The sequence below is a fragment of the Oncorhynchus mykiss genome, chromosome 11 (assembly GCF_057628025.1).
Source record: "Oncorhynchus mykiss isolate SJ-2025 chromosome 11, ASM5762802v1, whole genome shotgun sequence".
Lineage (NCBI taxonomy): Eukaryota > Metazoa > Chordata > Actinopteri > Salmoniformes > Salmonidae > Oncorhynchus > Oncorhynchus mykiss.
Window position 1 is genome coordinate 58,986,215 of NC_143032.1, and position 144,179 is coordinate 59,130,393.

General features: G+C 41.6%; 7 protein-coding genes across 19 annotated transcripts in view; 1 reads left to right on the forward strand and 6 right to left on the reverse strand.

Annotated features, from left to right (window-relative positions):
• Positions 1-10,826: 10,826 nt before the first annotated feature.
• LOC110536034 (glycerol-3-phosphate acyltransferase 4) lies at positions 10,827-45,575 on the reverse strand. Of its 2 annotated transcripts, none has more exons than XM_021621539.3 (13): positions 45,413-45,575; positions 43,477-44,093; positions 38,104-38,173; positions 37,715-38,015; positions 30,309-30,383; positions 30,104-30,193; positions 22,431-22,524; positions 22,032-22,147; positions 20,406-20,461; positions 20,179-20,264; positions 19,973-20,101; positions 13,953-14,032; positions 10,827-13,786 (listed from the first exon to the last, which is right to left on the reverse strand). In XM_021621539.3, exons 2-13 carry the CDS (start codon positions 43,648-43,650, stop codon positions 13,678-13,680), a joined length of 1,380 nt encoding a protein of 459 aa, XP_021477214.3. In that variant the 5' UTR covers positions 43,651-44,093; positions 45,413-45,575; the 3' UTR covers positions 10,827-13,677. The 2 variants fall into 2 exon arrangements, with proteins under 2 accessions (XP_021477214.3, XP_036791767.2); XM_036935872.2 differs by having other exon boundaries at positions 30,104-30,225.
• Positions 45,576-47,955: 2,380 nt separating this feature from the next.
• Positions 47,956-55,753, reverse strand: LOC110536035 (DNA-directed RNA polymerase III subunit RPC4). Its single transcript, XM_021621540.3, has 9 exons — positions 55,568-55,753; positions 52,194-52,362; positions 52,048-52,091; positions 51,773-51,930; positions 51,542-51,666; positions 51,268-51,439; positions 50,902-51,152; positions 50,649-50,801; positions 47,956-48,851 (listed from the first exon to the last, which is right to left on the reverse strand). The coding sequence occupies exons 2-9, from the start codon at positions 52,359-52,361 to the stop codon at positions 48,732-48,734; spliced, it is 1,191 nt and encodes a 396-aa protein (XP_021477215.2). The 5' UTR covers position 52,362; positions 55,568-55,753; the 3' UTR covers positions 47,956-48,731.
• A 5,308-nt stretch (positions 55,754-61,061) lies between these two features.
• On the forward strand, positions 61,062-81,484 carry LOC110536038 (phytanoyl-CoA hydroxylase-interacting protein). Of its 2 annotated transcripts, none has more exons than XM_090190652.1 (5): positions 61,062-61,432; positions 72,358-72,534; positions 74,211-74,385; positions 80,163-80,280; positions 80,380-81,484. In XM_090190652.1, exons 2-5 carry the CDS (start codon positions 72,367-72,369, stop codon positions 80,921-80,923), a joined length of 1,005 nt encoding a protein of 334 aa, XP_090046778.1. In that variant the 5' UTR covers positions 61,062-61,432; positions 72,358-72,366; the 3' UTR covers positions 80,924-81,484. The 2 variants fall into 2 exon arrangements, with proteins under 2 accessions (XP_090046778.1, XP_021477216.1); XM_021621541.3 differs by having other exon boundaries at positions 61,113-61,432; positions 72,355-72,534.
• Positions 81,485-99,339: 17,855 nt separating this feature from the next.
• On the reverse strand, positions 99,340-103,172 carry LOC110536039 (DNA replication complex GINS protein SLD5). The gene is made up of 8 exons (XM_021621543.3): positions 102,830-103,172; positions 102,546-102,632; positions 102,337-102,450; positions 102,139-102,236; positions 101,917-102,005; positions 101,674-101,764; positions 100,109-100,213; positions 99,340-99,740 (listed from the first exon to the last, which is right to left on the reverse strand). Exons 1-7 carry the CDS (start codon positions 102,935-102,937, stop codon positions 100,117-100,119), a joined length of 684 nt encoding a protein of 227 aa, XP_021477218.2. The 5' UTR covers positions 102,938-103,172; the 3' UTR covers positions 99,340-99,740; positions 100,109-100,116.
• Positions 103,173-103,474: 302 nt separating this feature from the next.
• On the reverse strand, positions 103,475-111,123 carry LOC110536040 (uncharacterized). The gene is made up of 7 exons (XM_021621545.3): positions 110,968-111,123; positions 109,427-109,509; positions 106,452-106,607; positions 106,174-106,226; positions 105,480-105,577; positions 105,224-105,383; positions 103,475-105,098 (listed from the first exon to the last, which is right to left on the reverse strand). Exons 3-7 carry the CDS (start codon positions 106,603-106,605, stop codon positions 103,833-103,835), a joined length of 1,731 nt encoding a protein of 576 aa, XP_021477220.3. The 5' UTR covers positions 106,606-106,607; positions 109,427-109,509; positions 110,968-111,123; the 3' UTR covers positions 103,475-103,832.
• Positions 111,124-118,684: 7,561 nt separating this feature from the next.
• On the reverse strand, positions 118,685-133,718 carry LOC110536041 (drebrin-like protein B). Of its 9 annotated transcripts, none has more exons than XM_021621546.3 (15): positions 133,455-133,718; positions 130,383-130,438; positions 127,009-127,121; positions 126,829-126,903; positions 125,247-125,393; positions 124,643-124,720; positions 123,647-123,798; positions 123,480-123,534; positions 122,793-122,867; positions 122,306-122,441; positions 121,865-121,981; positions 121,348-121,464; positions 121,073-121,152; positions 120,794-120,875; positions 118,685-120,133 (listed from the first exon to the last, which is right to left on the reverse strand). In XM_021621546.3, exons 1-15 carry the CDS (start codon positions 133,535-133,537, stop codon positions 119,997-119,999), a joined length of 1,503 nt encoding a protein of 500 aa, XP_021477221.2. In that variant the 5' UTR covers positions 133,538-133,718; the 3' UTR covers positions 118,685-119,996. The 9 variants fall into 9 exon arrangements, with proteins under 9 accessions (XP_021477221.2, XP_090046781.1, XP_036791771.2 ...); XM_090190655.1 differs by having other exon boundaries at positions 125,247-125,417; positions 133,455-133,711; XM_036935876.2 differs by lacking the exon at positions 133,455-133,718 and adding an exon at positions 132,312-132,522.
• Positions 133,719-139,212: 5,494 nt separating this feature from the next.
• Positions 139,213-144,179, reverse strand: part of LOC110536042 (ubiquitin-conjugating enzyme E2 D4) — an 8,060-nt gene continuing 3,093 nt past the window's right edge. The window contains exons 2-7 of one of the 3 annotated variants that reach the window (XM_021621551.3): positions 143,337-143,400; positions 143,077-143,108; positions 142,894-142,971; positions 142,690-142,795; positions 141,751-141,844; positions 139,213-140,658 (exon numbers count right to left, since the gene is read on the reverse strand). In XM_021621551.3, the coding sequence (XP_021477226.1) occupies positions 140,613-140,658; positions 141,751-141,844; positions 142,690-142,795; positions 142,894-142,971; positions 143,077-143,108; positions 143,337-143,400 (420 nt within the window). In that variant the 3' untranslated portion in view covers positions 139,213-140,612. Of the gene's footprint in view, positions 140,659-140,716; positions 141,173-141,750; positions 141,845-142,689; positions 142,796-142,893; positions 142,972-143,076; positions 143,109-143,336; positions 143,401-144,179 lie in introns of those variants that run through there. The other 2 variants (XM_036935878.2, XM_036935880.2) reach the window with 2 other exon arrangements.

The following is a 144,179-nucleotide window of genomic DNA, read 5'->3' on the forward strand; positions in this document are numbered from 1 at the left end:
TTACAGAAATATGCAAATACATGCTAGAACACGCCAACAGGCTTTCGCTAGCTCGTGCTTGGCTCTGCCCACCTTGCTTGTTCTGCCCACTATGATTAATTTGCTCCTATTGGAAACAACAGGCCGTGGTCTATCTTGGGTTAGTTATACAAATCTTTGGCGTTGATTTTGTAGCTAAACAACCAACCTATGAGTAGAGGAGAGATGGAGAACAAAAGAGGAATGCTATTGAGATGTGCCCTTTTAAGTAAAGCAGGTGTGAGCACACATCAAATGTTATTTCTCACATACAAGTGTTTAGCAGATGTTATTGTGGGTGTAGTGAAATTCTTGTGTTTCTAGCTCCAACAGTGCAGTAATATCTAACAATATACACAATCTAAAGGAATGGAATTAGAATATATAAATACTCGGACAAGCAATGTCAGAACGGCATAGACTAAAATACAGTAGAATAGGATAGAATACAGTATATACAGATGAGATGAGTAATGCAAAATGTAAACATTATCAGTGACTAGTGTTCCATTTTTAAAATGGACAGTGATTTCAAGTCTATGTGTATAGGGCAGCAGCCTCTAGTGGGCTAGTGATGGCTATTTAACAGTCTGATGGCCTTGAGATAGAAGCTGTTTCGGTCTCTCGGTCCCAGCCTTGATGCACCTCTACTGACCTCTCCTTGATGATAGTGGGGTGGACAGGCAGTGGCTTGGGTGGTTGTTGTCCTTGATCTTTTTGTCCTTCCTGTGACATCGGGTGCTGTAGGTGTCCTGGAGGGCAGGTAGCTTGCCCCCGGTGATGCGTTGGGCAGACCACACCACCCTCTGGAGAGCTCTGCGGCTGCGGGCGGTGCAGTTGCCGTACCAGACCGTGATACAGCCCAACAGGATACTCTCAATTGTGCATCTGTAAAAGTTTGTGGGTTTTAGTTGCCAAGCCAAATTTCTTCAGCTTCCTGAGGTTGAAGAGGCGCCGTTGCGCCTTCTTCACCACACCGTCTGTGTGTGTGGACCATTTCAGTTTGTCAGTGATGTGTACTCTGAGGAATTTGAAGCTTTCCACCTAATCCACTGTAGTCCCGTTGATGTGGATAGGGGGGTGCTATCTCTGCTGTTTCCATTTAGGTTTTGTTGACTTTGGGTGAAAGGTTATTTTCCTTGCACCACACTCCCAGGACCCTCATCTCCTCCCTGTAGGCTGTCTCGTCATTGTTGTAATCAGGCCTACTACTGTTGTCGTCTACAAACTTGATGATCGAGTTGGAGCTGTGCATGGCCATGCAGTCATGGGTGACCAGGGAGTACAGGAGGGGGCTGAGCACACATCTTTGTGGGGCCCCAGTGTTGAGGATCAACAAAGTGGAGGTGTTTTTTCCTACCTTCACCACCTGGGGGCGGCCTATCAGGAAGTCCAGGTCCCAGTTGCACAGGGTGGGGTTCAGACCCAGGGCCTCAAGCTTAATGATGAGCTTGGAGGGTACCATGGTGTTGAATGCTGAGCTATAGTCAATGAACAGCATTCTTACATTGGTATTACTCTTGTCCAGATGGGATAGAGCAGTGTGCAGTGTGATGGCATCATCTGCAGATCTACTGGGGAGGTAAGCAAATTGAAGTAGGTCTAGGGTGTCAGTTAAGGTGGAGGTGATATGATCCTTAACTAGCCTCTCAAAGCACTTCATGATGACAGAAGTGAGTGCAACGAGCGACAGTCATTTAGTTTATTTTCCTTGGTTACAAGAACAATGGTGAACATCTTGAAGTATGTGGGGATAAGAAGAGATAGAATATATCCGTAAACACTCCAGCCAGCTGGTCTGCGCATGCTCTGAGGACGCGGCTAGGGATGCCGTCTGGGTTAACACGCTTAAATGTCTTACGTCAGCCATGGAGAAGGAGAGGCCACAGTCCTTGGTAGCGGGCCGCATCGGTGGCACTGTGTTATCCCCAAATCAGGCGAAGGTGTTTAGCTTGTCAGTAAGCAAGACGTCAGTGTCCACGACGTGGCTGGTTTTCCCTTTGTAGTCCGTGATTGTCTGTAGACCCTGCCACATACGTTTCGTGTCTGAGCCGTTGAATTGCGACTCCACTTTCTCTATGCTGACGTTTTGCCTGTTTGATTGCCTTACCGAGGGAATAACTACACTGTTTGTATTCGGCCATATTCCCAGTCACCTTGCCATGTTTAAATGCGATGGTTCGCACTTTCAGTTTTGCGTGAATGCTGCCAACTAGCCACGGTTTCTGGTTAGGGTAGGTTTTAATATTCAGTGGGTACATCACCTATACACTTCCCGATAGACGAACACACTGATACGATGACTGAGTTTGTTGTTCTCATAGGCAACACAGAACATATCCCAGTCCGCGTTATCAAAACGATCTTAAAGCGTGGATTCCGATTGGTCAGACCAGTGTTGAATTGTCCTTAGCACGGGTACTTCCTGTTTGAGTTTCTGCCTATAGGAAGGGAGGAGCAAAATTGAGTTGTGATCTGATTTGCCAAAGGGTGGGTCTTGTAGGCATCCTGGAAGTTGGAGTAACAGTGGTCAAGTGTTTTAGCAGCGCGAGTACTACAGTCAATGTGTTGATAGAACTTCGGTAACATTTTCCTCAAATTTGCTTTGTTAAAATCCCCAGCTACAATAAATGCAGCCTCAGGATATGTGGTTTCAAGTTTGCATAAAGTCCAGTGAAGTTCTTTGAGAGCTGTCGTGGTATCAGCTTGAGCGGGAATATACAGTGCCTTGCGAAAGTATTCGGCCCCCTTGAACTTTGCGACCTTTTGCCACATTTCAGGCTTCAAACATAAAGATATAAAACTGTATTTTTTTGTGAAGAATCAACAACAAGTGGGACACAATCATGAAGTGGAACAACATTTATTGGATATTTCAAACTTTTTTAACAAATCAAAAACTGAAAAATTGGGCGTGCAAAATTATACCTACTTAATATTACCTGATTCAGCTAATCATGTAAATGTAATTAACTAGAGTCGGGGCACCACAAAATAACATTTATAGAGCTGTTATCTTCCGAATAAACTCTTAAAGACCTAGTAATATTTTACATCAATAGCAGTCAATATTAATCGTCATCTTAATTTCGTCTCATCTGAAAGTTGTAAATTCTTGGTTATCTGCACAAACCCTGGCTAAGAAGTTGAATCAGCAATACAAAATTGGGTTTAATTATTTATTTACTAAATACCTAACTAATCACACAGAATTACACATAATTAAATCATAACTTGATTACAAATTACATCATAAAGGAAAACGTCCCTAGCGGGCGGAACAGATATGACAGCTGGTTACACAAAAGAAAAGGGCTGGGTTTGAGTGAAAGAGCGGGAAGACTGAGGAACAAGGGGCGAAGCTGTGCTATCGTAAATACAGAATCTTATGCATTCGAAATTACCGCCCATTTGGAAAAGGAAAATGCAATAAATATTTACTCTGAGCTGCGCTTCGGTAGGTTGGTGGTAGATGGAAGGCCGTGTTGCACAACCGAGTCATTTGAAGAATGTCTCTGCTGGTAAATTGGATACATTGTAGTAGTTTTAGTGTGGTAGACGGGATACTCTGTCTGTTCCTTCCTAACCTGCATTTGCTGTTGCTAACTCAACGGCTAGGAGGTATCACTTCTGTAGTGAATAAGAGTTCAAAGTTCATACCATTCGCAACCAAAGCTCACGCTGATGTTGGCTTCGTTCTGTAGTTATTATCTGAACCGTTCTGACATCGGACCGTCGTCCTCACATCCTCGGAACAGCAGGTTTTTTGTCGTCAAGGCTTTATATAGGAAGGGAGAGGAGGGCGTGTTTGAAAAGTTTTATAGCCCATGTCCCTTCACAGGGGCGGGCCACTGATTGAGCAGAGCCCTAAACCTTATAAAAAAAACAATTCTCACATTTTAGAAGCTAAAATCACATTTCATCCCATCAAATCATTTCATATTCAAACATTTAAATTGAACAACAATACCATGTGAATCCGATAACTCTGTGTAGACTTTCCAATGATGAGAACGTCTCAGATGACAACCGAACTGACATCATATTTATTAAGTACCACCACATATGTTCAATTGGTCGGATTACCAGAATATAGTTCATTTCCCCCCACCTTCTGATGTTCCCAGAATCTCTATGTTAACCAAGGTGTTTGCAAATGTAACATCAGTAGGGCAGAGAGGAAAAAGGGGGGAAGAGGTATGACTGTCATAAACCTCCCCCCAGGCCAACGTCATGACATAATCATGAAACATACACCCCTGCCCTTTTTTTATCCATTGTTGAACATTAGCGAGTAATATACTCTGAAGCGGTGGATGTTGTGCGCACCTCCTAAGTCGGACTAAAAAGTCCACTCAGAGTACTTCTTTTCTGCAGACGGTGTTTTGAATCAACGTTGTTTCCACATAATTTCAACGAAATTACGTAGAATTTACGTGAAATAGACGTTGAATTGATGTCTGTACCCAGCGGGTGGACTATAATGCCCACCTATTTCTTAGTCAACTAAAACCACATCCAGTCCCTAAAAATAATAGGCTAGTAGTAGCATTTATACAGATAGTAGCCCATGAGGTTACCACATTAACATATAACCCACACGTGTATGTCTGAGACTGGGGGAAATTATTATGAATGGTTGGGCCTATCAAAAACCAGATATTAAGTTACTTCACAAATAAACAAATTAAGCAACGTTAATATACATGTAACCTATTAATTTATAGAGATTGTGGATCATGTTCAATCTGTTATCAGTGGCCTGGCAAAATGTTCAAAGAATAGAAGATGAAAGACCAGACGCAGTTCTCTGATTTAAATTATCCATCAAACTCAGACACTGTTGTTGTAAAACATAACTGGTTGACTATTTTCAATGATGGAAACAAAAGAGCAGAGCGGTGTACTTTTAACTGGATTGAGCTCGTCTCACCATCCTTTTATTCGTGACTAGCTCCATTTGGACATGTGCCCACCACTTTCTGCCACCATGCCTGACAAGGCAGAACTATTATGTTTTTCAAGTGTTTTGACTGAATATGATCCATTTTGGCTTTACACTATGCTATGATCTTTGAGAAGACACTACATTGACAGTTCTGCACTAAAACAGCCACATTCTTGAGTGATACACTGATATTGTGAAAGAGCAGAATTCTGCCCCTACCTCATGTTGTCATAGACCTCACAGCCTACTCTATTGGGCTTACTTGATAACAGGATAAACAACACCCCACTTATTATGGTGAGCTGTTGAATAACCCGGTCAGACCTAAGGAAGTGTATAAAACTGGCATAGGCCTATGGGGAAGGTCAGATAAAATTTTTAACCTTGTGGTGAATAGGCCAGATAATTCAAGGATTAGGTGAAGCTCTCAGCAGAAGCACTCTTTATTAAATGCAGTACATTCTACAAAATGTTGCTTTCACAGTTCCTAACCATGTATTTTTCTTCCAAGTGGGGTTGCAACCATTATTTTGGTCTTGAACTTGCCTCAGTCTGAATTTGCACAGAACGAGTCAAAATAGTAAAGCACTGAAAGGGTGCAGAGGCCGAAAACATCTTCTCCCTAGTGCTTGCAACGAGTTGATAAAGGTTGGTTGTGTAAACCATGCCATGGTTTAAGGTTCTCACACTGCTTCCTCTTGCTCCTCTGTGTATTGCATGCTGGACAATGGATCCATTTGAAGCCATTGCAGCACACAGAGGCAGAACATAATGCTGCCCTGTCCATCAGCAGTGGAAACAAAGCCACCTAAAAGGGAAATTCCCCTGAAAGGCTACTGAGGCAGTTCCTCACTGTTGGGATGCCACCTGGGTACTGGATGGGGTCTCAGCAGAATCACTGGCAATAATTTACCCTGGCTGAAAGGAGTCCTGGCTGGACAACATGTCACTGAGTGCATGGCAAGATAATGAATCGACATAGAACAGGGACCCCCTCCAAGGCAAACCATCGTACGTTAGCACACTTATCTTTTCATTAGATGACTGAATGGAAAGGAGAAGTAATCATTATTTTCACATCCTATAATTGGAAGAGAAAGTGTCAACTACCATAGCCTATTGCGACACTTAAGATACTCCGAAAAACAGGCAAAGCGTCAATACAGGACTAAGATAAAATCCTACTACACCGGCTCTGACGGTCGTTGGATGTGGCAGGGCTTGCAAACTATCACAGATTACAAAGAGAACCCCAGCCACGAGAACTGCCCAGTGACTAAATGCCTTATGCTAGCTTGGAGGCTAGCAACACCGAAACATGCATGAGAGCACCAGCGGTTCCAGACGATTGTGATCACTCTCCATAGGTGATGCGAGTAAGAACTTTAAACAGGTTAACATTCCCAAGGCCACAAGGCCAGACGGATTACCAGGACGTGTACATGTTTCAAACAGACCACCATTGTCCCTGTGCCCAAGAATGCCAAGGTAATCTGTCTAAATTACTATCGCCCCATAGCACTCACATCTGTAGCCATGAAATGATTTGAAAGGCTTGTCATGGCTCACATCAACACACTCATCCCAGGCACCCTGGACCAGAGGTCTCCAACAGGTCGATCGCAAGCTACCAGCACACTTATGAGTAGCTCGCCAAACAATTCTGAAAGTACACTACATGCAATTCACACGTGTTCCACTGCAAACTATCATAAATTTCACAAATATTAGACTGCACGCTCCCAGCTACGATCTAATCAATGCAACATTGACATTATCCCACCCCTGGTGAGCCACTATTGGCTTAAAAAGCCAAACTTAACACAATATCTGGCAATTCATTTCCAGCAGTATTGCCCGTCTGTCTGTGGTGCATGCGTTTGTCCATCACTTCTTGTGTAGCCAGTTGATGTGATAACTGTCTTGTTGATTGACAGAAATACTTTACCTAAAACCTTCAACTAAATGTTAACTGCAAAGTAGGCTTACCTGGCAGAAGTATCATTTGTATCTAGTATGTTATTTTCTAGCTTTGCCAGGAAATGAGCAGCAGCAGTACAGAACCATCATTAGACCTGAACATTAGAAGGCACATTCCTCACTCGCTAGATGCGCAATTACACTGAAGAATGAAAATGTTAGTTTTCTAAAAAAAAATGTCTTGCCATGTAGTCAGAACATCCCATTTTTTTTGCTCTTTCTCCTTGGGTAATTGTAATTTTGAGTAAAAAATAAAAAAAACAGTACATAATTTGGGAAAATATACCATTTTTGGGGGAGGGGGGGTGTAACAGATTTTATACGGCCCCCTTTAGAGTTGTTTATTAACCATTTTACCAGGTATATTGACAGAAAGCAGTGCACTACTTTCTATTTTACACTAAGGACCCGGGTAAGAGTTGCAGGGGTGAGGCAAAGAGAAGAATGTGCCTATTTGAACGCTAGGGAAAAAAAGTTGTAGCTCGTAAGCACTTTTTTAAGTAGCACTCTTGCTAGAAGGTTGGAGACCCTTGCCCTGCTCACTCCAATTCACATATCGCCCCAACAGATCCAGATGACACCATTGCTATTGCACGCCACACTTCCCTTTCCCACATAGAGAAAAGGAACATCTACATGAGGATGCTGTTCATTGACTACAGTTTAGCATTCAACACCATAGTGCCCTCCAAGTTCATCACTAAGCTAAGGACTCTGGGATTGAACACCTCCCTCTTCCTGACGGGTGGTGAGGGTAGGCAACAACACATCTGCCACACTGACCCTCAACACGGGGGCCCCTCAGGGGTGTGTGCTTAGAGCCCTCCTGTAGTCCCTGTTCACCCACGACTGCGTGGCCCCACTCAACTCTAACACCTTCATTGACGACAAGTAAATGCTGCATATCTCAGCTCAAATTGGAAATGACCTTTACATTTCTAGCGCAGTATCTGTAACGCTTCAGCTGATCGTCAACTACAGGAAACAGAGGGACGGGAACGCCCCAATTCACATCAACAGGGCTATAGTGGAGTGGGTTGATATCTTCAAGTTCCTGGGTGTCCACATCATCAAGGACCTATCATGGTCCATACATACCAACACAACCGTGAAGCGGGCACGACAACGCCTCTTCCCCTTCAGGAGGCTGAAAAGATTTGGCATGGGCCCTCAGATCCTCAAAGTTCTACAGCTGCACCATTGAGAGCACCTTGTTCTCTCTCTTCTACCGCACGGCATGCGGTACCAGAGTGCCAAGTCTCGGACCAAAAAGCTCCTGAACAGCTTCTACCCCCGGCAGTCTTATGGCTTGAACAGTTAATCAAATGGCTACCTGACTATTTGCATTGACCCCCTTTTTATTTGGACAGACTCTCTACCCACACATACACACACACACGAGACACTTACAGATAGACACTTTCACATACGCTGCTGCTACAGTTTGTCTATCGTGATTGCCTAGTCACCTTTACCCCTACCTACATGTACATATTAGCTCAACATCATCATACCCCTGCACATTGACTCAGTACCGGTACTCCTTGAGCTGGAAAGGTAACTCCAAACACGTTTTCACTAAGAGCAGTTGTTTAGCTGGTTTAACAAAGTTCAGTCATGGGTTGGCAAAAGTGTATGCCCATGTCAAAGCATACCAGCAGTTTTATTCTCTTTTCTACTGTATTTAATTCAATTGGTTTCTGTTGCTAGCGATATTCATATTCACAATTTTTTTTAAAGAAAATATCCCACACCACCTGCAATACCTCCGGAGACTCAAAACTAGTTATTTTAGTGTTAATTGGTTAATGTATCCCTTAACGCAGTGGTTCCCAAACTTTAGTCCCGTACCCCTTCAAAACATTCAATCCAGCTGCGTACCCCCTCTAGCACCAGAGACAGCACACTTGCAAATGTTTTTTTGCCATCATTGTAAGCCTGCCACACACTAAACATAAGAATGAGTGCGAGTTTGTCACAACCTGGCTCGTGGGAAGTGACAGGGCTCTTATAGGACCAGGGCTCATTATTTAGCTCATTATTTAACCATCTTCTATATTAAACCTTATTTGTTTATCGAAAAATGTTAATGAGAAGGGTGTGCTTGAAAGGATGCACATAACTCTGCAATGTTGGGTTGTATTGGAGAGTGTGTCAGTCAAATCATTTTCCACACAGTCTGTGCCTGTATTTAGTTTTCATGCTAGTGAGGGCTGAGAATCCACTCTCGCATAGGTACGTGGTTGCAAAGGGCATCAACGTCTTAACAGAGCGATTTGCCAAGGGTAGGATACTCTGAACGCAGATCAAATCCAGAAATCTGGCCGCGGCTTCTGATTAAATACAATTTTCACAGAACCGCTTGTTGCAATTTCGATGAGGCTCTCTTGTTCAGATATCGGTAAGGGGACTAGAGGCAGGGTACGAAAGGGATAACGAATCCAGTTTGTCATCGGTTTCTGGAAAGTACCTGCGTAATTGCGCACCCAACTCACTCATAGCGAAGCACTTATCACATTTGACATTGTCCATAAGCTTGAGTTCATTTGCACACAAAATCATACAATGATGGAAAGACCTGTGTGTTGTCCTTGTTAATGCAGACAGAGAAGAGCTCTAACTTCTTAAATCACAGCCTCAATTTTGTCCCGCACACTGAATATAGTTGCAGAGTCCCTGTAATCCTAGATTTAGATAATTTGGGCGAAAAATAACATCACCCAGATAGGCTAGTCGTATAAAACTCATCATGCAAGCGGTCAGACGTGAAAATTACAGTCAGTAAAAACAAAGCTCGTATCTCGCAATTAAAAAAAAAAAACGTCAATACTTTGCCCCTTGATAACCAGCAAAAAGCGTTACATTGTCACTGTAAAAGAGTTACATTGTCACTGTCCATATCATTGCATAGTGCAGAAAATGCACACTAGTTCAGGGGCCTTGCTTTAACAAAGTTAACCATTTTCACTGTAGTGTCCAAAACATCTTTCAAGCTGTCAGGCATTCCCTTGGCAGCAAGAGCCTCTCAGATGCTGCAGTGTAACCAAGTGGCGTCTGGAGCAACTGCTTGCACGAGCGTTACCACTCAGTCTCCTTGTCATGGCTATTGCGCCATCAGTACAGATACCAACATGAGCAACAGCAATGTTTGGCTACATACGGACCGTTAGTGGAATTCCCGTGAGAGAGTAACGATTAACGTGACTGGATGTTAATTATTTGACTAGGCTACCTATATTTGACGTTATTTCGCTGAACACTAGATGGTTTAATTATATTTTTAGCAGTGAAACGAGGCTACTCAGGCAAGGTGAAATAAACTCACCAAAATGTATAGCCACGTTGGAAAATGTAAAATATTTTTTTAAATGTGAATCACATTTTTATTTGGTGTACCCCCAGTACCCCAGTTTGGGAATACCCGCCTTAAAAGGAACTTGAAATGATCCCCACATATAAATGATTTATTCAACCCCATCAACCATTACTAAAGCAACACTTAGTTTTTTGGATGACATTCAGAAACAGGAATACTAGAATAACACTACTGTGAAGCATCAAGAACACAAAGCAATATCAGTCAGGTAGCCAACAAAATATTAAAAAGAAACCTGGTACAGGGTCAAATGTAGCCAACATACCCACTGCCGGCCAGCAGGCCCACAGCCGGACACCTTCCTTACCTGAATGCCAGCTTCATGCTTTGAATTCTGATGGAATCCTTCTTCTTAGGGGTTCCAGAGGACAAAGGCCACTCTTTTCAACAAGCCTGTCCAAGTGTGTATTCTTGTATACTAATGAGAACAAAAAAATTATGGCATATGCTTGAGTCGACAAGTGCTCCCAATAGCTCATTCTACATCAACTAAACTTGTACAAGTTTGATGTCTTCACCCAGGGATTTTTATTGGTCAACACTGGAACGTTTATACCCCTGGTACAGTACTGGGATGAAAGAACCAAAACAGGAGTTTGAGGAAGTCGAGGCCCAAGGATTTCCACTAGGCTTGCACTGCAGCCTAGCAGGGCATAAGACTAACTCTGCACTCCCTCTCCGTAAGGCCCCTTCAAATAAGCTGCCAAGCTATGGGAAGATAGCTGTCATGTTTTTTTAATCAACTAACAGCTGTCACTTTCTGAAGTGAATTTGGCAAGAGGATTCCCACAGTAGATGAGAAGCTTTCATAGAAATATTAATAGATTCAGCAGCAAGGGAACAAGGCATTTTGAACATCCGTGGCCCAGTATATCACATTAATTCCATGTTATACCTACAGTGCCTTGCAAAAGTATTCACCCCCCTTGGCACTTTTCCTATTTTGTTGCATTACAACCAGTAATTTAAATTGGATTTCACGTAATGTACATATACAAAATAGCCCAAATTGGTGAAGTGAAAAAAATTACTTGTTTCAAAAAAATTTAAAACTGAAAAGTGGTAATGTATTCACCCCCTTTGCTATGAAGCCCCTAAATAAGATCTGGTGCAACCAATTACCTTCAGAAGTTAGATCAGTGGTTAAATAGTGTGCAGTCTAAGTGTCACATGATCTCAGTATATATACACACAACACCACTAAGCACGGGGCACCACCAAGCAAGGGGCAATATGAAGACCAAGGAGCTCTCCAAACAGGTCAAGGACAAAGTTGTGGAGAAGTACAGATCAGGGTTGGGTTATGAAAAATATCTGAAACTTTGAACATCCCACGGATCACCAATAAATCCATAATTAAAAAATGGAAAGAATATGGCACCACAACAAACCTGCCAAGAGAGGGCCACCCACCAAACTTCACAGACCAGGCAAGGAGGGCATTAATCAGAGAGTCAACAAAGAGACCAAAGATAACCCTGAAGGAGCTGCAAAGCTCCACAACGGCGATTGGAGTATCTATCCATAGGACTACTTTAAGCTGTATACTCCACAGAGCTGGGCTTTACGGAAGAGTGGACAGAAAAACACCATTGCTCAAAGAAAAAAATAAGCAAACACGTTTGGTGTCCAAGAGGCATGTGGGAGACTCCCCAAACCTATGGAAGGTACTCTAGTTAGATGAGACTAAAATTGAGCTTTTCGGCCATCAAGGAAAGCACTGTCTGGCGCAAACCCAACACCTCTCATCACCCCGAGAACATCATCCCCGCAGTGAAGCATGGTGGTGGCAGCATCATGCTGTGGGGATGTTTTTCCATTGGCAGGGACTGGGAAACTGGTCAGAATTGAAGGATGGCGCTAAATACAGGGAAATTCTTGAGGGAAACCCATTTGTCTTCCAGAGATTTGAGACTGGGGCAGCGGTTCACCTTCCAGCAGGACAATGACCCGAAGCATACTGTTAAAGAAACACTTGAGTGGTTTAAGGGGAAACATTTAAATGTCTTGGAATGGCTTAGTCAAAGCCCAGACCTCAATCCAATTGAGAATTTGTGGTATGACTTAAAGATTGCTGTACACCAGCGGAACCCATCCAACTTGAAGGAGCTGGAGCAGTTTTGCCTTGAAGAATGGGCAAAAATTCCAGTGGCTAGATGTGCCAAGCTTATAGAGACATACCCCAAGAGACCTGCAGCTGTAATTGCTGCAAAAGGTGGCTCTACGAAGTATCGACTTTGGAGGGGGGGGGGGGGGGGGTGAATGCATGCTCAAGTTCTCAGTTTTTATTTGTTTCACACAAAAATATGCATCTTCAAAAGGGGAAGGCATGCTGGGTAAATTAAATGAAACAACCCCCCCCCTTTTTTTTATTCCAGGTTGGAAATTCAAAAATAGGAAAAATGCCAAGGGGGTGAATACTTTTGCAAGCCACTGTAAGTAAGTAAAAGCACAGAATGGTGCTTAAACCACAGCTATCGTGAGGTGGCAGACAGCTCAGAAATAAGCTTCATGGTCAATTAGGATGGGAGGCAGACGTGAGTGTTTAGATTATGTAGGCTAGTTTAGATGAGACGAAGGTGGGGTATCTACTACACTTCAACAACCCTCAGTCACTGAGAATGTATATTCTCCACATCATAATGTGAACAGTCTTCCACATTTCATGGACACAAGAACAGAAACAAAAAACAAAACCCAAGCTCCACTTTAACATAACTCCTATATTTTACACATGAATACAATGCTTTAAAAAAAAAAAAAAAGGTTTTCATTGAAAATAAAAACAATAAAAAAAGTATTAGAAACATTCACGTGGTACCTTGCCATCTCAGTCTGTTGAACAACATGGTCACAGATTTCCCCTTCAGTACAAGCTCTCCAATAATTATCTATGCTGCACTGCTACGTCCCCTGGCAGATCACTTGTAACTTAAAGAACAATTATGATAACTGTCATAATACTATTAACAATAAACAGAGAGACCGGATAAAAACAAAACATATACATTAACTCAACGAAGGTCATAAATATATTAGTCACTCAAAAGAGAGTGTGTTATCTTCCCTGATGGTGAGAGAACTCTTAGTGCACAGCATCATGACAGGCTGGTGCAGTAGAGGCCAGTCCATTGTCAAATCATTAGAATCAGAGGACAGTGACCAGAATGGGCTGTAACAGCAATAAGAACTTAATATGCCAAGCTGAGGCACTGACCGAGGAAGCCAAGTGAAGAATTCCTGACATGAGGGTTGGAGTATTCCAGGTCAAAAAAATCCTTAAGGGTGCAGAAGACTGTCCACTCTGTTGTCCACAAGTGGGTCTCTGATCATCTCATACTCTGTACGTTTCACTTCAAGAACGACTGCGGTCCTCTTGGGTTCCCACTAGCATTTTGCTGTATAACTTTTGTTGCTCCTCTTTGAATGTATCTTTTACTTTCCCTCGCTTTAAACCGCCATCCCTACAAAGCAACATCATTCACAAATCCATTACACAGTACTCTGATGCTCACACAGGAATACAGCTGAGCAAAACTAAGCTGGGTTTAACAATGACACAGACCTGATATTATAAGCCTATAACCCATGTGTACATATGTTCACAGATGTTTGCTATGGGTTACTCACCATAGCAAGTCCACCAGCCCTCCTTGCCTGGCGATAGCTGCTTTGACCCGACTGGCAAACTGGACTGCATCCTCGCCTTCCTGTTCAGAAAGGAAAACAAAGATGAAGACCAGGTTGACACACAAAGGGGACTGGGCCACCTGAGCATCAGACATGTGCTGGAAAGGGTCTCAGTGCACATAATGTATGAAGGACCTATCCTATTCAATGGCTACAGCCACTAACGGGCAAAATTGGCATATTGTAGTATAGTATCAAGTAAATTGACAAACTGGGATATCAAATCAAGCACAGTGCAATTCATGGGCCATGCATCAAGAGGACAGAAGAATCTCTAAAAATGGAGTGTTCTGATTCTGTGTGACTATGATCTCCAGGTTACAAAGAGACTGGAGAAGATGGCTGCTCCAAATGTCTGCACCAAGTACTAGTTTCCCTTCAAGCAGCAAGTGGAAAATGTATTCAAAGGGCAGGACACCTCTGAGGACCAGTTGGATCCCAGCCCAAGTTTCTTCAACTCTGACATTTAAAGAAAAATGTCCCAATCTTCCCTCCCTCTGCTTTCTACATCAAAATGGGACAGTCGTCGGTCAATGGCCAGGGCCACAAAGCTAGCCAACCCCTGCCGCTGAACATGTTGTTTTAGAAGTGGGTGGTAGTACTCAACTCTTTCCTGTTATTCATGAGCGAGGTCTGACCAAGTTCACATCCACACCCGGCTCAAAATACTAAAATCATTATACCAAGTCACACACAATGGTCATCCACAATCCTGGTACAAATTGCTTTGTCAAGCTCTGGTTGTGCAATCAGCATGAATGTACTGTGAAAGGCAACCTAACATGAAACAAACCAACAAGTGCATAAGCCAGCGCGTCTAAAGGAGGCAGCCATACTAGCATCTCAAAATACTGATTTGAATCATATTTCCTTAGAATCAGGGGTGGAAGCTGAGAGGCTATCAACCGTAAAATGAGATGAATGCTGATTTGAAAACCCACTGAGAGCAGGATTTATTTGCATCACCAAATGCAAACTCTGGGTAGCTTGAACATAACCTAGGTAAATCATGCCAGGCTAAGGTCAAAGGAAGGTGTGCATCATATGCATCCATTCAATATGACCTACTGGTGTATTGAAATGATAGATTGCACAATGGCAATAATATCAACCACATAAAACAGCCAACTTCAGGGAGGGTAGCTTGACTACACAAATGCTTTTTTATTTGACCAGGTAGGCTAGTTGAGAACAAGTTCTCATTTAGCAAACGACCAACCCTCATCACTGCGAGCAAACGACCACCCCTCATCACTGTCAAACGCTCCCTAAAACACTTCAGCGAGCAAGCCTTTCTAAACCGACCTGGCCGGGGTATCCTGGAATGACATTGACCTCATCCCGACAGTAGAGGATGCCTGGTTATTCTTTAAAAGTGCCTTCCTCACCATCTTAAATAGGCATGCCCCATTCAAAATAAATGTAGAACCAGGAATAGATATAGCCCTTGGTTCACTCCAGACCTGTCTGCCCTTGGCCAGCACAAAAACATCCGTTCTGCATTGGCATTGAATAGCCCCCGTGATATGCAACTTTTCAGGGAAGTTAGGAACCATTATACACAGGCAGTTAGGAAAGCTCAGGCTAGCTTTTTTTAAACAGAAATGTGCATCCTGCAGTACAAACTCAAAGTTCTGGGACACTAAAGTCCATGGAGAATAAGAGCACCTCATCCCAGCTACCCAGTGGTCTGAGGCTAGGAAACACTGTCACAACCGACAAATCCACTATAATTGAGAAATTCAATAAGCTTTTCTTTATGGCTGGCCATGCTTTCCACCTAGCTACCCCCACCCCGTCAACTTCCCCGGCACCCTCCACAGCAACCCGCCCAAGCCCCCACCATTTCTCCTTCACCCATATCCAGATAGCTGATGCTCTGAAAGAGCTGCAAAATCTGGACCCCTACAAATCAACAGGGCTAGACAATCTGGACCCTCTCTTTCTAAAAAACTATCTGCCGAAATTGTTGCAACCCCTATTACTAGCCTGTTCAACCCCTCTTTCGTATCGTCTGAGATTCTCAAAGATTGGAAAGCTGCCGCGGTCATCCCCCTTTTCAAAGGGGGAGACACTAGACCCAAAAACTGCTACAGACCTATATCTATCCTACCCTGCATCTCTAAGGTCTTCGAAAGCCAAGTTCAACAGATCACTGACCATTTTGAAATCACATCGTACCTTCTCCGCTATGCAATCTGGTTTCCGGGGTGGTCATGGGTGGACCTCAGCCACGCTCAAGGTCCTAAACGATATCATAACCGCCATCGATAAGAGACATTACTGTGCAGCTGTATTCATCGACATGGCCAAGGCTTTCGACTGTCAATCACCACATCCTCATCGGCAGACTCAACAGCCTTGGTTTCTCAAATGATTGCCTCGCCTGGTTCACCAACTACTTCTCTGATAGAGCTCAGTGTGTCAAATCTGAGGGCCTGTTGTCCGGACCTCTGGCAGTCTCTATGGGGGTGCCACAGGGTTCAATTCTCGGGCCGACTCTCTTCTCTGTAAACATCAATGATGTCGCTCTTGCTGCTGGTGATTCTCTGATCTACCTCTAAGCAGACAACACCATTCTGTATACTTCTGGCCCATCTTTGGACACTGTGTTAACTAACCTCCAGACGAGCTTCAATGCCATACAGCTCTCCTTCCGTGGCCTCCAACTGCTCTTAAACACAAATAAAACTAAATGCATGCTATTCAACCGATCATTGCCCGCCCATCCAGCATCACTACTCTGGACAGCTCTGACTTAAAATACGTGGATAACTACAAATAACTAGGTGTCTGGCTAGACTGTAAACTCTCCTTCCAGACTCACATTAAGCATCTCCAATCTAAAATTAAATCTAGAATCGGCTTCCTATTTCGCAACAACTGACCATCCTACCGATCCTTGACTTCGGCGATGTCATCTATAAAATAGCCTCCAACACTCTACTCAGCAAACTGGATGTAGTCTATCACAGTGCCATCCGTTTTGTCACCAAAGCCCCATATACTACCCACCACTGCGACCTGTACGCTCTCGTTGGCTGGCCCTTGCTTCATACCTGTCGCCAAACCCTCTGGCTACAGGTTATCTACAAGTCTCTGCTAGGTAAAGCCCCGCCCTATCTCAGCTCGCTGGTCACCATAGCAGCACCCACTCGTAGCACACGCTCCAGCAGGTATATCTCACTGGTCACCCCCAAAGCCAACTCCTTCTTTGGTCACCTTTCCTTCCAGTTCTCTGCTGCCACTGACTGGACCGAACTGCAAAAATTACAGAAGCTGGAGACTCATATCTCCCTCACTAGCTTTAAGTACCAGCTGTCAGAGCAGCTCACATATCACTGCACTGTCAATAGCCCATCTGTATACAGCCCATCTATCTACCTCATCCCCATACTGTATTTGTTTATTTTGCACCACAGTATCTCTACTTGCACATCCATCTTTTGCACATCTGCCATTCCAGTGTTTAATTGCCATATTGTAATTACTTCGCCACCATGGCCTATTTATTGCCTTAACCCCCTTATTTGACCTAATTTGCACTCATTGTATATAGACTTTGTTTTCTTTTTTTTCCTTCTGTATGTTTTGTTCATTCCATGTGTAACTCTGGTAATAAATAGGCTATAGTGGCGAAATTAAACACTGGAGTGATGGAGGTGCAGAAGATGAGTGTGCAAGTAGAGATACTGGGGTGTAATGGAGCAACATAAATAAAATGACAGTATGGGGATGAGGTAGTTGGATGGGCTATTTACAGATGAGCTATGTACAGGTGCAGTGATGTGAGCTGCTCTGACAGCTGGTACTTAAAGCTAGTGAGGGAGATATGAGTCTCCAGCTTCTGTAATTTTTGCAATTCGTTCCAGTCATTGGCAGCAGAGAACTGGAAGAAAAGGCGGCCGAAGTAGAAATTGGCTTTGGGGGTGACCAGTGAAATACACCTGCTGGAGCACGTGCTACGGTGGGTGCTGCTATGGTGACCAGTGAGCTGAGATAAGGCGAGGATTTACCTAGCAAAGACTTATAGATGACCTGAAGCCAGTGGGTTTGGCGACGAATATGAAGTGAGGGCCAGCCAACGAGAGCATACAGGTCGCAGTGGTGGGTAGTATATGGGGCTTTGGTGACAAAACGGTTGGCAATGTTATAGGCTGCATCCAATTTGCTGAATAGAGTGTTGGAGGTTATTTTGTAAATGACATCGGCGAAGTCAAGGATCGGTAGGATAGTCAGTTTTATAAGGGTATGTTAGGCAGCAATGAGTGAAGGATGCTTTGTTGCGAAATAGGAAGCAGATTCTAGATTTCATTTTGGATTGGAGATGCTTAATGTGAGTCTGGAAGGAGAGTTTACAGTCTAACCAGACACCCAGGTATTTGTAGTTGTCCACATATTCTAAGTCATAACCGTCCAGAGCAGTGATGCTGGACGGGCGGGCAGCGATCGATTGAAGAGCATGCATTTAGTTTTACTTACATTTAAGAGCAGTTGGAGGCCACGGAAGGGGAGATGTATGGCATTGAAGCTCATCTGGAGGTTAGTTAACACAGTGTCCAAATAAGGGCCAGACGTATACAGAATGTTGTCGTCTGCGTAGAGGTGGATCAAAGAATCACCAGCAGCAAGAGCTACATCATTGATGTTTACAGAGAAAAGAGTCGGCCCGAGGATTGAACCCTGTGGCACCCCCATAGAGACTGCCAGAGGTCCGGACAACAGGCCCTCCGATTTGACACACTAAACTCTGAGAAGTATTGGTGAACCAGGCGAGGCAGTCATTTGAGAAAACAAGGCTGTTGAGTCTGCCGATAAGAATGTGGTGATTGACAGAGTCGAAAGCCTTGGCCAGGTTGATGCATACAGCTGCACAGTATTGTCTCTTATCGATGGTGGTTATGATATCGTTTAGGACCTTGAGCGTGGCTGATGTGTGCCCATGACCAGCTCGGAAACCAGATTGCATAGCGGAGACGGTATGGTGAGATTCGAAATGGTCGATCTGTTTGTTAACTTGGCTTTCAAAGACCCTAGAAAGGCAGGGTAGGATAGATATAGGTCTGTAGCAGTTTGGGTCTAGAGTGTCTCCACCTTTGAAGAGGGGGATGACCGCCGCAGCTTTCCAATCTTTGGGGATCTCAGACATTACGAAAGAGGTTGAACAGGCTAGTAAATAGGGGTTGCAAACATTTCGGCGGATCATTTTAGAAAGAGAGGGTCCAGATTGTCTAGCCCGGCTGATTTGTAGGGGTCCAGATTTTGCAGCTCATTCAGAACATCAGCTATCTGGATTTGGGTGACGGAGAAATGGGGGAGGCTTGGGCAAGTTGCTGTGGGGGGCACAGGGCTGTTGACCGGGGTAGGGGTAGCCAGGTGGAAAGCATTGCCAGCAGTAGAAAAATGTTTATTTAAATTCTCAATTATCACGGATTTATCGGTGGTGACTATGTTTCCTAGCCTCAGTGCAGTGGGAGGAGGTGCTCTTATTCTCCATAGACTTTACAGTGTTACAGAACTTTTTGGAGGTTGTGCTACATGATGCAAATTTCTGTTTGAAAAAGCTAGCCTTAGCGTTCCTAACTGCCTGTATATATTGGTTCCTAACTTCCCAGAAAAGTTGCATATCACGGGGGCTATTCGATGCTAATGCAGTATGCCATAGGATGTTTTTGTGCTGGTCAAGGGCAGTCAGGTCTGGAGTGAACCAAGGGCTATATCTGTTCCTGGTTCTACATTTTTTGAAATGGGTCGTGCTTTACAGTATTAATTTTACTGGGGCTAGAGTGTGCTAATCAAATCATGTTCCAGCCATCATTAAACAACGCACAATTGCCAGTCAAAAACACCACTGAGCTTAGAGTCTTGAATCAATGTCAAAGCAACCCTTAAGCCTTTTAGCGATATTTTCAAGAAGATGGATTTTAAAAAGAAAACGGTGAGGTTGTTCCCAGACTAACCTCTCTGGTCATGGGTGGCAGGTACCACACACTGCACACAATGGCCCAGCTGCTCATCATCCTCAGCAGGTAGTTGACCATCCCAAATTGGCTGCTGTTCCAGAAGGCATCTCCAAAGCGGGGGTCGTACTGTTGGGACAGGGACATCTGATTAATACTGGGAGACCGGTAAAAACATCACACGCAAGCTCACGACACACACTCACCTTGATGGCCACAGTGTAGACTGTGGAGCCAATCTCAAAGCTGCCTTTTTTAAACATCATTACTGAAGTGTTGTTGATGCAGGTGCCTATGGGGAAAAGTCAGTGTTAACAAATGGGGATAGGAAATTATATTAAAGCTAACTTATTTCCACAGTAGAAATGCAGTAATCAACACTACTGTAACTTGTGTTCAAAGCAGTAACTAAGGAAAAACAAAAACAACTCACCTTCGGGGAAAATGAGAATAGGAAGTTTAGTTGTGTCTTCTACATGATCACTCAATCTGCAACACAAGAGGTGTTGTAAGTGTACAGTAGAACTGGGCTATATGGACAAATCTATATCCCGATAAATTAACTGAATTCTCAAGATAGAACAATAAGTTTAACAATAACGTGCACCAGTTACTTTTGTATACTTGTAATTGCTACTACTACTTTGAATGTTGTAGTTAGCAATTGCCCAAATTAAAGACTTATTTCAAACTTCACATTTCTCTAGTATAGGCTACTCGTTATCAGTAAAATGTCTTCGATGAGTGGTCGGATTGGTTGGTGTCAAATTTGAGATTTATCGTCCCAGCTCGAGTGTACAGTATATTGATTAGATACAGCTTGACTAGTCTTTACCAATACACAAACACTAAACCCAAAATAGTCGTTAAATCAAAACATGGTCACAGTAAACCGTCAATGGATTTGTCAATTATCTATTTATACTTAACAAAAAAACGCAACATGCAACTGAGTTCAGTTCATATACATATACAGTTCATATAAGGAAATCAGTCAATTTAAATAACTTAATTAGGCCCTAATCTATATATTTCACATGACTGGGAAAGAGCACAGCCATGCGTGGGCCTGGGAGTCCATAGGCCCACAAACTTGGGAAGCCAGGCCCAGCCAATCGTAATGAGTTTTTCCCCACAAAAGGGCTTTATTACAGACAAATACTCAGTCAAGGTGGCTGGTCTCAGACGAATCCGCTGGGGAAGACGCTAGATGTGGAGTTCCTGGCCTGGTTATATGTGATCTGTGGTTGTGAGGCCGGTTGGGCGTACTACCAAATTCTCTAAAATTACGTTTGAGGTGGCTTATGGTAGAGAAATGAACATTCAATTATCTGGCAAAGCTCTGGTGGACATTCCTGCAGTCAGCATGCCAATCTCATGCTCCCTTAAAACGTGAGACATCTGTGGCATTGTGTTTGTATGGCAAAACTGAACATTTTAGAGTGGCCTTTTATTGTCCCCAGCACAAGGTGCACCTACCTGTGCAATGATCATGCTGTTTAATCAGCTTCTTGATATGCCACACCTGTCAGGTGGATGGATTAACTTGGCAAAGGAGAAATGCTCACTAACAGGGATGTAAACAAATTTGTGCGCAAAATTTGAGAATAAGTTTATACATTCTGAAAATTTCTGGGATCTTTTATTTCAGCTCATGAAACTAACACTTTACATGTTGCGTTTATTTTTGTTCAGTATAGATTCTTTAGGTCTTAGCTAAGGTACAGCTGAGTTAGCCTGGCTGACACGACTAACGTGGTACACAGCGAGGTTGAGCTGTGCCCCACAGGTCTGCACAGGATTATTTTTTGTGCGTATATATTTGCTTAGAAATAGAGCGAGCTTTGATTGGTTTTCTCAGACTTCTTTTTTTTTTTACAAGGGGATAGACTTTTTTGGAGTGGGAAAGACTGAACCAACCAGTAAAGCCACAGCCCCCTTTATAATTGACGCATCGTGCTGACATCAAGCAGCTTCCGAAACTCTAGTCAGGAGGACCGAGTTTGGTACCTACCAGACTCGAGACTTCCAACCCAAAAGTGCAGATGTGCATTACTACCTTTTGGCCACTAGATGTCGGTCTTTGACTTCAGAGCGTTCAAACCAAATGTGTGGACAGGCTTTCACCATAGACTTCTGTATTAGGCCCATCAAACCACCATGGATTTGCCCAACCTGGAATAGACGCACACACAGGTGTGGTTTAACAAACATCTGATGATACAGGTCAACAATCTCACACCTGCCTTTTTAAAATACTATTTGAATTCTACATTCTTTGGTAAATTCTCAGTAAGAAAATTTGAGAGCTTGCTTCTAAAATATTTTGTGTTATGGTAGTAAGTAGCACACCAGTAACTTTCTAATTTGACACTAACTCAATGATTGACAGCAGTCATTCAGTGCTGTGGTAGGTAGCATTGTGTCTGACTGCTGTGCTGTTCATCATGGGCCTTACCATTGCATAGCAGCCATCACTGGCCAAGATGATGACGTCGATGGGTGAGGTGTGGTTGGCCACACAGATCCCTCCATTCTTGGGCTTGTTTTCACTGGATAGATAGAGAGAGAGAGGACAGGATGAGTATCAGTAAACAAGACATTATCAGGAAATGACCATTCCAGTGTAAACTAGATCCTAAGAAACCTGTGGATGATGGAAAATGGGTTTGAGGGAGAAGCCAGGCTCCCTCTCCCCTCCCTAATTAACATGAACGTGAGAGAAGACAAATGAGGTTGGCATTCAAAGCCTGACCCCCTGAGCATGTTGGACTGGAGTACGAGGTTACATTCAGGAGATAAATGGTGATCGTGTTGTATTGTTACCAAAACAGAGCCCCTCTTACACCACTTCAGTATTTTTTGCCCCCAGACTAGGCAGAAGAACATGCTGGAACAGGCCCAGCGCTACATGTAGATTCCTTCAGGGGACATAACCCATACTGAATACACCACATTCTTAGACAGTTTGGCCTATTAGAAACATGTTTATGAGCAGTTATTTTCATACCGATGGATAAGTCTTTGAAAACATTTGCACTTAGGGCCAATTTCATGGACAAAGACGAACCTAACCCTCCTGGTCTTGGAAATAATGATTTATTTGAATGAGTAGGCCTACGGGTTAAATACAGTCCCTGCAAAACAAAGGCTATATTGACAAGTTCATATGACAAGTTCCCTCTCTGACCTAGAGTTGGTGGTAAGGACTATTTCTTAATCTGATTGAGACATCCCTTTTGCAACATTTCCCATAATTTTCTTCTTTAACATGAGCATTTGGCTAGTAAGGGCTTTGACAAATAAATGTGACTAATGGTTTTGTAGAGTGTTGCTCTCCAGCATGTATTAAAATCAACACATTGAGCCAAGGCTTTGGGCACTGTCTGGCATTGCCTCACACCACAGAAACTGAGTGTCAATAAAATCCACTCGAGGACATTTGAACTGTCGGCAAACAGCCTGCATCATGTCAAAGGGAATGTCCACTTTGTGCTTTTCGAATTTAGACTAATCAAACACAAATTATAGCATAAACTAATGTAGAGTCAGGTAAATATAAATCATCTGATTAACTTCCTGTACTACTTCCTGTTGAGCTGTGCCAGCCAGCCTGAACAGTAGGTCTCACCATGGGTCTCGTGACAAACAGCTCCCCCAGAGCACAGGCTATAACACTGTGGGTGTTAAACCCATAACCGTCTAAGCCCTATCCAAGCTGGGGGTGTGGGTGGGGGGGGGGTTCTACTAAGTTATATGAAATTGTTTTAAGCAGGTCATACCAAGGATCATTCAGCTATTTGATTTTGCCTTTAAAGACCCCTTGAAAGTATATTTTTAAAAGTATGATAAATTAATTTTGGGTCTTACTGCCATTAGCTCATACAAACATTGAATAATAGATTCACTACACGGAACAGAAATCTAAAAGGAAGTCTGTTCTGAAGTGTCTGTCCTATATCTGAAAGATGTTTAGAAAAAATATATATATTTTTACATGTATTCTGGCACTAAACAGTCTCCATATTCGGAAAGTAGTCTTGGCCAAAGGTTTTGAGAATGACACAAATATTAATTTCCACAAAGTTTACTGCTTCAGTGTCTTTAGATATTTTTGTCAGATGTTACTATGGAATACTGTATAATTACAAGCATTTCATAAGTGTCAAAGGCGTTTATTGACAATTACATGAAGTTGATGCAAAGAGCCAATATTTGCAGTGTTGACCCTTCTTTTTCAAGACCTCTACTATCTGCCCTGGCATTCTGTCAATTAACTTCTGGGCCACGTCCTGACTGATGGCAGCCCATTCTTGCTTAATCAATGCTTGAAGTTTGTCAGAATTGGTGGGTTTTTGTTTGTCCACCCGCCTCTTGAGGATTGACCACAAATTCTCAAATGGGATTAAGGTCTAGGTAGTTTCCTGGCCATGGACCCAAAATATCAATGTTTTGTTCCCCGAGCCACTTAGTTATCACTTTTGCCTTATGGCAAGGTGCTGTTATGGCAATCATGCTGTAAAAGGCATTGTTCGTCACCAAACTCTTCCTGGGTGGTTGGGAGAAGTTGCTCTCGGAGGATGTGTTGGTACCCTTCTTTATTCATGGCTGTGTTCTTAGGCAAAATTGTGAGTGATCCCACTCCCTTGGCTGAGAGGCAACCCCACACATGGTCTCAGGATGCTTTACTGTTGGCATGACACAGGACTGACGGTAGTGCTCACCTTGTCTTCTCCGGACAAGCTTTTTTCCAGATGCCCCAAACATTCGGAAAGGGGATTCAGAGAAAATTACTTTACCCCAGTCCTCAGCAGTCCAATCCCTGTACCCAGTCTTTCCCTGATGTTTTTCCTGGAGAGAAGTGGCTTCTTGCTGCCCTTCTTGACACCAGGCCATCCTCCAAAAGTCTTTGCCTCACTGTGCATGCAGATGCACTCACACTTGCCTGCTGCCATTCCTGAGCAAGCTCTGTACTGGTGGTGCCCTGATCCCGCAGCTGAATCAACTTTAGGAGACAGCCCTGGCGCTTGCTGGACTTTCTTGGGCACCCTGAAGCCTTCTTCACAACAATTGAACCACTATCCTTGAAGTTCTTGATAAGTTAAATGGTTGATTCAGGTGCAATCTTACTGGCAGCAATATCCTTGCCTGTGAAGCCCTTTTTGTGCAAAGCAATGATGACAGCACGTTTCCTTATAGGTAACCATGTTTGATAGAGGAAGAACAATGATTCCAAGCACCACCCTCCTTTTGAAGCTTCCCGTCTGTTATTCGAACTCAAACAGCATGAAATAGTGATCTCCAGCCTTGTCAACACTCACACCTGTGTTAACGAGAGAATCACTGACATGTCAGCTAGTCCTTTTGTGGCAGGGCTGAAATGCAGTGGAAATGTTTTTTGGGGATTCAGTTAATTTAAATGGCAAAGAGGGACTTTGCAATTAATTGCAATTCATGTCATAACATTCTGGAGTATACGCAAATTGCCATCATACAAACTGAGGCAGCAGACTTTGTGAAAATTGATATTTGTGTCTTTCTCAAAACATTTGGCCACGACTGTATGTCCACATTGTTAAGTTATAGCTTTATTCTAAAATTGATTGAGAAAATATTTAAATTGACAAACAATACCCCATAACGACGATGAACAGGTTTAGAATTTGGAAAATTGATAAAAATAACAGAAATACCTTATTTACTTAAGTATTAGCTAGCCCCTTTGCTAGGAGACTTGAAATTGAGCTCAGGCGGATCCTGTTTCCATTGATCATCCTTGAGATATTTCTACAACTTGATTGGAGTCCCTTGATGGAGATGGGAGAACCTTCTAGAAGGACAACCATCTCTGCAGCACTTCATCAAATCAGGCCTTTATGGTAGAGTGGCCAGACAGAATGCACTCCTCAGTAAAAGGCACGTGAACAAGATTTTCTGGTCTGATGAAACCAAGATTAAACTCTGAGCTAAATGTCAGGTGTCACGTCTGGAGGAAACCTGGCACCATCCCTACGGTGAAGCATGCATCATGCTGTGGGGATGTTTTTCAGCGGCAGGGACTGGGAAACTACTCAGGATCAAGGGAAAGATGAACGGCGCAAAGAGATCCTTAACGAAGTCCTGAGCGCTATGGAGCAGACTGGGGCCAAGGTTCACCTTCCAACAGAACAATGACCCGAAGCACACAGCCAAGACAAAACAGGAGTGGCTTCGAGACAAGTCTCAATGTCCTCGAGTGGCCTAGCCAGAGCCCGTACTTGAACCCGATCAAACATCTCTGGAGAGACCTGAAAATAGCTGTGCAGCAATGCTCTCCATCCAACCTGATAGCTTGAGAGGATCTGCAGAGAAGAATGGGAGAAACGCCCCAAATACAGGTGTGTCAAGCTTGCAGGCTGTAATCGCTGCCAAATGTGCTTCAACAAAGTTCTAAGTAAGAGGTCTGAATACTTTTTTTTTATATATATAAATGAGCAAAAAATGTCAACCTGTTCTTGTTTTGTCATTATGCGGTATTGTGTGTAGATTAAATATTTCCCCCCCCCCATCAATCAATCTCAGAATAAGGCTGTAACAAAATATGGCTGAAAAAAATCAAGGGGTCTGAATGCACTGTACTTCCATTATTTATTTTGGCCGTTCGTGAGTCTTTCCATAGAGGGGTCATAATAGTTTATAGGCCAAACTGTTTGGACATCACAGACAATTTTGAGAAGACCGATTTTCAGGATGTCTCATGGTCTGACAAACACTGCTCACTGTTACCTTTGACAGCAGATGCCGAAGTGGGATTTATTTAATTATGCTAAAACAGATTTCCGCCGGGTGCGAACATTGGGTTTTTAATGCCTGAACAATGAAGGATTTGCTGATGTTTCTCTGGCGCTAGTGCCTTTAGTGACACCTAGCCTGGTAAAGTCTGTGGCAGCAGTTTGTGCTGGGTTCCTCTCAGGGTAGTCTACCCAAGACCTAGATTAAATGTGATTGCCTTGTTCAAATCACCAAACAGGCAAAGCAACAATACAGGACTATGATCAAATCCTACTACTCCGGCACTGACGCTCGTTGGATGTGGCAGGGCTTGCAAACTATCACGGATTACAAAGGGAAACCCAACCGCGAGTTGCCCAGTGACTCAAGCCTAACAGAAGAGCTAAATGCCTTCTATGCTCGCTTTGAGGCCAGCAGCACTGAACCATGCATGAGAGTGCCAGCTGTTCAGGATTATTGTGTGATCACGCTCGCAGTAGAGGATGTGAGTAAGACCTTTAAACAGGTATAATTCACAAGGCTGCAAGGCCAGACGGATTACCAGGACGCCTACTCAGAGCATGCTCTGACCAGCTGGCAAGTGTCTTCACTGACATTTCCTACTGCTCCCTGACCTAGTCTGTCATACCAACATGTCCCAAGCAGACAACCATAGTCCCTGTGCCAAAGAATGCCAAGGTAACCTCTCTAAATGACTATTGCCCTGGAGCACTCACATCTGTAGCCATGAAATGCTTTGAAAAGCTGGTCATGGCTCACATCAACACCATCATCCTAACCACCCTGAACCCACTCCAATACCAACTCAACAGATCCACAGATGACAATCTATTGCACTCCATACTGCTCTTTGCCACCTATGTGAGAATGCCGTTTTTTGACTACAGCTCAGCTTTCAACACTATAGTGATGAGCTTGGAGGGCACTAAGCTAAGGACCCTGGGACTGGACACCTCCCTCCACAACTGGATCCTGGACCTCCTGACATGCCGTCCTGAGGTGGTGAGAGTAGGCAACAACAAGTCCACCACGCTGGACCCTCAGGGGTACGTGCCTAGTCCCATCCTGTACTCCCCGTTCACCCACAAATGTGTGGCCGCGCACGACTCCAACACCATCATTACATTTTCCGACAACACAGGCCTGATCACCGACGAGAATGAGAGCCTATAAAGGAGGAGATCAGAGATCTGGCAGTGTGCTGCCAGAACAATGACCTCCCCCTCAACGTCAGCAAGACAAAGGAGCTGATCGTGGACTACAGGAAATGGAGGGCCGAGTATGCACCCATTCACATTGACAGTGGTTATAGCGGAGTGGGTCGAGAGCTTCAAGTTCCTCGGTGTCCACATCACTCAGGATCTATCATGGTCCACACACACCAACACAGTCGTGAAGAGGGCACAACAATGCCTCTTCCTCCTCAGGAGCCTGAATAGATTTGGCATGGGCCCTTAGATCCTCAAAGTTCTACAGCTGCACCATTGAGAGCATCTTGACTAGCTGCATCACCGCTTGGTATGGTAACTGCTGCTTGGCATCCGACCGCGCTACAGAGTGTAGTGCATACAGCCCAATAAATCACTAAGGCCGAGCTCCCTGCCATCCAGGACCTCTATATCTATCAGGCAGTGTCAGAGGAAGGCCCTAAAAATTGTCAAGGACTCCAGCCACCCAAGTCATAGACTTCTCTCTGCTACCGCACAAAAAGTGGTATCGATGCACCAGGTCTGGAACCAATAGGACCCTGAACAGCTACTACCCCCAAGCCATAAGATGGCTAAATAGTTAGTCCAGTTAACCATCTGCATTTACCCTTTTTGTACTAACTAGGGATGTACGATATAAATTCGGTGAACATATCGTAATCAGCCGATGTCTAGTTTAACGTTGATGTTAAAGCTAACATGCATACCTACATGACGTAATGACGCCACGTAAAATGTTGCACTACTACACGTGCAACACAGCATTCCTAACCTAGCCCACACATTGTCTGCTGTGTGGCTCGAGCGGTCAACAAGTCAAGCAGTCATTTGAAAGAGTAAGCACATTTCAGCGAGACAACTCAAAAGGCGAAATCCATTAAAAACGCCAAGATAATGGAATTCATTGCCCTAGACAATCAGCCGTTCTCTATTGTGGGTGATGTTGGCTTTCGCCGACTGGTCGAGCACCAGTACACACTGCCAACTGCACTATTTTTCAGATGTTGTCCTACCGGAGTTACACAGTAATAGCGTCACTGCTATTAGCTTCACGACATACATACTATGGAACGCCGTTTGGGTATTTGCATGTTCAAAAAGATATAGTAGCCCTGTCAAAGCTGCACAAAAAAGTCTGCAAACACCGGCCACGAACGATGTGTTTACAATAGCGCGTTGGTAATAAGGCATTATTTGTTCAACCGCAATTTCTGGGGTAGCTAGCAAGCACCAATACAACCAGCCCGATAACAATGAACAGTAGAAACTGAGTCATTTTCATTATTCTTAGCAATGATTTAGGAATCCTTGTGTGTAAGTATTAGCTAGGTTGGCACCTGTTGTTTACCTATTGAAATTGATCTTCAGTTCATAAAAGTAAATGGCTATCCAGCTACTTAACCCTATTGCTCACAGCTAACGTTATAAGCAGCCAGCTAGCGTCTGTCTTGTGAGGCTTGACCGGACCGGGTTGTGTAGCTAGACACAGTACGGATTAGGCACAATAGTGGAATAGTGTTATTTGACACGTCTCTTTTTTGACACGCCAAGACCCAAACGGCGTTCCATAGAAATACTGGTTGAAAATGAAACGACTGAACGGAACAGCACAGCAAGCAAATGAAAGAAATAGGTTTTGATTATGTTTTACTGGTAATGTAAATGCCAACAAAATAACCTTTTGGGAGGTCCGTGGGGCGACGCACAATTGGCCTAGCGTCGTCCGGGTGGGTTTGGCCGGTAGGGATATTGTCTCATCGCGCACCAGCGACTCCTGTGACGGGCCGGGCGCAGTGCACGCTAACCAAGGTTGCCAGGTGAACGGTGTTTCCAACCCGGCTTCCGGGTTAAGAAGTAGTGCGGCTTGGTTGGGTTGTGTATCGGAGGACGCATGACTTTCAACATTTGTCTCTCCCAAGCCCATACGGGAGTTCTAGCGATGAGACAAGATAGTAGCTACAAACAATTGGATACCACGAAATGGGGAGAAAAAGGGGGTAAAAATTCATTGATTTAACTAGGCAAGTCCGTTCTTATTTACAATGACGGCCCGGAAAATGTGGACCAATTGTGCGCCGCCCTATGGGACTCCCAATCATGACCAGATGCATCAACATGCTTTCCATGTGTATGCCTAGTGGTTGCTGCTTACCTGTCGTGGTAGGTGATGATGGCAGTGAGCGCTCTAACACAGATACGGTAACACATCAGATGCACCTGCTCACTGAAGAAGTTCTTCATCCTTCAGGAAGAACACAGGAAACAGCTTGGTACCTAGCAACACCAATGTCGTTACTACCATAATTACTATGTTACGACTCAGGTAGAAGGAAAGTGTTACAATGAGAAATCCTTACCTCCCATTTGGAAGAAACCCGATGATGGATGTGAGAACGACGAGAAGACCCACCCCGGTGAAGGCAAGAGTTACCCTGTCAGAGAACACACAGAGCTCCAGTCAAACACAGCTCAGTACAGCCCATTCAGCCAATTCTAATCATATGATTTCTGTGTTTGAGCTCATGTGCATATCACACAACATAAGACATTTTCAAAGTGTCTTTAACAGACAGTTGCGGCAATGCTTTCACTCTCCCTAATGATAAATGCCAAATGAACATGGATTACTCTGGATACGAAATTACGTTGCGTTTATCTGATTGAAACTTTCATTAATAAGAGTCATGTTATCCTACACCAAGTCTGCCTCCACTTTCCCTGGCTGGCGGGCATGCAGACAGACAGAGGCAGCAAGTCTAATGCAGGTGAATCCGCACTTCACACAAAGCTGGATAAAGGATGTGCAGATTTAGATTTATCAGAGCTCGTTAACTCCACATCACGTGAGGAAAGGTGTGTGTATGTCAGGAGGTGAATGAGGCTAACAGACTCAGACCACTGACTTAAGTAGCTCACTGTGGGTTTATTAAACACAGTTTCCCATGCTTGTTCAATGAACTATAAACAATTGATGAACATGCACCTGTGGAACGGTCGTTAAGACGTGTAACAACACCTGCACAGGATCGGTACATCCGAACATCACACCTGCAGAACAGGTACAGGATGGCGACAACAAATGCCCGATTTACAGCATGGTCTGGGGCGGTGTGTCACAGCATTGGACTTAGCTTGTTGTCATTGCAGGCAATCTCAACAATGTGCGTTACAGGGAAGACATCCTCCTCCCTCGTGGTACCCTTCCTGCAGGCTCATCCTGACATGACCCTCCAGCATGACAATGCCACCAGCCATACTGTTTGTTCTGTGGGTGATTTCCTGCTAGACAGGTATGTCAGTGTTCTGCCATGGCCAGTGAAGAGCCCGGATCTCAATCCCATTGCGCACGTCTGGGACCTGTTGGATCGGAATGTGAGGGCTAGGGGCCAATCCCCTCAGAAATGTCCAGGAACTTGCAGGTGCCTTGGTGGAAGAGTGGGGTAACATCTCACAGCAAGAACTGGCAAATCTGGTGCAGTCTATGAGGAGGAGATGCACTACAGTCAGTACTTAATGCAGCTGGTGGCCACACCAGATTGTGACTTACTTATGACCCCCCCCCCCCCCCCCCCCCACCTGTTCAGGGACACATTATTCCACTTCTGTTAGTCACGTCTGTGGAACTTGTTCAGTTTGTCTCAGTTGTTGAATCTTGTGTTCATACAAATATTTACACAAGTTAAGTTTGCTGAAAATAAACACAGTTGACAGTGAGAGAATGTTTATTTTTTTGCTGAGTTTACATACAATACTGTATGATGATACAGTAGAAACGACATGGTATACAGAAAATAACACATTTTGATTGGAACGCGCACATATCCAAAGTTATTATTTGTAAGGAAAACAACAATGCGAGCACCAATCAACAAAAAAAAATCCAGTTCGTGCAAGACTTCACAAGTGTCGGCATACTTGATGTGGGAAAAATGCGGAAGGGCTCTCCTTGAAGAGTGAAGTCTGACTCAGTAAAGTCTCAAACATAAGTTGTTCACGTCACCGAAATTGACTACTTCTGTGAATTAAATGAGGCAGAACACACCTCAATTCAAACTCGTGTTAGAAAATAATTCGAAATTTGACAAGTTAAAACAGCCTATAGATAATTAGCAGGCAGCGCGGGTTAACTGTTCTGTTGCGTAACAATCACATTTTGGAACAGTGAGTGCATTCTGACATCACGTGCATAAAACTCGCGCTGGGGGCGACCGTTAGCGATATATGGAACTCACATGTGAAAAGGATAACCTCTTTGGGCTGCAATCGCGTTAACGGGATGATATGACAACAGCCAGTGAAAGTGCAGGGCGCCAAATTCAAAACAACAAAAATCTCATAATTAAAATTCCTCAAGCATACAAGTATTTTACACCATTTTAAAGATAAAATTCTCCTTAATCCAGCCACAGTGTCTGGTTTCAAAAAGGCTTTACAGCAAACACACCACAAACAATTATGTTAGGTCACCACCAAGTCACAGAAAAACAGCCATTTTCCAGCCAAAGAGAGGAGTCACAAAAAGCACAAAGAAATAAAAATGAAATCACTAACCTTTGATGATCTTCATCAGATGACACTCATGGGACTTCATGTTACACAATACATGTTTTGTTCGCTAAAGTACATATTTATATCAAAACATTTCCTTTTACATTTCCTTGCACGTTACGTTCAGTAGTTCTAAAACATGCGGTGATTGTGCAGAGAGTCACATCAATTTACAGAAATACTCATCATAAATGTTGATGAATATACAAGTGTTATTCATGGAATTAGAGATATACTTATCCTTAATGCAACCGCTTTGTCAGATTTTAAAAAAACATTACAGAAAATAATCATCTGAGTACAGCGTTCAGACAACAAAGCAGCCAAAAAGATATCCGCCATATTGTGTAGTCAACAATAGTCAGAAATAGCATTATAAATATTCATTTACCTTTGATGATCTTCATCAGAATGCACTCCCAGGAATCCCAGTTCCACAATAAATGTTTGATTTGTTCGATAAAGTTCATCATTTATGTCCAAATAGCATCTTTTGTTAGGGCGTTCGGTAAACAAATCCAAACGCGCGTTCGGTAAACAAATCCAAACGCGCTTTCAGGTCCAGACGAACGTCGGACAAAAAGTTAAAAAAGCAATATTACAGGTTGTAGAAACTTGTCAAACTAAGTATAGAATCAATCTTTAGGATGTTTTTATCATAAATCTTCAATAATGTTCCAACCGGAGAATTCCTATGTCTGTAGAAAAGCAATGGAACGAGAGCTAACGCTCTCGTGACCGCGCCTCAGGCACTCTGCCAGACACCTCTCTCAATCCCCTCTCATTCTCTCCCCCTTCATAGTAAAAGCCTGAAACAAAGTTCTAAAGACTGTTGACATCTAATGGAAGCCTTAGGATGTGCAATATGACCCCATTTACACTGTTTATTGGAATGGCAAAGAGTTGAAAAACTACAAACCTCAGATTTCCCACTTCCTAATTGGATTTCTCAGGTTTTTGCCTGCCATATGAGTTCTGTTATACTCACAGACATCATTCAAACAGTTTTAGAAACTTCAGGGTGTTGTCTATCCAAATCTAACTAACTATATGCATATTCTAGCTTTTATGGCTGAGTAGCAGGCAGTTTAATTTGGGCATGCTTTTCATCCAAAATTCCCAATGCTGCCCCCTACCCTAGATTAGTTAATTGAAATGCATTCCAGGTGACTGCCCCATGAAGCTGGTTGAGATAATGCCAAGAGTGTGCAAAGCTGTCGTCAAGGCAAAGGGTAAATGCTTTGTATAATAATATATTTGAGATTCTTCAATGTATAACTTTTGACTGGTACTGTACGTTCACTCAATTCTCTAGAATGTAGAGAGAGGGGCAATTCCAGAGGATGCTATGAAATGAATCTCAAAACAGTCATTTCCCTGTCTTTATAAATCAAGAAATTAATCATTGTTCTCGACAATATTGTAATTGAATATACTTGTACTTGATAGTGTTGATGAAATAAGAAATGTAAATTGCTTTGACCGTTGCTAGTTTAGACTTTCGTCGCATCTCTTTCATATTTGGCTTTGGGAGGTGCTCTGATGAAGGTCCACTGACCGAAAGCCCAGCCACAAAGAAATACTGTTTATCCAGCATTTGGAGGTGGAACCATTTGGATGCGTTACCGATGGTTGGACCAATTAAAATCAACTTGATACCCTCGTCATTTTCATGTCCAGATCCATAGCTTTCATTGGCGATCAATCTACATTGAGAGTTTCTATGGCAATTTAAAGGGAAAGAATCAGAAATACACTATGAAAACAGGAATACTGTCTTCAGGGGGTGGATATTAAAATGCAGTCTGTTAGCTTTGGAAATAAATATATTTAGTCCTTATTTTGCATTCTTCAGATTTCATTTAGAAAAAGCCCATGTCGATCACAAACCGGCAGCCGCTAGTTAGGTTGTCAGTTGATGTTCAAAGTCAGTCCCGTTGTCACGGAGCAGTGCCACAGAGTTAAGTTGATGCTAAATTCTCAGAGTAAATAGTCTTAACTTTTGAACCATATACAGTGCATTCGGAAGTATTCAGACTGACTTTTTCCACATTTTGTTAGGTTACAGCCTTATTCTAAAATGGATTTTAAAAATAAATAAAAACACAAAAACCTCATAATGACAAAGCAAAAAGTTTTAAAATGTTATTTGTCACATACACATGGTTAGCAGATGTTAATGCGAGTGTAGCGAAATGCTTGTGCTTCTAGTTCCGACAATGCAGTAATAACCAACAAGTAATCTAGCTAACAATTCCAAAACTACTACCTTATAGACACAAGTGTAAGGGGATAAAGAATATGTACATAAAGATATATGAATGAGTGATGGTACAGAGCAGCATAGGCAAGATACAGTAGATGGTATTGAGTACAGTATATACATATGAGATGAGTTGGTAAACAAAGTGGCATAGTTAAAGTGGCTAGTGATACATGTATTACATAAAGATGCAGTAGATGATAGAGTACAGTATATACGTATACATATGAGATGAATAATGTAGGGTATGTAAACATTATATTAGGTAGCATTGTTTAAAGTGGCTAGTGATATATTTTACATAATTTCCCATCAATTCCCATTATTAAAGTGGCTGGAGTTGAGTCAGTGTGTTGGCAGCAGCCACTCAATGTTAGTGGTGGCTGTTTAACAGTCTGATGGCCTTGAGATAGAAGCTGTTTTTCAGTCTCTCGTGTCCCAGCTTTGATGCACCTGTACTGACCTCGCCTTCTGGATGATAGCGGGGTGAACAGGCAGTGGCTCGGGTGGTTGTTGTCCTTGATGATCTTTATGGCCTTCCTGTGACATCGGGTGGTGTAGGTGTCCTGGAGGGCAGGTAGTTTGCCCCCGGTGGGCGGAGCAGTTGCCGTACCAGGCGGTGATACAGCCCGACAGGATGCTCTCGATTGTGCATCTGTAGAAGTTTGTGAGTGCTTTTGTTGACAAGCCAAATTTCTTCAGCCTCCTGAGGTTGAAGAGGCGCTGCTGCGCCTTCTTCACGATGCTGTCTGTGTGGGTGGACCAATTCAGTTTGTCTGTGATGTGTACGCCGAGGAACTTAAAACTTACTACCCTCTCCACTACCGTTCCATCGATGTGGATAGGGGGGGGGTGTTCCCTCTGCTGTTTCCTGAAGTCCACAATCATCTCAGTTTTGTTGACGTTGAGTGTGAGGTTATTTTCCTGACACCACACTCCGAGGGCCCTCACCTCCTCCCTGTAGGCCGTCTCGTCGTTGTTGGTAATCAAGCCTACCACTGTTGTGTCGTCCGCAAACTTGATGATTGAGTTGGAGGCGTGCGTGGCCACGCAGTCGTGGGTGAACAGGGAGTACAGGAGAGTGCTCAGAACGCACCCTTGTGGGGCCCCAGTGTTGAGGATCAGCGGGGTGGAGATGTTGTTGCCTACCCTCACCACCTGGGGGTGGCCCGTCAGGAAGTCCAGTACCCAGTTGCACAGGGCGGGGTCGAGACCCAGGGTCTCGAGCTTGATGACGAGCTTGGAGGGCACTATGGTGTTAAATGCCGAGCTGTAGTCGATGATGTATGTATAAATGTATAAAAAGACTGAAATATTACATTTACATAAGTATTTAGACCCTTTACCCAGTACTTTGTTGAAGCACCTTTGGCAGTGATTACAGCCTTGAATCTTGGGTATGATGCTACAAGCTTGGCACACCTGTATTTGGAGAGTTTCTCCCATTCTTCTCTGCAGATCCTCTCAAGCCCTGTCAGGTTGGAAGGGGAGCATCGCTGCACAGATATTTTCAGGTCTCTCCAGAGATGTTTGATCGGGTTCAAGTCCGAGCTCTGGCTGGGCCACTCAAGGACATTCAGAGACGTATCCTGAAGCCACTCAAGCGTTGTCTTGGCTGTTTGTTTAGGGTTATTCTCCTGTTGGAAGGTGAACCGTCACCCCAGTCTGAGGTCCCAGTACTCTGGAGCAGGTTTTCATCAAGGATCTCTGGAGTTTGCTCCGTTCATCTTTCCCTTGATCCTGAGTAGTTTCCCAGTCCCTGCCACTGAAGAACACCCCCACAGCATGATGCTGCAACCACCTTGCTTCACCGTAGGGATGGTCATGGGGGTGGTGCAAGGTTTCCTCCAGAAGTTGTGCTTGACATTCAGGCTTCATGGTTTCATCAGACCAAAGAATCTTGTTTTTCATGGTCAGAGTCATTTAGGTGCCTTTTGTCAAACTCCAAGCGGGCTGTCATGTGCCTTTTACTGAGGAGTGGCTTACGTCTAGCCACTCTACCATAAAGTCCTGATTGGTGAAGCGCTGCAGAGATGGGAGAACCTTCCAGAAGGACAACCATCTCCATAGAGGAACTCTGGAGCTTTGTCAGTGTGACCATCGGGTTATTGGTCACCTCCCTGACCCCCGATTGCTCAGTTTGGCTGGGCAGCCTGCTCTAGGAAGAGTTTGGAACCACCAAGACTTCTTCCATTCAAGAATGATGGAGGCCACTGTGTTCTTGGGGACCTTCAACGCTGCAGGAAGTTTTTGGTACCCTTCCCCAGATCTGTTTCTCAACATAATCCTGTCTTGGAGCTCTATGGATAATTTATTTGACCTCATGGTTTGGCTTTTGCTTTGACATGCACTGTCAACTGAGGGACCTTATATAGACAGGTGTGTGCCGTTCCAAATCACGTCCAATCAATTGAATTTACCATAGGTGGACTCCAAATCAAGTTGTAGAAACATCTCAAGGATGATCAATGGAAACAGGATTCACCTGAGCAAACTGTCAAGTCTAATAGCAAAGGGTCTGAATACTTAAGTAAATAAGCTGTTTATTTTTTATACATTGCTACAATTTTGAAAAACTTGTTTTTGCTTTTTATGGGGTATTGTATGTAGATTGATGAGGGGGGGAAAACGATTCAATACATTTTAGAATAAGGCTGTAACGTAACAAAATGTGGAAAAAGTAAAGCTGTCTGAATACTTTTGGGAACGTACTGTATGGTAGAGACATGGGGTTTGGACGATTGTTTTTCGGACGCAAATACCTATTGAATGGACATTTTTATAAACCTTGAAAGAATTATTCATTTTATGGGTGAACACCATACAATAGGTTACTGTATAGCTCAATCGATAAAAATAAAAATTCTGGTTTCTAAAGTTCTATGTTGTGTTCCTTACTTTTATTAGTTAGAGCCCATCTGATCCCTTGAGCTAACCTGGACCCTGTCTTACCTGAGAGGCAGCAGGAAGCCGTAGCGGATCACCACCCCCAGCCCCCACAGGACCGTCAGCCTCAGGCTGATGTGCTGGAAGTTATAGTTGCTACGGGTCAGCAGGTTCCATGACTCCAGCTCCTCAGCAGAAAACCTCTTGGTCACCTCGTCGTCCATGATGCTCTCCACTCCTCGCCGGCAGAAGTAGAAGATGTCAGACATCTCAAACTCAGAAGCGGAGTCCAGGTCCCGGTTACTGCCGCGGCGCCGGATCTCATTAATCTCCTCCTCCAGCGAGGTGGGCTCCTTGGCAATGATGGCTGCAATATCCCAGGGAGACATGGGAAATGGTTAACACCTATACACCAGACAAACTCAACAACACAGAACACACAGCCTATCACTCACCATTCGAGTAGGGCTTGTACAAGAGATGGTTGTTATCCTTGGCTCCTCTTTCAATTCTATGCGTGGCCCACTACAAGAAAAGTAAAGTAGACAGGTCAGGGATTTTTCTGTCATTTTGAGTTGCCTAAGTCCAAACTGTAGTTAAAAATATACACACTACCAGTCACAAGTTTGGACACATACTCATTGAAGGGTTTTTATTTTACTATTTTCTACATTGTAGAACACCAAAAAGTGTTGAACAAATCAAAATATTTGAGATTTTTCAAAGTAGTCATCTTTTGCCTTGACAGCTTTGCACACTGCTCGCATTCTCTCAACCAGCTTCACCTGGAATGCTTTTCCAACAGTCTTGAGGGAGTTCCCACAAATACTGAGCACTTGTTGGCTGCTTTTCCTTCATTATGCAGTCCAACTCATCCCAAACCCTCTCAATTGGGTGGAGGTCAGGTTATTGTGGAGGTTAAGTCAACTGCTGGAGCACTCTCCTTGGTCAAATAGCCCTTACACAGCCTGTGGTGTGTTGGGTCATTGTCTTGTTGAAAAATACATGATAGTGGGACTGAGCACAAACCAGATGGGATGGCACATCACTGCAGAATGCGATGGTAGTCATGCTTGTTAAGTGTGCCTTGAATTCTAAATAAAAATCACAGGCAGTGTCACCAGCAAAGCACCCCCATACAATCACACCTCCTCCATGCTTCACGGTGGGAACCACACATGCAGAGATCATCCGTTCACAAACTCTTGCATCTCACAAAGACACAGCTGTTGGAACCAATCATCTCAAATTTGGAAACGTCAGGCCCAAGGTCCATTGTTCGTGTTTCTTGGCCCAAGCAAGTCTCTTATTATTATTGGTGTCCTTTAGTAGTAGTGGTTTCTTTGCAGCAATTCAACCATGAAGACCCGATTCACACAATCTCCTCTGAACAGTTGATGTTGAGATGGGTCTGTTACTTGAAATCTGAAGCATTTATTTGTGCTGCAATTTGAGGCTGGTAACTAATGAACTTATCCTCTGCAGCAGCGGTAACTCTTGGTCTTCCTTTCCTGAGATGGTCCTCATGAGAGCCAATTTCATCACAGCACTTGATGGTTTTTGCAACTGCACTTGAAGAAACATTCAAAGTTCTTGACATTGTCCGTATTGACTGACCTTCATGTCTTAAAGTAATTGACAGTTGTTTCTCTTTGCTTTTTTGAGCTGTTCTTGCCATAATATGGACTTGGTCTTTTACCAAATAGGGTTCTCTTCTGTATACCAACCCTATTTTGTCACAAAACAACTGATTGGCACAAATGCTTTAAGGAAAGAAATTCCAAATTAACAAGGCATCTCAAATATTTTGATTTGTTTAATACTTTTTTGCTTACTACGTGATTCTGTGTGTTATTTCATAGTTTTGATGTCGTCACTATTATTATACAAATGTAGAAAATAGTAAAAAGAAAAGAAAAACCCCTACTGTATAATACTGGAAAAATGTAAATAAAAGCTAGAAAGTCAGGGAGAATTTAAAATTCCAAAAACAATGAAGTCAGCAGTATTGATTTTGTTAGGTTTGAGCAAAATAACAGCATTAGCCAAGGCAAAAATTACTTGAATTTCAGGAAATTAGCTTTAAAACGGCAACATTCTCTGAGCTCCATGACAGAACATGTACAATTGCAGGAAATTACCTTAGAAATTGCTAAAATGTCTCAGCTCCATGGAGAAATGTTTTGAATAGCAGGAAATGAACACATTTCTCTACACCGCCAAAATATTTACACAGCGCCAATTTCCACACCCCCTGCCACGGGCCCCTAAACCCCCTTTTGATCCAGAAAAGATCCTGCAGGTGTTAGCCCGTTACTTCCTAGAGAAACATTCTGCCTCAACCTCCTTCAGACAATTATCAAATTCTAAATAATAGACTTCCCATTTTTACTTTATGTCACATAAAATGACCAAAACAGCTTCATGCTGTATTAAGGGAATTATGTGGCATTTTGACAGGTTAGATAATTCAATTACAGATAGGCCTACATTGATATGTCCATTATATTTTATCTACAACACTTGAGTTTATAAAGATGTGCAGTAAATTGTGGACATGTTATCAACAAGTGCCATTTCCAATAGGCTGATATTGCACAAGACAAACACAGTATAACATAAAGCAGTTAATTCTATTAGGTTGATAAGGTATTTTGCCATTAGTTTGATATTACTATTCCAGGGCAGCTAGCGATTATGAGAGGAGTCTGTCCCCATGGAAATCATTAGAATAATTTGTTTTCTCTATTTCTTTATTAAATGCATTCACATAGTAATTGTCCGTTTTATGTAGGCCAAAAAGACCATGCTCACGTAAGCTGAACGAAGTGCAGATGTCCATACTGTATCTGCACACCTAGACAAACACTAAAGTATGAGGCTGGAAATGGACAATGTTGCAAATACCTTAGCAACAACATGCAGAGCAGGGAGGAGAGGAGGAAGTGGGAGGGGATCCACTGTTCTCAAACTTTTACTTCAACCTCAGGCACTGAGCTGGGTGCAAGTTCACACAACACATTACATCTTTATAGGATCCTGATGTTCACAGACAGGGCGAAAGAGGAGCAGAATTCTGCTGCCAGAACATTCCAATCTGCTCAAGCATCTATCTTACACATACATTACACTCCAATACAGTTATTTGAGCCAAATGGCTAATGGAAGTAGATCAGGGCACCTAGCAACAAAAAAAAAATAAGTGTATAGACTGTGTTCACATTCTAAAAGGCTTTACTAGGCAACAGGCCTTGACAGCAGTTAAGGTTCACCTGATCAACTTCACAACATTCCTCTGACAGGATAGGTAAACTGGACATTTACAAGACTGACCGCTTGTGGACAGGAGCACAACAACATAGTAAGAGGCAAAGCATCTTTGCTACTTAGCAGTGCCAGGCCAATGTCAACAACACTACAGGACGAAGGACACAGTTCTCTTTAGAAACTGAAATTGACCATCCCACCTTTTGAAATGATAACACTGCTCACCGAGGGGAGATTTTACAGTTGGTTGGCCGCAACAAAATCCTTACTGACATGACAATACCATTACATGTGAATCATAAGACTAAAGTGCAGCTTATAGGGACACAAATGTCAACAACACTACAGGACGAAGGACACAGTTCTCTTTAGAAACTGAAATTGACCATCCCACCTTTTGAAATGATAACACTGCTCACCGAGGGGAGATTTTACAGTTGGTTGGCCGCAACAAAATCCTTACTGACATGACAATACCATTACATGTGAATCATAAGACTAAAGTGCAGCTTATAGGGACACAAATGTGTTTGCTTTGGTTTAGGCTAGTAGATGACGAACATAGCAATCTTGTTGAGTCTGAACTGGAACAGGGCAAATCAAGGCCAGCACATGGCTTAGGACAAAGGGGTGTGGTAGCACAGGATTATATAATACTAACCAAAAAAAGAGCTGGTGTGTGATACCTCTACACTCACTTCATAGACTAGATTGAGTAGGAGTTACAGGGTCCTCCTTGTTCATTCTCTCCTTCCCATTCTCTAACACTGCAGCTGATGCAATTTGACTTGTCAAAAAGCATTAAACAATTATGGCAATTTAGCTAGTTAGCTTGCACTTGCAAGCTAATTTGTCCTATTTAGCTAGCTTGCTGTTGCTAGCTAATTTGTCCTGGGATATAAACATTTGAGTTTTTAATTTGACCTGAAATGCACATGGTCCTCTCCTCGGACAATTAATCCACACATAAAACGGTCAACCGAATCGTTTCTAGTCATCTCTCCTCCTTGCAGGCTTTTTCATCTTTGAACTTATATGGTGATTGGCATCTAAACTTTCATAGTATTACTACACCGACCGGCAACACAGTTCATCTTTCAATCACCCACGTGGGTATAACCAATGAGGAGACTGCACGTGGGTACCTGCTTCTATAAACCAATGAGGAGATGGGAGAGGCAGGACTTGCAGCGCAATCTGCATCAGAAATAGGAATTACTTCAATTTTAGCCCTTGGCAACGCAGACACTCATTGACACGTGCAAGCAGTGTGGGTGCAATAATTGAATAACATAGATTCCTACATTTATTTTGCAAAGTGAGCGGTGTGGTCAGCCTGTAAGCTTATTTCTCTCATAAAAATGCTGGTAGACTAGGCTTGGCGCTACTGCGAGCTGAGAAACCTCTCATATCACCAGCCATCTCCCTCCAGCCCACTTATTTCTGCCACTAGAACTTTCTCTCAAAGGGGTTAAAGGGGTTGACTGGAAACTGCTCACAGGCTTACAGTCAGCACATAAAGCAGAAGATGACAGAGGGAGATAACCTTCTCTGGTTTCATCTCACTAGTGAGAGGTGAACAGACAGCTAGGCTAACTCCCAACAACCATTGAAACCTTTGATTAATCATATTGAGAGACACTTGATCCCATCAGCAGGCCAAACAAGAAAGTGAATGTTGATAATGTAGGGTCAGAAGCACATATCCCACAAAGTCATGTTCATACCATAAACATGTAGCCAGATAAAGACTTTTAGTACCCAGGTCTGTACCGTTCTCTCTGGTCTCTCCATAGTTACATAATGAGGGGGAGGCAGGGCCCCTGGCCATCATGTAATCTCCACCCACCAACCACTGAATGCATGGCTGTCTGGGTACTAGTGATAAAAGGTCACTGTGAAGCCAGAGTTGTGAAGAGTGCCACTAACAATTGACTTATAGTGGCCAGCCAGCAAAGTTTTTATTGACTCTCTTGGCAGTGACCCATTATATTGTTGAATCATTGATTAGAGTGGTGCTAACTTTATACTTGTGTGCTATTGCTATTACACACTCATTATACCCATCTTATATGACATGTCCTGCTTCGGCATCTCTGTGACAACAAAGGTGCTTGTCGTGACTTCATGTGAAGCACATTGTAAATATGGACCTGAACTGAACTCGCGCAATAGAGAGTTGATGTCGAAAGGGAGGGATTGAAGGTGGGGAGGTGCACATGACCTACACTAAACTAAATTCCCATTGCTAAATCCCAGTTTGGGTCAGGTGCACTGTCAAACAAGGAAGTACCACATCACTGCACACAGTGAGTATAAATAAAATCACAGACATGCTAACCATGTGTATGTGACAAATTTGATTTGATTTTGATTTGTATAATTCATGCACTCCACTCAAGTCTATGTCAGTCATAAATGTTGTGTGACATATGCCTACCACCTATTCTCGATCATTCAAATGAATTATGCATGTGCAAATGTCTGATGTGATGTCCTATCTGACCACAAACTGATAACATCTGTGAACCCCAGCAAACAGTGAAGTGGTTCCCACTCACCTCAAAGATCTTCAGTAAGGTTTTCATGTAGAGCCGGCGAATGCCAAAAGACACTCCAAAAATGGCAGGCACGATGATGAAGACGAGCAGTAGGGTGAACCACACAGTGAAGGAGATGCCCAAGAGAATGCACAGCAGGTTATCAAAAGGGTTGAAGTCTAAGAATGGGCCCATCTTGAGGCTTTAGGGGGCAATGGGGAGATCCTACTACACAGAATATAAAGGCTACCCAAAAGCAGGAGGAGACAGTGTCGCACTTGTCCGCCTTTTAGGACTCAGTCTCAGTCAGAGCAGTGCCTTCATTAAGACATCTGAGGGACCAGATTCCTCCTCACACTGGTCAGTGAATCAATGTCTGTAGAGGACAGCATCTTGCTGCTGTCTCCCAGCTTTATAGATATGTTATAGCAACTGGGCCTTCCAGTCTATCAGTGATGTTGTTTTCTGTAGCTTCTTATCATTCAAACTTATTGTGGGGCATTGGTCTACAATGAATTTGGGTTTAACTTAACTCCACTACTACCAAACATTTTTTTATGGACCCAGAAAGGGTTTGAGAATATTGTGCATTGAAAGAATCCAAAAGTTGCAACTGTTTAGTTGAGTATCACATGTTCCTGAAAGAGATGTAAACAAAAACACAAGGTCAGGCCTAAGTGCTGGTCGATACTAGGAAGGTCAGAGATTTCTGATTTGCTAACTCGTTGTAGAAATGTGTCCCACTTGGGAAGTATCATAATCAACCAATATGAAGCTTTACGCAAATAATGTAAAATAAAATTAACTGCACATGATGGACACGACCATGATGCTAGCGTGGCGTCTCTCTCCTTCAGATTATGATGACTCAAATGTTAGGATGGTCAGGCCAGCCAAGTCTGTTCTTCGTAACATTAGTTAGCTAACGTTAGTTCTTTGTAGCTAGTTGCAAGTACTAACGCCACTATATACATTTTAAAAAAATACGCTACTATTTCCACTAAACATCACTCCTCGCTCCAGTCACGACATGTTATTATAACATCGGAAGCCGGCAAATTGGCTACGTAACGGTAGCTGGCTGGCTGATAACATTTTGGTGAGGGGCTTGCTATTGCACAGTATGAGAATCGAGAAAATTATGTACGTACATTTTCTGACTGTTGCAATAATTTAACACCAACTCCAGCAGACCAGGAAGGGAGAAATTACACGGATTCTAGCTAATAATGTGTCACGATTTATGCATTCAATCCGTATCACACTTTTAGGCTAGCCAATTAAACTAAACTCCACGAATTACAATGAGTTGAGCAATTTAACAAATTACGACGGACTTGAGCTGCTACGGATGTGGGCGGGATGGATTTCAGCAGCCAAATAGCCTGCATTTACACATTAATTGCGGGCTATTCTTAAATAATAGAGTTGAGTCGGCATGGCTAGCTAGGCTAGTATTGAGTACTCTGACTAGGTGGAATGCAGCTACGACCAGAAGTGACTTTTTCTTAGCACGTTAGAATTTACACATTAGTTTAGAAGTAACATAGCAGTTTATGATACATAGGTTAAGAAAATGGTTATGGTTAGCTAAAAATGCTCTTAGTTCTAACCTGCTGTACTCTGTCACTATTTACCACAGCCACAAAGTAACACTTGGTTAGCTATATAGTACACATTCATTAAACAAAACTTTGCTCATGTATCTTAATTTAAGATTAGGCATAAGGTCAGCAGTGTGGTTAAGGTTAGGTTAAAAATCACAAGACAATTGTAGAAATAGGCCTGGTTTAGACGAACACTTTGTGGCTGTGGTAACCATTGACGCTGTACACCATCTATCTATTCACAAACAATATCAAGCAGTCGATTTTTTTGTGCTACGTTAGCTTTCTATCATGGAAGATGAGATACAATTTCCTGAAACGTGGGTAGATAGCTACATGAATGTACTCACCTAACATTGTTGTCTCCACTCGTGGCCAACGGACAGCGGCATAGACGTAAGGTGATGGAAAGATGATGGTGCGCATCAGATGTTCCTGCGAGAATCTCGTCGGTTTTGTGGTCTCGTTTTTCAGCAAGAACAAAAACATCCTTCCTCGTCTCTAAACGGACATCTGGTGGTAGGACGTGGAAGCACCGGCGCATTACTTAACGCTGAACACAAAATACATGTAATTAAATACATCACAGTAGGCCCAGTGAGGGCAATCACACATGATATAGTTGCGTAAATACAGTGGTAGAAAAAATACCCAATAGTCATACTTGAGTAAAAGTTAAAGACACCTTCAAATAAAATGACTCAATTAAAAGTAAGTCACTCAGTAAAATACTACTTGCGTAAAAGTCTAAAAGTATTTGGTTTTAAAATGTACTTAAGTATCAAAAGTAGAAGTATAAATAATTTAAAAATGTCTTATATTAAGCAAACCAGACAACACAAATTTTTAAATTTACAGATAGCCTGGGTCACAGTTTAACACTCAGACATAATTTACAAATGAAGCATGTCTGCCAGATCAGAGGCAGTAGGGATGACAAGGGATGTTCTCTTGATCAGCGCATGAATTAGACATTTTCTGTCCTGCTAAGCATTCAAAATATAACGAGTACTTTTGGGTGTCAGGGAAAATGTGAGTAAAAAGTACATTATTTTCTTTAGGATTGCAATGGAGTAAAAGTTGTCAGAAATATAAATAGTAAAGTACATATACCCCCAAAAAATACTTACGCAATCCATGCTAGACCCTGATAAATCCTCATCTCGCATCATGTAAAGTTGAAAATATATATATCACAATGAAAATGTTTGAAGTATAACAAGTTACCTTAGAGATTCAGTGCTAATATAAGTACAGTGCCTTGCGAAAGTATTCGGCCCCCTTGAACTTTGCGACCTTTTGCCACATTTCAGGCTTCAAACATAAAGATATAAAACTGTATTTTTTTGTGAAGAATCAACAACAAGTGGGACACAATTATGAAGTGGAACGACATTTATTGGATATTTCAAACTTTTTTAACAAATCAAAAACTGAAAAATTGGGCGTGCAAAATTATTCAGCCCCCTTAAGTTAATACTTTGTAGCGCCACCTTTTGCTGCAATTACAGCTGTAAGTCGCTTGGGGTATGTATCAGTTTTGCACATCGAGAGACTGACATTTTTTCCCATTCCTCCTTGCAAAACAGCTCGAGCTCAGTGAGGTTGGATGGAGAGCATTTGTGAACAGCAGTTTTCAGTTCTTTCCACAGATTCTCGATTGGATTCAGGTCTGGACTTTGACTTGGCCATTCTAACACCTGGATATGTTTATTATTGAACCATTCCATTGTAGATTTTGCTTTATGTTTTGGATCATTGTCTTGTTGGAAGACAAATCTCCGTCCCAGTCTCAGGTCTTTTGCAGACTCCATCAGGTTTTCTTCCAGAATGGTCCTGTATTTGGCTCCATCCATCTTCCCATCAATTTTAACCATCTTCCCTGTCCCTGCTGAAGAAAAGCAGGCCCAAACCATGATGCTGCCACCACCATGTTTGACAGTGGGGATGGTGTGTTCAGCTGTGTTGCTTTTACGCCAAACATAACGTTTTGCATTGTTGCCAAAAAGTTCAATTTTGGTTTCATCTGACCAGAGCACCTTCTTCCACATGTTTGGTGTGTCTCCCAGGTGGCTTGTGGCAAACTTTAAACGACACTTTTTATGGATATCTTTAAGAAATGGCTTTCTTCTTGCCACTCTTCCATAAAGGCCAGATTTGTGCAATATACGACTGATTGTTGTCCTATGGACAGAGTCTCCCACCTCAGCTGTAGATCTCTGCAGTTCATCCAGAGTGATCATGGGCCTCTTGGCTGCATCTCTGATCAGTCTTCTCCTTGTATGAGCTGAAAGTTTAGAGGGACGGCCAGGTCTTGGTAGATTTGCAGTGGTCTGATACTCCTTCCATTTCAATATTATTGCTTGCACAGTGCTCCTTGGGATGTTTAAAGCTTGGGAAATCTGTTTGTATCCAAATCCGGCTTTAAACTTCTTCACAACAGTATCTCGGCCCTGCCTGGTGTGTTCCTTGTTCTTCATGATGCTCTCTGCGCTTTTAACGGACCTCTGAGACTATCACAGCGCAGGTGCATTTATACGGAGACTTGATTACACACAGGTGGATTGTATTTATCATCATTAGTCATTTAGGTCAACATTGGACCATTCAGAGATCCTCACTGAACTTCCGGAGAGAGTTTGCTGCACTGAAAGTAAAGGGGCTGAATAATTTTGCACGCCCAATTTTTCAGTTTTTGATTTGTTAAAAAAGTTTGAAATATCCAATAAATGTCGTTCCACTTCATGATTGTGTCCCACTTGTTGATTCTTCACAAAAAAATACAGTTTTATATCTTTATGTTTGAAGCATGAAATGTGGCAAAAGGTTGCAAAGTTCAAGGGGGCCGAATACTTTCGCAAGGCACTGTATATGAATACATAAAGCACACAGGAACTTTTGTTATTTTTATTCATCTTACATCCAGTCATTTAGGTATGGGTTTACAGGATACCACATGGGAAATATTACTGGTCTACTTATCCCTCCCAAGTTTAGACCTGATAGTGTGATCTGCTTACAAAACTGGAATAGGACCAGTGGTGTAGTGGATGGTAAACACAAGTAAATGCAGTGTACCTTTGTGAGACAGTTTACCTACCTTTCATGTGACAGTTTACCGACCTTTTTTGTATGACAGTAAGAAAATTAAAATGGAAGCATAGATCACGTTCATTTTTACAGCACGACCGGCAATCAGAGTTTACCCACCTATTTTCTTTATCACTACATCACTAAATAGGACATTTGGAATTTGGCACATTCATGTAGGCTAATCATTTTGAATGAGAGAATACTGTACCATCCCTTTATTAGAGTCATTTAGCACACATCTCAAACAAGGTCATCTTTCCCCATCACTTTCAGCAGAGAAAAATAAATAAAATGTTCTGTAAACAAGCCAGCTTTTCTTACAAACTAGTGGTAGGAAATCTGTTTACAAGACTTTCTATTTCGCATTCTGAAACTATCCAGGGCCAAGTTACAACAATGGACACTTGAAAAAACATGTATAGGTTTTAGGTGCCATGTTTGCTTGTGGTACTACTGTCCTTATAGACCTTATGCTGCACGGTCTATGTTATTCTGTATGTGGTCCCCACTGTACTGTAGAAACCCTGGCCTACTGGTGGGTGCTTATATTTGTCCTGTTAGTCCTGTCCTGGTTTGTCATACTCTGTTCTCCAGCAGGGCTTCGAAGTCTGGCGAGCAGACCAATTTGTGTTTGATGTGACCCAGCACTGACAAGTCACCAGTCCGGCCCTCTCCTGTTCCAATTGACACCAGCTCCTAAGGGGGTGGGGGGAGAGGCAATTATATTGGCACACTTGCACTTTGCTTTAAAAATTCCTAATTTGTCTAAAATAAGTTTAATTTGAAAAGGCATCATGAAATCAGCAGAGTGTCAGGTGTTTTGTGGTCCAATGTTCAACCCAGTGTCCAGTCTCCTTTGAAGGTTGTGGGTCTTCCAGCATGACAAGGACCCCAAACACACATCAAGAATCACACAGGAATTGTTAAGAGGATATGCTGGACTGTTCTTGAGTGTCTAGCGAAGATTCCAGATCTGAATCACATCAAAACCTATGGCGAGCTCTGAATACAGTAGTTGATGGAGGGCACCCATCAAATATTGAAGAATTAGAGCAGTTTGCTGCTGAAAAGTGGGCCAAATTGTCAGTAGAAAGGTGAAGCAAGCTTATTGATGGCTACGATAAGTGTATTTCTGCAGATATTTTGGCCAAAGGCTGTGCAACCAAGTACTAGCTCCGGGATGGCAATCATTTTGTCCATTCCCTTTGTCTTTATATTTTTTTATTCAAATTGTAAACTTAAGTTAAAAAATGTAATTGTTTCTGCAATGTTGAAAATCCGATAACAAGTGTGACCAAGTGTTTTTCAATTTCAACTTATTTTAGAATAGGGAATTATTTAAGAAAAGTGCAAAGGAGCCCATATTAATTGGCCACACCTGTATGTTTACATACAACTACAGGGAAGTGAAGATTTGAAGGGAAATTCCACCCTTTTTCCAACATCAAATTCATCACCAACATCAACATACACTACGTGACTAAAAGTATGTGGACACCTGCTTATTGAACATCTCATTCCAAAATCATGGACATTAATATGGAGTTGGTCCCCGCTTTGCTGCTATAACAGCCTCCACTCTTCTGGGAAGAATTTCCTTAAGATGGTAGAATTTTTCTGCAGGGACTTGCTTCTATTTCAGCCACAAGAACATTAGTGAGGTCGGGCACTGATTAGGCCTGGCTCACAGTAAGCGTTCCAATTCATCCTAAATGTGTTAGATGGGATTGAGGTCAGGGCTCTGTGCAGGCCAGTCAAGTTCTTCCACACCGACCGCGACAAACCATTTCTGTATGGTCCTTGCTTTGTGCACAGGGGCATCGTCATGCTGAAACAGGAAAAGGCCTTACCCAAACTGTTGCCACAACATTGTAAGTACATCATCTAGAATGTCATTGTATGCTGTTGCGTTAAATGGGGCCTAGACCGAATCATGAAAAACAGCCCCAGACCATCATTCCTCCTCCACCAAACTTTAGAGTTGCACTATGCATTGGGGCAGGTAGCATTCTCCTGGCATCCGCCAAACCCTGATTAGTCCGTCGGGCTGCCAGATGGTAAAGCTTGATTCATCACTCCAAAGAACGCGTTTCCACTACTCCAGAGTCCAATGGCGGCGAGCTTTACACCATACCAGCCGACACTTGGCATTCTGCATGGTGATGTTAGGCTTGTGTGTGGCTGCTCTGCCATGGAAACCCATTTCATGAAGCTCCCGACGAACAGTTCTTGTGCTGACATTGCTTCCAGAGGCAGTTTGGAACTAGGTAGTGAGTGTTGCAACCGAGGACAGACGTTGTCCGGCTGAAATAGCCGAATCCCCTATTTTAAGGGGTGTCCACATACTTTTGTATATATAGTGTATATGAAAACATCAGATTTCCATGTTTTGTAGTAAAACAAAATAGAAAAAGATAAGTGTTTCCGGTGACATCATCCGTAGACACTAATTTCAACCAACTATGAGCTGCCAAAGGTTGTGTTTTCTCTGACCTGGAGGAAAGCGCATGAGGTTCCCAGAGCCACATCTAGTGTGACATGCCCCAGTATGAGCTGCACCCGACCAGACTTCCGAACCAACAGTCGTCCCACCAGACCCTCCTGCAGGTCCCTCAGATGGCAACTGTTCTCCTCCTGCTGCTCCTCCTATTCCACAGAGGACACACACACAAACAAACTGATCGTATACAGAGTACACAGAAGCCTTGCTCTCTGAACCACATATTTAATAGACCTGAATACCTACTTGAGATTCAGTTTTCAATAGCATGGACTGTCCATCCTCTGACTGCATCTCTGTCTTCACTGGCCTGACCTCTCGGGTGGGCGGCTGCCCTGGTAGAGAGTCGGGGAGCTGGATGAAGAACAACTCCTCCACTTTGCTCTGACTCCAGGTGTCCAGCAGTTCAGGTAAAACTTCAGGCTCAGGGAGTGGAGGTCGTCTGAAAGTGGGTTCCATCTTCTTGACCTCTGGAGCATCTTCTGGCTCCTGCTTCACTGAAGAGAGGGAGGGAGGGAGACAAATTAGACAGTTATGGTAGATTGTTTTACCATTCTGTTTCATTTGAACTGACATGAACGTTGGCGATGTAAGAGCTGTGATTATAGTTACCTTTGACTGCATTTGTTCCCTCCGTGGCCTCAATGTCCTCCTCAGACTTGTCTGGTTTGAAGGCTATATCAGTGACATCACTTTCCTCCTTGAATCCCCACCCTGACACAGCCAGGGGCAGCTGAACAGGGCAGCTCCTTACATCACTCCTTAGGTGAGGGTCATCCAGGAACTGGTGGAAATTAGTTGTAAATTACTCATAAGTGGACAACAAACTAGACAATTATTGTACAGACAGACAGTATGATGAGACATAGGTACATGGAGGACTCACATTGTCTCGTTCCAGATTGCGCAAAATTTCTTTGGTCTCTTCCTCTGTCTCCCTCTTCTCCTTCTTAATGTTGATGATGGGTGAGGGACCCACACTTGGTGCATCTCTCTCACCTTCATAGCCACCTGAATAGAGCACAGGAAGAAAGTTCAAACGAAATGATACATCATTATGGTAATGATACCATTTAACAAATGTTATGTAATTACAGCTGAATGACCCTGATTCTACCTCTTTTCTTCATCATCATCTCTGCAGGCCCTTGTTCAAAGATAGAGTGGGACTGGATGACTTCTGGACGTCCCCGGCCCCGACCACCCCTACCACCTCGCTCACGACCCCGATCATTCTCTCTCCTTTCCCTCCTTTGCCCAGACTCAACCTTCTGCCTATAGTATAAGAAAGTAAAACTCTGTTAACAACATATGGTCCTTTAGTATGTGCTGGAAAACATTTCAGTATCATGCAATCACATATATTGTCACAGACAGAACAACTGAACTTACTCTTCTTTAGCTTTTCTGCCAATAATGTTAGGGGTGAAGGTTTTCTGAAACATAAAACATTGAAGTCAAGATGGACCTAGTTAAATAAATACACAAGTGCTGGTGATAGACCATTAAAAACACTCCATACAATTCACTGAGCCTACCTTCTTCACCCCTCCTAAGGTGAGGTCTTTGGTGCGCATGGAAGGGAAGCGGCCGGTGGAGAGGGTAGCTGGAAGCCGGCGTCCCATCACTAATCCCCTGCCACTCCCTCCAGGCGTTGCTGGAGTGCTAGAGGGGCCACCAGGGTCGCTTGAGCCTGGCTCCGCCATCCTGGACAAAGCAATTAGGGAGAAAATTGTATAGGAAAGCTAAATGGATAACTATCCACACGGCCTCATTCAATAAGTCTTCACAAGAACACCTACAGTATATCTGCATGTAGCCCTTATCATGACTACAATTCCATTGGGTCATTCCACATATCTATATGCTGCCTGAGGTAAATGCCCTGATGTGACACTGCCCGATATCATGTAAAAAAGTTCACAGCGTGAAATACCGCGGGGAAAAAATAAGTTAATAAATCACAGCACCCCGACCCCCGAACTACTTCCCGCAGCTATGGCTCACAATCAATGATTAGCTTTCTTTTTACGCTTGTGATTGGTAGTGATTGTAAAGTCGCAGCATGATAAAGCTCACAGATTGCAAATTCTCACTGGTCCTTTGCTCGTGCCAGATTCTCTTTTAGCCATTGAGGTATTAAAATAACAATCTTTGCACAAGTGTCCACTAGATAACACAGCCAAAGTCAGATTCCACAGCCACAAGGTCCAAACTGCCTACAAAATGTCTATTTATTATTTGTGTATCTGTGACATTTACTGCATTGTTAGGAGCTAGTAACATAAGCATTTCACTGCACCTGCTATAACCGCTGCTAAACTGTGTGTGCGAGCAATAAACATATAAAGTCCCAAAAGGTTTACAAAACCGTATCACTAGCAAGGATAAATAAAGTTTCTAAACGTTAAAACAGAGCGTCAGGATTGGGGATTCACATGAAGCCAGCTGTGGTCCATACTTTCAGCTGAGAATCCAAGAGGGGGACCCGCTGGCCTTCAAATCAAGTTGTATTTGTCATATACAAGTGGTGTAAACTTTACTGTGAAATGCTTGCTTATTGAGCCCTTCCCAACGATACAGCGTTTCAAAATAATAACACAAGAGGAATAAAATACACAAGAATGGAGCTATATACAGGGAGTATTAGTACCAGATCAATGTGGAGGGGTGCGAGGTATTTGAGGTAAATATGTACATAAAGGCAGGGTAAATTGACTGGGCATCAGGATAGAAAGGAGTAAAATAAAGAACAGAGTAGCAGCAGATACTGATGAGTAAAAGTGTGAATGTGTGTGCGTAATTTGTATGTTTGTGTTGCATTGGTATGTGTGTGTGTATGCGTATTAATGGCACCCAAACTATTTGCGCTGACTATCTTGCACTGACCCTACGCACACTCACTAGACTATATATATATATATATATATATATATATATATATATATATATATATATATACACACACTATATTGACACTCCCACACACATTCACCACACACTAGGTACCATTAATTGACTATTTAGCAGTCTTATGGCTTGGGGGCGGTTGAAGCTGTTTCTAAGCTCGTCGGTCCGAGAGCCGATGCTCCGGTACTGTTTTCCAGACGGTAGCAGAGTGAATAGTCTATGGCTTGGGTGACTAGAGTCATTGGCAATTGTTCAGGCATTCCTCTGACACCACCTGATAGAGGTCCTGGATGGGAGGGAGCTCGGCCTCAGTGATGTACTGGGCTGTCAGCACCACCTTCTGTAGCACTTTGCAGTTGAAGGCGGTGCATTTGCCATACCATGATACAACGCTCGACCCGCTCCACAACAGCCCTGTCGATGTGGTTGGGGGAGAGCTCTCCCTTTTCTCCTATAGTCCACGATCAGCTCCTTGGTCTTACTGACGATGAGGGAGAGGTTGTTATCCTGGTACCACACTACTAACATGCTGAGCCATCGCGCGCATGTTGATTTTGTCCCCCCACACCAGACGCAATCAGGACAAGCAGGTTGAAATATCAAACAAACTCTGAAAAACCTATATTCAATTTGTGGACTTGTCAAAAAGCATTAAACATTTATGGCAATTTAGCTAGCATGCTTGCTGTTGCTAGCTAATTTGTCCTGGGATATAAACACTGGGTTGTTATTTTACCTGAAATGCACAAGGTCCTCTACTCCGACAATTAATCCACAGATAAAAGGGTAAAAGTTTGTTTTCTAGTAATCTCTCCTCCTTCAGGCTTCTTCTTTGGACTTTATATGGCAGTTGGCAACCAACTTTAAGGTGCATAACCACTACCAACTGGAGCGTGCACCTCAGTTCATCTTTCAATCACCCACGTAGGTATAAACTCCTAAAAACCAATGAGGAGTTGGGAGAGGTGGGACTTGCAGAGCGTTAAGAGTCACAAATAGAACCAAGCTCTATTTTAGCGCCTGGCTACGCAGACGCTTGCGAGCAATGAGGGTGCAATGACTGAATAACATGTGTATATTTATTTTGCAACGCTCACCCACGCAACGCGAGCCGGTGTGGTCAGCATGCAAGTCTCTGACATCCTCCCTGTAGGCTGTCTCATTGCCGAAGGTGATCAGGCCTACCACGTCTTGTCGTCAACAAACTTGATGGTGTTGGAGTCGTGGGTGAACAGGGAGGGACTAAGCACACACCCTTGAGGGGTCCCCATGTTGAAAGTCCCCCTTGGGTTCTCAATAACACTCCCCAGTAGGAGCAGTCCTCCATAGGAATTAATGGAATTCTACAGTATTTCTATTAAATATTAAGGCCAAATATAATTGTTATTGTTTTTTTGGTAGTGGGGACAGTATCGTTAGTCATTTCTAAAACTTGTACTTTAAGGAAAATGTTATATATTTTTTGTTTAGCTCACAATGTAATTTAAAAAGTATACATGAAGACAGAGGTGTCAAAACTCATTCCAAGGAGGGCCGAGTGTCTGCAGGTTGTTTTTTTCCTTTCAATTAAGACCTAGAAAACCTGGTGAGGGGAGTTCTAATTAGTGACCTTAATTCATCAATCAAGTACAAGGGTGGAGCGAAAACCCGCAGACACTCGGCCATCTGTGGAATTAGTTTGATACATGTACATTATGGTGTCCGCGATAGAATAAACGTTCCAAAAACTATAATGGTAAGGGAGTGCCAAGATGAAGGCTTCAAAGTAGCGTCATCTATTGTATAACTTATATAAATAATTGAATGGAATGCGCATAGCTTTATATTTGTCTTTGATACCACATTCTTCAAGTTTTATATAGCCTATGCTATTGGTAGTTAGACAAAGTTATATCTACCACAACTGAGAATCAAGAAGTTGTCAACACATGGCAACAATGCATGCTGGTTACATTAGTTAGCAAGGACTGACTGCGTTTAGATATTGTCTTATTACAATTACCTGATTACTTCTATAGATGTTCACCAAACCAAGATTGCGTTTAAATGTACTGTAGCCCTTCTATGAGTAAAACCGTGTCAATTTCTTCAGCCAGTGGTCTACTCAAAAAGTCAACATTGACTGCTGTACAGCGCCATGACAGATAGACGTGACGTTGCATCTCGTGTATTTTTGCGGATCAAACATGCGCAGGATTTCTTCTTCTTCTATGGTATAAAGGTGCTATACAAACAACCGTATAATGTGCATGCTGCCTTCTACTGTGCTGGATTGTGCGATCAATCATGGGTTGCCTAATTCTCTACAACAAAGACAATACACTGAACAAAAGTATATACGCAATATGCAACAATTTCAAAGATTTTACAGTTCAGATAAGGAAATCGTTCAATTGAACTAAATTCATTAGGACCTAATCTATGGATTTCACATGACTGGGAATACAGATATGCAACTGTTGGTCACAGATAACAAACAAAAAAAGGTAGGGACGTGGATCAGAAAACCAGTCAGTATCTGATGTGACCACCATTTGCCAGATGCAGCTCTACACATCTTCTTCGCATAGAGTTCATCATGATGTTGATTGTGGAATGTTGTCCCACTCCTCTTCAATGGCTATGCAAAGTTGCTGGATATTGGCGGGAACTGGAAACATGCTCAATGGGTAACATGACTGGTGAGTATGCAGGCCATGGAAGAATTGGGACATTTTCAGCTTCCAGGAATTGTGTTTGCAACATAGGGCCGTGCATTATCATGCTGAAACATGAGGTAATGGCACGACAATGGGCCTCAGGATCTCGTCACGGTATCTCTGTGCATTCAAATTGCCATCGATAAAATGCAATTGTGTTAATTGTCTGTTGTGTTATGCCAGCCCATACCATAACCCCACAGCCACCATGGGGCACTCTGTTCACAATGTTTACATCAGCAAGTGCTCACCCACACAACGCTATACACATTGTCTGACATCTGCTCCGGTACAGTTGAAACCGGGATTCATCCATGAAGAGCACACTTCTCCAGCATGCCAATGGCCATCAAAGGTGAGCATTTTCCCACTGAAGTCGGTTACGACGCCGACGCCAGGTCAAGACCCTGGTGAGGATGATGAGCCCGCAGATGAGCTTCCCTGAGACAGTTTCTGACAGTTTGTGCAGAAATTATTTGGTTGTGCAAACCAACAGTTTCATTAGCTTTCCAGGTAGCTGGTCTCAGACGATCCCACTGGTGAAGAAACCTGTTGTAGAGGTCTGCTGTTGTGAGGCAAGTTGGACGTGCAGCCAAATTCTCTGAAATGACATTGGAGGTGGCTTATGGTAGATAAATGAACATTAAATTCTCTGGCAACAGCTCTGGTGGACCTTCATGCAGTCAGCATGCCAATTGCATGCTCCCTCAAAATTTGCGACATCTGTGGCATAACAATGCATTTTAGAGTGGCCTTCTATTGTCCCCAGCACAAGGTGCACCTGTGTAATGATCATGCTGTTAAATTCGCTTCTTGATATGCCACACCTGTCAGGTGGCTGGATTATCTTGGCGAAGGAGAGATGCTTACTCATAGGGATGTAAACAAGTATGTGCAAAACATTTGAGAGAAATAAGCTTTTTGTCCTTATGGAACATTTCTAGTATCTTTTATTTCAGCTCATGAAACATGGGACCAACAATTTACCTGTTGCGTTTATTTATTTTTCAGTATAAATACTTAACTTCTAACAAACCTTCCCCCTCTACAAAACCCTCCCAACCTCAAACGTTATCGCTATCATGCCGAGACTCATCCTTATTATTATTCAGCAATTCAAAAATCATGTCAACCATGACATCTGTTACCCTAATAACATCTTTGACATATCTACAATCATCTTTAACCTGGCATTTCTGCTTTCCACAATCCAAGTTGTTGATAACCTTTCCAATGAATGCTATTAAGTCAATTTTATTTACAATCAGTGTCCTTTGACACAGCACAAATATGGGAGCAAGATTTTTGAACAGGCCTTAGAAGCATCAGTTCTGACAGAAGGTCCATTTACTAGGAGAGCAGCCATGGTAGCTCAATTGTCCAAATAGTTCCACCAATCGGTCTTACAGCCTCTGCATATGAGACATCATGATTGTTTCTATATCTCTGGGCCGCTCTAGCCTCTCTGCACCTGGCATCCACCAAATGTAAATCAAAACTAGTAGTTGAATTGACCTCTGTACCCAGTGGGTTGGCACATTTTTTTCCCCCTCAACTTAGCATAAGCTCCAGGGACATGGCTTTTGATCTTCTTCCCATTGAGAGTTTCCATTTGAAGAATCTTCCCTTGTTGAGCATGACTAACACAAAATATTAGCAGTCTACCATTTCCAATGAACCGGGCTAGTTTTACATCCTCTTTCTTTACGTAATTTGTTAATCGGATAGCGTGTAGATGCGACCCTGTGGTGACAAACACCATCACAACTTTCCACAATACACACATCATTTCTCTTGTTCCCTACCATCACTCTCTTCACACTCTCTGTACTAGAAGCACCAGTACTTTCAATAACATGGTGTAATGAATACTCAGGAAGAAAAAGATGTAGAGTCACACGCAGGTGTTTATTTTGCCTTCACAGAAGGCAGGAATAGTGGTCACAGGCAGGCAATGGTCATACACAGGTAGACAAACAGGCAGGTGAATCAAAACTGGGAATTAAGTCTATAACTGTTTCTTACAAATGGGCTAGACAAAGGCTTAGCAGAGTCAAAATGAACAATACCTCACAAACGCACAAACAGAATGAACTGAACTAAATAAGGAGCTGATGAGACCAGGTGAGTAACTAACACAGGTGAAATCAATGAACAAAAATGAAAGACAGGGCTACGTTCAAGAACACAACACAAGGTTGACTAAGAAAATAAATACAGAACCTTACACATGGTCTCTTTTTGTGCGCAGGATTTGAGTTTGGTAAGACTATTTGAATACAGAAAACATATGTATATTTACAAAGCCATAGATCAACATACCTTTTATAAACAAAGAATTTGTTTGTTTTTGGGTGTTATTTTTATATAGTTCAGGAATTGCATGATGTAATAGTTTTCCTCCTCTTCGTCTCCTGCTGCTGCTTTTGCTGCTGCTGCTGTTGCTCCTGCCGCTGCTGCTTCTCCTGCTGCACCTTGGGACAGCGACACTCCCCCGGAGTATATGCACAAACTCCCCCTCCTCCCACTTCCAGGAGTCTTGTGTCTTCGGCCGCTGTTGCTGCTCATTACCACGCCGCTTGGTCCTTGTTTGGTGGGTGATTCTGTAATGGTTTTCCTCCTCTTCGTCTGAACAGGAGAGGCAAGAAGGATTGGAGGACCAATATGTGGCGTGGTAAGTGTCCATAGTTGTTTATTTAAACACATAAACTGAACACTCCATACAAAAACAATAAACGTAATGTGAATAACCGAAACCGAAAACGGTACCGTGTGGTGTAAAACACAGACAAGGAAACAACAGTGAAGCCCAGGCTACCTAAGTATGATTCTCAATCAGAGACCACTAACGACACCTGCCTCTGATTGAGAACCATACTAGGCCGAACACAGAAATACAACCTAGACACACAAAACATAGAATGCCCACCCAACTCACGTCCTGACCAACTAAAACAAACAATTAACACAATAACTAGGGTCAGAACGTGACACATGAAAACATAATAATAGTCTAACAAGCCTGCAACATTTGCAGTAGGTGTCACGCCCTGACCATAGAGAGCCCTTGGGGTTCTCTATGGTGTAATAGGTCAGAGCGTGACTAGTGGGGGGTTTCTAGTCATTTTAGTTCTATGTTGGTGTGTGAGTATGGTTCCCAATTGGAGGCAGCGGAATATCTTTGCCTCTAGTTGGGGATCATACTTAGGTTGTCATTTTTCCCACCTGCGATGTGGGATATTGTTTTTTGTTTGTTTTTTTGTATCTATGTGCGCTGCGTACTGCATGTTCGTGAAGTCTTTGTGGTGAAGTTTCACTGTAATAAATATGTGGAACACTACTACTAAACGCCTTGGTCTGATTATTTATATAATGATCGTGACAGTAGGCCTATGCTTCAGTTCGGCTGGGCTTGGTGAACCGAACAAGTGTGCTTGCATACTCCCTTAAAACCTTTGCTTAGTAAAACTAGAAAGAAGTGCAATAGTAGGCCTACTGTTTGTCCATTTTGAGAAGCCGTAGCCAGTATACACGTCCTCAAAGGAGTCAGAATTAAGCTAAAATAACTCAAGAAACTGTATTCATTTTGATGTGCAAAATGTGCATGAAAATGAGTCAACAAAGACTTAATTGAAGAATCTCTAAGGTTGACCAATCACAGCCTTTGGCTCCCTAACTTCTGCTAGCCTCAGAAGAAATGTGTGTCCGATCAGCCGAAAAAAACTTTACCAAAGTCCAAACCAACAAACGTTACATGTCGTTACAATATATGCACAAACTCTTACAGTTTTGTCTGGGAAGCGTTTAAACACGTTAATGCTGTGTCCACGTCCTAGTGGAATCTAGGAAACTCCAACTTGCTAACTGGTTGTAGTATACGTGCTGTGTTATGTTCAAGCAGTTAGCAAGTCGAATGTCAGTTTCCTAGTTCCGACTAGCATGTAAATGAGGCATAAGTTGTGTTGTGACCCTGCTCCCTCCCCCTGCTGCTCCAGCCCCCTCCATCTTGCCCTTGCATGGCTGGAATGTCTAATGATGAATGATTGCATTTTGATGGAATCAGTAAGTTGTGGCTGGCAAGCCTTATAAAAGAGCCTGGGTGCTGGGTGATAACTCACACAGTCCAGTCCTGGGAAATCACAGAGTGTATCTTTAAATAAAGACAATGCTGCAGCAAACAGAGTATTTAGTCAACAATGCCGTAGAGAGAATGAACAGCTTTTATGAATGTCCAATATGCACTCATTCACCTCACCTAAGGCTGTCTACACATGTTTTTCCAGATTCCATTTAGTCCTACGCTGTCTTTATGATTCAATGATTATATGTGTTATTTCAGCCTCAAACGGCCACATAATATAGGCCTGTGGCAATATCAGCCTTTTCATTTGATTTCTTCAAAGGGTTAGGTTGCTCTTTCCACTTACAGCCGGACCAACACACAATGTTTAGAATATGCAAGCACATCTCTATCTTCAATAATATTTTTCTTTGCAGGCATCTAGTACCAGTCTCTTCTTGTCCATATGGTGTAACTCTGTGAGCTTAAGCACTGGACTACATGCATCCTCAGAACCCCCTCCATCCCCTCCTGGCATCATCGGATATACAGTATGAGTCTGTGAAGTCAGATGTAGGATGATTTCTCTGTCAGCTACTGTCAGCTATGTAAAGCTGCTGTCCCTGTCCCATTAGAGGCATGCTCGTCAGTGATGTGTAATTGCGTTGCCATTTGTCAGCAAGTTGGTGCTGATGTCGGTGAATGGCTTATCCCAATTGCTCATGCACCTCAGTTGCAAATCTCTTGTTTGTGTTCTCAGCATCAGCAGTTGTTTCGCATTAGGCGATGCAGCTGTACAGCAGTCCAGTAAATATCCCTATCAGAGCCCAGCTAGAGGAGGAGAGAGAGGGAGGGAGCGTGTGTGATAGAGGGAGAGAATGAGAGGGAACGAGAGAAGGAGAGAGGGAGAGTAGAGGAAGATCAAGTGAGAATAAGAGTAAGAGAAAAGGAGTGTTCATTTTACTTCCTAGTCGGTTTTCCTGGGGGAATCTATCAACGACTGCAGAAGAAAATAAAGGGGTAAAATAGAATAGATTTCTGCAGTCATCTTCTCTGGTTAAGGACCTATTGCATTTTGTTTGCATAGACACTCACCTACCGCACGGAGGTAAGGCTATATTTCCATCTGATTCTCTTCAAGTCAGTCTCTTAATGCATCAAGTGTTCAGAAGGTAAACAACACCTATTGTAGAGCCACAGTAAATAGGATGACAGTTTGTTCATTTATATCCTGGAAATTGCATGCTCTTTTTTCCATGCTTATTACCAGGGCATTCTCCATTTACTGTTCGACACTATGTACTGTAGATACATTGATACACTGATAATGTGAGTGTGCTTAGTGTTAGAATGCCTGTTTACATTTCTTATTATTGAGGTAGAACGAATTCTTATATTATGCTATCAGGCAGTCTGTGTTTTTGCAGTTAGTGCATTATGTCAAGCCAATGATCTTGTAATAAACTGTTTTGAGTCTCAGCTGTGGTACAGGCATTTAGAATTTGCCCCAATGCAGGTGTGATTATCATCAGCCCATGTGTAGAGATCTGTCTATGACTGACAGTCATTAATAACCTGGCTGAAATATGTATTAAACAGTCACAATCACAAACGAGCTTTGAGAGATTACAAGAACCACTGTGCAAATAGGATCCTTTTTGATGATGGCATAATGATTACAATGATTACCACACAATGATTACCACACAGTGTTTACCGCACAGTGATTACCACACAGTGATTACCACACAGTGATTACCACACAGTGATTCAGTGTAGAGTACACCATATGGTGTAGACAGAGGATACAGTTAATTTGAGATCACACAGTCCCTCTACCATGACCTGATGTGGAGCAGAAGGCACGCTAAACTTGCCTCTGTCGCTTCATTTCCTCAACCTCAGTCAACTGACTGTCACATATGTATGACCCTCCACCTTATAGGACACATCCCATGACGTGTATCTTATATGCACCTGATACCCACTATTCTAGTAGAAAAATGTCAAAGGCTGTGTTTACACAGGCAGACCAATTCTGATATTTTTTCCACTAACTGATCTTTTCCCCAATCCCGTCAGATCTTTTCACAGCAGATCTTTTTCAGAGCTGATCTGATTGGTCAAAAGACCAATTAGTGAAACAAATATCAGAATTGGTCTGCCTGAATGAATGCAGCCTTTGAGGCATGGAGCTGCTTACTGTGCGTACACTATTCATTTTTGGTGTATGCAGCAGCATTCATCACCACACTGTCACAGCACAGTGATAATGTATGCATCAGGGTTCTAGATCACTGGAGAATGAGAATGAGTAATATGCCCTTCACAGTTCCCACTGTGAACACATCACATATTTACATAACAAACAAATATATGAGTCAAACTGTAAAATGTGTTACTATCAAAGACCAGAGGCAAGAATAATAATTATTGTTATTATTATATTCAATTGCTTTACCCAAGAGTGGAATTGATCTATAGTCTGTTTTCTTGCAGATCTAATTAGCTGATTATGGGCAATTAGATAGGGGAAAGACAGTGGAATGAAATTTCTCTCTATTTAGCATACTGATATATAATTAAGAGGTTAGGGAGGACTATTTAAATGATGTGGGGGACTTGCGTTTGAACTGTGTTCAGACATATTCAGTCAGAAAGTGGAGCAAGCACAACTGGAAATTAGGAGGCTTTGATGGTTCTCTCTATGAGAATCTCCTCTTGCCCTAAATTCTGTGTGTGTGAAAAGAGGGAGAGGAGCAGACAGGCAGGCAGCAGCTGGGTAACACAGGAGACCCAGGGAGGGAATGTGTGTGGTGCCACAGCCAGCTCCCTCATCCCTGGTGTGAACAAGCTAGCTCACACATTTCACAGCTCTGTGGCTTTAATGAGCTGCCGCCATCATGAGGTGGACCAGAACACAATGGCTCTTCAGGCCACATACAGTGCATAGTAGAGGGGGCTGGTAGGAGGAGCTATAGGAGGACAGGAACATTGTAAATAAGGGAATGGAATATAAGGAACGGTATCAAACACATCAAACATATGGAAATCACATTTGACTCAGTTCTATTTATTCCATTCCAGCCATAACATTGAGTTCGTCCTCTTATAGCTCCTCCCACCGGCTCCCTCTGGTACACATAGGGCTGTTGGGGTGACCATATTACCGCCACACCGGCAGTCATGAGTCGTAGTGTTCTATGTGACCATTTAGTCATGGTAATCTCTTATTCACTCTGGACATGTGTAAGTAGTACCCAACTCACTAATGATGGTCAGGGTGCTAATGGTCTGGTACTAAGGGCTCTATTGTATTGTCCCTCTAACCACTCTGACATCAATGCAAATACAATCTAAAATCACATCAAACACATCATCAAAATAGTAGGTGCTTTTAAAACATACATCACTGTGTTTGATCAATTTGAAAAAAGGTTGAAACTGAGTGGAAAACATTGAACTTGTGGATGTTGTTTCAAAGCCTAACACAACTAAATGGACAGTGCTTTCTAACGTGATGATTAATTAAAAACAACTATGTGCATATTAGAGCTTATGCAAATGCATAGGCCAAACAGTTGAAGCCGGAGGTTTACATGCACTTAGGTTGGAATCATTAAAACTCGTTTTACAACCACTCCACAAATTTCTTGCTAACAAACTACAGTCTATTTAGTGCATGACACAAGTAATTTTTCCAACAATTGTTTACAGACAGATTATTACACTTATAATTCACTGTATCACAATTCCAGTTGGTCAGAAGTTTACAGACACTAAGTTGACTGTGCCTTTAAACAGCTTAAAAAATTCCAGAAAATTATGTCATGGCTTTAGACGCTTCTGATAGGCTAATTGACGTAATTTGAGTCAATTGGAGGTGTACATGTGGATATATTTCAAGACCTACCTTCAAACTCAGTGCCTCTTTGCTTGACATCATGGGAAAATCAAAAGAACTCAGCCAAGACCCCAGGAAAATATTGTAGACCTCCACAAGTCTGGTTCATCCTAAGGAGCAATTTCCAAATGCCTGAAGGTACCACGTTCATCTGTACAAACAATAGTACTCAAGTATAAACACCATGGGACCACACACCCGTCATACCGCTCAGGAAGGAGACGCGGTCTGTCTCCTAGAGATGAACGTACTTTGGTGCGAAAAGTGCAAATTAATCACAGAACAACAGCAAAGGACCTTGTGAAGATGGAGGAAACAGGTACAAAAGTATCTATATCCACAGTATAACGAGTCCTATATTGACATAACCTGAAATGCCGCTCAGCAAAGGGAGATGCCACTGCTCCAAAGCTGCCATAAAAAAGCCGGGCTATGGTTTGCAACTGCACATGGAACAAAGATCGTACTTTTTGGAGAAATGTCCTCTGGTCTGACGAAACAAAAATATAACTTTTTGGCCATAAAGACCATTGTTATGTTTGGAGAGAAAAGGGGAGGCTTGCAAGCTGAAAAACAACATCCCAACCGTGAAGCACGGGTGTGGCAGCATCATGTTGTGGGGGTGCTTTGCTGCAGGAGGGACTGGTGCACTTCACAAAATAGATGGCATCATGAGGAATGAAAATGATGTGGATATATTGAAGCAACATCTCAAGACATCAGTCAGGAAGTTAAAGATTGGTCGCAAATGGGTCTTCCAAATGGACAATGACCCCAAGCAGACTTCCAAAGTTGTGGCAAAATGGCTTAAGGACAACAAAGTCAAGGTATTGGACTGGCCATCACAAGCCCTGACCTCAATCCTTTAGAGCATTTGTGGGCAGAACTGAAAAAGTGTTTGTGTCACGTTCTTTCAAAATCGAACCCAGAAGCAGACCAGGACAAGGAGAGTAGGAAGAAGGTGAGTATTTATTTACAAGTGAATGTGAATGGGTAGATATATCCAGGTGGCGTAGCGGGCAGCGATGGTGAGTTGATGGGAGTAAATAGGTGGATCCAATGGGGTAGCGGAATCCTCCAACGACCAGGCGGGAATGGGGTAAATGATCCGGGTGAGTAACTAAAGACAGATCAAACGGAGGTAAGTTTAAGGCAAGCAATAGGTAAAAAACAACAAAACAAATTCTATCCAACTTGAGGCTGATACTATGGCACAACATACTGTTCATGGCTAACGATCCGGCAGGGAATGGATGTCAGGTCAGAGCTTTTGAAGGGGAGAGGTGATGATCAGGACAGGTGTGCAGATTACTGATGGGATACAGGTGCGGGTGAACATCGATCTCCCAACAAGCTAATTCGCCCGGCAACCAGACAGGGTGCGTTCCAGGACACCGGAAACACACTCCAGGACAGAAACACAGGCAAACACAGACTCAGGAAGCGGGATTCGTGACAGTTTGCGAGCAAGGAGGCCAACAAACCTGACTCATTTACACAAGCTCTGTCAGGAGGAATGGGCCAGAATTCACCTTATTGAGGGAAGCTTGTGGAAGGCTACCTGACATTTTTGACCCAATTTAAAGGCAATGCTACCAAATACTAATTGAGTGCATGTAAACTTCTGACCCACTGGGAATGTGATGAAAGAAATAAAAGCTGAAATAAATCATACTCTCTACTATTACTCTGACATTTCATATTCTTAAAATGAAGTGGTGATCATAACTGACCTAAGGCAGGAAATTGTTACTTGGGTTAAATGTCAGGAATTGTGAAAAACTGAGTTTAAATGTATTTGGCTAATGTGTATGTAAACTTCCGACTTCAACTCTATATAAATGAGCCCAACCCTCAAAACAAACAGAAAAAAATACAAAAATATACTGATTAAGATATCTTTGGTACATAATTGGTCTAGCCTAAATTAAACTAATTCAGAGAGAGCCTACAATTATATTGCAGTTGTATTTGATTTTGAATAATAGGGCATAGTAACAAGGCATTTTTTATACTAGGCTGACACATTACCTTTAGCTACAGAATATCTCACAACTGTGCGTTTCCATCTTCTCCTCGCTCCTTCATTCCTTTTTCCAGCACGCAGTGTGAGGGGCTGTCAACAGTTCAATGAAATATGTGTCATGTTACTGTTGATGTTCCCGGAGAGATTTCACTTGGATTCCTAAATTAAGCACGAGGTACCTGCAGGAACAGGGTTGGAGAGTCCATGGTATACGGAGTTTAGGATAAATATCACCTATCACACAACAAAATAACTGGAGTAGCTTACCTGACATGAGTGAAATGAACCGGTGGGAAAGTGGCATCTATTCGCTAATCGAGTGCATAAGGATGATATGTATTTTTTCTCTTGCCCCTGTTCCTGCCCATTTCATAATGGGCCATTCTGAATCTCAACAAATTTTACAAACAGTACCAGTCAAAACTCATTCCAGGTTTTTTCTTAATTTTTACTATTTTCTACATTGTAGAATAATAGTGAAGACATCAAAACGATGAAATAACACATATGGAATCATGTAGTAACCAAAAAAGTGTTAAACAAATCAAAATGTATTTTAAATTTGAGATTCTTCAAAGTAGCCACCCTTTGCCTTGATGATAGCTTTGCACACTCTTGGCATTCTCTCAACCAGCTTCATCAGGTCGTCACCTGGAATGCATTTCAATTAAAAGTTAATTTGTGGAATTACACTCCTTCTTAATGGATTTGAGCCGATCAGTTTTGTTGTGAGAAGGTAGGGGTGGTATACAGCCTTATTTGGTAGAAGACCAAGTTCATATTATGGCAAGAACAGCTCAAATAAGCAAAGAGAAAGGACAGTTCATCATTACTTTAAGACATGAAGTTCAGTCAATATGGAACATTTTAAGAATTTTGAAAATGTCTTCAAGTGCAGTCGCAAAGACCATCAATCGCTATGATGAAATTGGCTCTCATGAGGACTGCCACAAGAAAGGAAGACCAAGAGTTACCTCTGCTGCGGAGGATTAGTTCATTAGTGTTAACTGCACCTCAGATTGCAGCCCAAATAAATTATTCACAGAATTCAAGTAACAGACACATCTCAACATCAACTGTTCAGAGGAGACTACGTGAATCAGGCCTTCATGGTCGGATTGCTGCAAAGAAACCACTACTAAAGGACACCAATAATAAGAAGGGACTTGCTTGGGCCAAGAAACACGAGCAATGGACATTAGACCTGTAGAAATCTGTCCTTTGGTCTGATGAGTCCAAATTTGAGATTTTTGGTTCTAACCGCAGTGTCTTTGTGAGACGCAGAGTAGGTGAACGGATGATCTCCGCATGTGTGGTTCCCACTGTGAAGCATGGAGGATGAGGTGTGATGATGTGGGAGTGCTTTGCTGGTGACACTGTCAGTGATTTATTTAGAATTCAAGGCACACTTCAAGGCACACTTAACCAGCATGGCTACAGCATTCTGCAGTGATACGCCATCCCTTCTGATTTGTGCTTAGGGGGACTATCATTTGTTTTTCAACAGGACAATGACCCAACATACCTCCAGTCTGTGTAAGGGCTATTTGACCTAGAAGAAGAGTGATGGAGTGCTGCATCAGATGACCTGGCCTCCACAATCACCCGACCTCAACCCAATTGAAATGGTTTGGGATGAGTTGGACCGCAGAGTGAAGGAAAAGCAGCCAACACGTGCTCAGCATATGTGGGAACTCCTTCAAGACTGTTGGAAAAGCATTCCAGGTGAAGCTGGTTGAGAGAATGCCAAGAGTGTGCAAAGCTGTCATCAAGGCAAAATGTGGCTACTTTGAAGAATCTCATATATAAAATGCACTTTTTTGTTTACTACATGTGTTATTTCATAGTTTTGATGTCTTCGATATTATTCGACAATGTAGAAAATTGTAAAAAATAAAGAAAAACCCTGGAATGAGTAAGTGTGTCCAAACTTTTGACTTGTACTGTATTAGTAAAGACAAGATTAAATTGACAATAGTCTGATGGGTGAAACTATCATCACTTGATCAGAGAATAGCATGTGCACCTTGAGGCAAGGAACAGACGACAAGCTTTTTTTTGCGACTTTCTCAAATCATCAATAGCCTAGTAGCTTCATGCAGGCCATTTATTTTTTGATTTCTAAAGCGTTCTATTGTATCATTCACAACTACAGTTACCAAATAACTCTAAATCTAGTTTTTTGGTCCTGTTTCAAATGATCAGGTTTATTCTCACCATAGCGGCTTCATATGAGCACTCGCTCCAGAATGGGAAAAATATCCTTTCTATTTTATTCAGCTAAGTTCAACTAGATTCTTCTTCCTATAAAATCATACAATATACAATATAATAATGGTACAGGACTTATAATGATATATTGTATGCCAAATTAACATTGCCTACGGCCTATGGCATGGCAGAATAACATTCAGTAATCCAAGTCATATTCTGTTCTTCTGAAATTGATTTATTGTGATGGTGTATATTCAATTGATTTATTAGACTATTTTCAAATGTAGATTTTTCAAAGGCGCACGACAGAGGCTTGTATGCGGCTTGTGTGCGTGGAGGCCTGTAGACGATATAGGTGTTTATGTTAATTAACAGTAAATTACTGTGAAACCAGCAGTCTTTTGCATGACAATAACCGGCTGACAATATTTAATGACCGCCACAGCCCTAGGTAAGCAGATGCACTACAGGACCAGGCAGTATGTACACCCATGTGTGACACAGTGAACCTCACATACTGTAAACCACACACGCAGTCTCTCCACCATCCACTCACTGTAACGTCCACTCTCACTAATAAACAAATATCACACAATATAACAGAGATGCTGTCTGTACTACTACTGTTTATTGCTAGCCGCATACTGCTGAGCATCAAACTGTTACAGCACATGTTACATGTGTCTGTTCTTATAATCAGGAAAATGGGCCATATGTCGTGTTGTACCAAGCTATTGGGATTATGAGACGGGAGAAAAATAGGACATGGAAGGTAAAGAAGGATGACAGAGATACATTATATTCTAAGTGTACGGCATGGATATAAAGATGAACCGAACAACTTCTCATTTCGATGATTCATATTTAATCCAACTGCTAGGTCTGCAGAAAACGTTATTACATCAAAGGCTAGTTCAAAGACAACTCGGGAACATACAGGAAACCCAATAACCTTTCCCCAGGTCAAGGATCCTGGTGAGGAGACATTAACATTTATATCATTATATCATGATAATTCCTCTCAGGATTTACTGAGGGTGAAAACATGCAACTGAAAAGAAGCCAGTAGAGTGGAGTTCACAAGTTGATGCCTTCCCTGCCTGTCTTTCATACTCACAGCAGCCAGGACCGGAGAGGGAGATAATTGTTTTTACCCTGGAAGGCACATCAATGGCATCATCAATTCAGGAGAGGGAATGTGACAGCTAATCAAAAACAATAGGCTAACCCACAGATTACACACACTCCAGTCTTCAAGGCTATGTTCACCAGCCTGAATCCCCTGGCTGTTATGGGCAAATAAATAAGACCATACATAGATAACCTTATCCTGTCAATTCACGGTTTTTCTATTTCTTCCAACACGTCAGATGCCATATCCCCTGAGTTGCACTCGTTCTGCTTGCTCAGCTTTCATAGAGCTCTGAGCACCATAGGAAATACATTCAATCAGAGATAACATCCAACTTAAAAAATAAAAGTTTGATTCAATTTTACTCAGAAGTTCTGTTAAAGGCCCAGTGCAGTCAAAAACGTGATTTTCTTGTTTTATGCCGTGCATTCGGAAAGTATTCACACCCCTTGCCTTTATCCACATTTTGTTACATTACAGCCTTATTCTAAAATGGATTTAAAAAAAAGAAATGTCATCATGAACCTACACACAATACCCCATAATCACAAAGCGAAAACAGGTTTATAGAAATGTTTGCAAATTTATGAAAATAAATAACAAAAATACCTTATTTACGTAAGTATTCAGAGCCTTTGGTATAAGACTTGAAATTAAGCTCAGGTGCATCCTGTTTCCATTGATCATCCTTCAGATGTTTCTACAACTTGGAGCCCACCTGTGGTAAATTCAATTGATTGGACGTGATTTGGAAAGGCACACACCTGTCTATATAAGGTCCCACATTTGACAGGGCATGTCCGAGCAAAAACCAAGCCATGAGGTCTAAGAAATTGTCCGTAGAGCTCCGAGAGAAGATTGTGTCGGGGCAGAGATAGGGGGAAGGGTAACAACACATTTCTGCAGCACTGAAGGTCCCCAAGAATACAGTGGCATCCATCATTCTTAAGTGGAAGAAGTTTGGAACACCAAGACTCTTCCCCAGAGCCTGGCACCTGGCACCATCCCTACGCTGGAGCATGGTGGTGGCAGCATCATGCTGTAGGGATGTTTTTCAGCGGCAGGGACTGGGAGACTAGTCAGGATGAGTGGAGCAAAGTACAGAGAGATCCTTGATGAAAATCTGTTCCAGAGTGCTCAGGACCTCAGTGTGGTGAAGGTTCACCTTCCAACAGGACAACGACCCTAAGCACACAGCCAAGTTAATGCAGGAGTGGCTTCGGGACAAGTCTCTGAATGTCCTTCAGTGGCCCAGCCAGAGTCCGGACTTGAACCTGATCGAACATCTCTGGATAGACTTGAAAATAGCTGTGCAGCAAAGATCCCATCCAACCTGACAGAGCTCGAGAGGATCTGTAGGGAAGAATGGGAGAAACTCCCTAAATACAGGTGTCAAGCTTGTAGCGTCATACCCAAGAACACTCAAGGCTATAATTGCTGCCAAAGGTGCTTCAACAAAGTATTGAGTAAAGGGTCTGAATACTTATGTAAATGTGATATTTCCGTTTTTTATTTTGAATAAATTAGCAAAACAATTAAATAAAAGTATCTGTTTTTGCTTTGTCATTATGGGATATTGTGTGTAGATTGATTAGAGGAAAAATATATTTGATCAATTTTAGAATAAAGCTGTAACCTAACAAAATGTGAAAGTCAAGGGGTCTGAATAATTTCTGAATGCACAGTATATATTTGGAATAAAATTATGAAATTGTGAAAATTATGATAATGTCCTATTAGTGTAAGAGCTGTTGGAAAAGACCACCTGAAATGTCAGCCTGTTTTGATGGGATGGAGTTTTGTGCTGCCTGGTGACATCACCAGGAGGTAAATTAGTTAAATAGATCAATAAGAAAGAGAGTTTCAAACCTCTCTGCCAATAACAGCTAGTTTTCAGCTTCCCCCTCCCCACACCACTCCCAGACAGTCCTTGCAAAATCCTTGCTTGAGAAATTGCTCTTTACTAAGATGTTTTTTTTTTATTTGTACCATTTTGATTGAAAACAATCACAGGAGGGTACTTAATTGTTACCCAGAAATGATTTGATATTGGACCTTTAAGCATTGGACCTTTAAGCTCTGACTGTAGGACCATTTCTTTAGACTTGCAGATGAGGTAAATGAGGTAATGTAAAACTAGAGGATTGAACATGGTGGCCGATGCTGCCTGGTTGCCAGGCGACTGCTGTTGGTGGATTATGAAATAAGGAGAACCTGCAGAGACCAGTCAATTGGCTGTGGGCGTAATATAGGGTTGTATATTGTTATGAAGGAAAAGCCAGTGGAGGGTGAAAGAGGGTGGGAGGAGAGAGAGAAAAGGGCAGCAAATACGACAGAGGAGAGGAGATGTGGCCACAGACAGGTCCCCTAACTAAAGGTTAATTGAATTTGGTCTGAGGCATGTTCCGTAGCTGGCAGTGTCATTGTTGTCTAATCTTTCCATCTTGGTGTTTTAGCACAGTATTTGTCCCAGCCCTCTATGCATGATGAGGAAGTTGAGAAAGTGAAACTAATCTAACAGTCAATAGATCCAATCGTGATTCATTGATTAGTATTAAATGTCACAATGGATTTAGAATGATCAAAAATAGCTTGAAAGGAAGGAATTGAGATTGGACATGGGAAAATATTGCAACATAGCTATTTCACTAGAGGTTTTTTTATTCTATAAAATGTTCTCAGTCCTGTACCTATAAATCTTTATCACAATGTTACAATCTGATCCCATCTGATCTCCTTTTTCTTCTTGTTCAGCAGCTAATAACCATGGAGACAGCCCTTTCCACCCCCCATAATATCCAGATCTGTGAGGTGACCTGCGACTCCTTCCGCATCGGCTGGGACATGACCCCTGAGGATACTGCCAAGGCCACACACTTCTTCATTGACCTCAGCCGCAAGGAGGGCGGGGATCCCAACCGCTTCAAGCACAGGGTCTGTCTGACAGACTGTGACTGCTTTTCTCCCTCATACAACCTTCCCCGGCCCCCCCATCCTTCCCCCTTAACTCAATGACCATTACCATCATGACTCTGACTCCCACTGTCTAGAGCCATGTTTTTTACGTCATTCCATCCTGTTCTCCAATAAAAGACATTTCACTACAACATGGGATGTGATATATTTTGATATAACCAGAGATGGCCTTACATGAGACAGTGTTTATGCAGTGTCTATTGTGTGCTGCAAAACAGCTTCGGGCAAGCAGCTCATTGTCACATTTCTTTCCTCTTCAATGGCTAAAAACTGACAAAGCCTAAAAACTGCAGCTCTGTTCTCTTCGCTATGAACTGTGATTTTATTCCAGACCAATCGCTGAACTGAGCTACTCTACACTACCATAATTTCCTTTTATTTTCTTAACATGTTAGGGGTAAAAAAATATATAGGCTTAGCTAATTGCAATCATTATATAAAATACAAGAATGTTTGAAATAGAAAATTAAGTGACCGTTATTTTCAATGGGATCCTTCCTAACAGACGGAAATTATGCATTGCAGCATTCAATTGCCTTACTGTTGGAAGGACCTATGGCTATTAGAGGTAATCTCTTATCTTGTGACAGAAGGAGAATTTGAATGATTGAAATAAAAGATGTCATGCTCAGTCATCCCTAAATGGGTGCTTCTGAGCTTTACTTATCTCTACACCTACTCTATCCACACGTTAGATACTTGATTACCTACTTTGGTAAGGTTCTCTATTTATTGTCATTTCTATCTCATAAGTCCTTTCTGTATTTCACACATTTGAGTCAGCAATGAAAGGTATTCATTTTTCTTCATTTCTGATCAATATACTTTGTCTTATTCTCCCCTCAGCCTTTAGCTCCTGACTTCCGTTGTCCAGAGCTGTGCCGAGTACTTGATTGGAAGCGTGTTTCTATCACTCAGGAATCAAAGTGACACAAACAAATTTGCACCAGGGTGGTTGCCATGGATATGTGGCCCCTCTGAGCTTGTTGCAATTAGTTCTGAGCTTGTTGCTTCTTAGAGCCCCTGGCCAAAACAAAACCACTGTCACGGTTTTCTGTATGGGAAAGAGAGTCGGACCAAAATGCGGCGTGGCTATTGCGATCCATGTTTAATGAAACTGAAGCAACACGAATCCAATACAAAACAATAAACGTAACAAAAACCGAAACAGCCTAATACTGGTGCACATACACACAACAGAAAAAGGACATAAGGACAATCACCCACAAAACCCAACACCAAACAGGCTACCTAAATATGGTTCCCAATCAGAGACAATGACGAACACCTGCCTCTGATTGAGAACCATATCAGGCTAAACATAGAACTATACAAACTAGACATGTAACATAGAATGCCCACCCAGCTCACACCCTGACCAACCAAAACATAGAAACATACAAAGCAAACTATGGTCAGGGTGTGACAACCACTAATTTGGTTAGATATACAGCAGTTTAGCTAGACCAGTTTGTGCCACAATATGTGGCAGAAATGTAAAATTCACGAGTATGATAACATAATAAGCATTTAGAAACTACCGAAAATGGCATTTGTTTCAATGAATTGCTGTACTCTTGTAATTCAACTAATGAGTCACTTGAATTAACGTGTATCCTTGTTTCACCCATTAGGATGTGCCCACCAAATTGGTGGCCAAGGCGGTGCCCTTACCCATGGCAGTGAGAGGCCATTGGTTCCTGAGCCCGCGGACAGAGTACTGTGTTGCTGTGCAGACAGCAGTAAGACAGGCAGATGGAGAGTACCTGGTGTCTGACTGGAGCCAGGTGGTCGAGTTCTGCACAGGGGGTATGTCTGCCAGATCCCTACATTTGTTTAAGTTACGTTTTTTTGTTTTTAAAGTGGCTTTGAGATTGTACTTGGTATGAAAAGCACTATATAAAATAAATCTATTATAATTTTTATAGAAGCACAAAAAGGCTAGAGCCGGGCCTAAGCAAGATTTAGTTGGGGGGCACCTCACCTCGCGGCAAAACATTTTAGTGGCACCCCTCTTGACGGTGAAGAAAAAAAACTCAGTTTTATACAGTGCCTTGCGAAAGTATTCGGCCCCCTTGAACTTTGCGACCTTTTGCCACATTTCAGGCTTCAAACATAAAGATATAAAACTGTATTTTTTTGTGAAGAATCAACAACAAGTGGGACACAATCATGAAGTGGAACGACATTTATTGGATATTTCAAACTTTTTTAACAAATCAAAAACTGAAAAATTGGGCGTGCAAAATTATTCAGCCCCCTTAAGTTAATACTTTGTAGCGCCACCTTTTGCTGCGATTACAGCTGTAAGTCGCTTGGGGTATGTCTCTATCAGTTTTGCACATCGAGAGACTGACATTTTTTCCCATTCCTCCTTGCAAAACAGCTCGAGCTCAGTGAGGTTGGATGGAGAGCATTTGTGAACAGCAGTTTTCAGTTCTTTCCACAGATTCTCGATTGGATTCAGGTCTGGACTTTGACTTGGCCATTCTAACACCTGGATATGTTTATTTTTGAACCATTCCATTGTAGATGTTGCTTTATGTTTTGGATCATTGTCTTGTTGGAAGACAAATCTCCGTCCCAGTCTCAGGTCTTTTGCAGACTCCATCAGGTTTTCTTCCAGAATGGTCCTGTATTTGGCTCCATCCATCTTCCCATCAATTTTAACCATCTTCCCTGTCCCTGCTGAAGAAAAGCAGGCCCAAACCATGATGCTGCCACCACCATGTTTGACAGTGGGGATGGTGTGTTCAGCTGTGTTGCTTTTACGCCAAACATAACGTTTTGCATTGTTGCCAAAAAGTTCAATTTTGGTTTCATCTGACCAGAGCACCTTCTTCCACATGTTTGGTGTGTCTCCCAGGTGGCTTGTGGCAAACTTTAAACAACACTTTTTATGGATATCTTTAAGAAATGGCTTTCTTCTTGCCACTCTTCCATAAAGGCCAGATTTGTGCAATATACGACTGATTGTTGTCCTATGGACAGAGTCTCCCACCTCAGCTGTAGATCTCTGCAGTTCATCCAGAGTGATCATGGGCCTCTTGGCTGCATCTCTGATCAGTCTTCTCCTTGTATGAGCTGAAAGTTTAGAGGGACGGTCAGGTCTTGGTAGATTTGCAGTGGTCTGATACTCCTTCCATTTCAATATTATCGCTTGCACAGTGCTCCTTGGGATGTTTAAAGCTTGGGAAATCTTTTTGTATCCAAATCCGGCTTTAAAATTCTTCACAACAGTATCTTGGACCTGCCTGGTGTGTTCCTTGTTCTTCATGATGCTCTCTGCGCCTCTGAGACTATCACAGTGCAGGTGCATTTATACGGAGACTTGATTACACACAGGTGGATTGGATTTATCATCATTAGTCATTTAGGTCAACATTGGATCATTCAGAGATCCTCACTGAACTTCTGGAGAGAGTTTGCTGCACTGAAAGTAAAGGGGCTGAATAATTTTGCACGCCCAATTTTTCAGTTTTTGATTTGTTAAAAAAGTTTGAAATATCCAATAAATGTCGTTCCATTTCATGATTGTGTCCCACTTGTTGTTGATTCTTCACAAAAAAATACAGTTTTATATCTTTATGTTTGAAGCCTGAAATGTGGCAAAAGGTCGCAAAGTTCAAGGGGGCCGAATACTTTCGCAAGGCACTGTAAGTACATTTCCTGCAATTCTACACATTTTGCCAAGGGGCGTAGAGAAAATGTTGCAGATTTACAGAAAGTTTTCTGCAACTCCACACATTTTGCCATGGGACAGAGAGAGAACTTTTGCCATTTTAAAGTAATGACTTTTGCCATGTTTATCCAACAGCACACCACCATACGTCCCACTGCTGGTTTGCTTCTGAAGCTAAGCAGGGTTGGTCCTGGTTGGGAGACCAGATACTGCTGGAATTGATGTTCGAGGGCCAGTAGGAGGCACTCTAGCTCAATGATTGGGGATATTGCTCTGTGTAGGGTGCTGTCTTTTCAATAAGACGTTAAACGGGTGTTCTGACTCTCTGTGGTCAATAAAGATCCAATGGCACTTATTGTAGACTAGGGGTGTTAAATAGGGGTGCTAAATTCCCAATGTGTCAATCATACCATCATGGTCAACTAATCATCCACAGCATCCAATTGGCTCATCAATCTCCCCTCCTCTGCCCTGTAACTATTCCCCAAGTTGTTTCTGTAAATGAGAATGCGTTCTCAGTCAACTTACCTGGTAAAATAAGGGTTAAACAAATACAAATATGATCCGAGTGAGAATGACTAACAAAATCAATGGGGGCCCCATGGAGGTCAGGGCCCGTGGACACATGCCCTGCGTGACTAGTCAATATTTGGGAATGATTACTACAAGTTTATTACTACAAGTCAAAACATTGTTAGCTGACATGGCTAATTAAGTGACTGTCAGTGACTGACATAACAAGAGAAAAACTGCTGATCCACAACCAAATTTAGAAAATGCACATGGTGTATTCTACTATTCTTACTCTCAATAATAAGTTGAGACCCCGACTGGGGTCCATACACACTACCATTCAAAAGTTTGGAGTCACTTAGAAATGTCCTTGTTTTTGAAAGAAAAGCTCATTTTTGTCCATTAAAATAACATCAAAATGATCAGAAATACAATGTAGACATTGTTAATGTTGTAAATGGCTATTGTAGCTAGAAACAGCTGATATTTAATGGAATATCTACATAGGCATACAGAGGCCCATTATCAGCAACCATCACTCCTGTGTTCCAATGGCACGTTGTGTTAGCTAATCCAAGTTTAAAAGGCTAATTGGTCATTAGAAAACCCTTTTGCAATTATGTTAGCACAGCTGAAACTGCTGTTTTAATTAAAGAAGCAATACAACTGACCTTCTTTAGACTAGTTGAGTATTCAGAGCATCAGCCTTTGTTGGTTCGATTACAGGCTCAAAATGGCCAGAAACAAATAACTTTGTTCTGAAACTGGTCCGTCTATTCTTATTCTGTGAAATGAAGGCTATTCCATGTGAGAAATTGCCAAGAATCTGAAGATCTGGTACGACTTTGTGTACTACTCCCTTCACAGAACAGCGCAAACTGGCTCTAACCAGAATAGAAAGAGGATTGGAAGGCCCCGGTGCACAACTGAGCAAGAGGACAAGTACATTATATTGTCTAGTTTGAGAAACAGATGCCTCACAAGTCCTCAACTGGCAGCTTCGTTAAATAGTAACCGCAAAACACCAGTTTCAACGTCAACAGTGAATAGGCGACTCCGGGATGCTGGCCTTCTAGGCAGAGTTGCAAAGACAAAAACATAGCTCAGACTGGCCAATAAAAATAAAAGATTAAGATGGGCAAAATGGCCAGTATCCTGGAGTCGCCTCTTCACTGTTGATGTTGAGACTGGTGTTTTGTGGGAACTATTTAGTGAAGCTGCCAGTTGAGGACTTGTGAGGCGTCTGTGTATATATATACTAGTTGAAGCTGGTTGAGAGAATGCCAAGAGTGTACAAAGCTTTCATCAAGGCAAAGGGTGGCTACTTTGAAGAATCTCAAATATAAAATATATTTAGTTTGTTTAACACTTTTTTGGTTACTACATGATTCCATATGTGTTATTTCATAGTTTTGATGTCTTCACTAGTATTCTACAATGTAGAAAATAGTACAAATAAATAAAAACCCTTGAATGAGTAGGTGTGTCCAAACTTTTGACTGGTACTGTGTATATACACAATTGAAGCCGGAAGTTTACATACACCTTAGCCAAATACATATAAACTAAGGTTTCACAATTCCTGACATTTAATCCCAGTAAAAATTCCCTGTCTTAGGTCGGCTAGGATCATCACTTTATTTTAAGAATGTGAAATGTCAGAATAATAGTTGAGAGAATTATTTATTTCGGCTTTAATTTATTTCATTCTTACATCCACTCAATTAGTATTTGGTAGCATTGCCTTTCAATTGTTAAACTTGGGTCAAACGTTTTGGGTAGCCTTCCTCAAGCTTCCCACAATAAGTTGGGTGAATTTTGTCCCATTCCTCCTGACAAAGCTGGTGTAACTGAGTCAGGTTTGTTGGCCTCCTTGCTCACACATGCTTTTTCAGTTCTGCCCACAAATTTCCTATGGGATGGAGGTCAGTGCTTTGTGATGGCCGCTCCAATATGTTGACTTTGTTGTCCTTAAACCATTTTGCCACAACTTTGGAAGTATGCTTGGGGGTCATTGTCCATTTGGAAGACCCATTTGCGACCAAGCTTTAACTTCCTGACTGACATCTTGAGATGTTGCTTCAATATATCCACATCATTTTTATTCCTCATGATGCCATCTATTTTGTGAAGTGCACCAGTCCCTCCTGCAGCAAAGCACCCCCACAACATGATGCTGCCACACCCGTGCTTCACGGTTGGGATGTTGTTTTTCAGCTTGCAAGCCTCCCCTTTTCTCTCCAAACATAACAATGGTCATTATGGCAAATAGTTATATTTTTGTTTCATCAGACCAGAGGACATTTCTCTAAAAAGTACGATATTTGTCCCCATGTGCAGTTGCAAACCATAGTCTGGCTTTTTTATGGCGGTTTTGGAGCAGTGGCTTCTTCCTTGCTGAGCGGCCTTTCAGGTTATGTCGATATAAGACTCGTTTTACTGTGGATATAGATACCTTTGTATCTGTTTCCTCCAGCATCTTCACAAGGTCCTTTGCTGTTGTTCTGGGATTGATTTGCACTTTTCGCACCAAAGTATGTTCATCTCTAGGAGACAGAACGCGTCTCCTTCCTGAGCGGTATGACGGCTGTGTGGTCCCATGGTGTTTATACTTGCATACTATTGTTTGTACAGACGGACGTGGTACCTTCAGGTGTTTGGAAATTGCTCCCAAAATTATGTATTGAAGAAACATCTCAAGACATCAATCAGGAAGCTAAAGATTGGTCGCAAATGGGTCTTCCAAATGGACAATGACCCCAAGCATACTTACAAAGTTGTGGGAAAATGACGTAAGGACAACAAAGTCAACGTATTGGAGTGGCCATCACAAAGCCCTAACCTCAATCCCATAGAAAATTTGTGGGCAGACCTGAAAAAGCGTGTGTGAGCAAGGAGGCCTACAAACCTGACTCAGTTACACCAGCTCTGTCATGAGGAATGTGCCAAAATTCACCCAACTTATTGTGGGAAGCTTGTGGAAGGCTACCTGAAACGTTTGACCCAAGTTAAACAATTTAAAGGCAATGCTACCAAATACTAATTGAGTGTATGTACACTTCTGACCCACTGGGAATGTGATGAAAGAAACAAAATCTGAAATAAATGTCTCTCTCTACTGTTATTCTGACATTACACATTCTTAAAATGAAGTGGTGATACAAACTGACCTAAGACAAGGCATTATTACTAGGATTAAATGTCAGGAATTGTGAAAAACTGAGTTTATATGTATTTGGCTAACGTGTATGTAAACTTCCGACTTCAACTGTATATACAGTATTTACATACACACAGTATAACCAGCTTTAGAGTATAGATTCAATTGAATTTGCCCAAAAAAAGGATTTGAAGCAGGAACTTCATAACTGACAGTTGTTGTTTGACACAGATTATGCCATGGACCACCTCAAACAGCTCCTTGGCAAAGCGAAGGGTTCTGCTGGAAGATTGCTAAGGTTCTCTGTATTTTATCGCAACCAGCACCCTGATTATTTTCAATATGTCAGGTCAGTTCTATACCATACTCTGTAAATACACACAGGTATATATGGATGTGCTGTGAAGTTCAATAACAAAACTTACAAATGTTTCTCCTCTTCTGTTAGAACTGAGTGTGGGGGGCTGATGCGCCCAGCCATGAAAGACAATAGTGGAAGCCATGGCTCTCCTATCAACAGCAAACTGCAGGGAGTCTTCCTCAGCTGCAACACTGAGTTTGACACAGGTCTTCCTCCAAACGACTCCCCCTACGGCCCCCTGCGTTTCCAGATCCCGGCCGGGAACCTGCTGAATCCCAACACCAATCTTTACTTTGCTGACTTCTACTGTATGTACACAGCCTATCACTATGTGGTGTTGGTACTGGCCCCTGCTGGCTCAGAGGGGGATAACTTCTGCCATACCAGTCTCCCCCTGCTGGACTTGACTGCCAACCCCTTCCTGACATACATCCCCTCTCAGAGGCAAGAGGAAGAGTCCTTGTTCTGCCACGCCAGTGATGTCATCCTGGAGGTGCTGTACACAGAGCCGATACATCTGGAGCAGGGCAGTGTGGTGAAGATCAGTGGCCACCACCAGATGAGCCAGACGACGGCCAACGCCAAGAAGGACCCCAGCTGCAAGGTGTGCAACATCAGTGTGGGCCGCTGAGAGAACGGGCTGGACTGACAGGCTTTAGAGAACAGTGAGGATTTGTGTAGGCATAGCTGCAGATGTAGAGAAATGTGCAGAGCGATTTCATCTATCTCATAGTGTAAGGTAAAGTAACACGACTGTGACAGCCCATCTCTTGGGGTATGTGCATGCTGGCTGCCCCATCCCTCTCCGTCGCTACTAGTATTCAAAATCTCCAAAATCATCAATCATCATGTGGACCCAAAGAAAGGCACGATAGATTATGGGCTTACAGTTTGATACAGAGGACCATATGTTTGAGATCCTCCATTGCTAGAGGAAGCTGTGATGTACACATTGTGTAACACTGTATTTGTCGAATAACATTTCGTATGATATATATTCGTATGATATTTCCATATTTTCCTTACAGTACCTGTTGGTCTTAGATGATTCCAAAATGTATTGTACGTTAAAACACACTGTCAACTGAATTACTATTTGAAAATGTTCAAACATTGTTATTGAGTCAATGCTTATGATAAGTGAATAATAAAGATTTGAATTGACTGTAGGATGCCAATGCCCACAACAGATGTGTCATGATTCCTGTGATCAGACATTACTAAACCATTTTCAGAGTGACACAATAGCTGTGAATCATGTACAGTGGTGCAAAAAGTACTCAATACTCATAGTATAGTATGAGTAAAAGTAAAGATACTTCAATAGAAAATGACTCAAGTGAAAGTCCCCCAGTAAAATACTACTTGAGTAAAAGTCTTAAAGTATTTTGTTGAAATATATCGTGGGGCAAAAACGTATTTAGTCAGCCACCAACTGTGCAAGTTCTGGATTTACCAAAAGTAAATGTAGTTGTTAAAATATACTTAAGTATCAAAAGTAATAGTAAGAATAATAAAAAAAATCTTATATTAAGCAAACCAGACGGCACAATTTTCTTAATTGTTTACAGATAGCCAGGGTCACACCAACACTCAGACATAATTTAAAATCCAAGCATTTGTGTTTAGTGAGTCCGCCAGATCAGAGGCAGTAGGGATGACCTGGGATATTCACTTGATAAGTGTGCAAATTGGACCATTCTCTGTCCTGCTAAGCATTCAAAATGTGACGAGCACTTTGGATGTCAGGGAAAATGTATGGAGTAAAAATTACATCATTTTCTTTAGGATTGTACTGAAATAAAAGTGAAAGTTGTCAAAAATATAAATATTTAAGTAAAGTACCGTTACCTCAAAAAATGACTTAAGTAGTTCTTTAAAGTATTTTTGCTTAAGTACTTTAGAACACTGATCATCATGTACACAGGGACCCATTCTGAGTGGGCAGCATGTCCAGTCACAGCTTGCCTCTGCCATCATTCCTTTTGTCTTTTAGTCGATAAGTAACGATATTGTGTCTCTGGCTGTCTAGATCTATGGAAGGATAATACCACAGGAACAATACCTGATCCCTATAGCGTATGATACCAGGCTTTAGTCATGTGGGCATTAGAGAGTACAAGACTGGGATAAGATTATCTCACTCTCTCCTTTGAGGGATCAAATTGTTCCAAGTTTAAAGTTGTATTAGTAGTATGTACACATGGTATACACCGTCCAACTAAATGCTTACTTGCTGGTTCCTTGTCGACAATGCAACAATAAGAAATAATAAAATATAAGAATACAAACATAAAGTACATGGCTCAGTGGAATAGAATGAACATTTGAGCTTAAGTATAATACAGGAACGCACAATTTATATATAGTCCAGTATTCACAAGTGTTTTGGGGAAGGGGGGATTGAATTGCATTGCACACTGACAGAAGTATAGAAGACTAGAAAATATCAGGCTTTCCCTCCAGCCATGTTGGAAATATTGCAAATATAAAAGTTTTCAATGATTGTTTAAAACGGAATAAGCACAGAGCCATCTCCAATACTATTCTATTCAATTTACTTTTATTCCAGAAAACAAGCAGCACACGCTGTGAAAAATATGAAAATCCACATAATTCAAACATAAATAGTTTATTTCATAAGCTGATTAGATGTAGTGCAGTAGCCAGGTCTTTTTCACATTTTAGCATATTAAAGTTCACCTTGGGGTCTAAACAGAAATATTACTGTGCGGTTCAGAGTAACCTAGTGCAGTCTTTCTGTTGTCCAGATTATGCCCCAGTGTGCCTTAGACTTGTCAGAGACAAAGATGCTGTAATTCTGTCTAATGATATTTTCCCAGAATGGGGTGCTGTACCTATCAGGTAGATAAGACACACATCATTCTATATTTTCATCTAGGAGCTTGGGCAGGGTGATGTCAAGTTCAAATATCTGTGTCAGGTACACCATAGCTTTCCTTCAGGAAATCACAGGGCACTTCTTGGTGGCTGTGCCAAGAGTCAAAGGTGATTGGGATGCACACAGCACTCTGAAAGCTCAGGTTCTTCATACGGACTGTTCCGTGTAGGGCCAGTGCAGTCACACTGCAGTTCTCCAGGAGAACCATGCCCTCCTTCAGCCTGGCATGGAAACACAGGAAGTCTGCAGAGGGCTGTGGGAAGCCCATATGCAGCCTGCTCTCTTCACTGAAATTCCTGACGGTGCAGTTCGAACCACCCACTGTCGTTTCCTGGTCCCTTTCTGGGCGTGATGGCTGTGGGTACATCCAGTGCTCCATCTCAGAGAAGACATTGACTGCTGTTAGGGACAACCCTTTTGAGTCTTAGCCTTGACTTCATCCTCACCAATCTCCTTCAGAGTCACAGGTGTGTAGGGCTTAGGCTGCTCTGGGAGAGTTGCTCTGGCACAGGGGCTCTGATGCAGGGTCTCAGGTGGTTCAGAGAGGATGCACAAAAGAGCTGACGCAGGGGTGGACACTGGCTCCAGCACAGCCTTACGGCAATGTCCAGAGGTTCCACAGCCTTACAGCAATGTCCAGAGGTCCCACAGCCTTACAGCAATGTCCAGAGGTCCCACAGCCGTACAGCAATGTCCAGAGGTCCCACAGCCTTACAGCAATGTCCAGAGGTCCCACAGCCTTACAGCAATGTCCAGAGGTCGCCCAGCCTTTACGGCAATGTCCAGAGGTCCCCCAGCCTTCTGGCAATGTCCAGAGTGTCACGTTTGTCATAATGATTGGGCTAAGGAGCAGCGTGCGTAGAATTCCACATGTTTAATAATAAATAAACTCACCAAACAAAAACAGAAGAAAAACAAAACGTGACGTTCTGGGCTGCTCACAGGCAGCTACACAAAAACAAGATCTGTCACGTCCTGACCTTAGTTCCTTTTTTATGTCTCTATTTTGGTTTGGTCAGGGCATGAGTTGAGGTGGGCATTCTATGTTTTTCATTCTATGTTTTGGTCTGTGTGTTGTATTTCTCTGTGTTTGGTCTGGTATGGTTCCCAATCAGAGGCAGCTGTCAATCGTTGTCTCTGATTGAGAACCATACTTAGGTAGCCTGTTCCCACCTGTGTTTGTGGGTAGTTGTTTTCTGTTTTTGTATTCTGTACCAGACAGAACTGTTTTGGTTTCGTTGATTGTCTTTTGTTGTTTTTTTCATTCAGTGTTCAATTCATAAATAAAGATGACCATGTACCACGCTGCACCTTGGTCCTCACCTTCTTCAACCCACGACAGCCGTTACAAGATCCCACAAAACACAAAGGGGAAATGGCTGCTTAAATATGATCCCCAATCAGAGACAACGAAAAACAGCTGCCTCTGATTGGGAAACATACCAGGCCAACATAGAAATAATAATCACCTAGATGACCCACCCTAGGCACACCCCGACCTAACCAGCATAGAGAATGAAAAGATTTCTATGGTCAGGACGTGACACAGAGGTCCCACAGCCTTACAGCAATGTCCAGAGGTCCCGCAACCTTACAGCAATGTCCAGAGGTCCCACAGCCTTACAGCAATGTCCAGAGGTCCCGCAACCTTACAGCAATGTCCAGAGGTCCCACAGCCTTACAGCAATGTCCAGAGGTCCCACAGCCTTAAGACAATGTCCAGAGGTCCCACAGCCTTACAGCCATGTCCAGAGGTCCCACAGCCTTACAGCAATATCCAGAGGTCCCACAGACTGATCACCAAACATTCATAATTAATACCCTATGAAGGATAAAGATGAAAGTCAATACAAAAGAATAATCTTCTACAGATTCATGATAAATCATTAACATCAAGATAATATAATAATTATTCTGTTGTACAGGCCATCTTCTGTTGTTTTGGGATATATTCTGTAGTAAGAAGATCATAAAGGTATAGATGTCAGTTAGAATGACACTATAAAATACAGCAATTAGTCATAGACATTCTGATTTTAGAATTTGCTAAAATATATATTTTAAGACTTTTAATTAGAAAAAACCTCACACGTGTCATGAAGCAGCCTTGGACCTATATATTGTGAGTTAAAAACAGTAATTGCAACAGTCAATCTAAAAACGCTGTAACTCAAGGTTTATTTAAAGAAAATCCAATCATCCAGTTATTGTGTCTCTCACTTCAGTTTTCCCACCAGTGGTGTGTTTTCACCAAATGGACATATCGTGGATAAAAATCAGTGTGTGACAACATAGTGCACACAAAATGTACTTTTTCTCTTAAGTTTTCATGTACCGGCTAAAAATCTAAAGTTCAATGTGTTTCCATCGCATCAATTCTAACGATAGTTTTGTCCCAAAACCTGTTGCGTTAAATAACAAATATGACTACTCTGGACTTGGCATTTTGCGTTCTAGCCAACAATTTGCAGATACCGTGCGAGTAGGCTAGTGTACATGAGATTATTATCGATAAGAGTGAGAATATTTTTATTTGTCAAATGCAGTCAAGCATCCATGTCACCAGAATAAGACCTTTGATATTTATTGTGCACTTTCACCACCCTGTGAAGTTCATCCTCATTTATTTCATCCACAGCCTAATAAACTGCATGGTTTCCCAAATTGTAGTGGGATTTGATTTGTCACATGTGCCGAATACAACAGGTGTAAGCATTACAGTGAAATGCTTACTTACAAGCCCTTAACCAACAATGCAGTTTTAAGAAAAATAAGTGTTAAGTAAAAAATTGATAAATAAAACATACAAAATTAAAATAACAAATCATTAAAGAGCCTCAGTAAAATAACAGCAGCGAGGCTATATACAGAGGGTACCTACCGGTACAGAGTCAATGTGCGGGGGCACCGGTTAGTCGAGGTAATTGAGGTAACGTACACTACCGTTCAAATGTTTGGGGTCACTTAGAAATGTCCTTGGTTTTGAAAGAAAAGCTATTTTTTTGTTTGTCAAAATAACATAAAATTGATCAGAAATACAGGGTAGACAGCAGCATAGCCTAGTGGTTAGAGCGTTGGACTAGTGACCCAAAGGTTGCAAAATCATATCCCCGAACTGACAAGGTACAAAATCTGTCGTTCTGCCCATGAACAAGGCATGTAACCCACTGTTCCTAGACCATAATTGAAAATAAGAATTTGTTCTTAACTGACTTGCCTAGTTAAATAAAGCTAAGAAAATATGTTGTAAATTACTATTGTAGCTGGAAACAGCTGATTTTCAATGGAATATCCACATACAGTGCCTTGCGAAAGTATTCGGCCCCCTTGAACTTTGCGACCTTTTGCCACATTTCAGGCTTCAAACATAAAGATATAAAACTGTATTTTTTTGTGAAGAATCAACAACAAGTGGGACACAATCATGAAGTGGAACGACATTTATTGGATATTTCAAACTTTTTTAACAAATCAAAAACTGAAGAATTGGGCGTGCAAAATTATTCAGCCCCTTTACTTTCAGTGCAGCAAACTCTCTCCAGAAGTTCAGTGAGGATCTCTGAATGATCCAATGTTGACCTAAATGACTAATGATGATAAACACAATCCACCTGTGTGTAATCAAGTCTCCGTATAAATGCACCTGCACTGTGATAGTCTCAGAGGTCCGTTAAAAGCGCAGAGAGCATCATGAAGAACAAGGAACACACCAGGCAGGGCCGAGATACTGTTGTGAAGAAGTTTAAAGCCGGATTTGGATACAAAAATATTTCCCAAGCTTTAAACATCCCAAGGAGCACTGTGCAAGCGATAATATTGAAATGGAAGGAGTATCAGACCACTGCAAATCTACCAAGACCTGGCCGTCCCTCTAAACTTTCAGCTCATACAAGGAGAAGACTGATCAGAGATGCAGCCAAGAGGCCCATGATCACTCTGGATGAACTGCAGAGATCTACAGCTGAGGTGGGAGACTCTGTCCATAGGACAACAATCAGTCGTATATTGCACAAATCTGGCCTTTATGGAAGATATCCATAAAAAGTGTTGTTTAAAGTTTGCTACAAGCCACCTGGGAGACACACCAAACATGTGGAAGAAGGTGCTCTGGTCAGATGAAACCAAAATTGAACTTTTTGGCAACAATGCAAAACGTTATGTTTGGCGTAAAAGCAACACAGCTCATCACCCTGAACACCATCCCCACTGTCAAACATGGTGGTGGCAGCATCATGGTTTGGGCCTGCTTTTCTTCAGCAGGGACAGGGAAGATGGTTAAAATTGATGGGAAGATGGATGGAGCCAAATACAGGACCATTCTGGAAGAAAACCTGATGGAGTCTGCAAAAGACCTGAGACTGGGACGGAGATTTGTCTTCCAACAAGACAATGATCCAAAACATAAAGCAAAATCTACAATGGAATGGTTCAAAAATAAACATATCCAGGTGTTAGAATGGCCAAGTCAAAGTCCAGACCTGAATCCAATCGAGAATCTGTGGAAAGAACTGAAAACTGCTGTTCACAAATGCTCTCCATCCAACCTCACTGAGCTCGAGCTGTTTTGCAAGGAGGAATGGGAAAAAAATTCAGTCTCTCGATGTGCAAAACTGATAGAGACATAACCCAAGCAACTTACAGCTGTAATCGCAGCAAAAGGTGGCGCTACAAAGTATTAACTTAAGGGGGCTGAATAATTTTGCACGCCCAATTTTTCAGTTTTTGATTTGTTAAAAAGTTTGAAATATCCAATAAATGTCGTTCCACTTCATGATTGTGTCCCACTTGTTGTTGATTCTTCACAAAAAAATACAGTTTTATATCTTTATGTTTGAAGCCTGAAATGTGGCAAAAGGTCGCAAAGTTCAAGGGGGCCGAATACTTTCGCAATGCACTGTAGGCATACGGAGGCCCATTATCAACAACCATCACTCCTGTGTTCCAATGGCACGTTGAGTTAACTATTCCAAGTTGATCATTTTAAAAGGCTGATTGATCATTAGAAAACCCTTTTGCAATTTGATTAAAGAAGCAATAAAACTGGCCTGCTTTAGACTAGTTGAGTGTCTGGAGCATCAGCATTTTTGGGTTCGCAACGTCAACAGTGAAGAGGCGACTCCGGGACGCTGGCCTTCTAAGCAGAGTTGCAAAGAAAAAGCCATATCTCAGACTGGCCAATAAAAATAAAATATTAAGATGGGCAAAAGAACACAGACACTGGAAAGAGGAACTCTGCCTAGAAGGCCAGCATCCCGGAGTCGCCTCTTCACTGTTGACGTTGAGACTGGTGATTTGCGGGTACTATTTAATGAAGCTGCCAGTTGAAGACTTGTGAGGCGTCTGTTTCGCGAACTAGACACTATAATGTACTTGTCCTCTTGCTCAGTTGTGCACCGGGGCCTCCCACTCCTCTTTCTACTCTGGTTAGAGACAGTTTGGTGGACAAAATTGACCCAAAAAATTGCTTTTCTTCAAAAACAAGGACATTTCTAAGTGACCCCAAACTTTTGAACGGTAGTGTACATGTTGAGTTAAAGTGACTATGCATAGATAATAAACAGAGAGTAGCAGCAGCATAAATAAGGGAGGGGGGGGGCAATGCAAATAGTCTGGGTAACCATTCGATTAGCTGTTCAGGAGTCTTATGGCTTGGGGGTAGAAGCTGTTAAGAAGCCTTTTGGACTGAGACTTGGCGCTCCGGTACCGCTTGCCATGCGGTAGCAGAGAGATCAGTCTATGACTAGGGTGGCTGGAGTTTTTGACAATTTTTAGGGCCATCCTCTGACACCGCCTGGAATAGAGGTCCTGGATGGCAGGAAGCTTGGCCCCAGTGATGTACTGGGTCGTACGCATTACCTTTGTAGTGTCTTGCGGTCGGAGGCCTAGCAGTTGCCATACCAGGGGCAATGATGCAACCACTCAGGATGCTCTCAATGGTGCAGCTGTACAAGGATCTGTGAACCCATGCCAAATCTTTTCAGTCTCCTGAGGGGGAATAGGCTTTGTCGTACCCTCTTCACGACTGTCATGGTGTGTTTGGACAATAATAGTTTGTTGGTGATGTGGACACCAAGGAACTTGAAACTCTCAACCTGCTTCATTACACCCCGTCAATGAGAATGGGGGTGTGCTCGATCCTCCTTTTCCTGTTTAAAGGTCTTACTCACATTGGCTACGGAGAGCGTGATCACACATTTGTCCGGAACAGCTGATGCTCTCATGCATGATTCAGTGTTGCTTGCCTCGAAGCGAGCATAGAAGTAATTTAGCTCATCTGGTAGGCTCATGTCACTGGGCAGCTTGCGGCTGTGCTTCCCTTTGTAGTTTGTAATAGTTTGCAAGCTCTGCAAGCTTTCCCTTTGGTTGCACATTTAATATGCTGGTAGAAATGAGGTAAAACAGATGTAAGTTTCCCTGCATTTAATTCCCCGGCCACTAGGAGCGCCGCCTCTGGATGAGCGTTTTGCTGTTTGCTTATGGTTGTATACAGCTCATTGAGTGCGGTCTTATTGCCAGCACCGGTTTGTGATGGTAAATAGACAGGTACGAAGAACATAGATGAAAAGTATCTTGGTAAATAGTGTGGTCTACAGCTTATCATGAGATACTCTACCTCAGGCGAGAAAAACCTTGAGCACCAGCTGTTGTTTACAAATATACATAGACTACCACCCCTTGTCTTACCAGAGGCAGCTGTTCTATCCTGTCGATACAGTGTAAAACCCGCCAGCTGTATGTTATTCATCACTTCATTCAGCCACGACTGGGTGAAACATAAGATATGTTACAAATAATGTGAAATAAGTTACAAATAACGGAATAAAAACACACACAATAGCACAATTGGTTAGCGGACAGTAAAACGGCAGCCATCTCCTCCGGCGCCATTATCATTATCATCATTATTATCACGTGACTCCAAGTTTACTTCAATATGATGGTTATTATATCAATATTTCCACCACCATTTCTCGCATAATCAATTTTACCTACACAAAAAGATCCCACCATGTCAAATGAACAAATTATCTGTCTGCATTTTATTTTTATTACCGAAACTTCCTGTTTCCATCAAGGTAGTTGTGATTTTTTTTTAATGTACGGTATGACTTTACTAGCATAAAAACTGTTGATAGACACGTGATTAGTAGCTAGGTATCCATCCAATTGGCGACCCATTTTCATGCAAGTAATCAAAAATCCGCATGAAAACAATAATTGCATGTTTCCATGTTTCCATCAAATTGACTTGTTGCAGATAAAAGGCTATGCACGACGATGTAGTCCACATAAAATACCTTTTGCTGTTAAATTCCCATGTACTGAATAAAAAAATACAAGTTAAATGGGTTTCCATCGCATTTTCAACCCTACTGATGGTTTTCTCACACAAAACATTGCGTTATATACAGTGCATTCGGAAAGTATTCAGACCTCTTGACTTTTTCCACATTCTGCATTACAGCCTTATTCTAAAATGGATAAAATAAGATAAATGGCTCAATCTAAACACAATACCCCATAACGACAAAGCAAAAACATTTTAGAAAATGTATTCAAAATAAAAACAGATACCTTATTTCCATAAGTATTCAGACCCTTTGCTATGAGACTTGAAATTGAGCTCAGGTGAATCCTGTTTCCATTGATCATCCTTGAGATGTTTTTACAACTTGATTGGAGTCCACTTGATTGTGGTAAATTGATTGGACATGATTTGGAAAGGCAGCACTTCACCAATCAGGCATTTAAGTTAGAGTGGCCAGACAGAAGCCACTCCTCAGTAAAAGGTACATGACAGCCTGCTTGAAGTTTGCCAAAAGTCACCTAAAGACTCTCAGACCGTTAGAAACAAGATTCTCTGGTCTGATGTAACCAAGATTGAACTATTTGGCCTGAATGCCAAGCGTCACATCTGGAGGAAACCTGGCACAATTCCTACAGCAAAGCATGGTGGTGGCAACATCATGCTGTGGGGATGTTTTTCAGAGGCAGGGACTGGGAGACTAGTCAGGATCGAGGCAAAGATGAATGGAGAGAGATCCTTAATGAAAACCTGCTCCAGAGAGACAACGACAATGACAACGACCCTAAGCACACAGCCAAGACAACGCAGGAGTGGCTTCGGGACAAGTCTCTGAATGTCCTTGAGTGGCCCAGCCAGAGCCCGGACTTGAACCCGATTGAACATCTCTGAGAGACCTGAAAATAGCTATGAAGCAACGCTCCCAATCCAACCTGACAGAGCTTGAGAGGATCTGCAGAGAAGAATAGGAAAAACCCCTCAAATACAGGTTTGCCAAGCTTGTAGAGTCATACCCAAGAAGAGTTGAAGCTGTAATCACTGTCAAAGGTGCTTCAACAAAGTACTTAGTAAAGGGTCTTAATACTTATGTAAATTTGATATTTCTGTGTAAAAAAAAAATTTAATAAAAATTCAAACCTGTTTTTGCTTTGTCATTATAGGGTATCGTCACGAACCGGCTCAAAGCCCGTAACAAAAAGGGAGACAACATTGAGATAAGGAACAACAAAAATATAACTGAAGTAACCTATATACAATAAACAATGGTGTATGTAGTCAGTAGTGTAAGTGAGTGGTTGCGTGCATAGATGTGATAATAAGAGGTGTTTAAAGGTGCCAAAACAAACAAACAAATCTATGTTAGGAAGGTGTTCCTAATGTTCGGTATACTCTGTGTACAGTATACAGTGGGGGCAGAAAAGTATTTAGTCAGCCACCAATTGTGCAAGTTCTCCCACTTAAAAAGATGAGAGAGGCCTGTAATTTTCATCATAGGTACACTTCAACTATGACAGACAAAATGAGAAAAAAAATCCAGAAAATCACATTGTAGGATTTTTTATGATTTGTTTTGCAAATTATGGTGGAAAATAAGTATGTGGTCACCTACAAACAAGCAAGATTTTTGGCTCTCACAGACCTGTAACTTCTTCTTTAAGAGGCTCCTCTGTCCTCAACTCGTTACCTGTAGTAATGGCACCTGTTTGAACTTGTTATCAGTATAAAAGACACCTGTCCACAACTTCAAACAGTCACACTCCAAACTCCACTATGGCCAAGACCAAAGAGCTGTCAAAGGACACCAGAAACAAAATTGTAGACCTGCACCAGGCTGGGAAGACTGAATCTGCAATAGGTAAGCAGCTTGGTTTGAAGAAATCAACTGTGGGAGCAATTATTAGGAAATGGAAGACATACAAGACCACTGATAATCTCCCTCGATCTGGGGCTCCATGCAAGATCTGACCCCGTGGGGTCAAAATGATCACAAGAACGGTGAGCAAAAATCCCAGAACCACAAGGGGGGGCCCTAGTTAATGACCTGCAGAGAGCTGGAACCAAAGTAACAAAGCCTACCATCAGTAACACACTACGCCACCAGGGACTCAAATCCTGCAGTGCCAGACGTGTCCCCCTGCGTAAGCCCGTACATTTGCAGGCCTGTCTGAAGTTTGCTAGAGAGCATTTGGATGATCCAGAAGAAGATTGGGAGAATGTCATATGGTCAGATGAAACCAAAATATCACTTTTTGGTAAAAACTCAACTCGTCGTGTTTGGAGGACAAAGACTGCTGAGTTGCATCCAAAGAACACTATACCTACTGTGAAGCATGGGGGTGAAAACATCATGCTTTGGGGCTGTTTTTCTGCAAAGGGACCAGGACGACTGATCCGTGTAAAGGAAAGAATGAATGTGGCCAGGGATCGTGAGATTTTGAGTGAAAACCTACTTCCATCAGCAAGGGCATTGAAGATGAAACGTGGCTGGGTCTTTCAGCATGACAATGATCCCAAACACACCGCCCGGGCAACGAAGGAGTGGCTTTGTAAGAAGCATTTCAAGGTCCTGGAGTGGCCTAGCCAGTCTCCAGATCTCAACCCCATAGAAAATCTTTGGAGGGAGTTGAAAGTCGTGTTGCCCAGCAACAGCCGCAAAACATCACTGCTCTAGAGGACATCTGCATGGAGGAATGGGCCAAAATACCAGCAACAGTGTGTGAAAACCTTGTGAAGACTTACAGAAAACGTTTGACCTCTGTCATTGCCAACAAAGGGTATATAACAAAGTATTGAGACAGACTTTTGTCATTGACCAAATACTTATTTTCCACCATAATTTGCAAATAAATTAATTAACAATCCTACAATGTGATTTTCTGGATTTTTGTCTTCTCATTTTGTCTGTCATAGTTGAAGTGTACCTATGATGAAAATTACAGGCCTCTCTCATCTTTTTAAGTGGGAGAACTTGCACAATTGGTGGCTGACTAAATACTTTTTTTGCCCCACTGTATATGCAACTGCACAGGTCAGGTTTCCAGATGAGATGTTGTGGCATATACAACACCACGTAGCTAAAATCTGCCTGGAAGACCATGAGCTCACTGATTTGGCAATGTGTGTGAGCCCTTCTCTTTCTGCTGTTAAACTTGGTAAGTCAAAAAGAAGTCAACCTATCATTATTATGATCAAATTATTCAGTATTTTAAGGACATCATTTCAGCCACGCCACCCTGGTATGGCTTATAGCAGGGTTCCCCAACTGAATTTGGCCCGCTGGTGGTTTTAACGGGTGATGTGATGAAAATATATCACTTTTGAAATTCTTCAGAAAAAACAAGTGATGATTTTCTCTGTAAACCCCGCCTATGTCTATCTCTTCAGAATGTATTGCTTTAGGAACATATCAATTCCCCAACAAAACCATCTCACGCACACAGTACTACTCAATGACCTAGTTATTTAGAAGAGGATGAGCTGCAGTTCTCCATACTGTGACGCTGATGCAATTACTACCCTTGGTTGATTATCTTTTCAATGAGCCGTAAAGAACCCTAAACCCTAAGCTCTCTGGTATGGCAGTGTGAGCCCTTCTCTTTCAACTGTTAAAATAGTAAGCCAAGAAGAAGCCAACCTATCATTATTATGATCAAATCATTCAGTCTTTGAAGGACATCGTTCCAGCCACGCCACCCTGGTATGACTTATAGCAGGGTTCCCCAACTGAATTTGGCCTGCGAGTGGTTTTATTTGGCCCCCCAAGTCTTCTGGGGAAAAAAATAAAAATAAAAAAATGCATTTTTTTGTGGAATTTGTATTGTTGGACATACGACTGTAAAACCCACAGGAAATTAGCTCCAAGTGATTTTAACTAAAGGAATCGGTTACCAAGTATTCCCATGCATAACAGAGAGACGTGATTGTATGCAAATGTAAGCAAGGTTTGAAATGATTCTGTTTCAGTCAAACATATCTGATTTGGCTTCTTGCAGTCAATTTGCAGTCTACAAATGATTTGTAATTAGGTTTTCCGGTCCCCCGACCATCCTGTCATGAAAAAACGGACCGCGGCTGAATCTATTTGATGATCCCTGGCTCATAGTATTAAAGTTTAATAGTTCAACTGGTGATGTAATGAAAATATATTACTTTTGAAATGCTTCAGAAAAAACAAATGATGCAACACACTACCTTCCTATAAAACCCCCACTATGTCTATCTCTTCAGAAGGTTTTGCTTAGGGACATATAATTTCCCCATCAAAACTATCTCACACACACAGTATTACTCAATGACCTAGTTATTTAGAAGAGGATGAGCTGCAGTTCCCCATACTGTGACGCTGATGCAATTACAACCCTTGGTTGATTATCTTTCCAATGAGCCATAAAGAACCCTGAGCGGATGATATTGAGTCAACCAGATGTAGCCTAATAACCGGAAAAACCATGACTATTAAAAACTGAGATAATAAACATGACCCATTCTAACTTGCATCACCTTCAGTTCATATTTAATCACAAGCATTTAAGCTCTGCAATATCAGCATTAATGGCAATGTATGATTCAATATTTGTCCAAATATAGTGGGTGAAACTACAGTGCCTTTTAGAAAGTATTCACACCCCTTGAATTTTTCCATATTTTGTTGTGCTACAGCCTGAATTTAAAATTGATTAAATTTAGCTTTTGGTCACTGGCCTACACACAATAATACCCCATAATGTCAAAGTGAAATTATGGTTTTGGACAGTTCAACAAATGAATTAAAAATGAAAAGCTGAAATTGAGTCAATAAATATTCAACCCCTTTGTTATGACAAGCATAAATAATCTCAATAAAAAATAAATGCAACATGCAACAATTTCAAAGATTTTACTGAGTTTCAGTTCATATTAGGAACTCAGTCCATTTAAATAAATAAATTAGGCCCTGATCTATGGATTTGACATGACTGGGAATACAGATATGCATCTGTTGGTCACAGATACCTTAAAAAAATAGGTATGGGCGTGGATCAGAAAATCAGTCAGTATCTGGTGTGACCACCTTTTGCCTCATGCAGCGCGACACATCTCCTTTGCATAGAGTTGATCAGGCTGTTGATTGAGGCCTGTGGAATGTTGTTTCACTCCTCTTCAATGACTGTGCGAAGTTGCTGGATATTGGCGGGAACTGGAACACGCTGTCGTACACGTTGATCCAGAGCATCCCAAACATGCTCAATTGGTGATATGGCTGATGAGTATGCAGGCCATGGAAGAACTAGGACATTTTCAGCTTTCAGGAATTGTGTACAGATCCTTGAGACATGGGGCCGTGCATTATCATGCTGAGGCATGAGGTGATGGCTGCAGATGAATGGCACATTCCTGCAGTCCGCATGCCAATTGTACACTCCCTCAAATTTTTAGACATCTGTTGCATTGTGTTTTGTGACAAAACTGCACATTTTAGAGTGCCATTTTATTGTACCCAGCACAAGGTGCACCTGTGTAATGATCATGCTGTTTAGTCAACTTCTTGCTATGCTATACCTGTCATGTGGATGGATTATCTTGGCAAAGGAGAAATGCTCACTAACAAGGATGTAAACAAACTTTTGCACAACATTTTAGAGAATTAGCTTTTTGTGCGTATGGAACATTTCTGGGATCTTTTATTTCAACACCTTACATGTTGCATTTATATTTTTTTTCAGTGAAAGTTCAGGAGTAAAAGATTACTTATCAAGTCACATAAGTTCCATGTGGACTAGTGGTTAACATTATTCTTTTTATGACTACCTCATCTCTGTACCCCTCACACACACAATAATCTGTATGGTCCCTTAGTCGAGCAATGAATTTCAAACACAGACTGAATCAGAAAGACCAGGGAGATTTTCCAATGCCCTCACTTAGAAGAGCCCCTATTGGTAGATTGGTAAAAAAATAAAAATAAAGCATACACTGAATATCCCTTTGAGCATGGTGAAGTTATTAATTACACATTGGATGGTGTATCAATACACCTAGTCACTACAAAGAGACAGGCATCCTTCCTAACTCAGTTGCTGGAATGGAAGGAAACTGCTCAGGGATTTCACCATGAGGCCCATAGTCATCTTAAAACAGTTTGATGGCTGTGAAAGGAGAAAACTGAGGATGGATCAACAACATTGTAGTTGCTCCACAATACTAACCCAATTGATAGAGTGAAAATAAGGAAGCTTGTATACAGATAAAAATATTCCAAAACATGCATCCTGTTTGCAACAAGGTACTAAAGTAATACTGCAAAGAAATGCGGCAAAGCAAGTAACGTTTTGTCCAGAATACAAAGTGTTCTGTTTGGGGCAAATCCAAAATGAAACATTACTGAGTAGCACTGTCCATATTTTCAAGTATACTGGTGGCTGCATCATGTTATGGATATGCTTGTAATCATTAAGGGCATGATTTTTTTCAGGTTTAAAAAAAACAGAATGGCACTATGCACAGGCAAAATGCTAGAGGTCTAGTTCTGTCTGCTTTCTACCAGACACTGGGAGATGAATCCACCTTTATTTCAGCAGCACAAAAACCTAAAAAGACAGGGCCAAATCTACACTGAAGTTGCTTACCAAGAAGACAGTGAATGTTCCTGAGTGGCTGAGTTACAGTTTTGACTTACACTGACTGTACAAACCATTAAGAACGCCTTCCTAATATTGAGTTGCACGCCCTTTTTCCCTCAGAACAGCCTCAATTCATTGAGGCATGGACCCTACAAGGTGTCGAAAGCGTTCCACAGGGATGCTGGCCTTGCTGACTAAAATGCTTTCCACAGTTGGGTCAAGTATGCTGGATGTCCTCTGGGTGGTGGACCACTCTTGATAGTGTGAAAAACCCAGCAGTGTTGCAGTTCTTGACACACTCAATCCGGTGTGCCTAGCACCTACTACCATACCCCATTCAAAGGTTCTTAAATATTTCATCTTATACATTCACCAGCTGAATGGCACACATACACAATCCATGTCTCAAGTGTCTCAAGGTTTAAAAATCCTTCTTTAACTTGTCTCCTCTCCTGATTAAAGTGGATTTAACAGGTGACATAAATAAGGGATCATAGCTTTAACCTGGATTCACCTGGTCAGTCTGTGTCATAGAATGTTTTGGAGACTCAGTGTAAATGTATTTGAAAATCCATGGAGACCTAAAAATGGTTGTCTAGCAATGATCAACAACCAATTTGACAGAGAATGATGGGCAAATGTTGCACAATCCAGGGGTGGCAAGCTCTTATAGACTTACCCAGAAAGACTCACAGCTGTAATTCCTGCCAAAGTTGCTTCTATAAAGTATTGACTCAGGGGTGTGAATACTTATGTAAATGAGACATTTCTGCATTTAATTTTCAAAAAATGTGCTAACATTTTCAAAAAACATGTTTTCACATTGTCATTATGGGGTATTTTTAAACCATTTTGAATTCAGGCTGTAACACAACAAAATGTGGAATAAGTGAAGAGGTATGAATACTTCCTGAAGGTACTGTACAGTACATAGTTTGTATGTGCATGACCTTTCATAAATGATCACACAACTGAGATGTTTTTACTGATGCATAGAAAGAGAGGGATTCTGGGCATCATTGGATGTGTGTAAGATTCATTTATGTAATGATGCAGGCGTGTTCTTCTCACCTACAAACAGCTTGTGTCTTTGTGGACCGTTGGTGCACAGCTTATGGCTGATCAACCATTATTTACTAGGGGGCAACGTGAGAAAAGGTCCTATTCCTAAAGACTTAACCTCTTAAATGTAACTGAAAATGTATTCTACGTAGTCCCCAAAAGTAATGATTTGTCATGAGAGGGCCATAAACAATAACACTGCATACTCCAAGAAAGGTTCAAATCTCACCTTTCTGGTAAAAATAGTTAGGTATAGTCAGTTGAGGGCACAAGCTCAAATACACAGTACAAATATGATACATTTACTATTCCACAAAACTGTGTGCATAAGACTTGAAATGACTTGTACTTTTTCTAACTATAGTATAACTGTAAAAGACATATTTATATATTTAGTGTTAGAGAAAGTGTACATATTTTCTAAAGGTCTCTCTTGATCTACACGTCTGCCCCCATCACTGTGAACATCTCAAGAGCTCTAGCTTGGCTTCCAGAACTCGTTAGGAACTCACCTTTCATCTCATATTAATCTTGTCCATCTATGACAAACATAAATCTATGAATTACTTTAGATTGCTGGCTATAAACCGACCTCTGAATGTGCTACAGCGACAAATCCCCTCTCCTGCTGCGTTACGATGTAAGGATTCCAGGAATATGCATTGTTAGCGGCTGTGACGTAGGGTTCAGGCAGGAGTTGACAGTCGGAAGACCAAATTAAATGGTAGGAGGGATATCCCAGCTTCAAGTGGTGTCAGATTTCTTATCATGCTTCACAAAGGCAGAAGAGACATACTCCTATCCGTGAGAAATCAGGGCTACCGCTCAATGCAAGCCATTTTGTGTCCACATATCGATTTAAGCGATCGGAACCGGCACCAGAAACACACAGGTCCCCAAAACAGGGGACTTGACATCATACCATGGAGTCAAAGTATTAATATCAGTCTATCTATAAACATAAATCTACATCTTTATTTCTATTGGTCTAAGCAATTCACACACCCAGATTTGAAATAGACCACATCATAAGACCAAGGCAGCAACAGCACTCTAAATACAAATTCATGTATGGCAATGGCATGCTTGCATCGTGGTTGGAAAGCAAGAGTATTCTCACATATAATTGCAAATGGCAATTATATGTGTACACTGTACATGACCACTGAGACAGTCTCTACACCATTCAAATCGCATTTATTGTACAAGCAACAAACACACCCACTATATTTGTTTGTGCCACTCAACCTTATAATGTACATGTAGATAACATGATTGTATTCCTGTCATCCTCAAGTCTCTCTCACTTATAGCCTCCTATATATCCAATGATCACCATTACAACTCAAAGCAGGCTTCATGTGAGAGATATGAGTGTCCTCAGGTACGTAAATCAGTAACATATTTAAAAGACAATCCAGTTCATGCCCGGCTCCTGAAGAGTTGGTAGTCCACAAATAACACCCATGTAGCCCTCCTCAATGCACTTCAATCAATATAGGCAATGTTCAATGAAGGGAGTCAGTGTTCCTCTGGTCATCAGCCATCACAAGTGGAACTGAACAAAGGACAGAGGGACCTAAAACAGACCAAATAGAGTATGCCTATGTTATTACAGAGACAGATCTGCAAACGTGCTAGCATAATATACTGCCTGTTGTGTTGCAGTTCAGAGGCAAATTGCCGCATTGCCGTTGTGTTGGTAACGCGTTGTTCAAGCAAACGTTCTAAGAGAGAGAATCCAACTTGGTTACCTGCCAAGAGACCATGTTCAGGGCAAAAAGCAAAGGCTAAAAATTAAAATGATGACAGTACAAAGCAGTCTATTACGTAAGATTTGGATTGGAATCATGCACACTCCAACATATTTTAAAAACATAGTATGGATGTGTGTGTGTGTCATAGATTAGATATGAGGGAAAACAGTGTGGCCTATTAGTTGAGTACCTTGACAGTTAAATTAGCTGTACTGCTCCACTTGAAACCAGAGGTGCTATAGTGCGATACCGCATCAGATGCTGAGAACCCTCGTCAAGATCCACAACATACTCTCTGAAAGAAAATGGACAAAAAATGTCAAATAGTAAAAGACCAGGAATATCAATAAATAACAAAACAATATCTGTGGAGTACGCTGGTATATTCTTGCAGATAGTAACAGTAAATAGAAAACACATATACAGTTGCTTGCGAAAGTACTCACCCCCCTTTGCATTTTTCCTATTTATTGCCGTACAACCTGGAATTAAAATAATTTTTTTCCCATTCTTCAAGGCAAAACTGCTCCAGCTCCTTCAAGTTAGATGGGTTCCACTGGTGTACAGCAATCTTTAAGTCATACCACAGATTCTCAATTGAATTGAGGTCTGGGCTTTGACTAGGCTATTCCAAGACATTTAAATGTTTCCCCTTAAATCACTCGCATGTTGCATTAGCAGTTTGCTTAGGATCATTGTCCTGCTAGAAGGTGAACCTCCGTCCCAATCTCAAATCTCTGGAAGACTGAAACAGGTTTCCCTCAAGAATTTCCCTGTATTTAGCACCATCCATCATTCCTTCAATTCTGACCAGTTTCCCAGACCCTGCCGATGAAAAACATCCCCACGGCATGATGCTGCCACCACCATGCTTCACAGTGTGGATGGTGTTCTTGGGGTGATGAGAGGTGTTGGGTTTGCACCAGACGTAGCATTTTCCTTGATGGCCATATGTTTAGGGAGTCTCCCACATGCCTTTTGGCGAATACCAAACGTGTAGGCTTATTTTTTTTCTTTAACCAATGGCTGTTTTTCTGGCCACTCTTCCATAAAGCCCAGCTCTGGGGAGTGTATTTTTTTTATAACCCAACACTGATCTGTACGCTTCCTTGGTGGTGCCCCTTGCTTAGTGGTGTTGCAGACTCTGGGGCCTTTCAGAACAGGTGTGTGTGTGTATATATATATATATATATATATATATATATATATATATATATATATACACACTGAGATCATGTGACAGATCATGTGACACTTAAATAAATTCCACCTGTGTGAAATCTAACTAATCTGAGTTCTGAAGGTAATTGGTTGCACCAGATCTTATTTAGGGGTTACATAGCAAAGGGAGTGAATACATATGCATGCAGCACTTCAGTGGTTTAAAAAAAAAAAAAAATAATAATAATAATAATAATCTGAAACAAGTCATTTTTTTCATTTCACTTCACCAATTGACTACTTTGTGTATGTCCAGTAAATGAAATCCAAATAAAAATCTAGTTAAATTACAGGTTGTAATGCAAATAAATAGGAAAAATGCCAAGGGGGATGAATTCTTTTGCAAGACACTGTATACAGACATATTCTGCCACATATGCTGCATAAATAACATCCAAATCATGACTTTATTCTTGAATCTTGATACTTCATCATCAAAATGAGATAGTAGTAAGCCTTTCCAAATAAAAATGGAGCTGCTCTCGTGAAGCTGTAGCACCCATCAATCAGTCCAATGCTCATGTGATACTGTACCTCTGGTCGTCTGTCTCAGGTTCCACCAAGATGTTTTCCTGTCTCGCCCTCACACGCAGGAACACAAAGGAGTCCAGACAGGGCTCTGGCACTGGGTACACATCATTACACATGGGAGTTAATCATGTGGCATGTGAATACAATGCTTCCATCCATGCACATTAAACATTATGCCACTGATATTTTTTACAAGCAGCCCATCAGAATATTGTTTATAGTAAATAATACCTTGCCAGGCCTCACCTGCTTTTAGCATATCCACTGTCTGTAGATTTGGGGGCATGTGTTTCAGAGCTACAGCCTTCAGATAGGTCTCTGTGTTGGCCAAATATCTGAATGGAAGAGATGGAACACAGCACATACGATAGTAATAATGGAAGTAAATAAGACATTCAAACAACGCACAGACTTTCGTCCAGCTACAGTCATTATAACCACAAACGGCAACGTCAACAAAACACTCACTCTTTGGCAAAGGCAAACTCCTCTGGAGACAGGAACGAAGCATCTCCCTCCGCTCGAGATTTCTCTTTCTCCAGGACATGAGGGAAAAACTTCTCAATCTACATAGGTAACAAAGGACCAGAGAGAACGGTGTCAGTCCGAGCGTTGATTTATAGTCCCTCTCATAAGAACATCATCAAACACCATGGATGTTGTTACCTTTTGGAGGCGAGAGCGGAGGTAGCTGCTGAGGACATAGCGAATCCTGTCAATCTCCATGCGGTGGACACTGGCTTTCATATCACCCTTCCTAACCCGCTGCAGATTGGCCTCCTGTCAACAGAATCACACAAGGTAGTAGTCCTGTTATTATTACTGGAACCTTCATGCTCACAGAGACACAGCTGCTGCACCCCACCACCATTTACCATGTGAGTCAGCTGCTCCATCACACACTCCACCCTCTCTGACTTGTTCTCCAGAAGCTCAGGAGAGAACTTCTCATTCAGCCAAGCCTGGGGACAGAGGAGCACACACACACACGCACACACACGCACGCACACACACACACACACACACACGCAATGATAGAGTAGCAGCAGTGACAAGGTCTTTTTTTGTATTGACAGGATCTGTGCATTGCAAAACATGTGTGTCTGGCTACAGTATAGTGAACATTGCTAGCTAGCTAGTTAGTTAGTTAGTTATCTACCTCTTCCAGTTTCCTAATCAGTTCCGATGGAGTCATCACATCTTCTTGGCCGTCATCTCCTCCGCTCATGTCGCTGGCATCATGATCATCAGACATCGCATCCGACATGATTGCTCTTCAGCGGACTTGCTTAGTCTACAATAATTATTCAACGGCAGACCAGAAAACGTTGGTACTCTGCTGAACTACGCAGAATGTTAACATTCTACATTACAACTACAATTAACAATACTGTAAAGCTCGATTTCGACAGCACAACACAGAAACAACAAACAAAAACCACACACTTCCGGTTAAAGTTCCCGCCAACGGAATACAACGCGTGAAGGCCTCGGAGACATTCAAACGTGCGCAACAAACGCGCAGTGTTTGGTTTACGCCTACAGTAAATACAATACAAGTATTATTTGCAAAACTATGTTTATTTCAGCTCAGGCATTGCCCTGTGCTAGGGACATTTATGAAATATTTAATTTAATGAACAGTAGTATATTTTCCATGGATCAAGTGCTATGTCCCATTTCTCAAACATTTATCATGGAGCATGTTAATTTGAAGTTTAATTTGGCTCCAATGTCATTCAAATATTGTAGAAAAAAATACCATGGTTACTTACCAAAGAATACAGGCTAGGATGAGACAGGAATAGTTTTAGATTTTATTCAGAAATAGAAAAATAAATCTGTGTTGTTTCATATATTATATCAATGTAAAATGATTGGATCATACTGTAAAAGCACATGTGCATAGCAGTAAACCTCAAAGTTATTGTTACAAATACAGAAAGTATAGTCCTTTTTATCAGTGCAATTCTGTCAGTTGCCATGGAGGGGAGCACGTCTCAGCATAACAATCACAACAATGTTTCCCTGTTGATCACTCACATAGAATGCAGCAGTGTTCGAGGCAAGTTTTGAAAATGTCTAGAACGAAGCAGGTACTGTCATTATCTCTGTTTGACTTGTCACATTGTCAATAGGCCTTGAGTCTGAGAGTGGGGCTATCAAAGCCTGGTGTGAGGATAATGCACACCAGTGATGCTGTATCCAGTATGGGGATTACACATAGGAATGTGAAAGGGATAGGAGTAGAGAGCAGGCTCATAAGAGGAAGTATGTGTGTGTCCCGTTGGGACATGGCGGTACATAGGGCTGGTCTGGGACTGTGACAGTCTGACGTGGGTAGGTATAAAGAGAGGGTGTACAGGTGGCTTCTGCCCAGAGTCTCCCCTTGTCCTGTCATAGGCTGGGATGAGGTAGGACACTGGGATGCTGGCATTAGGATGGAACACAGGCTGTTGAGTTGGAAGTGGCTTGTGCAACATTGTCCTGGACTTCTGCTTCTTCTCCGTCTGATAATGTCGAGGGACCATCTGTAGTTTCTTCTTATAGATCAGACGGTCATCATGCAACATGGGCCTATTTGGGTTCTGATGGAATGTGTAACCTGGCTGAAAGGGTATAGGCTGCAAAGACTCCATAGACTTGGGATAAACCTTGGTGAAACTAGAGGTTGATGGAACCAAGCAAGACCTAACAGTATATGTGCAAGACGTTGGTGGGGGTATTTGGTGAGCTGGATGTCTGTTACTCCCATTGCAGACAGGGCTCCATACAGAGTTTTTACTTCGACCTTTGATAGAGACAGTTTCAACTGGTAGGGGGCTGACCTGAGGGAAATCTCTTTGTCCTCCAGGGAAGCCAACATATTCCTTGACATCAGGGCTGCAGGTCTGAGGCTTGTGGACCCCACTGTGGGCAGATATAGGGTTGCTGGAAAAATGAAGGGGTACTTCTGGTTTTGGTACTGGGGGCCTGTCTTCAGTTAGTGCTGGACAGTCCTCAGAAGAGATGGAGTAGGGGGACGGGCTACGGGAGGAGGAGGAGGACAGAGGGAGAGGAGAGCCCTCAGAGGTAGTGCGTGTCCGGCTGGGAAGGAACAGCCCTGGGGACTGGGAGCAGTGGATCACAGAGGGCCTACCCTTACAGTCCCCCTGTCTGGCGCTCTGTGAGTCCTGGGACTCGCTCAGGCTGGCCTGGGCCATACGCTTCTTCTTCTCCAGAGGAGAGATGATATCTGCAGCAGCAGACTGGAGCTGACTTCCTCTCCAGGGGCATGAGGTAGGGCCCTGGGCTGGGCCGGATAGGGTGCATGCTGAGGAAGAGAGGTCGTCACACACGGTAGTCTCACTGATTGGTGGAGGATGGTCTGGGTGGAGGCTTTCAGATGGAGTAGTCCATGGAGACAATGGAGTAGAATGTACCTGGCCCTGTAACAAGACAACATGTAGAGGTCATTTCCACTCATACAGGTGGGGTACATAGGCAGGAGTAATAAAGAACAGGAAGTGACTTTGTTATGACAATGGCCATTAACAGGTAAAAGGTGAGGTACCTCAGAGTCTGTCTCCTTTTCCAGATGGGGCCTCTTCCTCTTGCCCTCAGACCTGCTCCCCTTGCCGTCTGGACTCCTCTTATACTGTTTGCGCGGTTTGCTTGGAGGCAGAGGTTTGTCCTCCTCCCCCCTCAACTGTCTCTCAAAGGGTAAAACAAGCCTGTATTTAACACAAACAGATGACACCATGAAAACAGGTAGAGATGGAGTGATTTGACTGACAGGTTAGCGGGAGCAAAGCAGTATCTGTCCTCACCTCTCATAGTGTCTGCGGGTGCAGGTAGCAGCGCTGGTGCTGCCTGGGCTGCCGCCCAGCTCATCATACACATTCTTCCACAGCCGCCGCGATGTCACCTGTTGGATCATACACCATAGTGAGCAAACATGCACCTTTAAGACACTCATCCAGAATCACTATTCCTATATTTGACGTACAGTATAAGACAATGCTTAATCTGTATTTTGGAACTAATTAAGAATACATAGAGGGAGCTTAAATGAATGGCCCATTACTAAAATAGAGAACAAGGTCCTATTGGCCAAGCTCCTGTGAAATCTGACTCAAGTGGCATTTCAGAGAAACCCTTCCTCTCTCAGCGCATTGGGCGTGTACACATGCCACAGAGTGGAAACTTCATTCAGCCAAAGAGAACAAAGCAGTAGAACGGTAGGCTACATGGCCAGGTTCATGTTGGCAGCCTAGTGTGGACTCGGCTCTTAATGTGGTAGGAACAATCATGTTAACATCCTGTCAACTAAAGCTAATGTGCCACACAAGATGCTAAGCTGCGTGGTCTCTTTGACAACACAACACATATATACAAGGAGAGTAGCTGCCACTGCCATCTCTGTATGTATGATCAACAATCAGGTCAAGTGTAAAAAAACAGCAACAACCTATGTCTGGTGAACATATTGAATGATTCTGTACTATATATGGGTGTACTCACTGAGTCGTAACCACTAAGCTTCTCGACAGCTTTGTAGATTTTCCACAGGTTAACTGCAAGTAGAAATTTGAACTCCATGGGGACATTGCACAATGATATAATTAATAATGTTCGCTATGAAGCTACAGTATGATGAGATGGTCTTAACACATGCATTTACTTAAAACTACGCTCGAGATTGAGGTGCTCTGAGCAGAGGAAATGAATCTATATAATAATGTATGCAGATAGAGATTGAGTGATAAAGCTATGGCTATATGCTTTGAACATGGACTCACTCTGCTTAAATCCCAGGTGTGGTATCCTCTCGATGGGTGTGCCACGGTCCTTCATGAAACAGTGCAAACCTGCTGTGAAGGACCTCTCCTCTGGCTCCATTGGGCTAGAACTGGGACTCTCCTCACAGTCACTGGCCGTGTCAGAAATCTCCATCGCTGCAGTAGAGACCACCAGAACGACAAAAGAGGGAGAGAAATTATAGAAATGCAAATCCAATTCCAGGAATGCATACTATTACTTTGCATGTAATTATTCAAAACAGAACTGCAATGAGCAAATAAACCAATCTTAAAATAGGAAATAATTTTTATGTTGTTGATTGCAACAAAGTCTGTTCTCAGACTACTTGTCCTTTCTTGGACAACTAGAATTTGAGTTGGCTTTTACCACCCCTTTCAATAAGTAACCATACATCCTGTACAAAAGGGAAACCAACAGACATATGGTCTAGACCTGGTAATAACAAATATGAAGGTATGAATAGTTTTTTTTACACAGTATGAAAGGCCTCTTTCCCCCACAAAGCCTTTACTCACAAGCCCTTTGTTACACATATATTTTCCACTGACATGAAAGTGAATGGGATGAATGTAATTTAGAAATGACAAAGACTGAGTAGCGTAGGAAGTAGTTCACATGATTAGAATCTGTTCCATGCAAAAAAAAAGTGAAGTAAGAACATTTTGTTTGCAATTATCAGTAGTGCTATTGGTGTAGCATAGAGTTGTTTTCAGAGGCATATTTCAGGAATTGATTATTATGAACTCTGTTTAAGCTTTGTGTAAGCAAACACTAACGAGTAGAAAAGTCACAACATGCGGTGGATACCAAATGAGAAATGAAACAGTAGAGGCAAGCAGAAATTAACCCCAGTGCTCACCAATAAATGTCCTCAAATTCACTGCACTCGTCAGGATGAGAAGTGTATATGACACTTTAAACTGATCAAACTAACACTTACTAACATAACAAAAGTATAGGAAGCTGAAATTCCCAAAACGGCTGATACCGTATCATAATTTGATTGTACTATAAATATTGTCAAAATATCATTTTTGGCAACAGTCCAAATTCTGAAAGGGAAAATATTGGTTTTTGTATACAGGTTCATTCATACAGGTTCAATTTGCACAGGGTTATGGACAGATAGTGTAGAGGTTTGATATTTTTTTATTGCATTTACATCAAATGAGAGTAGAAAATGAAAACATATGTTAAATACAATATCCCAGTCTGAATCACCAAATACAGAGACTATTTTGTTTCGGTGGTGTATGCTGCACTGTAGGCAAAAGTCAACCAGAGTTTCATATTGAATCAGGTTCCTATCTGTGGTTACTGGTTCCGAGAAGCGGGACCCAGTGGTGAGTCATAGTGAAGATGTAGGCCCCTATTTGGGATAGCACTGACTGACTCACAGCTCTTTACAGCTGTCCCATAGATACAGTTCCCAGCTACAACAGCCCATCGTTCATCCATGAGCTTCTCCACTAACACCATGCAATGCTCTCTCACTTTCTTCTTCCTGCCTTGACTGGCCAGCTGCAACTCTTTCTCTTGCTATGGATAGATGAGTTACGTTGCGTTTTAGGTCATTTTCCACAAAATATATATTTTTAAATGGTTAAGTACTTTACAGAGTTGTAGAATAATTGTTAATGACATACACAGCCATCTTCACATCTAATCTGTTAGTCAATGAGTTACAATGCAAATTTCATAAGAACAAAGACAAAGCATGTATGACTGGAATATGGATTAGTCATATAGGGCAATACATTTCCAGAAAATATTCAATAGTATTTTTCTAAAAACGGAATGCATTAGTTGCACATGACTATGGAACAGGTTTACAGTAAGTACTATAAGATAAGCAAGCCAGTTGTTCATTTATTTGTATACTATATTGAGTAAATGCATTCTATTCATGGCTGGACCACAAAACAGAGAGATGTCAGTCAGCTCCATGTGACATTGGTTTCATTCAGGAAACAACTGCAGTCCGAGTCAAGAAGCCCAGCATACAATATACATCACAGTAAACCACACACTAAAATAAGCATGAATATCGCTGTGAAAGACTGTCAGTAAACAGCCTCTACATTTCCCCCACATTCACATTTTGGAAAAGGGCGTAGGAGATTGGTGTCACGTTGATTGGTGCCAGGTTGATGCTATCAACAGGCCACTTGTCACCACAGAAACCACAGTCTTTCATCTCAGATCAGTGTCTTGGAAAGTTGATGCTTCTCTGCTCTAACTTTTATTTTCAAATCTTCAATTACCAGAACTGTGTCTGAGTGGAACTCCTGCAGTTTCTGTATGTGTAGATAGATTACAGGGAAATGTGTATGTATATTCTTTCACACTCCATAATACACCACCCACTTAACTCCCACATAAAATAATCACCTTCCTCCTATTACTCATTTGTGAATAAGCTGAAACGTTCAGACTTGTGATATTGCAACATGACACTTAGCAATATTATTTCCTATGATGATGACAAAACAAAATTGTGAATTTATGCCACAATGAACATACGCAAACCATAAACATAAAATACACTTATCAATAACAAACTCTCGACTTTCGGTAGCCTCTGTACTTCACATTCCATTTAATTTTCTAATTGTAGAAATCATTCCCTTTAGATATATTTGTGTTTTTAAATTGTATGGCCACACATGAATTCAGACATATCAGAGAAGACATGCATGTGACTTCAGGTGACTTGTGGTTTTGTTATTTTACAACTTCTGTAAAGAAGAAGAAAACATTAAATGTTTCAGAGAAAATTCACCCCTTACACAAGCCTAATAGTTTATATGCTTATTTGATTTTTGAAGAAATAGAGAACTGAAAGCAGTGGGGAAATGAAACACAAATAAGAAATTAAGGATGTGAGCGTACTGAAAGTGTCTCAAGCTGCCTGGAGTCCTTATGAGTGATAAATGACAGTGTCTCGTCTCACCTGGTTCAGTGTCCCCTCCACACCTCTGCCCTCCTCCCTGACTGGTCTCTTACTGGTGTCTCGCTCCCCTTCAGGATCTAATACTGCCACAGAACACAGGGGGAAAAATCGTCACAACTATGCGAGAGCACACACCCTCCACTCCATACAGGGCATGTGTGAACTGTAAGCAAAGAATGGTGTATGCCCCATATTCATCATCAGGCAGACCAGGTGATCCAGAACAAGACACAATAAAACCCTTCCTATGTGAAAGGCTGATTCTGTAGTTCCCCTATGGTTGCATTTCCAGTCCTGTGCCAGCAGCAAGAAAGAGTGGACTTGTGATCTATTACTGAATATTTTGTAAACTAACACACACTCCAGTACCGACAAAAGAAAATTCAGTTCTAATATAAAACCACATGGTTACAAAACCACTTCCTGCTTATGAGTCTAACCGCAGTTATGTGGTACCCTTCCTGATATGAAAGCATTACAACATGAATGAAAATGAAAAATGTAATGTAAAAGGCATACAGTTTTATTTGGTTTTCAGTTTTTCATTTGCATGTGTTGGTGAATAAATGAAAACAAATGATCATACACCAAACCCAAGACCAAATCCCTCCATCATTTTTAGGTACAACATGTCATTGTTAGCTGCCAGAGAAAAACCTTATTACTGATCCGAATGTATACGACATAAAAAGGTTGAAAGCGAATCGGTCCATGTTCCATCCTGACAACTGTCAAATGTATTTGTCAATGTCCATGAACTGTGAACAACCACATTCTTATCTCTTCCTCACCCAATATATGCTTCTCTTTCGAGATCAGCCATTTCCTGAGCTGTGGTTTACAGCATGAATCATGCTTTCTATAGAACTTCTCTATTTCATCTGTTCAAATATGTACTTTGGTCAATGTATGAAGGACTTTTTTAAAGAAAAAGATATGTAATTGAGGTACTTCCAATGAATCACAAGTATTTTCCTATCTCATTCAAATGAATCTACAGTTTAAAGTAACCTGCTTAAGTCTTGATAAATTGCAATTGACCATAGCTGGGTTGTATTCCAGTGTTATAAGCTCCAAACCAGTCATTAGGAATGCTACTAATATTTCTATATTGCTTGAATAAGGCATTTCAAATGTTTCTGCTTAGTGCTTTTTATTAAACGAAAAAGTTAATTTAATATACAAATTATAACATTTGCATAAACTTCCCTTGTCATGTATGAACGTACGTACATGCATGTAATTTATGTCTCTATTAAAAAAAACTTTGTCAGTTAACTTGCATCCTTACAATATCCTCTACCTTAAGCACAATTTCACAACCTCTCATCACATTTATTTCGTATTATTAAAATTTGAATGTGTGATCGACGTTACTAAAAAAATAGGCTGTTGTCTGATTGCAAATGTTATTAAACAGTGCCACAATTTCCAGGCTACATCATCATTATAACTAAGTGTATTTGCCAAAACATTTAGATTCTTCTCCAACTAAAACAATGAAAGCTGATGGTACTTAACATTTAAAAATAAATACTTACTCATTACAAAACAATACGTTGAATCCCGAAGATCGTTTACTTTGTTTCAGCACAACCTTATTCAAGAAGCGCCTCTAATTCAGCACACCTCGAAATAAGACGTCTTCAGTGGATCATCATTGGTTCGTCATGTCTCGGGGGACAGCAAGTGAGTCTGGGAGTTAGAGTTTTTGATAGCAGCTTTCTGAACACCTAATAATAGGCTCAAGGCACATTGAAGCACCGTTTTTATAATTGTTTACTCTCATGTAGCCTTTCTCAGATTGATTACCTGAGGCAATATTTTATGTGTTTTACTAGACTAGTCTACACAGATGAAAAAACAAAAACAGATGATATATTTGATCATTGTAGTCAAATCATTAAAAATCCAGACAGAAAATATTTACACAAGAAGCAATCTAATATCACACAGTCAAACTCTCAGTCATTTAGTAAGTTCACCATTCTGCGATTCTCACTGTTAATAAACATCGCACGGCATTTCAACACAACGGCTCTTTATGTCATCATTTGATCTGATCAGTCAAAGCCCCCAAAAATTCTAAAGTAATCTAGTATCATTTCATTTCAATCCACATGTTGACCTAATAGCAATACAAACATTTTGTCTAGATAGTCATTGAAATGAGCTAAGATTAGGCCTACATATAACACAACTGTCTCTACCACACTGAAATGTGCATTTAACCCATGGGAATGGTTTGCTGAATCATAATTTATCTATGCATAAAATTAGGAGGTATTCCATAAAAAACCTAGCAAATCAAATACAGCTGTCAATATTGGTGCAGGATACTATTTATCCAGCTTTGCTCTAGAGACGTTTCAAATCTCAGTGAAATGCATAGGCCGTAGTCTTCCACTTGTTGAAGATAGAGTATGACATTTGGATATATGTTTAACCTTTAAATGTCAAAATAACAAACCTATCAGTTGGCTGGCCGGATCTCAAAGGGAGTTTTTTGAGACAAAACACATGTTTCACTGCTGTTTGAAATAAGGATGGGTGTAAAATAATTACCTTGATTCAACCCGCTACATTAATTCTTCCATTTTATATACTAATGACTTGGGCAGGTGCTGAGCGCTCTCACAGAACTTAGCTTTTGTCACATCAAATAGTTAAGTAATATGTAATAACTGTATTTCGATTGTTACTGGTTCGTGCAATTGTGATATTGATGTCAGTTGATTAAATATTTAATTTGACTCACAATTTACTTTTATTAAGCTGATGAAAACATGGACATTTTTCATACACAAAATACATTGTGTACAAATCATTAGGAACACATGACATGGACTGACCAGGTGAATCCAGGTGAAGGTTTTGATCCCTTACTGATGTCACTGGTTAAATCCACTTAAAATCAGTGTAGATTAAGGGGAGCAGACAGGTTAAAGAAGGATTTTTAAGCCTTGACAATTGACACATGGTTTTTGTATGTGTGCCATTCAGAAAGGTGAATGGCAAGACAATGTATTTAAGTGCCTTTGAACAGGGTATGGTAGTAGGTGACATGCTCACCGGCATGAGTGTTTCATGCCCCAACAAATTGAGGTTGTTCTGAGGGCAAAAGGGGGTGCAACTCAATATTAAGAAGGTGTTCTTAATGTTTTGTACAGAGTGTATATACAGTTGAAGTCGGAAGTTTGCATACACTTAGGTTGGATTCATTAAAACTTGTCTTTCAACCAATCCACTAATTTCTTGTTAACAAACTATAGTTTTGGCAAGTCGGTTAGGACATCTACTTTGTGCATGACACAAGTAATTTTTCCAACAATCGTTTACAGACAGATTACTTTATTTATAATTCACTGTATCACAATTCCAGTGGGTCAGAAGTGTACATACACTAAGTTGACTGTGCCTTTAAACAGCTTGGAAAATTCCAGAAAATTATTTCATGGCTTTAGAAGCTTCTGATAAGTTAAGTTACATAATTTGAGTCAATTGGAGGTGTACCTCTGGATGTATTTCAAGGCCTACCTTCAAACTCATTGCCTCTTTGCTTCACATCATGGGAAAATCTAAAGAAATCAAGGCCTCAGAAAAAAAATGTAAATCTCCACAAGTCTGGATCATCCTTGGGAGCAATTTCCAAACGCCTGAAGGTACCACATTCATCTGTACAAACAATAGTATACAAGTATTAACACCATGGGACCACGCAGCTGTCATACCGCTCAGGAAAGAGACACATTCTGTCTCCTAGAAATGAATGTGCTTTGGTGCGAAAAGTACAAATCAATCCCAGAACAACAGCAAAGGATCTTGTGAAGATGCTGGAGGAAACAGGTACAAAAGTATCTATATCCACAGTAAAACGAGTCCTATATCGACATAACCTGAAAGGCAGCTCAGCAAGGAAGAAGCCACTGCTCCAAAACCGCAGTAAAAAAGCCAGACTACGGTTTGCAACTGCACATGGGGACAAGATCGTACTTTTTGGAGAAAAGTCCTCTGGTCTGATGAAACAAAAATATAACTGTTTGGCCATAATGACCATGGTTTTGTTTGGAGGAAAAGGGGAGGCTTGCCAGCCGAAGAACACCATCCCAACCGTGAAGCACTGGGGTGGCAGCATCATGTTGTGGGGGTGCTTTGCTGCAGGAGCGACTGGTGCACTTCAGAAAATATATGACATCATGAGGGAAAAAATGATGTGGATAAATTGAAGCAACATCTCAAGACATCAGTCAGGAAGTTCAAGCTTGGTCGCAAATGGGTCTTCCAAATGGACAATGACTTCCAAAGTTGTGGCAAAATGACTTAATAAGGACAACAACGTCAAGGCATTGGAGTGGCCATCACAAAGCCCTGACCGCAATCCTATAGAAAATGTGTGGGCAGAACTGAAAAAGCGTGTACAAGCAAGGAAGCCTACAAACCTGACTCAGTCACACCAGCTCTGTCAGGAGGAATGGGCCAAAATTCACACAACTTATTGTGGGAAGCTTGTGGAAGGCTACCCGAAATGTTTGACCCAAGTTAAACAATTTAAAGGCAATGCTACCAAATACTAATTGAGTGTATGTAAACTTCTGACCCACTGGGAATGTGATGAAAGAACTAAAAGCTGAAATAAATCCTTCTCTCTACTATTATTCTGATTGAAGACAGGGAATTTTTACTAGGATTAAATGTCAGGAATTGTGAAAAACTTTAAATGTAAAAAAAAAAAAAAAAAAAAAGTTTAAATGTATTTGGCTAAGGTGTATGTAAACTTCCGACTTCAACTGTACATACATGATAGCATTCAAATAGATACAACTCAAATAGATACAATGCATTGGGAAAGTATTCATACCCCTTGACTTTTTCCACATTTTGTTAAGTCACAGCCTAATTCTAAAATTGATTAAATCTTTTTTCCCTCATCCATCTACACATAATACCCCATAATGACAAAGAAAAAACAGGTTTTTAGAATTTTTTGCAAAGGTATAAAAATATATATTTTTTAAATATCACATTTACATAATAATTCAGACCCTTTAGTCAGTACTTTGTTGAAGCACATTTGGCAGAGATAACAGCCTCGAGTCTTCTTGGGCATGACACTACAAGCTTGGCACACCTGTATTTGGGGAGTTTCAATGGACCAATTCCGGGCTCTGGCTGGGCCACTCAAGGACATTCAGTGACTTATCCTGAAGCCACTCCTTGCGTTGTCTTGGCTGTGTGCTAAGGGTCATTGTCCTGTTGGAAGGTGAACCTTCGCCCCAGTCTGAGGTCATGAGTGCTCTGGAGCAGGTTTTCATCAAGGATCTCTCTGTACTTTGCTCTGTTCATCTTTCCCACGATCTTGACTAGTCTCCCCACAGTATGATGCTGCCACCACCATGCTTCACCGTAGGGATGGTGCAAGGTTTCCTCCAGACGTGACGCTTGGCATTCAGGCCAAAGAGTTCCATCTTGGTTACATCAGACCAGAGAATTTTGTTTCTAATGGGCTGAGAGTCCTTTAGGTGCCTTTTGGCAAACTCCAAGCGGGCTGTCATGTGCCTTTTAATGAGGAGTGGCTTCCATCTGGCCACTCTACCATAAAGGCCTGATTGATGAAGTGCTGCAGAGATGGTTGTCCTTCTGGAAGGTTCTCCCATCTCCAAAGAGGAACACTGGAGCTCTGTCAGAGTGGTTCTTGGTCACCTCCCTGACCAAGGCCCTTCTCCCCCGATTTCTGTTTGGCCAGGCAGCCAGCTCTAGGAAGAGTCTTGGTGGTTCTAAACTTCTTCCATTTAAGAATGATGGCGGCCATTGTGTTCTTGGGGACCTTCAATGCTGCAGACATTTTTTGGTACCCTTCCTCAGATCTGTGCCCTGACACAATCCTGTCTCGGATCTCTACAGACAATTTCTTCGACCTCATGGTTTGGTTTTTGCTCTGACATGCACTGTCAACTGAGGGACCTTATATAGACAGGTGTGTGCCTTTCCAAATCCTGTCCAATCAATTTAATTTACCACAGGTGGACTGCAATTAAGTTAGGATGCACTTGAGCTCTTTCTCGAGTCTTATAGCAGAGAGTCTAAATACTTACTGTCAGGTCTATAAATATTTGGACATTGACCAAGTTATTATTATTTTAGCTGTCTACAACATCATATACCAAAGCATATTGGAGTTGAATGAATATGAGCTGAAAGTGCAGACTTTGAGCTTTAATTTGAGGGTATTTACATCCAAATCGGGTGGACAACGTAGCAATTACAACACTTTTTATATGTGGTCCCCCCCTTTTTAAGGGACCAAAAGTAAATTGACATTTGGCTGCTTAGCTGTTCCATGGCCAGGTGTGTGTTATTCCCTCATTAGTTCATTTAAAAGTAAGCAGATAAAAGGTCTAGAGTTGATATCAAGTGTGGCATTCCGAATCTGTTGCTGTTAACCCTCAATATGAAGTCCAAAGAGCTGTCACTGCCAGTGATGCAAGCCATCATTAGGCTGAAAAATCTAAACAAACAAATCAGAGAGATAGCAAAAACATTAGGTGTGGCCAAATCAACTATTTGGTACATTCTTAAAAAGAAAGAACACACTGGTGAACTCAGGAACACAAAAAGGCCCGGGAGACCATGGAAAACAACTGTGGTGGATGACAGAATAACTCTTTCACTGGTGAATAAAAACCCCTTACCAACAGTGTTGTCCAGATCAAGAATACCCTCCAGGAGGTAGGCGTATCTGTGTCAAAGTCAACAATCAAGAGACTTCACCAGAGTAAATACAGACGGTTTACCACTAGATGTAAACCATGGTAAGCCTCAAAAAGAGGAATACCAGATTTTTTTGCCAAAAAACATCTAAAAAGCCTGTACAGTTCTGGAACAACATCCTATGGACAGGTGAGACAAAGATCAACTTGTATCAGAATGACGGGAAGAGAAGAGTATGGAGAAGGGAAGGAACTGCTCATGATCCGAAGCATACCACCTCATCTGTGAAGCATGGCGGAGGTAGTGTTATGGCGTGGGCATGTATGGCTGCCAATAGAACTGGTTCCCTTGTATTTATTGATGGGGACTATTGACAAAAGCAGCAGGATGAATTCTGAAGTGTTTAGTGTTATATTATCTGCTCAGATTCAGCCAAATGCTTCAAAACTCATTGGATGGCCCTTCACAGTGCAATACCCAATACTTTTTTGAGGCAAAGAAGTGGAATGTTCTGCAATGGCCAAGTCATTCACCTGACCTGAATCCAATTGAGCATACATTTCACTTGCTGATGGCAAAACTGAAAGCAAAACACCCCAAGAACAAGCAGGTACTGAAGATAGCTGCAGTAAAGGCCTGGCAGAACATCACCGGAGAAGAATCCCAGCATCTAGTGATGTCTATTTTGATTTTTGATTGGTTTAATTTGGATCTCTTTTTGTCCCCATTTGGACTAATCTTCCAAAAGTCCTTAAACATTAAAATACCATTTATAATACGAACACATTTTCACATATAACACACTATTTATTACAAACATACATAACATACTAACACAATGACCCAATAAATACTCAATCTAAAAAATATTGATTCTTCACCTACTATAGTCCCACAACATTTCTATGAATTATATTTAAGTTGTTTTAAAATAATGTTAAATATATATTTTGAAAGGTTTCTGGTTTGCTCAGTTAATTTATTCCATTTCTTTATTGCTCTAAAACGAAATGTTATTTTGCCTATTTCTCTTTTCTGTCTGGGTTACGCATAGATGGTGGACAGTCTATTCCTTGTATTTACGGAATGTCTGTCTCTTACCAACTGAATACCACTGTGAATAGAACTTGGCCGTTTTATATTATGTATATTATGAAATAAAATAAGCATGTTTTTTTCAATTATCCTGTCGATTGATGACCAACCAAGAACACTGCGCATGACTGCAACAGAAGAACCATATCTCCACCTTAAAACAATCCTTGGGTTCCAAGTCTATGGGTTCTAGACTTTAGGCAGTCCTTGACTGCAAAAGATTTACAACCAAATATTAAAACTCACAATTTAATTTATGATTGTTAGTTTGTCCAATTACTTTTGAGCCCCTACAATTGGCAGGCTATGTATAAAAATGGTTGTAATTCCTACACGGTTCATACAATCATTTTGACAAAACTCAATTAAAGACAAAACTTCAATTAAAGATGAAAGTCTACACTTAAAGCACAACTTGATTGTTTCCTTTCAAATCCATTGTGGTGGTGTACAAAGCTAAAATGATGCAAATTGTGTCACTATCCAAATACCTTATTTACATAGTCTTACATTTGTAAAAATGTCATAAAAAAATATGTTATTCGCTTTGTCATTATAGGGTATTGTGTGTAGATTGATGAGCAAAAAAATTTGTTTAATCCATTTTAGAATAAGGCTGTAACATAACGTGGAAAAAGTCAAGGGGTCTGAATACTTTCTGAATGCACTGTACATGTAAATCTTAGAGACATAATGCATGCCACATGACATATTCATGTTAATACCAAGTTAAACTGAGCGTTTACAGTGAGAAATTCAATGTAAAAGATCCCATGACATTTATCTCAGCCTTTCAGTGAAGAGGGTCAGTAGACTGTTAACAGAAACAGTTGAGAATTTGTTTTGCCATTCCTATCAGAACAGTCTCTGGGTTTGACTCACAGAACGGTCTCTAGGTTTGGAACCCATCATCAAATGGCCTTTCTAGTTACACTTTGTATTCTACCGTTAGAAAACAAATATAGGCCTATACTTTCAGTTCTTCATTTTTCGTGTGACTTTAGGTTTCTTGTAAGTTTCAGCCATTTTCAGTAACATGATGAACTAATACTTTTAGAAAGTGCACTTTGTGAGGCTTTAAGGCATGTCTTTTCAGATGAGGGAAAAAAAGTGAGATCTTATCTTAAACGATGGGAAAAAAAACGTTAACTTAAAACTGGCCGTTCATGTGAAACTGAAACTGAGGTAATAACAAAAATCCCCAGCCGTTACCTTTATGTTCTCATTCCAGGAAACTGCTTATATATATATAGAAATATCACAGCTAAGGTTTATTATGTATGAGACTAAAAGTGATACTCCTAACTGTAGCAACAGTATCAAACAGCTCCTTGAATGTCCCCAATGCTTTCACTCCATTCTATTCTATCAGCTAGCTACTACTGCCCTCCCATGTTTAAATCAACTTACTGCCGCCACAACCAACATTTTACAAAAGATGCCGTAAGACTTGTACACATTTTACTTGAACTCTTTTATTATGACGAAAGTATTTGCATTACAATATACTCTTGAAAAACAAGGACAATGGATACATCATGCACCTTGAAATTACAGTGACCCTTTTTAATCATTTTTTTAAATCTTTATTTAAAGTGACAATGTCCCACAAACTTTTTATTGCAATGATTTCATTATAAGTTAAAAAAGCAGGGAAGTTGCATAACAGTTATGAAGTTTCCACACAGATTAGAATGAGAGAAAGCACTTTCCAGAGGACAGCATCATCACCCCACTACTTTACCCTCATTTGGCACTCTCACGTGATAACAGCATCTGATCATTGCTCTCTTAAGCCTGCTAAATTAAGCCATTCACATACCTGTATTTTGATGAAAGCTGGACTGTGAAAGACAGGTTAAGCAGAGACAAATTGTACCCAAGACACAGATAATGACAAGACGATTCAACAACACGACAGGAAAGATCACTCATTCCTTGTTTCGTGTAACTGGTCCCTGAAACAGTCAGTCATTAAAATTCTCTAGGGGCAAAAGAGGGCGGAGGGAGGGTATGGGGACAAGTTCTGTAGCATAATCATTACATATTTAAAAATAATAATACTTTTGAACAAGGATATGATGGTGTCATTTTCACCCCCATCTTTTCTTGAATTCAGCCACACAGGAGAGCACAGCAAATATAGAACATTTTGGTTTTCTAATATTCAACTGCAATACCAAACTATGGTTTGAAATTCACGCAGGATTATTTAAGCAAACTCACATAAAATGTCAGTCTGAGGAAAAGGCAAGAAAATATTTATTTGGTACCGTTATGTGAGCTATGAAATGTTATTATCCTGAACATGACATGAGTGAATGATACAAATAAACAAAAAAGTACACCTGGAACAAAACTGGCTTCACTTTTTAAGATATGTGATGTACAAGTGCTATTAATGTTCACAATGGAATCTTGAATTGAAACATTTTAAAAAAGGCTGACAATTTACTGCATCACAGAAGGTACGAGATTCAGTTTGGGATTTCATCAAAACCTAAACAATGCCACCTAAGTTCTCACAACATAAATGACATTTCTCTCATCAACAGGGATAGATTTGAGCACCCCCTGGTCACTGTTCATACATTGGTCCATAATGTGAAGGATACAGTTCAGCAATAGACTCTGAAAAGTTCACTGTTGAGTTACTTCTGACATGCTGTGTTCTGGAACTAGCAGTTTTCCTACTGCCGAATTCTTCTGGGGGGGGGTTCTCTTCTGCCTCCTATATGCTGATCTAGTGAGCGGGCAAGGTATGAACTTAGACCAGCTCCACGTAATTGGCTGGGAACATTCCAAAATGACCGTCTGGGCCATAGCCCCGCCACCAGCCCTCGTCAATCATCTCGATGCCATTGAGGATGTCATCAGGATCGAAGGAAATCTCTGTCTCATCAGCTGTGGAATGAAAAGAGCAATACCTTAGATCACCATGTCCATTCGGATATCTGTTACTGTATTATTGTAAGGTGTCTATTCCGTCGCCAATGTTTCCCTGATTTCGTGAACCCCACTTAAAAAAACAGGAAGTATGTAGAAAGGATAATGGACCTATATATTATTTTATAAGACAATATTTGTGAACTCACCAAAATAAAAACGAGAGAATCATAAATTCCCAAAATGTCATGCCATGTGGCTCCCATTGATGTTGTTATGTTTGAATCACCCAGATAGCATAAAAACAAGGCATAAGACATTGCAAAGTGTAGAATTTCAGGAAATTCGTTTTGAAACTGCAGTTTCTCTCAGCCCCATGGCAAAATGTGTAGAATTTCTGGAAATTAGCTTTAAAATAGAAACATTGTCAATGGGGCCAAGAAGAGTGCCTCTAAAACCATGCCGCCGTCCCCCCCCCCACAAATTTGCCACGGTTGTTGAAAAAAATGCTAGGGTAATAACCACTGCTCACTGACTGCCAGTTTCCATCTAGCAGTTTCACCCACATTCTCCATGTGGGAAATACATCACGGTTACACATTGTTCACACAGAGAACCAGTTCAGTGGGCAGAGTGTCTACTGTAAATTGTCAGTAGGCCGTGACTAACAATGCTTACCAGCTTGGTAGTCATATAGAGCCCTGGCACAGACGCCTCGGTCGGTCTTCTTTGCAGCCACCTCATTCATGTTCTCTTCCACCTGAGCGAACAACAAGGGGTGCTATACCTCTGAGAATGCTCTTCACATTTAAGTCCAAGCGCACATTTTTACCAAAGTCCTCTGGACTTAAATGGTATTTCAATAATGATTGTGATAAGGGATATTCTGATAAAAAAGTATACTATTGCTGTTTACAAATAATGAATCTCACTGCTCATGTGCTGACAAATATTTACCTCTGGGGGCTCCTCATAGAGGTTGTTTTGGGCTGGCTCTGTGGCATGGTTGTGCTCAGTGGGAGCTGCCGTTGCCTTTACTGAAACAGAAAAAGTACATTGTCTTTATCCGAAAAGGAATACCTTTCTACCAACAGGTGGCAGCAGCAACACCAGGGATCCAGAGTACAAAGTAATTATGAAGTGTCCAGAGAAAGGGTCATGATGAAACACAGATGAGAGATGAATCCGACTGTTGTGTGTTCAGACTGAGGTGTGTGGGGAGCAGGGCCCACCTTCATCTTGCCACTGATCCTCAGGGGTTGCATCCTGCTCATCGAAGCACTCAGATTGGGATGGCTCACCCACACTGGGAGTGGATTCATCCACAATGGGCTCATCCACACTGGGTTCTTATTATGACACACAAATTATATACGAGCACAGATACACACAGTGTACAATCATACTAAAGCATGCACTCAAATATTCAGACACTGAATAATTATAAAACCATCTGTCAAGTCTCATGGAAAACAACAAGACACTGAATGAGATTGATGATGTACAGTGATCTAATGATGGACATGGCCTATGAGCCATGAGGGTGATATTTCAATTGAACAACAAGAGATGAAAGGGAGTAGCATCAGGTCAATCATTTAGATTGATGGATTTAAAGCGAGTAGCATCAGGTAGGTATTTGACCAAAACACAAACATAGCAATTGTATGTCACTCAGTCACCTACGTGTGAAGTATGTGTGTGTGGGGAAAGGGTCAGTTTGTGTCAGCAGTATGAGTGAACTCAGACCTGCAGCAGGGACAGGAGAGGCGGAGCCTGTGGGCAGAGGGGAGGCTTGGCGCAGGGGCAAGCGGGACGGCTCGGGCTCGCATGGTTGCTTAGAGAGAAAAGGGCTGTTCAAACGCCCTGAGAAACACACACCAGAGCAGACAGACAGTTTGGCCGGGAAGGTTACCCAGCAGAGCAGAGACAACACAAAGCAGATGTGGACTAGAGACAAGATGTGATATGAGACAATGAGTTAAAGTTGATGAAGGCAGAGTAATGCGACAAGATTCGCCTCCTGCATGTTTCAACATGGCCCAGACAATCCCCTGATCTCGCTGCAAGACCACATCCCCACCTGACAGAGCTAGAAAGCCCAGCTAGGAAACACTCATGGAAAAAAACATTTTAAGAACTACACTATGTATATAAACAGCAAACAGTTGTATTGAATTGGTGGCATACCTGGCTGGGGGCTGGCAGGGGTGTGGGCAGCAGCAGGGGTGTCGGTGTCTGCAGTGCTGGGGGCCATGCCCTTCTCTCTCTGCTTGAACATCTCTCTGGGGTTCATAGAGCGCTGAGAGATCAGGGAGGCCGCCTCCTGAAACACATCATGTGGTCAGACAGACACACTGGGTATTGTATAGCCATAGCAACATTCCAGATGTGTTCTTTATTAAAAGGGAACAATACCATCTACTGTATGCATAAAGGTGTTCTGAATGATGTTCAAAGATGAGAAGTCATGACCACAGTAAATGGTAGTAGAGCAGAAAGAATGTACAAACAGGAAAATGAAGGTGAGTGAAGCTATGGGGAGTTCAGATTCAAGCAAGGAGCAGATTTGGTTGTGTCAATGGAAAGGGAAGCAGGAAACAGAGGGTTCTGAGTCACAGGGTATAGGGAACCTTTAAACAATTATTAAACCTACAGGGGGCCACAGTTAACTCACATTGGCTTTCTCTACAGATTCACCACGCTTCATTCCTTTCTTCTGAGCTGCCTGGAAGTCCTTCTCCTGCTCCTCCTGATAATGATACACCACACATAATTCAACACTACCCACGAGGCTACGCCTACCGGTTCTGTATAGTTTGTTCTTGTGTTATACTTACGTCCTAAATGTGTGCCTTCACATTTAAAAACAGATCATTTAGGTGGGGTGCAGACCTGAGTTCAAATATCTCAATTACTTTTATATACATTTCAAAGAAAGTGTTCAGATATTTTTTTGGGGAAAAAAACTAATAGTTGAATATTTGAATGCATTTGGAAATACACTTGGAAAGTATTGACATGTATTTTAAAATATACTGACTCAAATACACTCCCATGCTTTTAACCCAGGTATTTAAATAGTATTTGAAGATGCATTTAAATAGTAGGCTATTTATAGGAAATTATTTGAAAATAATTCCAATAGAAGTAATTGAGTAAGTCTACATTATTTGAAAATATGTAGGCCTATTTAAATAACAAATACACATGTATTTGAACCCAGTTCTGGCAGGGTGCATGTTGCATAAACAGATCTGCTGCCCCCTACATGAAGATGAAACAGCAGTTAAACATAGCTGATTTGATTTGGATTCTCCTCAGTCAGCCGGCCTGTCCTGCTGTGAGTCAGCAGACAACTCACCCATTGTTGTTTTTCATTGTCTCTGCTCTCAGCTTCCTGCTGTTGCTGGTACTTCCTGTTAAACAAATGGGAAAATGCAGACTTAATGGAAACCTGGCTGTCTTAATAAGGTCAACCCGATAAGATAACCACCTCCAGCTAAGTTTACTAACCACCATTTTACTCACTTCTGCTGGTCAATCGTAGAGGCCCTCTCCTTGTCTCTCTTCTCTCTGAGAGTTGCCTCCTTGGCCTCTCGATCCTTCCGATCTTTCTCCAGCTTGTGTAGCTCTTCATCTGCCTTGCTGCGTTCCTCCCGCTGCCGCTTCTCCTCATCTTTCTGAGACACACAGAACACGAGACCAGGTTAGGGTATTCACTGTCATAAAGGACTATATAATCAGAACAAGCTGAGCAACACAAGCAAATCTAACCAGTATTTACATTGAAATGTACATTTTTGTAATTCAGCAGACGCTCTTATCCAGAGCGACTCACAAATAGTTAATTCATCTTAAGATAACTAGGTGAGACAACATCACAATCGTATCAAGTACATTTTCCCTCATTAGCAAAGTCAGTGCAAGTAGAAAAAGCACGTGAGAGTTATTTAAGATACTCTTCAGGAGGTAGGTTTTCAAATGTTTTCAGAAGATGGGCAGGGACTCCACTGTCCTTATTTTAGGGGGAAGCTTGTTCCACCATTGGGATGCCAGGACAGAGAAGAGTTTTGACTGGCTGAGTGGGAGCTGCCCTGTAGGGGTGGGAGGGCCAAGAGACCAGAGGTGGCGTGCTCGGTTTGGGATATAGAGTTTGAGCATAGCTTGAAGGTAAGGAGGGACTTCACATTGCTGCTATGTAGGCAAGTACCAGGGTCTGGAAGATGAAGCAAGCGTCGACTGGACACCAGTGGCGTGTGTGGAGGACAATGCGACAAGGAGAACTAAGGAAGGTTGATGGCACAAGCGGGGAGCCCAGCCAACAGAGAGTTAGTTGCAGTATTCTACATGGGATATGACAAGTGCCTGGATTAGGACCTGCGCCATTCCTGTGTGAGGTAGGGTCATACTCTACGGATGTTGTAGAGCATTAACCTGCTGGAGCCACACCAAGGTTCTTTGCACTCTGGGAGGGGGATACCGTGGAGTCCCTGTAGTGGCAGTAAGGTGTTGGGACTGACTCACCTCTGCCTGCGCCCAGAAGTTGTCTTTATTGGTCCGTTTGATTTCAGACATGGCGTTGGTCTTCTGATACACAGAGCCCTGTCACAACAAAATAAAAGCGTTAAACACAACAAAAAACTAATTGGCACTCCTAGACAGCAACCCCCCACCTAGATCCAGTACTGACACAGCATGTCAGTTAATTATGCAGAGTTAACAGGCTTTAAACAGCCTGTCCTGGCCTGGCCTCTCTGGCTCCAGCCCTGGCCAACAATCATGAGCTCAACTAAGCCCCTGGATTCTACTGCACATGAGTCATTGTAAACAACCTGCTCTGCACATCACAACATCCAACATGTTGAAAACAAACCCACACTGAAAATCTCTCATCCGCAGCCTTGTGCAATGAATCTTACCAAAAATGTCCACAGGCAGACAAGTTATTAACCGAAACAAATTAGTTATGAGAGTATATCTGACCACAAAGCAACTTGCCTAACAGTGCAACCTGCCTGTACAAAACATCTCTACAGACACTTAACATCTGATGAAACAAACTCAATGCATAACTAAAATGTTCTGATTTTAATTTCCAAAAGGATAAGATTAATTATTTGGTACGTACCACAGGTCCTTGAGGACCAGCGTCTCGGAACTTGTTGGACTCTTTGTGGAAGCTGTAGTTGGCCCCTGAGGCCTTGGCCACCTTTTGCATAATAGCCTCAGGTTCCACATCCTCCTCTGAACGGGCGTTTATTGTGACATGGGCTCCCTGGAGTTACAGCAGACATTTTAGCTACAAACAACATGCGTCACACATTAGACAGATAAGGCCATGAAAGAGCTGTCCATAAGAGGGATATTTGATATCTGACAGCCACCACCCATAGGATTTGTTGACATGCAGTTAGCAAGGTGACTTTCATGATAACAACTGATAACAGACCACTTCAAGAGCTGATTCAGAAACCACAAAAAATAATTTACCATAAGTAGTATCCAACTTCTGCTGAACTCTTAAACACTCAAAAGCTATTACTGGCACTAACAGGGGTGTCTACTCAGTCATTCCTTCTTAATTTCATGTCCTGTTGAGGTTAGTATTGCAAGTGTACACATAAATACACTATATATGCACAAATGTATGTTGACACCCCTTCAAATTAGTGGATTAGACTATTTCAGCCACACCCATTGCTGACAGGTGTACAGCCATGAATACTGCAAATGTTTGACAATGGAGTTGAATGGCTTTACTGAAGAGCTCAGGCTTTCTACGTGGCACCGTCAAAGGATGCCACCTTTCCAACTAGTCAGTTCGTCAAATTTCTGCCCTGCTAGAGCTGACCCACTCAACTGTAAGTGCTGTTGTGAAGTGGAAACATCTAGGAGCAACAATGGTTCATCCACAAGGTGGTAGGCCACACAAGCTCTGTCCTCGGTGGAAACACTCACTACAGAGTTCCAAACTGCCTCTGGGAGCAATGTCAGCAAAATAACTGTTCGTTGGGAGCTTCATGAAATGAGTTTCCAAGGCCGAGCAGCCGCACACAAGCCTAAGATCACCATGCGCAATGCCAAGCGTCGGCTAGAGTGGTGTAAAGCTTGCCGCCATTGGACTCTGGAGCAGTGGAAATGCATTCTCTGGAGTGATGAATCATGCTTCACCATCTGGCAGTTCCGATTGAACACCTTTGGGATGAATTGGAACACCTACTGCGAGCTAGGCCCAATCGTCCAACATCAGTAACCAGCCTCACTAATGCTCGTGGTTGAATGGAAGCAAGTTCCCTCAGCAATGTTCCAACATCTAGTGGAAATCCTTCCGAGAAGAGTGGAGGCTGATATAGCATGAAAGGGGAGACCAACTCCATCAATGTCCATGATTTGGGAATGAGATGTTCAATGAGCAGGTGTCCACATACTACAGAATTACACTACATGACCAAAAGTAGTTGATTTTGATCATTAACTAAACATAAGCAGTCTGTATGGAGAAAATGCCTAGACCAGGGGTACTCAACTATTAGCCTATGAGGTCCGGAGCCTGCTGGTTCGGTTCTACCTGATAATGAATTGCACACACCACACCTGGTGTCCCAGGTCTAAATCAGTCCCTAATTTGAAGGGAATAATTTAAAAAATGCATTGGAACTGGCTTCGAGGTCCAGAGTTAGAGTGGTCTAAACCATGCCAAATTATATTACCTTGAGAAAATTAGCTATGGAGCTGACATGATTGGCACATAGTCCTTTCCTGGCGTCTTTCACACCTTCTCCAGTCTGAAACACAAATACTCATAGGATTCATTCAACTTGACAACATGATTTACAAAATACAGAGGAGTGCCACCTTTGGAAGAAAAGGGAGTGTAGTGCAGCACTCACCCAGTTGATCAGGACGTATTTGCACAGGCCAGAGTTTGGGTCCTCGACACGACAGAAAGCGTACATTATTTTACCGCTGCTAAGTTCCTCCACCAGTTCCTCCAGTCCACCATCTGAAAACACCAGTATCAGGAATATTGTAGAATTTATGTTCTATGCAAAGTCCGTCATGTACATGACTGTCTATAGCCTACCTTATGTACACAATATATGGCAAATGACTCCCTTTTTCAACATGCTCTATTTTTGACAGTGTGTGTTGTAAGTAGGGTTGCAGATTTTGGGGAATATTCAGAGGTGGAAACTTTCCATGGGAATTAATACCATTTAAATGTATATGTTTTTTTTGCATTGGATATATTTACCATATGGCAACAGAAACAAACATTTGACCTTATCATAAGTAGACATAATTGCAAATGATTAAATCCTTCCAATAGGGGGAAAAAAAATGTTACAATTTGAACTTTTAATTAAATGAGTTGACTATTCACATGGGATGATTTCACTGAACAACAAAAGAAAGGGAATATTGAATGATCAGTCACATCTCCCAAAAACATTTTCAACATACACTACCATTCAAAGGTTTGGGGGCACTTAGAAATTCAAGTTTTTTAAAGAAAAGCACATTTGTTGTCCATTAAAATAACACAATTAATCAGAAATACAGTATAGACATTGTTAATGTATTGTATTGTAGCTGGAAACTGCTGATTTTTATTGGAATATCGACATAGGCCCATTATCAGCAACCATCACTCCTGTGTTCCAATGGCACGTTGTGTTAGCTAATCCAAGTTGATCATTTTAAAAAGGCTAATTAATCATTAGAAAACCCTTTTGCAATTATGTTAGCAAAGCTGAAAACTGTTGTTCTGATTAAAGAAGCAATAAAACGGTCCTTCTTAAGACTAGTTGAGTATCTGGAGCATCAGCATTTATGGGTTCGATTACAAGCTCAAAATGGCCAGAAACAAAGACCTTTCTTCTGAAACTCATCAGTCTATTCTTGTTCTGAGAAATGAAGGCTATTCCATGCAAGAAATTACCAACAAACTGAAGACCTTGTACAACGCTGTGTAGTACTCCCTTCACAGAACAGCACTAACTGGCTCCAAACAGAATGGAAAGAGTGGGAGGCCCCGGTGCACAACTGAGCAAGAGAACAAGTACATTAGTGTCTAGTTTGAGAAACAGACATATCAAGTCCTCAACTGGCAGCTTCATGCAATTAAGTGACACCATAGGCCTTGTTGATCTCTGCACAAGACAGGATGCTCTTGCCAGCATACTTGGGGTCCAACATGTACGCGGCGGCGTGTATGGGCTTCAGGCAGAAGTCTTCACGTTTTTTGATGCATTTCAGAACTGCAGTTTCCTCTGCTTGGAGCAACAGTGAAGTGGGCAGGGCAGTACAGATTTCTTCTCTTACATCTGCAAGCAGAGTCTGAACATCAGACAGGATGGCATTGTCTCCCTCAATCTGTGCAATGGCTACTGCTATAGGTTTCAGGAGTTTCAGGCTGCTTACCACTCTCTCCCAAAATACATCATCCAGGAGGATTCTCTTGATGGGGCTGTCCATATCGGCAGACTATGATATGACCATTTCTTGGAGAGACACCTTCCCCTCCAGGACTGTCAAACATGACACCACCACCCTAATGGGTGTTGCTGGGCAGCTTTAATGTGGTGCTCTTATTCTTCTCACTTTGCTTGGTGAGGTAGATTGCTGCTATAACTTGATGACCCTTCACATACCTAACCATTTCCTTGGCTCTCTTGTAGAGTGTATCCATTGTTTTCAGTACCATGATGTCCTAGAGGAGCAGATTCAAATGGGTGTGATGTGAGGGTAGGACTCCTCCACTTTAGACCAAGCAGCCTTCATGTTCGCAGCATTGTCTGTCACCAGTGGAAATACCTTCTGTGGTCCAAGGTTATTGATAACTGCCTTCAGCTCATCTGCAATGTAGAGACCAGTGTGTCTATTGTCCCTTGTGTCTGTGCACTTGTAGAATACTGGTTAGGTCTGGAGATGATGTAGTTAATTATTCCTTGTCCATGAACATTTGACCACCCACCAGAGATGATTGCAATACAGTCTGCTTTCTCTATGATTTGCTTGACCTGCACTTAAACTCTGTTGAACTCTGCATCCAGAAAATGAGTAGATAACGTATGTCTGGTTGGAGGGGTGTAAGGGCAAAGAACATTCAGAACTCTCTTCCAATACACCATGCCTGTGAGCATCAGAGGTGAACCAGTTGCATACACGGCTCAAGCAAGACATTCATCAGCATTTCTGACTACGTTCCTCCATTGAGTGAAAAAAAACCTTCTGATTCTAGGAGAACCATGAGCTGTTGCTATCGATAAAGTTTCTGATTCATCCTTTTCACCTCGAATAGAAGTAGAGGGACTTTTGTCAGAGGTCGCTTGTTGTGAGAACTGAGGGAATTTGATGCACTTGGCCAGATGATTCAGCATCTTTCTTGCATTCTTCACATACGAGTTGGCACAGTTTTTGCAAATGTACACAGCTTTTCCTTCTACATTAGCTGTAGTGAAATGTCTCCACATCAGATGGTGCCGCAGCATTTTCCTGTTAAGATTATGAAAAGAATGAGTAATAATGAGCAGAGGGTTGCAATTCCATTGAATTGTGGATAGTTTAACCAAAATATGCCACAAGACCTAGAATTTACTTGTGTATCCCACAAAAAAAAAGGTTCACTGTTGTCATAAGCTAACTTTTTTTGATGAATTTTTGCAAAATTCCAGGCCGGAATTTTACTGCAGTTTCCAACCCTTTGCAACCATAGTTGTAAGTATCTTGATTAATCCCCCTGCCCCCCAAAAAGGCTAATACACCAGCGGAAGCCTTTTTGTATACCACGTCAATTAATTATCAGATCTATGCAGAAACAGAGTGCTCATTTTCTTTATATTCCTGTAGTCACCTGTTGAAGTGTCCTGGGGCAAGGATTCTTTTGGGGATTTTCATGTACCTCAGTCAAGCACCTGATTTTCTTATTTTTCAATCTTGGCTAAAGCGCGATTGGGTACACTTTCTACTTAATGATAGCTACTTTGAGGACATTTTTTGCCAACTTAATATGACTGACATGTGGTCATCTCACCTTGCTACCTTAAAATGAATGCACTAACTCTAAACTAAGTCGCTCTGGATAAGAGCGTCTGCTAAATGACTAAAATGTAAATGTTTTCCCCTACTACATTACACATGCTTGGTTATCTTTCTTTTCACATATGCAAATAGTTATCTTCTGAAAGAAAACTGTCTGGGAGACTTACCCAAACAATACAAATGTGTCACTACTGCAAAAGATTCTGTCTACCACACTCACCTCCCTTCTCTGCCAATCGTATATCATTAGTGTTCCCCTCGTAGGTGAACAAGGCCCTGCAGAGAAGAACGCCAGGTTACAGGATCACACAACCATTGCAAAATTGTAGATTGGTAGCCTAATAAGCAGTTTAAATAGACTGTCAGCATCAGTATTCACAACCAAACTTAGCAAGCTATTGCAGAATAGCATCCTGAAGCAACCTGGCTAAGTGATGTGCCTTACTCAAAACATGACACTTGATTGAACTGCATAACTTCGGCTCGTAACCATTAAAGCTGCAATATGTAACTTTTTGGGTGACCCACCAAATTCACATTGAAAAGTGAGAGATCTATCATCCTCATTGAAAGCAAGTCAAAGAAGCGGTAGATCTGTTCCATTTCATGATAGCCAAATTGGTAGTTACAGTCTTGTCCCATCGCGGCAACTCCCGTACGGAGGCGAAGGTCGAGAGCCATACATCCTCTGAAACACAACCCTGCCAAGCCGCACTGCTTCTTGACACTGATCTCTTAACCTGGAAGCCAGCCGCACCAATTTGTTAGAGGAAACACCATACAACTGGCAACCAAAATCAGCGCGCATGTGCCAGGCCCTCCACAGGAGTTGCTAGAGCACAATGGGACAAGTAAATCCCAGCCAGCCAAACCCTCCCCTAACCCGGGTGATGCGGGGCCAATTGTGCACTGCCTCATTGGTCTCCCGGTCTCGACACAGCCCGGGATCAAACCGGGTCTTTAAAAGATGCCTCAAGCACCACAATGCAGTGCCTTAGACTCCAGAGTGGTGCAGTGGTCTATGTGAGCCAATTCTATGCTTCCCGTTTCACTTTTGCATCTTTTACTTTCGGTTTTGTACATCAGCTTCAAAGAGCTGAAAATACTATATTTTCGGTTTAGATTGTACACTATACTTGCTTGTATTGTCACATATACTGAAATTAGGCAAACTATTAGAATTTGAACAAACAGGAAATGGCGGAGCGATTTCAGCTTAATGCAACTTAGTGTGTAAAATGTAGAGCTTTTGTAGAGCTATGTATACCAAACAAAAATATGTAAAGTGTTGGTCCCATGTTTCATGAGCTGAAATATCCCAGAAATGTTCCATACTCACAAAATGCTTATGGCTTTAAAAGTTGTGCACAATTTTCTTTACATCCCTGTTAGTGAGCATTTCTCCTTTGCCAAGATAATCCATCTACCTAACAGGTGTAGCATATCAAGAAGCTGATTAAATAGCATGATCATTACAAGTGCACTTTATGCTGGGGACAATAAAATATCACTTTAAAAAAATGTGCAGTTGTATCACAATACCACAGATGCCTAAAGCTGAGGGAGCGTGCAATTGGCATACTGACTGCAGGAATGTCCACCAGAGCTGTTGCCAGAGAATTTAATGTTAATTTCTCTACCATTAGTCACCTCCAACGTAATTTTAGAGAATTTGGCGTACATCCAACCGGCCTCACAACATGTAACCACACCAGCTCAGGACCTCCACATTCAGCTTCGTCACCTGTGGCATCATCTGAGACCAACCATTCGGACGGACAGCTGATGAAACTGTGGGTTTGCACAACCAAATTATTTCTGCACAAACCGTCAAAGGGAAGCTCATCTGTGTGCTCGTCGTCCTCACCAGGGTCTTGACCTGACTGAAGTGTCATAACCGACTTCAGTGGACAAATGCTCACCTTCGACAGCCACTGACAAGCTGGAGAAGTGTGCTCTTTACAGATGAATCTCGGTTTCAACTGTACCGGGCAGATGGCAGACCGTATGGTGACGTGGGAAGCGGTTTGCTGATGTCAATGTTGTGAACAGAGTGCCCCATGGTGGCGTTATAGTATGGGCAAGCATAAGCTATGGACAATGAACACAATTGCATTTTAATTCGATGGAAACTTAAATGCATAGATACCATGAGATCCTGAAGCCCATTGTCGTGCCAGTCATCCTCTCATGTTTCAGCATGTTAATGCACAGCCCTGTACACAATTCCTGGAAGCTGAAAATGTCCCCATTGTTTCATAGTCTGCATACTCACTAGACACGTCAACCATTGAGCATGTTTGGCATGCTCTGCATCGACGTGTACAACAGCATGTTCAAGTTCCAGCCAATTTCAGCAACTTCGCACAGCCATTGAAGAGGAGTGGAACAACATTCCACAATCAACAGCCTTATCAACTCTATGCAAAGGAGATGTGTCACACCTGGTTCTGATCCATGCCCCTACATTTTTTTTAAAGGTATCTGTGACTAACAGGCATGTGAAATTCCTAGCTTAGGGCCGAATTAGTTCATTTCAATTATTTTTGAACTGAGACTCAGTAAAATCTTTGAAATTGTTGCATGTTGCGTTTATTTTTGTTCGGTGTAATGATATGGTGAGAAATGTCTAAAAACACTTATGAGAGCTTCCTCTTTTAGTTAGTCAAGTCTGGTCCCTATGCCATGGTTGAGCTAAATAACTTTAAATTCAGCAACAGGATGTGTGCGAAGACTAAAACCCTCTGGGTTTGATAAACCGTCTTGACAACTAAAGCAGGTTAATTAAGGTAATCTAAACACCTACACCAACAGGTTTTATTTGAAGTGACACAGAAAATTTACTTGATGCTCCAGAAACGTATTTTCTCTAGTACAAATTCTGACTAACTAGCTACTGTAGCTAGCTAACATTAGCCAAATGAGTTAGCTGCATACAAGTTTAGGCATTGCAATGTGAATGAATCCAATAAAATAAAACGAAAACAGGTAACTCAAACAGTCATGTTATATAGCACCATCATTAACTAGTTAGCTAACGTTAGATAGCTACTTAACAAGCTAAGGAAATTGCCAGACTACAAGGTCATCAGATTTACCTCGACGAAACATGGCAATAATCATACTGCTTCGTTGTAACACAATTCATTTTCATTGCACAACTAGCGAGCTAGTTAACTGATATGATAGCTAAGTACGGGGGGAAATAAATGTTAGCTAGGGAGCTAGCTACTTAAACATAGCGGATGCAACATGTTATGGCGAGGCAATTAAAGCTAGCTACCGTCCTTACCAGTTGGTGTTGGATTTCTCATCTACAACCTCTTTGTAAGCATTTGTCAGGGAAATTCCGTTTTTACTTAAGTTCACTGCCATCTTTCGTTCGCTCAAACACTTGTGCAAGCTGTAAAACGCCCGTCCTAGCTACTTTATGGAGGAAGTAGAATCGATTCACTTCAGAATGAGCACACAGGAAACTCGTCTCAAAACATGAACAGAACCAGAGATATCTATGACAGAACATTCCACCATAATCCACTCTGACTAGGCGCCCTCTGATGGAACATTGACGTGAAACTGGTCATGTTTACAGTACTCTTTCTGTACCATTTATGCAAGTAATGTATATACTGTTTTTCTTTTCCATACACTGACTAGGCTACATGCAACCACAATTTGTGTCTTAAAGTAGACTTTGTTAACTTTTCTGCTTGTAAAATAAACTTTACATGTTGAGTTCTCTGGGGCAGCTACAGTTAGCAGGATGTAGAGTGGGGCCAAGCGTTCTAGATAAGCGTATTATTGTTTATGTTCCAAAAAAAGGTTTTACAGACCCAAAGTAGAAACATCCCTAATCTCTGATATTAGTAACAAAGTTGATCTAACCCTGATAACACAGACTGTTAGACCAGACATGGAAAACTACACAGACAATGGAATATATATATTAGAATATATATATATAGTTGAAATATGAAGTTTGCAAACACTTAGGTTGGAGTCATTAAAACTCGATTTTCAACCACTCCACAAAAGTCTTGTTAACAAACTATCGTTTTGGCAAGTCGGTTAGAACATCTACTTTGTGCATGACACAAGTAATTTTTCCAACAATTGTTTACAGACAGATTATTTCACTTATTCACTGCATCACAATTCCAGTGGGTCAGAAGTTTACATACACTCAATTGACTGTTCCTTTAAACAGCTTGGAAAAATTCAGAAAATGATGTCATGGCTTTAGAAGCTTCTAATAGGCTAATTGACAAAAGTATCCATATCCACAGTAAAATGAGTCCTATATTGACATAACCTGAAAGGCTGCTCAGCAAGGAAGAAGCCACTGCTCCAAAACCGCCATTAAAAAAAGCCAGACAATGGTTTGCAACTGCACATGGGGACAAAAAAAAATGTCCTCTGGTCTGATGACACAAAAATAGAACTGTTTGACCATAATGACCATTGTTTTGTTTGGAGAAAAAAGAAGGATGCTTGCAAGCCGAGGAACACCATCCCAACCGTGAAGCACGGGGGTGGCAGCATCATGTTGTGGGGGTGCGTTGTTGGAGGAGGGACTGGTGCACTTCACAAAATAGATGGAATCATGAGAAATGAAAATTGTGGATATATTGAAGCAACATCTCAAGACATCAGTCAGGAAGTTAAAGCTTGGTCACAAATGGGTCTTCAAATGGACAATGACCCCAAGCATACTTCCAAGGTTGTAGCAAAACGGCTTCAAGGTCAAGGTATTGGAGTGGCCATCATAAAGCCCTGACCTCAATCCTATAGAACATTATTTTGTTGGCAGAACTGAAAAAGCATGTGCGAGTAAGGAGGCCTACAAACCTGACTCAGTTACACCAGCTATGTCAGGAGGAATGGGCCAAAATTCACCCAACTTATTGTGGGAAGCTTGTGGAAGACTACCTGAAACATTTGACCCAAGTTAAACAATTTAAAGGCAATGCTACCAAATACTAATTGCGTACTTCTGACCCACTGGGAACATGATGAACAAGCTGAAATAAATCACTCTACAATTATTATTGTAGAATTTTTACTAGGATTAAATGTCAGGAATTGTGAAAAACTGAGTTTAAATGTATTTTGCTAAGGTGTATGAACTTCTGACTTCAACTGTGCATACATACACTACCATTCAAAAGTTTGGGGTACTTAGAAATGTCCTTGTTTTTGAAAGAAAGCACATTTGTTGTCCATTAAAATAACAACATTTGTCAGAAATACAGTGTAGACTGTTGTAAATGACTATTGTAGCTGGAAACTGCTGATTTAATGGAATATCTACATAGGCCCATTATCAGCAACCATCACTCCTGTGTTCCAATGACACGTTATGTTAGATAATCCAAGTTGATCATTTTAAAAAGGCTAATTGATAATTAGAAAACCCTTTTGCAATTATGTTAGCACAGCTGAAAACTGTTGTTCTGATTAAAGAAGCAATAAAACTGGCCTTCTTTAGACTAGTTGAGTATCTGGAGCGTCAGCATTTGTGGGTTCGATTACAGGCTCACAATGTCCAGATACAAAGACCTTTCTTCTGAAACTCATCAGTCTATTCATGTTCTGAGAAATTAAGGCTATTTCATGCGAGAAATTGCCAAGAATCTGAAGTTCTCGTACAACGCTATGTACTACTCCCTTCACAGAACAGCGCAAACTGTCTAACCGGTATAGAAAGAATGGGAGACCCCGGTGCACAACTGAGCAAGAGGACAAGTACATTAGAGTGTCAAGTTTGAGAAACGGATGCCTCGCAAGTCCTCAACTGGTAGCTTCATTAAATAGTACCCACAAAAGACCAGTCTCAACGTTAACAGTGAAGAGGTGACTCCGGGATGCTGGGCTTCTAGGCAGAGTTGTTAAGAAAAAGCCATATCTCAGGCTGGCCAATAAAAATAAAAGATTAAGATTGGGGAAAAGAACCCAGCCTCCCGGAGTCGCATCTTCACTGTTGACTTCGAGACTGGTGTTTTGCGGGTACTATTTAATGAAGCTGCCAGTTGATGTGTGAGGCGCCCGTTTCTCAAACTAGACACGAATGTACTTGTCCTCTTGCTCAGTTGTGCACCGGTCAGACAAGTGAAAATTATTTTAAGAAAACGTGTCAATACTTTGCCCCTTGATAACCAGCTCACTTCTGTATGTTGTAAAAGCGTTACATGGTCGCTGCCCATATCATTGCATAGTGCAGAAAATACATGAGTTCAGGGGACTTGCTTTAACAAAGTTAACCACATTTACTGTAGTGTCCAAAACATCTTTCAAACTGTCAGGCTTGGCAGCAAGAGCCTCTCGTGTGGATGCTGCAGTGTACCCAAGTGGCGTCGGGAGTAACTGCTTGCACACGCGTTACCACTCCAGTCTCCCTGTCATGGCTTTTGCGCCATCAGTACAGATACCAACATGAGCAGCAGCTACGTTTGGCTACATACGGACTGTTAGTGGAATTCCCGTGAGAGAGTAACAGTTAATGTGATTGGATGTAAAAAAAATAAAATAAAAACATTTATTTAACTAGGCAGGTCAGTTAAGAACAAATTATTATTTTCAATAATGGTTCTGCACCTTGTTCACGGGCAAAATGACAGATGTTTACCTTGTCAGCTCGGGGATTCGATCTTGCAACCTTTCAATTACTAGTCCAACGCTCTAACTACTAAGCTACTTGCCGCTCCAATTATTTGACTAGGCTACCTGTATTTGTGTTGTTACTTCGCTGAACACGAGATGGTTGAATGTTATTTTTGGCAGTGAAACGAGTCTACTAAAGGTGAGAGAAAAAACTCACCCAAATGTACAGCCCCGTTCGAAAAATATAAATGGACTATTTGAAAATGTTTTATTTAAAAAAGTATTTTTTTAAATGTGAATCACATTTTTATTTGACGTACCCCAGTTTGGGAATACCTAGTGTAGATGAAGGAGTGGAGAAAGTTAAAGAAGGATTTATTTTCCTCTGAACAGGGTATTGTAGTAGATACCAGGGCCACCCGTTTGTGTCAAGAACTCCAACGCTGCTGAGTTTTTCACAGTCAACAGTTTGTGTATCAACAATGGTCTTTGATTTGATTAAATATTTTTATAGTCAAGAAAAGAGTTATGGTGTTGGAAAGTCTTAATCACATACAGATACTACATTTGAGATGCATTTATTTTAAAAGGCTGGTCCTGAATTTCAAGTTAGCAAGTCTGTACATTTAAAAAATAAAAATTGTAAATGTATTTAAATTTACATGGCAAGTATCTACTGATCAAATGAAATAAATGTCCCTTTGGGGAAAACAAGCCCTGATAGCAATTTACATTATCTATACACAAAATGGTAAAGTCTAAGATTTTAATTAAAGGTGTCAGGCAAATTAATTGTAAAGAAATCCCTGATATCTGGCAAATGGCTGTGAAAAGGTTCTCCATTTTGCAAAGCATGCCAAGCTGCCTATCATGACCTCCATTGAGATCATTCTAGTCTGTATCTCTTTGGATCAAACCAAGATGTTATTCTGAAAGGGACATTTGATGGATCGATGCTGATTGCACTCAAAAAGGACAACTGGAAGACAAATAAATAAATAACCAAACAAATATAAAGAGCGAAATCAGCAACCAAGTTTTGTCCAGTGGCATTACTGACTGCCTGTCTTTTTAAGAATTGGTTTTACTGCCAGATGATTCTGATGTATTCAGTTGATATTCAATCCATTGCAGCTAAATTGTAGAACAATTTTGAAAAGGCATTTTGTGCCAAAATCATAGCCTTATGACCTATTCTAAATGTCATAATGAGAACGTATGCATTGAGCTCCATAGTAAGTAAAAAAACAGTCTATAGTCTAGAACATGTTTTTCCAGCCCAGTCAACCTAACTGATCCTTCATTAAATCTATGGAAAGACAGTCACTGCGACAATATCAAGCATTTCACAAGTTTGGCTTCTCGCCACCTGACAAACATTTCAGAAGGAATAATAGTTGATAGAGTTTGGTATGAGGGTTGTTGACAGGGAGGCCAGCCCCTGGTCATGATCAGGGTTAGTACCTTGCTTCCCGATAGAGTCAACCCCTAGTTGTGAAGAGCCTGATGGCAGGACCAGCACCCCATCATGGACCAGGGTTGAGCTGGCCCACCATTGTGCAGGAAGCCACTCAGTGTGGCGGGCCAATGGCTCATCACAAACTTGCAGTACGGCCTGTTTGTTAGGCCAATGTAAAGGCATGACAATGGATGTAATTTAAATACTATGAGGGTGGTTGATTAAGCAAGGGGATTCAGGTTGTGGCTAATGAAGATTAGATGCAAATTGGGATGGTCACAGCTCTATGTCCATATATGGAGTTTTGGTAATGGCCTCATTCCAATGTGTGTCTGGGCCCATACGGTGTTCCTGCTTCAGGGGGTGCATTGCAATATTAATGTTGGTGCCGATGTGTGGCATTCCTGTTCAGGGCCACATTTCAATATGAGCTCTGTACCCATATATGGAGTTCCTGCTCAAAGTCTACATTCCAATACAGAAGACAATGCCCATATATGGAAGTTCCTGAAGTGTCTTCTGAATCTTAAAACTCCTCTTGAAATCGATTTATTAACACGTCAACGGCCAAATGTCTTATACTCCCCCCCCCCAATACTTTTTATTCCCTTTCCACGGCGACAGTTATACTTTATTTTTAACCAATCTATGGCGCAACACAGATGCCGTCTAAATAATCCAGCACCTGCACAGGATTATGTTGACGTTGAATTTGATATTACTAATGGCAGATTAATCACTAATGGCATACAATCAAGCTTGCAGAATACTAGGTTACTAATGCATTGCACATGTACACTGTTGGAGACCCTCTGGAAAAATAAAGCGAAAGTAAGGTTCCAATGATGCTAAAACAAATATGCAGCTGCCAAGATCCAGGTTAGAGCTCATGTTACAGTTTATGTTACAATGTAAGATGTAAAAGGCACGGGAAATGTGTGAAACACCTTGTGAAACTTGACAACAAACCATGATGACAAATACATCTGAATTTAGTCAAACTAAAAACAAAACTAAATGTTTATTCATAAATCTGCAACAGTTTTTCATTAAAGGAAGTCTTTAAACTCCCATCTAATGGAGATTCAAAAAAAAAAAAAAAAAAAAAAATTGTTTTTTTAAATACTCTAGTTTTAACCAATGGCATATCCAAAACATTAGCATGTGCAGTCTCTCCAAGCATTAACAAAACCTGTTTGAAAACATTCACATCAGTGTTGTACAGTAAAACAATTTGATAAATTGAGAAGGGGAAAGCTAATGAATGACCCATGTCAGACATCCAAAAACACAACTTCTGGATTAAAGCAGTAACTCACTGTGCAAAACAGGTCTGATCATTTCTCACACCACAGGTCACTACAGTGCCATTTCAGACAGGTGGGTTGGATATATACCTGAGCTACTGTATTTAGAAAGTGGCATTGTATGGCTGGGAGGAGTTAATCTCAGAGATTAGCTTTACCAGAGTTTAAGTGTCTTTACAGTTGGATGTTATATGACAAGATGCTAGCCCTGGATGGATCTAGGACAAGAAAAGGGAACATAGATGACAAGTGATAAAAGTAGTGGCAGTTTCAGAACTTTTTCCCTGGTCGCTTTCCCATGAGCACAGATACCAGTCCAGCTCACCTTGATTGCACCTCTCTCCAGGCTCTTCAAAGACCACCTGTCACTGCATTTGGGACATTTCCAAATGCATTGAATGAAAACAAAATTGGCTCAGGGGGAAGCAAAATTACTTATCTTACATTATGTCTGGGTTTGAGACCAACCCGAGACCGTATTTCAAGACTTTGTGGGCAATAGAACCACGCTGCTGGATATAGCCATGCGCCATTGTGCTGAGCACTCCACCTCAATTTCACAGCTAACATCTGAGAAGAGGTTATTACAATAATACAGCAAGGCCACTGAATACATGAACAAGACATCCAGAGGGACAAAGAAAGTACCTTTGAAAGGAGGGAGAACCAAGCCGCTAACTAGTCCCCTCCAAATTCAAACCCAATGTTTTAGCATTCAGTAGAACACAATCATTATGATAATAACAACAGTGATCATAATAAGAGTATGAATAGTAACACTGATAATAGTCACAATAGAAGTAGTAATAGTTAAAGTCTGGGTGTGGTGGTTTGGAACATGAGGAGGTTCCAGTATTCCATAAGGGAGTGCTTTCAGGAGTTCCTCAGCAGATCCATACAAGTCATGAAGAACAGCACATGGCAGCAGCTCAGCACTTAGCAGCCAGGTTGCACTGTCCCTTATTTTATCGCTTCCTTCTCCAACCCGAGTGTCTAGTTATGTTTCCCCTCTTGTTCCTTTGCCTTGGGTTAATATTAAACATGTTTATTTTCTTCTTTTAGTGTTTTAATTTAACAGGCATTTTCACATTGCATACTTCTGTGTCCATTCTCTTGCTAGTCTGTTGTACCTGTAAAACAAAATGGAAGGTTTGCACGATACCAGAAAAAACTAGCACACCTGTATTCTTGAATATTCCACAAATAATTTAATGCATCATTAACCAGGTTTCCATACAACCCTTTTTGGAAAGTACAGATTTAAAAAAAAAAAAAAAAAAAACTTAAACTCAAGACAGGCCTGATGGAACAGCCCCCCAAAATAAAACACATTCCAAATGTCAACAAAACATGAGACAAGGAGAGATCTTACTGTCTGTAAAATTAATTATGCGAGAAGACGATGGTAATGCCTTTATGTGCAAATATTGATATAATAACCATCATCTTGAAGTAAACTTGGGAGTCACAATATGTGTGGTCCTCCCACTACAACTCGGAAAAGCATGCAGTTTATGACGCTACAGATTAAATAAATTATAATGAACTTCACAGGGTGGTGAAAGTGCACGGTAATGAGTGATGATGCTCCTTTCCAAAAATAGAGGGTCTTATTCTGGTGACATGATGATCAATGCTTGGCTGCTGTTTGACAAAATAAATAATAATAATAATAATAATAATCTTGCTCTTTTGTCCATAATCTTATCATGAAGGCTATCCTACCCACACCGTATCTGCGAATTGTTGGCTAGAGCGCACATGCTAAGACCAGCGTGGGCACACTCGCAATGTAACTCAACATTTTCTGACAAAAACATCAGTAGAGTTGAAAATGCAATGGAAACCCATTTAACTTGTGTTTTTTATTCAGTACATTATTCAGGTAATTTAACCACAAAAGTTAATTTTATCTATCCACAAAAGGTCAATTTAATGGAAACATCTTTGGTGGGAAAATTTACATATTGTTTTTATGCAGATTTTAAAATATTCATATGATAATCTGTCACAAATTGGATGGAAACCTATCTACTAATACCAATGTTATGGTGAAAAGACCTTCACCAGGGTTGACTGAAACGTTGGGAAGAAATGAATGTCTATTGACCAAAACTTTGGAATTAAAGATATTTAATTGTTTGTGGACTAGGCCCTATTCAAGAATACCAGTATGCTGGAGTGTCAAAGCAAGGGAATCAAATACTGTATGGCACACTCACTTTTCCCTGTCAGCTTTGTAGGTGTGTGCAATCTCTGGTACAAGCGGGTCATCTGGGTTCGGATCGCAAAGCAGAGAGCAGATTGACAAGAGCACTAATAAGGAATGGAAAATAAAAACAATCAACTTCGGATAGCTGCAGCTAAACCCCCTCCAGCTGCAGACATACATGACAACAATCAACAACAAAAAATATCCAATATATTTTATTATCCAAAAAGTAAACCAATTAACCATGCATGCTCTTTAAGGGAATGATAAGCCCTGATACACCTACCAACAGCTCACATCCATATTGCTTTGACAACCATTACTGTTGACCACCTCTATCTGAGAGCCATAAAGTGGCACATGACGATTGCCCTTTTCAAGTAAAAAATGGTACATCTATTATTCTGACAACTATTTGAAGTAGAAAATAAAACAATGGATTGCTGAATTTGATCCCCAATTGTCTTGTACATTATTACCAGGAGAGACATTGACTAGGTCCAACAATTGTTTCTTTAAAAACTGTTAGGCCAAATCTTAAAAATATAAAATTACTGCTTTTTAACAAACCACCTAAATTTGTATGCTTAGTTTTAAAATAAGACAGAGGGATAATATTCTGAAAACCAATGGTCCTCTGCATTATATTTACATTTATTGTCCATTAATAATATGACTATATAGTTATACTGCATGTAATGACAGGAAATATTAAAATCAAATCAAATTTTATTTGTCACATACGCATGGTTAGCAGATGTTAATGTGAGTGTAGCGAAATGCTTGTGCTTCTAGTTCCGACAATGCAGTAATAACCAACGAGTAATCTAACCTAACAATTCCACAACTACTACCTTATACACACAAGTGTAAAGGGATAAAGAATATGTACATAAAGATACATTCCAACCCCATGTCAGATATTACACCAATATTCACAGTGGCTTACCTTTTGATACAGTGAGTGCAGGCGACCATTGCGATCTCAATATATCCAGACAAATACTTCCATTGCTGTTGATATTAGGGTGGTAGATCTTTGTCGTGAACGCAACCTGCAATTTAATTAAGTATTTTATAAACCAGCACTTACTTCTAGCACTATGAATTGTGTTTCCTAATGTCAACTGATCTTATGTGATTTTTTACTCACCTTTGGTGGTTTGAAGGGGTAATCTGTAGGGAAGTGAATAGTCAAGAAGAACACTCCTCCCTGATAAGGACTGTCATTCTAAAATAAAATAAAAACATGTTTAGAAAGAGGATAAGAATACCCTTAAAGTTTATTGATGCTAAGCTATGTGCTAATAAGACAAAGGGAAGTTAAATCACATACCGGACCCATTATTGTTGCCTGCCAGTGAAACACTAAATAAAATTACAAATGGGTTACAATTAATACCGAACAATGCAATGTCACAGCCTCGCCCATCACGTTGCTGCCCATCAAAAGTTGCCTAAAATGTATGTATTGTGTATCTGTGCAAATCACAATACTGAATGTCTGACAGACTGGAACTGTTCTAAAAAAACATTCCGACATGGCAAATATGACATTAATATAAAGCATTTATTCCCTAGCTCATCCCTACTTACAATCATCTCCAACTGGTCCCGCTGAGCACTGTGCAGGTGGATCCCTCTGCAAATCTGTCAGTTCCTAAAGAGATATTAGAATAATAATAATAATAATAATAAATAAATAGCAGTGTCTAAAATTCACCTTTGTATCCACTACTAAATGATGTGGCCAGGAAGTAGAAAATTCAGTCATGGATATCAAATCAAAGTTTGTCACGTGCGCCGAATACAACAGGTGTAGGTAGACCTTAGTGAAATGCTTACTTACAGGCTCTAACCAAGTGCAAAAAAAGGTATTAGGTGAACAATGGGTAAGTGAAGAAATAAAAACAGTGAAAAACAGTAGCGAGGCTATATACAGTAGCGAGGCTATATATAGTAGCGAGGCTACATACAGACACCGCTTAGTCAGGCTGAGGTAGCATGTACATGTAGATATGGTTAAAGTGACTATGCATATATGATGAACAGAGAGTAGCAGTAGCATAAAATAGGGTATAACTGTCATTGCTATACATGTTATAAACAGATTGCATAGGTAGTCACATTCACTAGTGCACACCATTGCTTTGCAACAAATTCCAATTTCTTATTGCACAAGTTCAGGTAGTCCCTCCCAGTTCCAGTCTATTTGTAATGAATATAACCCTGATTCAGACACTGAGCAACAATGTGACAAAACTGACATTCAGATAGGGAAAAATAAATAGGCTAGCCCTACATCAGTTTGATGACGGTTGTCTGGTTGAGCACGGAGTTGGGGTGAAGGGTGTCACTGCCAAATTAACAACCAAAGCCTCTCCTCAACTTTGACATTTAGGCTTACATGACCAGTTTTACTCAGACTGGTCTCATAGA

Bases quoted from the DNA above. Each gene is read 5' to 3' on its own strand.
- LOC110536034 (XM_021621539.3), bottom strand. From the start codon at position 43,650: ATGGGCCCATTCTTAGACTTCAACCCTTTTGATAACCTGCTGTGCATT. The intron at 38,174-43,476 runs GTGAGTGGGAAC...CTTTTCTTGTAG, and splicing joins CCTTACTGAAGATCTTTGAG to TGGGCCACGCATAGAATTGA. The intron at 20,265-20,405 runs GTGAGTTGTTTT...TTTTCCCCATAG, and splicing joins TATTCTCATTTTCCCCGAAG to GCACCTGCATCAACAACACT.
- LOC110536041 (XM_021621546.3), bottom strand. From the start codon at position 133,537: ATGGCAGTGAACTTAAGTAAAAACGGAATTTCCCTGACAAATGCTTAC. The intron at 127,122-130,382 runs GTGAGTGTGGTA...TGGTGTTTTCAG, and splicing joins ACGATTGGCAGAGAAGGGAG to ATGGTGGACTGGAGGAACTG. The intron at 123,799-124,642 runs GTGAGTCAGTCC...TGTGTGTCTCAG, and splicing joins ACTTCTGGGCGCAGGCAGAG to AAAGATGAGGAGAAGCGGCA.
- LOC110536039 (XM_021621543.3), bottom strand. From the start codon at position 102,937: ATGTCGGATGCGATGTCTGATGATCATGATGCCAGCGACATGAGCGGA. The intron at 102,006-102,138 runs GTGAGTGTTTTG...TCTTCCATTCAG, and splicing joins GAGTTTGCCTTTGCCAAAGA to ATATTTGGCCAACACAGAGA. The intron at 100,214-101,673 runs GTACAGTATCAC...ATTTTCTTTCAG, and splicing joins CCTGAGACAGACGACCAGAG to AGAGTATGTTGTGGATCTTG.
- LOC110536040 (XM_021621545.3), bottom strand. From the start codon at position 106,605: ATGGAGATTTCTGACACGGCCAGTGACTGTGAGGAGAGTCCCAGTTCT. The intron at 105,384-105,479 runs GTGAGGACAGAT...TGTTAAATACAG, and splicing joins ACCCGCAGACACTATGAGAG to GCTTGTTTTACCCTTTGAGA. The intron at 105,099-105,223 runs GTACCTCACCTT...GTCTTGTTACAG, and splicing joins AAAAGGAGACAGACTCTGAG to GGCCAGGTACATTCTACTCC.
- LOC110536038 (XM_090190652.1), top strand. From the start codon at position 72,367: ATGGAGACAGCCCTTTCCACCCCCCATAATATCCAGATCTGTGAGGTG. The intron at 72,535-74,210 runs GTCTGTCTGACA...TTCACCCATTAG, and splicing joins CCAACCGCTTCAAGCACAGG to GATGTGCCCACCAAATTGGT. The intron at 80,281-80,379 runs GTCAGTTCTATA...CTCTTCTGTTAG, and splicing joins GATTATTTTCAATATGTCAG to AACTGAGTGTGGGGGGCTGA.
- LOC110536035 (XM_021621540.3), bottom strand. From the start codon at position 52,361: ATGGCGGAGCCAGGCTCAAGCGACCCTGGTGGCCCCTCTAGCACTCCA. The intron at 51,667-51,772 runs GTAGAATCAGGG...TGCTCTATTCAG, and splicing joins GATGATGATGAAGAAAAGAG to GTGGCTATGAAGGTGAGAGA. The intron at 50,802-50,901 runs GTAGGTATTCAG...TCTGTGGAATAG, and splicing joins TATTGAAAACTGAATCTCAA to GAGGAGCAGCAGGAGGAGAA.